Genomic DNA, 144,179 nt, shown 5'->3' on the forward strand with positions numbered 1-144,179 from the left:
ATCAAGGAGGCTCAGCATTGCTGGTGCTTCTAGATTTATCGGCCGCCTTCGACACGGTCGACCATAAGATCTTGGTCGATCGTGTTGAAGGCATGGGCGTGCGAGGCCTAGCGAAGAAACTACTAACATCGTTCCTGACGGATAGATCACAGGCAGTCATCCTAGGACAATTCGAGTCAGCAGAGTTGTCCTTGCCATGTGGGGTACCTCAAGGTTCATCCCTTAGTCCGACACTATTTAACATCTATGTGTCAGACCTTGCTAAGACAATCAAAGCACATGGGATGAACCTTACCTCATATGCGGATGACACCCCGTTGATCCTGTCCATCAGGGACGATGGGGAAACAGTAGCGGAGAGTTTTAGAACAGGCTTGCATGCCATCGGACAGTGGATGTCAGCAAACTGTTTGAAACTAAACTCCGACAAAACTGAGGTGGTAACTTTTGGTCATCTTAACCCCAATTGGTCCTCGGTATGGTGGCCGGTATCTTTTGGAGCCTTGCCTAAACCAACCACGAAGGTCAGAAATGTAGGCGTCATTTTTGACGACAAATTGAACTTTATGGCTCATGCCAACCAGACGGCCTCCACAGCGTTCTATAAATTACGCCTGGTAAAAAAGATCCTTCCATTTCTTCCCAAAAGTGTAGGCAAGACTTTAGTAAGTGCCCTAGTCCTGTCGGCATTGGATTACTGCAATGGCCTGTTTATTAATGCCCAAACTAGGGTCATCAAGAAAATGCAGACAGTACAGAACGCAGCGGCCAGACTCCTTTTGGACATTCCTAAGTTTGAACCCATAACTGATACCTTGAGAAGCCTCCGCTGGCTCCCTATCAGGAACAGAATCAAATTTAAAACATTATGTATAGTTTATAAATCGCTACACTCGCAAGCCCCTCAATTCCTGAAAGATCAGCTTACTCCTTATTGTCCTCCTCGACCACTTCGCTCGGCCAAACTGAACGATATGGTGATACCTCGGACCAGATTAGTCAACTGGGGAGACAGACGTTTCCTGGTGGCCGCCCCGAAACTTTGGAACACACTGCCACAATCCATTAGATCTAGTCCAAATCTCCTGTCATTTAGAAAAATGCTGAAAACATGGTTGTTTAACCTCTAAGAGCTAGAAGCCAAACATAGGAGAGTTCACATAGTACAGCGCCGAGACGCCTGCGGGCATTTGTTCGCGCTTTATGAAATGTTAAAAAATAAATAAATAAATAAATAAATATGGCTGGGTTCAAACTGGAATGGCATTTATTTATTTATTTATAGAGAGCTTATAGAGCGCTCAGTAACGCCATCTCGGCGTGTCCCCGCGCTAAAGCTACCAGCGATCACCATGAGAGCCTGTGACCTACACAGTGTATAGATGTGTTTTAAGCTTGGCCCTGAACAGCGCTTCACTGCTCTCCAGTCTCAGAGCAGGAGGAAGTTTGTTCCATTGTTGAGCTGCTTGGAACGCAAAAGATCGTCCACCCATTCTAGCCTTCCTTATCCTGGGGACTGTCAGCAGTCCGGCACCCTCCGACCGGAGGGTCCTTGTTGGTTCGTAGCGGCTGACTAGATCCCTAAGGTAGGCGGGCGACCTGCCCCAGACAATTCGGTGACAGACGAGGAGGCACTTAAACAGCACACGTTTCTTCACAGGCAGCCAGTGAAGCGCATCCAGCGCCTTTTGAGAATTAGCCCTCCTAGGTCTTCTTAGCACCAATCTAGCGGCGGAATTCTGGATAACTTGCAGGCGGCCCAGGCAGCCCTCGGTGGCCCCTAGGAACAAGATGTTTCCATAGTCCATCCGAGAGGTCACCAGTGCCTGCGTCAGTGTCCTTCTGGCCGCTATGGGTAGGAGGTCTAAGGTTTTGTTTAGGGTCTTTAGTACTCCAAAACATTTGCCCACAAGACGCCTTATGTGGCCATCATAGGAGAGAGAGGAATTCATCCAGACTCCTAGATTCTTAGCCTCCTCACAAGGTATGGGGGTAGGGCCAAGGCATGGAGGCCACCACTCGGCTGACCAGTTTTTGCTTTTTCCCCCCACCACCAACACCTCTGTCTTAGAGCCATTGAGTTTTAGGCAGTGGGAGTCCATCCACTCAGCTAGTGCCTGCATACAGGACTTAAAGTTGGTGGGGGTGTTGGCGGTGTTCTGCGATAGGGAAATCAGCAGCTGGGTGTCGTCGGCGTAAGACACCAATTCCACCCCAAATGATTGTACAACCTTCGCCAGGGAGGCCATGTAGAGATTAAAAAGAGTAGGGCTCAATGCTGAGCCCTGAGGCACTCCCTGATCTAGTGGCATCTCGACCGAACGACATGTCCCTTGCTGTACCTGGAAACATCTTTCAGTGAGAAACGACTGTAACCAGTACAGCGCAGGACCCACGACCCCAGCTTCGCTCAGACACCGTAGCAGGATGGAATGCGCTACGGTGTCAAAAGCCGCGCTGAGGTCGAGCATGATCAGGGCCATTGTATGTCCTGCATCCGCCCCTGCTCTTAAAGTCTCAGTGGCCCGTAGGAGAGCTGTCTCCGTAGAGTAGCCCGCCCTAAATCCTGATTGTGAGGGATGTAGTAAGTTCCCTCTCTCCAGGTGCTCAGTAAGCTGAGCATTGACCACCTTCTCAGCCACTTTTGCCACATACGGCAATAAGGAGATAGGTCTGAGGTTTTCCAGCACTTCCATGCTTACATTCGGTTTTTTCCTTATTGGCAGTACTATGGCCTTCTTCCACTCCTCAGGGACTCGTTGCGTGGAAAAGGAGGTCTGTAAGACGTGTCTGATGTATGGTTCCAGGGCTACCAGGCCCTCTGAGATGACCCAGGCCGGTGCCGGGTCGTTAGGGGAACCGGACTTCACACTGCGACAGATCTTTATTAGCCTGTCAGCGGCGGGTACCTCGAAAGTTTGCAACGAGGAGTCAGGGGCCACAGGCGAGCTGCCTGCTATAAAATCTATGCCCTTATCTGGTTGTTGGGTGAAGGAGGCATAAATAGCTTTAACTTTGTTGGAAAAAAAGTTACCGACTCTATTGCATCCCTCCACGGTGGCCCTTAGGGGGGTGTTAGAGCTGGAGACTAAAGATATTTCTTTGTATATTTTAAACAGTTCGCGTGAGGAGCTCTCGGCCGCCTCAATGCGTGTCTGGAAATATTTAGCTTTAGCTCTACGCACCGCATACTGGTAGCTTTTGTGTGCTAAGCTATAACTGTTTTTACCTTGTTCGCTCGGGTTCCTTCTCCAGCTCCTTTCAAGTTTTTTACAATTAGACTTGATTTGCTGGAGTTCTGGAGTGAACCATGGGGCAGTACGTTGTCTGCCTTCTCTTGCTTTACCCTTACTCATGGGGCTAGCTCATCCAGGGTGGCAGTCACAAGCTGATTAAATTTATTATTCGCCTGATTACTGTCCATAGCAAGCAGTAGTTGCGCTTTCTGGATGGCGCATATGAAGTTTTCTTGAGAATATTGTCTCCATTTACGTCTCATAATATTTCCCATCCCATTCTCAATGGCCCTAACTGGCTGGTAAAAACATTGGAAAGGGACCAAGAAGTGGTCTGTCCAAGGGAGCTGACAGGGTGTAAGTGTAAGTGCCTTTATCAAGTCCCTGGGGAGCAAAAAAATGTAGGCAAGTTCTCTGTACTGAGATGAATGTATGACAATTGTTCTTTCTGTATTTTTCAAAACAGCAGTTGCGAGCAGTATAAATACGTTATTGTTACTTAATTTGCTTATATGATATGTAAAATCCAACTTCTGTGCATTTCATATGTATGGCTCACTGCCTGCTCACTAAATTATCTTTCATAATGTTCCCTGCTCACCAGATGGGAGCTCAAATCTAAAGTTACTTTAAAGGTGTGCCATGATTCCTCTTTCTCACAGGATACCACTGTTTTAGATTCAAATATCCTGTAAACAACCACTGACAAATCCAATGGCTCTAACTTTAATGTGCATTGCACAAATACACACCAATTGTGCCTAACGTGGGTTGTACCAATGTTTCATATGGTCAGGTCAGTCCAGCAAGAAGAGACAACACCACCTGCTGTACTCACAACCAAAGAACTATTGCTACTCCTCAAGGCTTGAGAAGAAGCACCTCGTATATGAATCACAATTATGTATGCAAAATGTGTTACCCTTCTCTTGATAATGAGTGATGAGGGGATCAAGTAGTAGATTAAGCTATCTTGAACCAAAGGAAGAGAAAAAGGTAATGGTTGCGTTAGTATTTTGTGATAATGGTTACCCTATAATGAACTCTGGTCTACTGAAGATGCACTTTACGACAATCAGGTAACTTTATAGTGGCTGAATGGCTCTATGGTCACTGATGAGTTGGACCGAAGCCCTTCTGGTCTCAAGTCTGTTGGCCAGTGGCGGATTGTATAGGGAGACCCAGGCCAAAAGGCAGCTGAGCCGGTATACAGGGTACAGACTCTTGGCTTTGTTTGTCTTGGCTTTGTTTGTCTCTGTAGCCAGATATTCTATTGCATTGTATTCAGTCCTTCCTCGAAAGCAATTTCCAGGAGACGCCTCGCATTATCTTCATCAGATGTAATATAAATGGCTTGTCAGGCAAGACTCCTTCAAAATGCATCTTCTGGGGATATTTTCTCTACACGTTTCCTGTCTGTTTCCTGCTGTGTGTACTGCCGGAGACAGGAATTCTCTTAATTAGCCCATTAGAGGAAGCGTTAAAATGTTACTAATTGTCAACGGCAATTAAGTACTTCTCCGAGCATCATTCCTCTCATATTGAAGAAAAACACAGGCAAAAGCAGAGCCCACGGATATTGCTTATTGCATGAAACATTGCTTGCATTATGACAACAAATGAATACACCTAGGACTAAACAATGAGCCTGACGAAAGTTCATGTTGGTGCATTTCATCAATTTCTCTTTCCCATCTTTAGTTAAATTCTCATTCCTTGTCTTCCGTCCACCCAACTGACTCCAGACATGTAGCTGCTTTTCTCCATTGCGGCCAGTTATTTACCTGACACAGGTGGATTTGAAAATTCTGCCCTCATTATTTGACTGACCAGCTGCACAACGAAGATATTCGGTGCAACTTTTAAAATATAAGTTTAAAATAAAGGTTTGAAAGACAAAAGTTTGAAAACTATGCACTTTCAATGTAAAGGCTGGATACAGGTGTGGGGAGGATCAAAATAAAGAATGGATGTGGGAAAAGATTAATGTTAGGGCTAAGTTCTTGCTAGGGGGATGAGATGGGATTTGTGTCTTAGAAATGTTTTGTTCAAGGTTAGCATCAGGAACGTGCTTAGGGCAGCAGCTCTGGTTAGTCTTTGGGCTGCGCCAGGATCCTGCACTTCCCAGCATGCATTGCCCACTCGTGAAATTGTGCACCAAGTTTACCATGGAAGTGTTGACCTGTGAAGCTGAGTTTCACTTAAAGACCAGCTGCTTGCTTCTCCCTTAGCAATGCCTGTTCATTAGTTGCTGTTGCTTAAGAAAAACTGCAATAATAGTATTTAAGAACATATATACAACATAACACTGGTGGAATAAAAACAAGCATCTCTTCTTGCAATAGAAAGTTAGAAAATACAAATGTACCCAACATCTATAGTATGCTTCAGTATAGCACATCTCCAATAGCGGCTCTTCGCATCCATCCTATGCAAAGTCACTTTTATTTGCTGCATGCTCTGAATATCTGGCTGGGTACCCCATGAGATGCTACCATCCCCAAAGCCTTACACAAATAAAAAATGCCACCAACTGCACCAAACGGCAAGGAACAAAAGATCTCTGTTAAAGAGCCCCTTTATGGGTGCCCGTCGGGTATTGCAGAGCCAACCAGACGAGGAGCAGGTATATATATGATAAAGCATGACACCTAGCTGGCTGGGTGAGTGAGGACCCTAGTTCCGACAAGAGGAATTCCTTTCCTCCCTCTTCTTCAGCGACTCTGACTAATCATTTGGACAGCCGCCTCTTTTCTCTCCCCGTTCTACCCGAGGAACTTCATACCCTCTTCTCTCACTAATAGACAAATCTTGGAAACAATACACTTTATACATAGAAATAGCCGGGCATAGTGTTATACAGCCCCTCCCCCATCACAATTTGGGGAGGTGGGAATATTTACTCCTCAAACGGTTTAAGCTTTTTGAAAAACATTGCAAGCTTCATTAAGCTAAGAAATCTAACAGTGCTTAAAAGGGGCCTCTGGGCGAACCATACCTCCGGTGAGGTCCCACATTCAGTCCCTTGCATTCCCCGACATGCACAATATTTAATTTAGCAGTGTTCATGGAAACATGAATTTCATATTTTTACGAACACTGCCAGTGCGCAGGTCAGCCCTCTTGGCCTCCTCTCCAGGCTCCTGATGACAAGAGGAGGAGGAGAGGGCTGGGGGGCAGGAGAGGGCTGAGGCACACTCCAGCTGCAGTCTTGTTTAAACACAAACCACTCTGCAAGTGGATGTCTGGATTGCACTTAGTACAACTAGGATCCCCTCACACAGGCACAATCAATTTTATTTAGCAGACAAACTGCACATATCGCAGGCAGCACAGTATATTTGCTAAAATATGGCTGGCAGGGTGTACATCAGTGCATCCTTGAGACAAATGAGAAGCCATACTGAGTAGCAGGGGCAGGATCGCCAGCTCTGTCCCAATTACTCATACGGCTGTGCTTCCAGTGCTGTCAAGAAACTATGAAAGGGATTGATGCGAGGCTTCCCATTTTCAAACCTGGCCTTGCTACTCTCTCTGGCTCCTCAGTGGGAATCATGGCTTGTTGGCTCGTATGTCTAGTGCCAGATTCCTCCTCTGCTGCTTCCATGGAGCCTCTGAGTTGCCTGCAAAGTAAGCAAGATATGTAAGGGTCTTCTCTGTGCATGTGTTTGTGAGAGTTTGAGACTGAATGAGGTAGAGGTAGAGGTAGAGATAGATAGAGGGGGGGGGGGGGGGGGGGTGTGTGTGTGTGTGTGTGTGTGTGTGTGTGTGTGTGTGTGTGTGTGTGTGTGTGTGTGTGTGTGTGTGTGTGTGTGTGTGTGTGTGTGTGTGTGTGTGTGTGTGTGTGTGTGTGTGTGTGTGTGTGTGTGGGTTTGTGTTACTATCCTTGTGGGGACTTGGGTGTGATAACACACTCACGCTGTGGGGACTTGAGTGCACTGTGGGGACTTGAACCCAGGTCCCCACAAGGCAATGTCTTCTAAATGATAAAAAATGACTTCAGGAACATCTGTGCCAATTTTTACAACTTTTGAAAAAATTACCTTGTGGGGACTTGTGTTTCATCAAGTGTGTTTATATTTCTGCTCAGCTCTGCCCCCGTAGACAGGAGGTGGTACTGCAGTCTTAAACACACTTTGCATTTAAACACACTTTGCTAACTAGAAACACTCAGTAGCAGCAGAAAGGACAGACATTTCAAAGGAAAAGCTTCATAACTTGTGTTTATCCAAATATTTTTTTCATCCATGTTAAACTTTTCTCTGTTCATTAAAAATAAAACATTATTTACATGAAGCTATTGATGTTAGAATTGTTGTATCTTAACATTATAAGTGGTTTTATGAACATTGCTAAAAGTGGTTTGGGTCAGTTTCAAATCCCAACATTCTTTGCTGTTGCCGCTTGATCCTTATTTGTAACTAAACAATGATGGTGCACTGCACTGTGATTCAGTATAAACTGAATTGATCATTTTTGTGCACATAACCTACAGGCATCAATGCCTATTGTTAGATTTTAGATGTCTGTACCAGGAATTCAGAATTTTTATGTTGCTTGTCCTCAGTTTACATATTTATATACACAATGTACTATGTTCTTTTAGATGATAGCTAGATAAGTGAGTGACTAGGCTTCCACTTTGCTAAGGGTTACGTACTTGCAGACAGCAAATTGAAGTATGTTCTTATAAAAATTAATGAACTTCTTAAAAGATATATTCAAACTTCATCATAATATGCAATTACATTTGAATCATTTGAATTGCTTAATATAAAAACTGTTCATAAAGCTTTACAAATAAGCATTGGCAAATCCAATAGGTCTCACCTATGTGATAGCTATTGGCTTTGGCAATGGGTTTTAGCCATGTTGTATACCACTGGGGCTGCTGTTCAGCAAGACTAAAAGTTAGTGGCATGGAGTGGGGTGGTGTAGGGTAGACAGGAGAGGGGTAGATTGAGGTATAGCGGAATAGGGTAGATTGGAGTAGAGTGGAGTGTGGTAGACTGCCATACATTGGAATGGGGTAGAGTGGGGTAGAATGGAGTGGGGTGGATTAGGGTAGAATGTAGTGGGGTAAATTAGAGTGGGGTAGTTGGGTAGATTAGCGTGGTATATTGGAGTGGGGCCGATTGAATTGGGGTGGAGTGGCGTAGATTGGGTGGCGTGTGGAAGATTGGGGTGGGATATGGTAGACAGGGGTGGAGTGAGGTAGATTGGAGTTGAGTAGATTGGAGTGGGGTAGATAGGAGTAGGGTAGAAGGAGTAGATAGGGTGGATTGGAGTGGGCAGATTGGACTGGAGTGGGGCAGATTTGAGTGGCATGTAGTAGTATGGAGTGAAGTGGAGTATGGTAGATTGGGTAGACTAGAATTGAGTTTGGATGGTTGGGGTAGAGTGGACTGGAGTTGGGCAGATTGGGTGGATTGGATTGGACTGGTGTGGGATAGATTTGAATGACATGTGGTAGTATGGAGTGAAGTTGAGTGTGGTAGAGTAAACTTGTGTGTGGTGGATTGGGGAAGAATGGAGTGCGGTGTATTGGGGTAGATTGGAGTGGAGTGGGGTAGACTGGAGGGAAGTTGAGTAGATTAGAGCGGAGTGGGACAGATTGGGTGGATTATAGAGGCTTAGAAAGGAGGGTACATTGTAATAGATTGGAGTGGTGTGGGGTGGGGTAGACTGGGATGGGGTGGGGTAAATGAAGACAATGTGGTGTAGACTGCAGTGGGATAGATTGGGAGTGGTGTGGAGTTTGGCAGAGTTGGAATATATTGGAGTGGAGTAGATTGAGGTAGATTGAAGTGGGGTAGATTGAATTGGGGTAGATTGGGATGGAGGGGGATACTGTGGAGTGGAGTGGGGTAGATTGGAGTATAATGTGATAGATTGGAGTGGAATGGGATATATTGGAGTGGACAGGGGTTGATTGGAGTGGACTGGGATAGATTGGGTTCGGGTGGGATAGATTGGGGTGAGGTAGATTGGAGTGGAGTGGGTAGATTAGGGTGGGATATTTCATGGTACATTGGAGTGGAGTGGGTTAGATTGGGGAAAAGTGGAGTGTAGTGGATTGGGAAAGATTGGAGTGGGGTAGATTGAAGTGGTATAGACTGGGTAGATTATGGTAGAGGAGATTGGAGTGAATTGGTGTAGGTTGGAATGGAGTGGGGTAGTTTGGAGTGAGATAGGAGTTGGGTAGTTTGGAGTGGGGTACATTGGAGTAGAGTAGGCTGGAGTGGAGTTGAATAGATTGGCGTGAGGTAGGTTGGGATGGGTGTGGTAGATTTGAGTGGTGTAGATTGATCAGGGTAGGGTAGTTTGGAGTGGAGTAGATTGGAGTGGAGGAGATTGGGGTAGATCGGAGTGGGACATATTGCATAGGGTAAATTGGAGTACACTAGTTTGGGGTGGAGTGGGGAGGGATACATTGGCGGGGGGTGAATTGGGGTAGAGTGGATTAGATTGGATTGGAGTGGGATAGATGTGAATAGCAGGTGGTGGTATGGAGACAAGTGGACTGGGGTAGATTTGGTAGAGGTAGAGTGGAATTGGAAAGACTGGAGTAGAGTTACGACTGGAGTGGAGTGATATAGATTGGGGAAGAGTGGAGTGAGATACATTGGAGTGTAGTATAATGGGGTAGAAAAATCCTGGTCTTAAGTAGGCGAAACGAGGAGAAATACTTTATTTCTCCTCATTTTAGCTTTTTCCATGTGTGCTGCCTTGTGCAGCACACATGGAAAAAGCAAAATGCCATGGTTTGTTCATGTACAGGAAGGTGTTCCTTCATGTACATGAACAAACCTTTTAAAAAATGCCAATATGTAACTTTCATGTGTGCTGAACGAAGCAGCACACATGAAAGTTACAAAATGGTATTTTAGATTTGTTTATGTGCAGGAAGGGGCACCTTCCTGTACATAAACTACCCTCCCTGCACACAGACACCCTTGCACTCTGGCGCAAGGGTGCCTGCTTTGGTGCTAAGTCGTGACACTTAGCACCATCGCAGGGGGAAACGTCAGGCTGCACCACATTCTTGAGAATGGGGTGCAGCCTCGCATTTCTGAAGTGGCGGTGAGAGGCGTTAAGCCAAGGAGGCTAACGCCTCTCACCGCCACTTCATTGAGAATATCCCCCACTGCTTGTTAATTCAACCTCTAATCCAGTCTGCAACTGCACTAGTGGATAAACTATATACTGAGCAGGATTGTTTGAAAGTGTCACAGGAGGCATTACACAGTCTCGCAAATTGCATTTGCATATAACAATTTGCAGCAATTCCCTTAAAATACAAGTTTTCTGCCATTAAATAAGCTGAATCGAGCATAAACACAGTTCACACCACAAATTGAATTTTCATTTTACGCTCAAATGATAACGGATATTGGCTTGGAGTCAATTGAGAAGAACATGAGGAGTAAGGACTGACCACAAAGTCGCTACTAGCCCAGCAGATATTCTGGAAACAATGTGTTTTATGTGAAGGCAGATATCAGAAACCGTTCCTTGAAGAAATTCCACATTGCTTGACGTTCCCAACATTATTGGGCACATTAAGGTTTATGTCCTGAAACTACTGAGAAAATGTGTTCACATATGGTCGTATAATGCAATGTGAACAAATGAGCCTGTCCTCGGACAATTATAACCTGGGAGGTATACAGAGTGAACCCAGAGATGGGAATAATGCCCGATAATTAGTTTATTTTGAGAGTGCAACTTCTGTGATCATTACGCAGAGGCATTGAATAACACACAATGTGAGGCACCAAGACACATCTGCATAAGTGGCAGATATTGCAGTACCTGCTGAGTATCAAAAATTCCTACATATATGGTTTTGTGTTATTGCACTTTCTTATTTTTCCCCACTATACTGGCGCACATCATTACCCTCCCACCACAACTAAGATATTGAGAAATAGGTGAAACTGTATAATTACCATGCTGACCTAGTGAATTTAAAATATGGAATTTACTATATTTTTCAGAGAATCCCAAGGACTCCACTTGGAGAGATAGATTGTATATTGCAATTGAATTACAGCTGATATGAGTGAATTATATATGAAAGTGATATATAACTTTTCTAAGGTGAATGGCTTTTTAAAGGTGTCTGTGAGGGAAGCTGCAGTAGTTTTTGTTAGTTCTGAGCGACATCCCTTCCAGGACTTTCAGATTTATAAGCCAATCGTGGCCTATATTTTTAGCGTTCTCCCACTTTAAAACCTTTTAGCTATTTTAAAAGAGTGACCACTCCAGAGACTGTAATCAAAGAAGATTTTTTTTTAGTTTTTATCCCCTTAACATCTTTCTTTCTTAGTTTCATGGCAGGTTTAGGTGAGGGGTGGTCTTTTTCTTTTTCAAGTCTCCCACTTGTCAATGTATAGCTTCTATACGTTACACATACTGGGGAGGGTATATTTTGGTTGTACAAGTAAAATGGCGTACTTTAAAATTTCACTGGGTTATTAATTAGTTTTTTAACTGTTTAGGGACTGTCTCACTGCATCTCTTATTAGGGTTGGAATTAACTAAGTGTTCAGCATTTAAGATACTTCAGATCGAGAACGCTCTTTCTTTCTGCCTCCTCCTAATATGGCATACAGGAACGTTTGCAAGAGTTTGAGCTGGAGTGGATGTGTGTTCGTGTGAAATAATTTTCGTTGGTCATATGCAATGAAACATGGTGGTGTTCAGTGCACAGCTTGGCAAGATTAAATGTGGCCTGCAGAGGCAGTCTTTGCTGTGTATTTCTGGCTCCTCTTTCAGAGATATGCTGTTATTGTGAAAGTGTATCAACCCTCCATTTAGCACATAAAGATTGGCTACAAAAGACGGCCTGACAGAAGTGGGGAGTTGCTGGTGGTTCCAAATGAGATGAGTTGCTCGCACCCATGATGTGACACCCCTGCAGTGACCTTTTCCAAAAGGTATGGCAGCAGTGTTTTTGGAGGCCTCAGGCTGTCGCAAGGTAGCCTTTCCAGATTAGAAAAGAGTGCAGGTGGTTCCTGATGTGATGGGCCTGGGCTGATCAGGAACCCAGGATTATAGTCAGGGATACATTGGTGGAAGTGACATCTGGTGTAGATAGAATTTAACTAAGGGAAGTTTTAGAGCTGGAACGGGGCTCAGTAGATGAGAGTTGGGAGCTCCTATCCCTTATCCATCATGCCATACTTTGGCATTTGGCTGCTCTGGGCCATCCATTTAACATAAACTGGGACATTTTCTGCCAGACTTGAGCCCTGCAGTGCAGACAGATTGGAATTTGCTGCAGTGCCCTCAAGTTTCCCAGGACCTTGGTCGTTCTATCTGCATTCTTATTTACATTCTGGGACTTCTTGCTGAGCTGTGATAATGCACATATATTCACAAAGCAATCAAAAGGTGGAATGGGTAAGTGAAAATCTACACCCACAAAGTCAGTTCAAGTTTAAAAATGTAACTTTCATGAAGAAGGGCAAAGTCTTACTATTCTGGCTGAGGAGAAGCATTACCTTAACAAACACACTGCCTGAAGTTGAAAGAATCGCCCAAGATGGATTGGAATAAAGTCTGCAGGTACGTGTGTTTTCCAGCTATTACTCTGGGATGCTTCAACCCATGACAGTGTTAAATACAATAACCAACACTTAGAAGTCTCCTCCCACATGATCTCCACCCGCCCACCTCAGCATTCTAAGTGCTTAAAGCATTCGAAAATAAGATGTACAAAGTGCCAAAAAGCCACCAGCGAACAGGCGGTAAACGACTTCTGAGCAGCATGCTTATGATCCAAAATGGCAAACTTTACCAAATGGCCCCGTACAATTAGTACAATAAAATACAACATACCTTTACAACTCACTGTTTTTCATCATTGTACTTTGCTATGAAAAGTTGCTCATAAGTATTGTTTTAAATGTGTGTAAATGTGTGGGCATCTGACACCCACCTAATAACAAGCATTTGCAATGCAATAGGTCTCGCATTCACGCGAGTTTAAGCTATTGGCATTGTAAATGACACTGCCTTTTATTTAAGTTTTCAAAAAGAAAACAAAAATAAAAGGCATTGTTATTTGTAATTTGAGTAGCTCAAACTTGCGTAAATGCGAGACCTATTGCATTGCAAATGCTTGTTCTGCAAATGTAGAGGGGAGTAGAATTACGTGTTGTCAAGTAGAGTGGAAATATGCAGAGTGAAATTATGATGTGTGGGGTGAAATTATGTGGCATGAAAGTATGTTGAGTGGCTTGGAACTGTGTGGCATTTATTTATTTATTTTTATTTATTTATTTAAACTTATAACGCGCAACAGCTACCCACAGTGGGTTTCCCGGCGCAGAGGGATAGACTAAAGAAGAAAACGGACCATTGTTAACAGCTCCCTGAGACAATTAAATACCCATGCAAGTCAGCAGAATAAGAGCGTTTTTAGACGTTTCCTGAATGCAAGGAAATTAGTCTCATTTTTCAAGGAGGAAGGTAACGTATTCCAATATTTGGGGGCGCGATGGGCGAAAGCCTGCCCTCCCATTTTAACAAGTTTGAAACGAGGAATGACAAAATCACAATTAGCAGACGATCTTAATGTTCGAATAGGTGTGTAAGGTTGAACGAGGTTGCGCAGATACATTGGAGCCGAGCCTTGCTTGATTTTAAAAAGATAGCATAAGGCTTTAAAGTTAATGCGGCTGGGGATCCTAAGCCAATGTAATTCGCGTAGAGCCTGCCTAGCTGATTGTCTTCTCGGGATGTTACAGAGAAGACGGGCAGCAGAGTTCTGGACAACCTGAAGTTTGTTGACAGTGGCCGCATCGGCACCAAGGTAGAGGACATTTCCGTAGTCCAGGCGGGAAGTTACCAGCGCCTGTACGACGGTTCTCCTAGTAGAAGGAGGCAGCATCCATAGAATTTTCTGGAGCCATCGTAGAGTAGTAAAACAGATGGCGGCCACCTGGGTGGCCTGCTGTCGCATAGAGAGTTTATCGTCTACAAGGAAGCCAAGATTGCGGGCCACTGAAGAAGGCTGTGGGGGAGGTCCCATCTCAGTAGGCCAATGTTGGGGGCCCCATAGATCTTTCTTTTTCCCGAAAATAAGAATTTCGGTTTTGTCACCGTTTAGCTTAAGGAGATGCCTTTGCATCCACCCAGCTATACGGGACAACCCTAATTTCAAAACCGATATGTCGTTGCTTTCACAGCTGGAGAGGGAAAAAACAATCTGGGTATCATCAGCATATGAAAAGATGGTCAGCCCAGCGTCTTCTGCTATGGAGGCAAGGGGTCTTATATAGATATTAAACAGCAGAGGGCTGAGTATAGACCCCTGAGGAACGCCATATGCTGATGTATAAGTGGAAGAGGAGGCTTTCGTAGAAAAGACCTGGAAGGTGCGCTCACTTAAAAAGGAGGCAATCCATGCTAAAGCTGGACCGTCGAGTCCCAGGGAACGGAGAGAACTAAGAAGAATGGAATGAGACACAGTGTCGAACGCCGCACTTAAATCCAGAAGGATAAGCGCCGATGTTTCACCGCGGTCGACACTGTGTCTTAAACTCTCCGTTACTCCAAGGAGGGCGGTCTCCGTGGAATAATTAGCACGAAAACCAGACTGAGATGGATGCAGAAAGTCTGACGATTCCACTAGACTGTATAGTTGGGTGTTAACATGCCTCTCCAGCACTTTAGAAAGTACGGGTAGCAACGATATCGGCCTGAAATTGGCGAGATTAGACGCATCTGCTCCAGCCTTTTTCAGAAGTGGGACAACCATTGCGTGTTTCCAGTCCTGCAATACCTGGGATTCACATAGTGAGGCGTTTAAAAGTCTCATAAGAACCCTACGAGGTGTGAGATCTAATGATTTCAAGATTTTTGCAGGAACAGGATCACGAGGTGAGCCCGAGCGTATACTATTTAAACAGATGGAGAATGAAGTGTCGTCAAACAATTCCCAGTGTGTCAGCTTTACCCTGGGAGAGGACAAATCAATATCTCCGGTCAGATCAGGACGCAATTCTTCTGAGTTCGAAGGGGGGCTCATAGAGTCGTAAATCCGTTCAACCTTGGCTATAAAGAATTGAGCAATAGAGTTACACTGAGCCTCGTCTAGTGCTGGAGGAGTTGGAATAGTATCAGCTCCTGTCAGTTTTTTAACGACGGTAAAAAGAGTACGAGGACAATTCTGGGCTTGAGTGACAGTGTCCGCAATGTAAACCGCTTTGGCGGTTTTACATTTTCGATGGTAATCTCTTAGAGCTTCTTTATAGACAAACTTCGAAGAAACTGAGTAAGATAGTCGCCATTTCCGCTCCAGGGCCTTACATTTAGTGCGCAGGGCTTTCAAATCAGTAGAAAACCATGGCGCCGGAGGGCGGTGTGATCTGACATGAATAGCAGAAGGCGGAAGAAGAGTGGTCACAGCGTTTGTAAGCCAGTTAGAGACGGCTGTGTTCATCTCACCAACTGAAGCCATGCATTCATTGGGGCAAGTATTGGAAAGAAGATGATTAAATCCATTAATGTCGAGTTTCCCCCAACGATAAATAGGAACATCCTTATCAGTGATTCTATTTATCTGGTGTTTAGGGTACACTAACGAAAAATGAACCGCAAAATGATCTGACCACTCCAAGGGGCGAGCGTTCAGAGAACAGTTAAAAGAGACATTTGAAAAAACAGGATCCAATAAATGTCCAGCAGAATGGGTTGGACCAGTATTCAACAGGGGCAAGTTGAGGGCCACCAGGTCAGACAGAAAACATTTACTATTTGCACACTGAGGGTCCTCCAGGTGTAAATTAAGATCACCAAGAATGGTGAAATTAGCTGCCCTGAGAAGCAAAGGCGTTATGGTGTCAGTGAAAGAGGAAATCCAAGAGGAGGCATTCCCTGGAGGGCGGAAAATCAGCAGGCCCGACAAGGTAAATTGCGGGTTAATCACTAATTTGAAGAATGCAGTTTCACTTCCAGACATAGGAAGGGCTTCAAACTTGCATGAGTAGATTGCCTTGAAGATGATAGCAATTCCTCCCCCCTGTCCGGACTTCCTGTCGAGCCTTACCATAGCATAGTTGTTAGGGACAGCTACGGCGACATCAGGACCGGAACAATCATGAAGCCATGTTTCAGTAAGGAACAGGGCGTCAGGCTGCTCTTCAATAATAAAGTCATATATGTGCTGACTATGTTTCGGAAGGGATCGGCAATTAATACTCCAGAACTGGAGTGGGGGATTAGAAGGATGTGGCATGGAGCTGAATTGTGAGATGTGGAATTCTTTGGCGTGGTGTGGCATAGACTGCAATTGTATGGAAATGAATTATGTTACCTGGAGTTAAATTATGTGGCATGGTGTGGAATTAAGGGATGTGGTGTGGAATTAATTGGCATGGCGTGGAGTAGGATTATATGGTGTGGTGTGGAATTGTGTGGAGTGGAATTGTGTGGCATAGAATTGTGTGGCATGGAATTGTGTTGAGAGGAATGGAAGTATGTGTCATGGAATGGAGTGGAAATATGTGGCATGGAATGAAATTATGTGGTGGACTTGAATTATGTGCAGCTAAGTGGAATTATGTTATTGAGTGGATTCATTAATAGTTGAGTGGAATTATGTGGCATGGAATTACGTTCCATGGAGTGTAATTATGTGGTATGGCATGGAATTAATTGGTGTGGATTTGTGTGGTGTGGCCTAGAATTGTGGGGTGTTGAGGGAAATTGTGAGACATGGAATTGTGTCGCGTGGTATGCAATTGTGTGACATGGAGTGCAATTCTGCGGAGAGGAAGTATGGGGGTGGAGTGGAATTATGTGATGTGGTGTGGAATTATGGGGTGTGGTATGGAATTATGTGGCATGCAATTGTGTGCCATGGAATGGAATTATGTGGTGTGGATTTATGAGAAGTGGAGAGCACTTTATGTGGCATGGAATTAGGTGGAGTGGAATTATTTTGCATTCACTGAGATAGACATGTTACTGTGTGGCGTGAACTACAATTATGTGACGTGGTGTGCAATTGTGAGGAGAGGAATTCAGTGCCGTGAAGTGGAATTATGTGACATGGTGTGAAATCAAGTGCTTTGGCATAGAATTAGGTGGCAAGGAGTGGAATTATGCTCCGTGGAGTAGAATTATGAGATGTGACATGGAATGGTCTGCCATGGAATTGTCTGGTGTGGAATTGTGTGGTGTGAAATTATGTTGGTTTGGGGAGATTAAATTTAGGTGGTACAGTGTGGTACAATGTGGAATTATGTGGTATGGAGTGGAATTATGTCTCATGGAGTGGAATTATGTAGCATGATGTGGAGTCGTGATGTTGCATGGAGTGAAATTATGTGGGATGGAGTTGAATTGTGTGGCATGGAATTGTGGGGTGTTGACTAGTGGAATTATGTGGTGTAGAGTAGAATTAGGTGGCGTGAAATTATGTGGAGAAGAATTGTGTTGCATGGAATTGTTTGGCATGGTATTGTGCGGCATTGAGAGGATTGGAATTATGCGACATGGAGTGGAATTATGTGGCTTGGATTGGAAATATGAGGGTGGAGTGGCATGGAGTTGAATTGTGTGGTTCAGAATTGTGTTGCATGGAGTGTAATTGTGTTGACTGGAGTGGAATTGTGCAACGTGGAATTGTGTGGCGTGAAATGCAATTGTGTGATGTGGAGTGCAATTGGGTGACATGGAGTGTCACTGAGTGGAGTGGAAATCATATAGCATGGAGTGGAATTATGTGACATGGTAATGAATTGTGTGGTGTTGAGTGGAATTACGTGCCGTGGAATTATGTGGCATGGAGCCGAATTATGTTGATTTGAATTGTGTGGCATGGCATTACATGCCATGGATTGGCTTTAAGTGGCGCAGAATTTTTTGGCATGGAATTGTGTGGTGTGAAATTGTATGGCGTGCAATTGTGTGCCATGGAGTGAAATTTTGAGACATGGAATTGTGAGGAGTGCCACTGTGTGACATGGAGTGCAATTGTATGGAGTGGGATTAAGTGATGTGGAGTGGAATTATGTGACGTGGTGTGGAATTATGTGGTGTGGAGTGAAAGTGTGTGGCATATAGTAGAATTATGTGGCATGGATTTATGTGATGTGCAATTGTGTCGCATGGCAAGGAATTGAGTTGAGTGGAAATATGTTGATCTGAATTATGTGGCACGAAAGGGAAGAGGCATTATGTGACACAGAGTGGAATTATGTTGTAGGGAGTTAAATTATGTGGCATAGTATGTGGCATGATGTGGAATTATATGTTGTGCACTGAAGTGGAATTATGTGGTATGGAGTAGAATTATGTGGCATGGAATTGTGTGAGTGGAAATTCGTGGCATGAGTGGAATTATGAGATGTGGAATTGTGTTGCATGGAACTGCGAGGCCTTGAGTGGTGTGGAATTATGTGGCATGGGGTGAAATGATGTGGTATGGAGTGGATTGAAAATAGGTGGAGTGAAATTATGTGACTTGGAGGGGTAATATATGGCATGAAATTATGTGGTGTGGAGTTGAATTACGTTGCGTGGAACTTGGTTGCGTGGGATTCTGTGGTGTGGAGTCGAATTGTGAGACATGGAATTGTGCAGCATGGAGAGCAATTGTGTGGCATGAAGGGCAGATGTGTAACTTGGAGTGCAATTGTGTGATGTGGAATGCCATTGTGTGGAGTGGAGTCATGTAGGGAGGAGTGGAATTATGTTACACTTTGTTGAATTATGTGGTGTTCTGTCAAATTATGTGGCATGATGTGGAGTGGCATTATGTGATGTGGAGTAGAATTATGTGACATAGAATTGTGTAGCATGGCGTGGAATTGTGTTGCATTGAGTGGTGTAAAATTATGTGGCATATAATAAAGCATAATTATGTATAGAGGTCATTTAAGTGCCTGCTGCTTGTTTCCTCTGACAGATGGTCACTTGAGAGCAATGTATCGAGTTTGGAGCTGATCAATAACGTGTCCACAGGAGGGGAAACAGCAATTAAGGAGGATGTCTCTGTCTCCCTTCACGCCCAGGGAGGAGGGAGATGGAAGCAGAGCATCAAAGGGCTGGGTGAGAAGGGAGGGGGGAATGCAAGGGTCAAAGCGGCGAAAGTGAAAGTAATCGAGCAGAGCATCAAAGGACTGGGTGAGAAGGGAGGGGGGAATGCAATTAGCAGAGGAGCAGCTGTGCACGTGCATGTGATCTCGTGCACTCAAGGTTTAGGCCAGCCAAAAGTGTGGGTAGCACTTTGAAAATCCCACATATAAAATGTCTCTTCGAGCCTTTGGCTCGCGAGACCTAAAAAAGATGTTGACTCTTACTGGCACACACAATGTATGCCAGCTGGGGAGCCGGGGGCTCCTAAACCAATATTAAACATGTGGGTGTCCCTGATGGGCACTGGCACACCTACAACAATATATATTTTTTTCAAAAAGGGAATATTAAATGAGAGGCAGGACCACTTAGTGGTCCAAAATGCATAAGGAAAGGGGTATTGAATGAAATAATGGATACTTCACTAAGAATATAACAATGGATTGAAACAAATTTATAAACAACACATTTAGAGTAAACTTAGCTGTACTCCATAGTATCTCTCACTGCGTAAACTGTAAAATATCACCTCCTGTCTTTACATCTAAACCTGCTGATACCTTAATGTATTTAATCCTGCCTCTACCCTGTTACTAAAACCTATCCCCTAGTATTTCTACCACTACACACATCCTATTTACCTCTACCCCACCTTTGTCCTAGTAACTATATCCACGTCTATGCCTATAGCACTCTCTTCATGCTAGAGTCTCTACTCATGCCTAATCCTCAGTAATATCGACACCGCTTACACCATAGCTCACTTCTACCATTTCTACACCCCTTCCATTTCTTGTGTCCCTGTTTGCAGTGTTTCTTCATCAGAATCCGTCAAACATTTTGAGGACTAGGGTTTCCTCACTTCAACAATATGGAAATTTCCACGCTTATGGGTAGTTGGGCTGGTATACTACATTTTGTTTTTCCTCTAAAACATTGTAAATGTTAGTGTATAGTTGCTGGAGCAGGCCAGACCTCCATACATCACAGTAATAACATTGAATGGGGTGCTTAGATCTTGACACCTGTCTAATTCCCACACATTCAGGGAAATTAATATGGTTTTCTAGTGCCTCCGTTTTTTTCCTCTGTCTATTTGGGTAAACATGGAAATAGCAAGAGCACCCTTTTTAGGTCTCGCTGAGCCGAGCACATGCGCTGGCTCGGAGAGACATTTTGTAGATGAGTTTTCAAAGTGCTGCTGGCTGGCCTAGCGCTTGCATTCAAGCGAGCGTGCACGCGCGAACCGCTAGCCTTCAGCAGCACTTTGAAAACTGTGCTTTAGTGCCTCATTGCGATCGTGATCACTTTCGCTTTCAGAGCGATCACGATGACTTTCGCTTTTACGGCCGCGCGGCGTTACTTTTACTGCCGCGCGGCCAATGCTTGTTTTTGATTGTGTTATAAACCAAGGAACTCGGGCTCTGGACTGCTTTCTAGATCCGACTCCCTCCTTTTCCTTCCCTGAGGGAATCTTTTGATACACCATAAGAAAGAGCACCTTAGCTAGAACGAGCACCGGGATAAAGTCGGTTTTTCCCCAACAGGATACCCAATATTATACAACACCATCTCATTTCAGTGCAGGACAAGGCACGTATATATTCCAAAATGGCCGACATTCGTACACAAATTACGGTCTAATGGCAGTCTGCTGTTCAGCATGCTCGGTCTCTTTTCTATGTCTTTGGCTGTTTCACTCCTGTGCCATCCCATTTTCGCCCCTTTGCCCCTTCTCTGCCCCGTCACAGAGCTGCGCTTGTGCATCGCGGGGATAGAGGCTGCTGCTGGCAGACAGCTCTGAGCCAGGAGCTCCGGGGGAGCCCAGAGCAGCCATCGGAACTGGAGGAAGGTGAGCGATACAGTCCCTTGATAGGAGTACGCTGGTGCCAATGCTGTACTGTAAGTGTCTGCAACCTCAGCACCTGGGGGCGAGGAGGCGGGTCTTCCACTTACTACCAAGAATAAAATAAAAACACTTAAGAGTAAAAGCAGCCAAGCGCTTGCTGTCACAGTACTGCAGACTATTTGCCGTGTTAATATTTATTATGTGTTGGCTATTCGTTTAATCGACCTCGGGGGGGGGGGGTTGAACAGCTGAATGGACCCATTAAGGATTTAACCTGTGCTCTCCCTAAGTCCGCCTTTGTACACTGGTTATAAAGAATTCTGCTCCTTACGAATTTGCTCGCCCTCGCGTTCATGTGGTGGCATTTGACAGGCGGTTTGGGGTGTTAAGGCAATTGTCTAACGGGTACTTGGCTTCCGTAATGTTTCATGTTTTTGCATTTCAATATACTGTTGATCATATAAGCTGCGGTTAGATAGCATTTGATACTAAAGCAGACCGCCCCACATTCCTCCCTCCCCATTCGTTAACCAAACCATAGTTAGCCTTTAGATGCCATGCTGTTGTCTAAGTGGAGGTGATCCGATTTTAATCTCCCTCAGAAGAATGAAATGTTTAGTCGGTATGCTGGGAGTCTAACGTTTGACAGACCGGTTACTCACTGAACAGTTGTAATACTTTTTATTCAACGTTGCATTCCTTCTACATTGTTTTGTATGTATTTGCTACACTTACCCAGCTAGGGTGGACCCACATTTTATTGTCATCAGTAAATCTAAGAAGCCTGCCTTCCTCCATTTTATATTGCTAACAGCAACAATGATTACCATTTGTTCATAAGTACGACATAGCTTGTCTCTTGCTGCTTATCAAGTGACCTTCATTTTCTCGATCTCAGAGAAATCTGAAAAATTTCCAAAGCGCCCTTTGGAAGGCACTTTTCTGTAATGCTACTGGTGCTCATGTAAAGCGCTCTGATACCGTCGGGTCAAGTTCACCTATTTAAAACTGCAAAAAAAAGTTGAGATTTTCAGTGATGAAGAGGTAGATGGAAAGGGTTCTATAACGTCGTAGTCCTCTTCATCGATACCAACCTGTGGGATGCTACTTAGTTCTCCATTGTCATCTGTTTGGTAGTTAGGGAAAATTTAGGTGGATACCTGATCGCAGGGGTGTCGAGTGTAGGACAGAAAGCCACATCCGCAAATCTTTCTGGTTACCCACTGAATATTTAAACTAGTCTTATTTAGATTAAATTTATATACATATGGCGTGTGTTTAAATCTAGAAATCCTGTTGCAGGGAAGCCTTTCTGGTGCTAGGTTAGCAACCTCTGCCTTATTGGGTCAGTACTATGAAGCATGACTCTTATAGCCGCCAAATAGCCTGCTCTGAATGGACTGAACTGCATTGATTATAGGCCCCCAAAAGAGACCTAACTAGCTTCCCCTACGATTTCCCTTGGTGGAAAAATACATTTGGGATAACACAGTATTCTAGGCTGTTGTTGGGACATCAAATTAACACTTTGACTAAAAATCGCATCGTTCAGACTAACCATTTTTATTGGAGAAAGAGGGAGCCACGTTAATTAAAGCAGTGTTTGGCTCCAGATTGTGTTATTGCAACACATTTTATCTTGGTCTCATTAAAAAGCTGTGGATACTCTGGTCAAAATACTGTTGCAGAATTGTGGTTGAGTCTAAAATGCTTGCCATAGTACTCTTAACTTTTCGGAAGTTGCAGTGCAACCAATTTGACAACAGATTCATGATTACTTTAATGCTCTATCCATTCGTAAAAAGTTAAAGACATCGCTGCTAATTGGATAAAAGTAACTAGTCGTCGTTAAATATATTTCCTGTAATGCCTAGATACCGTTAGCGTTTCAGTCTATTTTAAGAAAAATATTCTCTAGATTTTGCAGCAGACTGATTAGAGTTTACTAAATTCAGAACATCCTTGCATCTGAGACCGGCCTTTACCTCAGTTGTGTGTACACAAAACCAAGTGGATTGCGCCAGATAATTTGTTTATGTTGTTTTTTGAGGGACTATCACTGGGATTAGTTCAGATTATGTAACCGCGTTTCCTGAATGAAACCCTGTTAGGCTGTCAATTGAAAGTACAAGCACGAAAGGCAGTAAAATCTAAAAATAGTTTGTTACAGTTTATTTGCTTATATGGGTCAATAGTTAGTCAGTTGGTCAAGGCCTCTTCTGCCAGCATGATCATGATCACCACAGGAGTTTGGGTGCACCTCTTTGGTTCATGTATTATTAATGATAAAAGTTTGTTTTTTGTGGTCTCTCATAATGATTGTGTTCCATTTACTAATCCTTGTAAGTGACAGGTAGCGAAGTGAAAAGTTCGGAATCTTGTCAGTGAAAGGTGTTGTTTAAGGCCAAGGCAAAGTTTCCTGTACGTGGGTGTTATCTGGTGTAATTTCAGTAATTTCACGTTACACTTGTTACATGAAATTCCCAAAATGATTTTATTACACCATGCCTCATAATTACGCGACATTCACGGCAAATCCAGCGCAAAAGAACAAATGTGAAGAATCACAACATGAAGGGTTGCAGTTTGCAGCGCTGGCCTTTTATGGGCTGCAAGTACTCATTCTGTGCTAAAATACAGCATTTGAATTCTGTTTTTGCATTTTGCGAAATTTGACTGAAATGTTACATAATTACAAGTATTCTCAACCCACAAATACACCTTTATATGTGACCAGAAAGGAGCAGGGTTTGCAAGTGGGTGAGCTGCATGTTTTGTACGACTGTTTTGTTTTGCGTTAAACAGCTGAAAGTCATGGCCACATCTCTTGCTGTCGGTCAACGCCAGAAAATATAAGCTGCAGCAGTTAACAGAATCTTTTTGTATAATAAGGTTTAGCGTGTTTAGATGTTTATATCAGTGATGCATGAATTAACTGCTAAAAGGGATGTACCACAGTATGCATTTTACTGCACCATGGAGTGAGTATATAGCGACGATTAGTGTGGGATGTAGTGGCTTCTTAGGTTCTGCGTAGTAGGTACTAACTGTATACAAAACTAAAAGTCTGTGTCAAAAATTAAGACAGCAGGCGGGTAGCAGTAGGTACCCAGCCATATGTGACATTTTGTCTTGAAATAAATTGCGTCATTCTGGAGCGTAAACTTTGAGCTCATTAGCTGTAATTGAGATTGTCCTAGCCTTGGTGTCAGAAAGGCTGGATTTTACTAAAGACTCGGAGCGGAGTATTAGGCTATCTTTTCTTGCTATTTATTCACAGCAGCCAAGCAAGAGGAAACAAGCATTGGCATAGCCAATAGGTCTCGCTTTGGGGACTTTATAAGTATTTAGTTATGCAGCACAACATCCTTGGTGCAAGAACATCAACTGTTGCATGGCTAAACACTTATAAGGTTCCAAAGGCGAGACCTATTGGCTATGCCAATGCTTGTTTAGTTCTATATGTACTGCCATGCTATTGTCCCGCTCGTTCTGTAACCTCCCTGCTCGTCTCCAAATCAGATTAATTGTGAGGCATGGGCAAAGTGGGCTAAATTGAAATTGCTGCCTATTGCTCATAACATATATGCTCAATTTTTATAGTGCACTTAACATCAATAATATTGTCTGAGACAAACTTACATAATGCATTTTTTCCAGACACGCATGATTTTTTACATTTTTAGTTGGGAAAGATAGGAATTTAAATGTGGCCTATTAAATCCACTACAAAATGGATAAATTAAACACTAAATTTCATTTCACGCTGCAATATATGTTCTATTCCCTAAACAGAGAAATGTTTACAAGAACCTCCAAACTATCTATTGGCACAATTGCTACTGGACGAAAAGAAACTGAAAACAGGATTCGGAGCAGAACTTCAGGATGGCCACTCACAAAAGTGCAAATGCGCGATTGAGCATCTCAAAAGGTCAATTAACATGACAAGAGACTAGTCCCTGAAAACTCCAAAGACGGTGAAAGACGGGAAACACTTCCTGTGGGGGGTTGGGCCCTGTTGCAACAGAGCACACCTTGCTAAAAGTCTACAGAGAAGCGGCATGGCATACTTCTCAATGTTTGCCCTGACAACAGCAAGCATGGGGCCCAAGACCCAGAGATTCTCACTTGATCATCGCATCAAGCTCACTACGAAATTATGGTTACAAAAACAAAATAAAACATTTGCAAGAGGCATACAAAATTTAACGTGTGTGCCTACAAAATCTTCTGGTAATTATCGAATTCTAAATAAAAGCGTTCCCGGGTTGGCAAGGGGCAGAGTTTGTGCTTTGTGAAAAGGATGCATATGAGAAACGTTTGAAGGCGGAATGTTGGTAGATATTTGCAGTTCTTTTCATTTTTTTTTAACAAGTTGTTCTTCTCCAGGTAAATAATGATTAGCTTTGTGGGAGAACAAATGCAACAATAGACTACCCTGTCATTTCGGAAAAACATTTCTCTAACTGAACAAAAGAGTGGCGAAAATAAATTGGTGACATACAAAGGCAAATGGGGATGAAAGAGAGAAAACGAATGGAGACAAGGAGGAAAAGAGAATCGTACAAAAAAGTATATGGCGAGGAAGAGATGAGAGGAAGAGGGAGTAGGAAGAAAATCAGGGCTGTCACAGAGGGGAGGTGAAAGTGCAGACAATGAAAACAGGATTTGCTGAGAAAGGCACGCCCAAATTTAAAATTTAAAGAAAATAGCAACTGCAGATGTAAGAGACGTCCACGGGAACCATGCAGAGATCAGTACTGGCTAGCAAATAGGTGGGAAGAAAGGTAGGAAAAGCAAGAGCTTCTGAAGGAAATAGAACTACAGGAACTAACCAGGGGAGAGGGGTATACAGAAAAAATGCAGGCAGGGCAGGAACTGCTGTAGAAATAGAAGCAGTTAGGGAAAACACCTGGAGAGCAGTGCAATTTCGCAGGGGTCTCTGTCCCTTGTCCAATGATAGTAAATGTTCCAGTCCTAACATTTTTTTCACTATTATACATGTGCTCTCAAGCCCGACTTTTAGGGTGATGCAACCGGTGAAGCTGCATCGGACGCTGACCTTAGGCAGTACTGAATTTAGAAATCGCTTTTGGGTTTAAAAGCACCTGCTGCAGAGTTCCTTGTGTGTCCAGAGGTTTTCAGCTAAAAATAAAAATTTCAGGATCTCTTTGATGAGTAATGTTCCTGTTGGAGAGAGAGATTGCAGTTTTTTCAAGTGACAGCTTTGGCTCATCATAAAGTAGTGCAGCAGGTTAATATGCCTGCTGCAAAGAACACGTACCATGCAGATCACAGAACTGCCGTTTCTGTGTATAGCTCACTGGGTTACTGTCACAGAGATCCTTTTGTTACTTGAAGTTCATTAATTATAATCCTACCATAGTTACCCATGAACTGTCATTAAAGAGTTGCATGCAAAGTGCATGGTATAAGTTAGAATATTATGCATTTTTCCCCCTCTTTTATTATCCTAATATTGCAAAAAAAAGGGTTCGTTTGGATAGAAATATATTCTTATTAGTGAAGCCAACCCTAAACACTGTGCTACATTTTAAATGCTGTGCTTCTCTAGGCCAAACATTCTTAATGTATACTGCGTAATAGTATGGATGATGTGATTGCTACACCTTTTAATCCTCATTGCCTTATGCAACATTTTCTATAGACTGATTTACAAGTATCATTAACTGTCCCAGTATAATGTGTGTGTGATGTAAAGTGCTCTGAAAAAACCCTACTCTGATATGAAGCAGTGCTATAAAACAAACATGTATGTGGAAGATGGACTATGGAGATGTGAGGGGCACTGTGAGGGAGGTAGTAAGGAGATCTGTGAACATGGAGGCAGGGCCGGACTGGGAACCAAAACCGGCCCTGGCAAAGTGCTCGGCCGCCCCCCCTCCCGCGGGTGGTTGGGGGTGCGGCCAGTTCTTTGCCAGTGCCGTTTTCCAGCCGATTTTGTTACAGGGACGATTTTGCAGCTATGCTGCAAAAACGTCCCTATAACAAAATCGGCCCCCAGGGGGATAAAACCGGCCCCCACCCATGCCGCGCACCGGGGGATTGCCCAGTGCCCGCTACGGCCAGTCCGGCCCTGCATGGAGGTCATGGGGGAGGAGGTCAAAAAAGACTTTCGCACGGGAACCACCAGCGAGAAAGCCAGCCCTGTGTGGTCCGGCATTTGTAATGTGAAAAAGGGTTCATCAACCAAACATACCAGCTGCTGCATTGATTTAGAGATTTAGTGGCACCTTGCTGCACTTTGTTACTGGGAAAGGGCAAGAATGCACCATATTTATTACAATATGGTGCATTCCTGTCCTTTCCCCTGCACTGGCACACAATGGGCTGCTTAACGCCAAAGCAGACACCCTTGCATCATGGTGCAAGGATGCCTGTGTTGCATGCAGGATTTTTTTTTGCAGGAAGGTACACTTTCCTACACAGCAACAATCCAGAGAGGCATTTTCTTCTTTCTATGTGTGCTGCAAAATGCAGCACACAGAGAAAAAGGGAGTAACGAGGAGAAAAAAAACATATTTCTTCTTGTTACGCCTCTCCTAAGAAGGCGTATCTTTTTGCCACATTCCCAGGTCTACCAGTGATGGTAAATTTGCTGCACAAGGCAAAGTGGCCCTGTGTGGCTTGATAAATCGGATTTTAGGGTTTGAGTCTCACATCCACCATGGTGCATAATGCAAATGTGATGCAAACCCTTGATAAAAAAGGACCCTTACTGTATAGAAACTAAAGTGGAAAGATGAGCACTGGCGCATGTTAAACACAAGTGGGCCAGCGCAAGGGGGGAAACAACCATTACAACGCAGTAATTATAACGCACTACCTTTACAACGCAGTCATTACAACACAACTGCCTTTACAACGCATGCCACTATAACGCATGCAATTACAACGCACGCCATTACAACGCATTCTAAGGTGAGAAATGGTTATTTTTTAGTTTTAGGGTGGGAATGGGTTTTGGGGTACATGGGGATAACATTTTTACCCCTACACTATCCAACACTTAGCCTACTGTTGCACTCACTGGAGTTGGAATAGTAATTTTTACCCCTACATTATCCAACACTTACCCCACTGTTATCCCAAAAGTATTATGCGTTATAATGGTATGCGTTGTAGTGGCATGTGTTGTAATGGTATGCATTGTAATGTTAGTTTCTATAAATGCATTGTGCGGTCATGCGTTGCAAAATCATGCATTGTATTGGTAGTTGCGATGTAAAAACTGCATTGTAAAGGCATGCGTTGTAATTGTTTGCATTGTAACACCATATATTCACGCAAGGGAGAGCGGATGACAGAGCTATATCTGAACTTTGATTGCTGTGCTGCACTCCCACTGCTGTACCTAGCAATAGCAGTATCTCTCAGATTCTGGAAGATCAAGCGTAACCATAACTTCCTTGAAGTGCTTAACTGCTTTATTCTTGCACAAATCTGGCATTTTCTAAATCCGTTCTGTCTCTTGCCAAAGATTTGTCACTCTTCAAGTAGGAGGTGAAATCTGAGTAGTGGTCAATGGAAGTAAATGACAAGGTAAAGGTGGTAGGTCCCTTTTAAACACGCTTTGTCCCATGTCATCAAGGTGATTTTGCTAATCGGTGAAAATATTGTTCCCAGTTACAATGACTCTTCCGAAGCCACAGAACTATCCAGAGGGGCTTCCTGTAATGGCTTGATGGATATAGACCATTGTTTATTGGATCTTTTCTTTTCCCCATTTAATAAGAAATCCTATTTACATAGCCTGACAATAGCAATGGCTTTTGGGATGAGCCATATTTTCCATAGCTAGGTGCACATATAGCAAGTTGTGCACTAGCCAGAGCTTATCCCACATCAGGTAAAATTAGTATGTCTTTTGGGAATTGGCGGTTAACGGCTTTCCCCAGAACCTTGTCCGGGAAGGGGAAGAGCGAGATGGGGAGGTAGTCCTTGTGGTCTGATGAGTCCGCTGTGGGCTTCTTCAGAAGTGGTTGTGACTTTGGCTTGCTTCGAGGATGCTGGGAAGGTGGCAAAACTGATTGCTGAGTTGATGCTGGTGAGGAGTGGTCCTATTACTTTGTGTCCGAGGTTGAAGGTGTGGTGCGGGTAATGGCTTGTTGGGGCTCTCGAATGGATGGAGGACATGATGAAGGTTGTGGTTTTGGTGCAGAGCGGTGTCCTGTTGGTTAGGAGGTATGGTGGGTGGATTGTGGGAAGAGCGAGGAGGTCCAGCTGCAGCGGTTGGAGTTCAAAGTTCTTGTAGGTGTTGGCAATCTTGGTGTGAAAGAAGTTGATGAGTGAGTAGCAGAGGGACTGGGAAGGCTAGATAGTGTTTTCAACAGCGTCTGGGGAAGAGAATTCTCTGACAATGTGGAATAGTTATTTGGTGCAGTTGCTGTCCTGGAGGTGGGTGGCAAGTGCGACTTTCTTTACTTCTCTGAAGCATTTGAGGGCAGTCTTGCAAGCTGTGCGGTCGCCTGGGTCTTTGCTGGTTCACCAGCATCTCTCTGGAGGTTTGCATTTGTGTTTTTCTGCTTTGAGTTCGGGGTTGAACCAGTTGGCGTGCTTGTTGGTTCTTTTGTTACTGAGGGTTTTGATGGGAGCGATGGAGTCAGTGCTAGTGGTGATCCATTCTGATAGGTGGGTGGTGGCTTGATTGATGTCGTCAGATGTGTGGAGGGTGGTGGTGTTGAGGGTGGTCATCCATTGAGGTTCGGTAATGGTGTTCTAGCTGCAGCGGGCAGTGTGGGGTGGGTTGATGGTGGCCTGTCGGTTGAGAGCGATAGTGAAATGGAGGATGCTGTGGTCCATCCAGGTTAGCTGAGTTGTGTGGCTATATCTGATTTTGTCGCTGGATGTGAAGATGGGGTCAAGGGTTTGGCCGACAGTGTGCATGGGGCTGGTGTTGATCTGTTTGAGGCCGAGGCTATCCATGGCTGAGTTGGTGTCTGAGGGGTCTTCAAGGTGGAAGTTGCGGTTGCCGAGGAAGAGGTAATGTCTGGATTTTAAGGCGAGGGGGACAATGATTTCTGTGATGGAGTTGGAGAAGGGGGGGTCGGGTCATGGTGGCCTGTAGGCAAGGGTACCTCTGATGGTTGCGTGGGGGTTGGCTTGGAGGTGAAAGTTAAGGTGTTCCATGTCGGGGTGGGGGGGGGTCATTGCAGGTGGTGAGCTTGATTGTGTTCTTGTGGATGATGGCAATTCCTCCCCCGGGTCTGACTGGCCGGTCCCTGTGGGTCAGTTTGTAGCCAGTTGGCGTGGCGGTGGCTATGTTGGGGGCCGAGAAATCCTTGAGCCAGGTCTCAGTGAGGAACACTGTTAGAAATGGCGATTTCTGGTTGGCTAGGGCTTGCGCCAAAGCCAGGCAGAAACCACCACTCTAGTCAGGGTTGGGGAGTTACACGCCAAAGATAACCCCTGCTCACCCCCTTGGTAGCTTGGCACGAGCAGTCAGGCTTATCCCAGAGGCGATGTGTAAAGCGTTTGCGCGCGCACCCAGCAACAACACCCCAGGCCCACCACAAAGGAAACTCCACACAAGGTTATATATAAAAATAGCCTTTGTATTATACCAAAACACATTAGATCATATTCACACAATTTACACTGTGCCAACTGGCACGGGCAGAATTTTACAAGGGATTATATGTACAGGGGGCAGGGCCACATGGACCACTGTCAGGAATTAGCACTTTTAGAACTTAGCACTTAGAACATATGATACAGAATTACTGTAGCACAAAATAGAACATGTAGCACACAACCCGTAACCACTGGTAACAGGTAAGTACCACCTAAGCAACCCTAACCACCTTAGGAGAATATTGCGCGGGGAACCAGAACATCACTAGCACCACCTGTACTAGGAGGAAAACAACCACCTAAGTATCACAATACCTGTAGGGGTAAACGCACATTACACATGATGCATCACAACACATTCAGAGGTGTAAACACAAGGCACATGACGCATAAAAACACATTCAGCGGTGTAAGAACAAGGCACATGACGCATAAAAACACATTCAGAGGTGCAGGAAAACACAATTGCGCCCAACTCACATGAGTCACCACCTGTGACTGTCCCTAGGCCAACTGGCCTTGTTGGGGCTAGGACGCCCTGTCCAGCAGAGTCAGGGCCAGACTGCGCAGGCTGCGCAAGCCAAAGTGTAAAGCACAGGGCCCAACCTAAACGTTGCAGCTGCCCACTAAGTGCTGGGCAGCTGGGAAAATGCTTGGGCACCACGGCCTTTGGAGCCTTCTCTGGGCTCTGAAATACACAATGCCCAGCGTGGGACAACGTTGGAGCGGCCCGCTGTCTTCCGGGGCCGCTCTTCCCACCAAAGCACAGAATGTCCCCCTATGCTGGAGCGCACTAGCGCTCTAAACCACTATGATGGCCCCGTCGTTGGAGCGGCAGGGGCTCGTGAAACAACCAACGCGGCGTATGTTGGAGCGCACCAGTGCTCCAAACAAATAATGCCGGCTCCGTTGGAGCGGCCTGAACAAAGTACACAACCTCCCTATCCAGCCGCCTCAACTCACCGGCTCGCAGCTGGGGGGAAGGTTCCTTGTGGTGAAGGCGGCGGCAATACTTCTCCAGCGGCACGGGCAGTAGGAGTTGAACATCCCTATAATCACAAACTATATCTGTGGGACTTGCACACCACAGTAATCACTATGTGGAGGCTCAAGAATGCCAACAACCACACACTGTCTCTATTTGGACTTGAACATCACTATCTTTAAGCAATGTTTGGGGGTATACCATAATCTTGACACACTATCGCTCTGGTGATTTGAGCATGATTACCTTTACACTCTATCATTGTGAGACTTGAATATCCTTATAATCACACACTATCTATGTGGAGGCTTGAACATGCCAATGCGAAGATATTACCTTTGGACTTGAAAATCATTGTTTACACACTGTCTGTAGGGAGCTGAATAGTCCAATAGTCACACACTATCTCCCTGGGGACTTGAAAAATACTTTAATCACACGCTATCTTTGTGGGGACTTGAAAATCACTTTAATCTCACACAATCTTTGTATCGATTTGAACACCATTAAAATCACACACTAATTTTGTGGGAACTTGTACATCAATATAATCACACACTATCCTTGTGGCACCTTGAGCATCACTATACTCACACTATCTTCGTGGGAACTTGATCAACGCTATAATCACACACTATATGTGTGAAAACATTCCACATTAAAGACGTTCTCTTTGGACTTAAATATCATATATTCACATACTATCTTTGTGAGGAGTTAAACATTCCAATTATCACACACTATCTCTGTGGGGACTTAAAAATCAGTATTGTCACACACTATCTTTGCGGGGGCTTGAACATCACTATAATTGTACACTATCTTTGTGGGGACTTGAACATCACTAAAATCTCACTCTATATTTGTGGAAACATGAACATCACTTTAATGACACATATTTGTGGAAACATGAACATCACTATAATCATACACTATCCCTATGGGGACATGAACATCACTTTAATCACACACTCCCTCTATGTGGAGCCTCAAAAATCCCAACAACCACACACTGTCTCTATTTGGACTTGGACATTACTTTCTTTAACCAATATATGGGGGCTATACCATTATCTTTACACACTATCACTCTAGGGATTTGAATATGATTACCTTCACACACAATTTATGTGGGATTTGAATATCCTTTTATTCACACATTATCTATGTGGAGGCTTGAACATGCCAATATAAAGGCATTACCTTTCGACTTGAAAATCATTATATTCACACTCTATCTCTATGGGGACCCGGCATCACTATCATCAGATGCTATCTCTGTAGAACATATACATGACTTGTATTGCACACTATCTCTAAGGACACTTGATTTTGACTGTAACCTAAAACTATCTCTGTGGGAACTTGAACATGATTATATTCACACACTATCTCCGTGGGGACTAAGGCATCACTATCATAACATACCATCTCGAGTGACTTCTAAATGATTATCATCACACACTATCTCTGAGGGTATTTGAATATAATTATACTCACATAGTATCTCTGTGGGGTATTTATCACCCCAGACTATCTTTGGGGTGCCTTGGCATCACGATCATCACACACTATCTCTGTGGGACATGGACATGACTGACATAACACATGACCTCTACAGAGACTTGATCATGGCTATAATCACACACTATCTCTGTGGGGACCTGGGCATCACTGTCATCAAACACTATCTCTAGTGACTGCAACATGATTATTATCACCACACACTATCTCTATGAACTTGAACATGAATGTACTAACACAACATTTCTGTGGGGTCTTGTGCACTGCTATCCTTGCTCACAATCTCTTTGGGGACCCGTACATCACTATCATCAGACACTATCTTTGTGGGACATGGACATGACTGACATCACACACAATCTGTACATAGACTTGCCACCCAAATACCCACACAAACACTAAACCCTAAAAGATTAATTACCACCCAAAAACCCATACCCATCTTAAACTCTAAAGGTACCCTCGCCACCCAAATCCTACACCCATCCTAAACCCTAAAAACTCCCTAACCATTCAAAAACCCATACTCACCATAAACCCTAAAAATTCCCTTGCCACTCTAAAACCAATACCCACCCTAAAAATCTTCCTTACCAACCAAAACCCCATACAACCACTAAGCCCTAAAAGATTCAATACCACCCAAAAACCAATACCCACCCTAAACCCTAAAGGTTCCCTTGCCACCCAAAACCCATACCCACCATAAAACCTAAGACAAACCTCACAGCCCTAAAACCCACATCCACCCTAAACCCTAAAAATTCCTTCTCACCAAAAAACCCATACCCAAGCTAAACCATAAGATTTCCCTTGCCCCCCCAAAACCCACACCCACTCTAAACCTTAATTATCTTGCCACCCAAAAACCCATACCCGCCGTAAACCCTAAAAATTCCCTGACCACCCAAAAACCCATACGAACACTGAAACCTAACAAAGCCCATATCCCCTGAAGACCCATAGCAGCCTAAAACCTAAAAAAATCCCTTACCACCCAAAAACCCATACCCACCCTCAACCTACAAAGTTCCCTTGCCACCCAAAAACGTATACCCACCCTAAACCCTAACAATTCCTGTGCTGCCGAAAAAGCCATATCCACCCTAAACCCTAAAAGTCCTTTTCACCTAAAAAAAAAACCTATACTCAGCCTAAACCCTAAAAAATACATTACCAACAAATATTCATGCCCACCCTTAATCCCAGAAATTCCCCTGCCACCCAAAAACACATACCCACCCGAAACCCTAAGACAAACCTCACAAACAAAAACCTATAACCACCCTAAAACTTCCTTATCACCAGAAAACCCATACACGCCCTAAACCATAAAGTTGCCCTTGCCCCTCAAAAATCCACACCCACCCTAAACCTAAAAAATTCTCTTGCCACCCAAAAACCAATACACACCGTAAACCCTACAAAATTCATTGCCAACAAAAGTCCCACACACGTCCTAAATGATAAGAATACCCCTGCCACCCAAAAAATTTAAACCCTAAAATATCCATTACCATTCAAAAAACCATACTCGTCCTAATCCCTCAAAAATCCCTTACCAGTCAAAAACCCATACCCACACTAAAAAAATTATTGCCATCCAAAATTAGTAGGGTAGCCTAACTGTAGTACTCAGCATTTGTCCATGCAACACGTGCATAAAACATTTGAATGTCTCTGTTAACATGTACTGCTACAGTAAAGCCAGACCTATTGGCTCTACCAGTATTTGTTTCTCTTGGCACAGTCCCAAGTGGTGTGATAAGTGACAAAATCTTAAAGGTATGTGGAAGTTTTAAACCAACCATAATATGTTTAACCTTTAGTTTTATTGTTGTGCCTGCTTGAACAGTAGTTTGTGTTATGATGGATTCTGTAGCCTACTGTGCATTGTTGAGCACACTTTCTAAAGAACCATAGAATAAGTATAGTTGGAAATTTGCCACAGGACCAATAGATGGACTCAAGCTGTGATACCTTTTTTAAAATATTAGCACAAATAGCTAGTATCAGAAAGATGTGTAGTCATTTCTGAATGTTGTCCTAAGGCTGTCTGTTAATATTGGCCATTAAAAGAGTTGCCCAAATGAATTTTTGTGCTATTGCTAAAGTTGATAAAAAAAATCTGAACTTGTTCCGAGACTGGACCAAGTTTATGTAACCATTTTAATTTGAAAAGCTATTTTTACATTAGGCTGTATGTCAAATGGGTTAGGGTGTTGTGTGGGGCATGAGGGTTTGAATGTGATATATTCTCACATGCCTTATCTCTCCAAAACCCCTGCGGCTTGCATGATATTTCAGTGCCCCTGACGAGACATTTTAAAGACTTATTAATGCTTTATTACCATTTGTTATGTTTTTTTTGCAATGTGCACTTTGTTACAGCTCAGCAAGTTAAGTATTCACTCCTGCCACCCTATTGGAAGTCACTGCATGCCTTTGTTGCAACCTTTGGCAGGGCAGTGCGGGCTTTCTTCCATTTCGAGGCGGCTTAAATAAGCTACATTGACATAAGCAGCCATGCTGCGCTATAAACGGCAACATCGAACAGCACACTGGACATGAAAAATGGGGGCAGTTTAAACATCAATAAATACTCTTTCAGTATATGTACTGATCAGGGGCAAAAATTATCATTTCAGTCATACACATTGCATCTTCGCATTTCTTAAAATAATATGTTCGAACTGTCAGGAAATGCTCTAGGAAGAAGGTTAATAAAAGGTGAATAGCAGAAGCAGGATGCACCATAGTATCCGCATACATATTTTCCAGCTAATGGGTATGTCTAAATTACAACTTTTCCTGCTGTCAAGCGCTGAGTCTTGTACTGACTTTCAAAATTACGTGGATCCCTCGATTCTTGTTTAAAAAAAATCCCAGAGGCTCTGGCCAGTGTTCCTGTGCAAAGAGAAAGAAAGGGCGTCAGGGTGTTTCCATGGTCAGCCAAAGATGTGCAAATGCGCACATCTGCATAACAAAGGGCCAAGTAGCCAACGTTTCTGAAAGCACCTCCAGGCCGTGAGTGTCAGACATTGGGGGATGGGGCCTCCTGCAACATAATACACACACCTTGGCTACCTGAGCAGACAGAACACGAGGACGGGAGCAAGTAGAAGTAGGTGCGATCGCTTGAAAGGCTGGAATCTGGACACAGCGTTTTTGTGTCTGTGCTCACAGCAAAAACTTCTATAAGTATCGTTTTCAAGTTCAGTAAAGGCTGAGCAGCGTTATTCCTATAAAGGCTAGAGCAGCCCACATTGGAAATTGGAAATGGGGTTCAAGTCCTGGTGCTCAACCTCCTGTGATTATGGAAAAATCACGTAATCTGTCTGTGCTTTAGAAGAAAATCAGACAAGCGCTGTAATGTCCTTGAATCTATCAAGGACAAGCTACATTAAAAAAAATTGTCAGTAGCCAAGGCACCCTGTACAAGTGCATTTCTTGAGCAGAACAGCGACTTCACCTGCAAGCATGCCGAAAGTTTAACACCAATGCTTCTTTCGTTTTCACCAGAAAAACCCCTTTAAATTCATATTGTAGCTTCTATGCGTTATTTTTCTATGAACATTTCGAAATCATGTCCACCTTCTCCTTTTTTGGTATTTTTGAGGAGGGGTGCGTTTCTGAAATTAATCAACATCCTCTACTATTTCAAGCCTCTGCTATTTTAAATAAGTTTTGGTAAATGCATTAGGTTTTGCCTATGTGATAACTAATACTTTTTTTTTTGGAAACAAGGCCTACTTTTTTACTAAAAAACATATTAATACCTGTTAAAAAGTAATACATTGTTGTTGATAGAAAAATAATTACTCTGATTTGATAAACATATGAAACAATTGTGAAATATAAAATGAAAAAAATTGTTACTTATATTTTTTCTTACCTAATTTCAACAAAATTGCAAAATGATAAGATAAATACCAAATTCGTTATTTTAAATTACCATAAAAATAATGGATAAAATGTAAAACCAAAAATCATTACACTGAAAAAATTTCCTAAACGCTTACAATTAATTGCATTACTAATTCAAATAGAACACAATGATTACAATACAAAGTACAATAGTAAAAGTATACATATTCAATTATTAATTAATACATTACATATAAAAACAAATCCTAAGCAAAATATTTAGTGCAACAGTAGGAAAAGTGTTGGATAGCGGAAGGGTAAAAATTACTATTTCCACTCCAGTGAGTGCAACAGTAGGGAAAGTGTTGGATAGCAGAGGGGTAAATGTACTATTCCCACTCCAGTCAATGCAACAGTAGGGAAAGTGTTGGATAGCGGAGAGGTAAACATTTCTAATCCCACTCCAATGAGTGCAACAGTAGGGAAAGTGTTTTTTAGCGGAGGGGTAAAAATTACTGTTCCCACTCCAGTGGGTGCAACAGTGGGGAAATTTTGGGATAATGGAGGGGCATTTAACCCAATTTAGATATTAAAATACCCATATAAAACCATGTTTTATTTAGTTATACTGTACAGTAAATTTGGAAATAAAACCATTTTAACTTATAGTTATAGAATGTTAATAATTTAACAAATGTCCAAAAGTAATTTAAAAAACTGTGTGCATAAATTTCGAACGAATATAGTGCATATAGAAAAACAGTTATAAAAAACATTTTTAATATAAACATTGCTAAACTCAAAATATTAAAAACAAACAAAAGTATTAAAAATATTTGAAAAAACTCTAAGCAACAGTAAGGGAAGTGTTGAACTTCTGGGTGTTTAGATTTACTATTTCCACTTCAGTCTCAGCAACAGTAGGGAAAGCATTGGTTTTTGGAGGGGTTAGAGCAGGGCACAACTGGTTGTACCAGGCACAGGACGTTTCCCGGGTGGGTGCCAGTTTTGGGCACCTGGAGGGTCATTTTAGTCCACTCACTGGAGTGGGAATAGTAATTTTTACCCCACCGCATTCCAACACTTTCCCTACTGTTGCATTGACTGGAGTGGGACTAGTAAATTGTATCCCTCAGCTATCCAACACTTTTCCTACTGTTGCACTCATTGAAGTGGCTTCTCTTTTTATAGCCTGCGTGACTAGAGCGCTCCAGGCCAAGATGGCGTCCCTGCTCCACCCTACGGGTGCCCAGAGGACCGAAAATTACAGTGTGAGTCTGGAAAGAGAGCCACAAGCCTTAATCATGGGCAAGAACCCCCCCCCCCCCCCCCCCGCAGTCTCCCGGTAAACAGAATGCTCTTAGTTTGCACACAATGTCAAATTCAATATTAAGGAAAGCATAGGAAGTGGACGGACTAAATTTATTGTTCCCACTTCAATAAAAGCAACAGTAGGGAAAGTGTTTGACTTCAGAAAGGTTACATATATCATTCCAATACAGTCATTTAAATAAAATATTTAAATACCTAAAAACATAAAATAATTAGCCATAGTTAAACTAGAAATTATATATTGTATACATTTAAATAAAATGCACAATTTATTATAAATATACAAAACAAATGTATAATTAAATGAAATATTTAAATAACCCTACGTAGAATTCACTTCTCTAGCTACTACTGAAAAATCCACAAACCCCAAGAAGATCAATTAAAAAATAAATCAAACAATAATAAAATTAAAATAAATGAAACATATAAAAATAATACATTATACACTTGCTGATATATATTACTACTTATTTCTTGCACAGTCTAAATAAAACTATTTTTTCATTTTAAATATTCAATGAAAAAATTATGATTTATGAATTAAATATTTAAATAACAAATAATAAAGAACTATTTTCATTGAAATATTTTCTCATCCTATTCCCCTACAAACTGACATGCTGCTAAATTAGCTATAACTAATTATACTATACAAAATATAAATTAAAAATCTGAAATTAAACCCAAATAAATGAAAGAACAATTAAAAAATTAAATAATTACATACTAACCATTTATATATTGATTTTACCTTACATTACTTAACATTAAAAAATAATTAGTTAAAATGTAATTAACCTCCCACCATATTCAACCAAAAACCCAATATCCCACTATTAAATTACAAACTACTTAACATAGGTATTTGTAGATAGCACATTAACTCTTAGGCATCTTGGCACTAACAGATGTTTATTGTTACCCAACAGTATTCATTTTATTGACCTCTGATGTTTGAAAGCCTGAGTGGACCCGCCGGGATTTGAGCCTATGACCATGAGATTGAACACAGGGCCCTGCAGTGGACACATTAGTCCACAGAGCCACCAGACCCATCTAATTGCCTCTTAAAAATTCAATTACACATTTAAAATTGCAAACTATATTTAAAAAAAGTAAATTTTACTAATATTATAAGATATATATATCGTTATAGGAATTCAGCCAAACGCCATACGCCTGCCTCTTGCTGTTGGTGCCTTCCGTGGCGGACAAACCACAAACTTTTGAAAACAGTCTTTCAATTACGAAAAAAGGCGGCACACCAGAGTTTCCAACCGGGAAGGTTTATTGTGCAAAAAGAACGACTCGTTTCAGCCTGTCGGTTTTCGTCAGGTTCAAAGGTCACAACGTAAAGATGCTGTTAAATACACGCCGTATCAACCATGGAAACAGAAAACATACTGGCTTCGAATGCTGCTTGCTCCGCAATCGTGAAACATAATGATAATCATAATTGTTTAAATTACATTTCATAAAACGACCACAAATTTGATGGTAGCATAATTCTCTACATGATAAATAAATGAATTATGTAGTGTCGGACAATTAAATGATTTACAATAGAAACTGAAGAAATCCTCGTTTCTAAAAAATTGTCAGCACATCCAGGTATTGATAAAGTTATTTGATAAAATAAAATAAACTTATCATAACAGTATCAAAATTAATGATAAAGCAGCATGATCATATTGATGGTGAATAAATACGGGACCTTAATCAAATGGATGCAAAAATAATTGCAAAATTAATAAAGGCCACATCGTAAACACATTAATAGAATAATGTCCATAGAGATAAAACAAACATAAACAGAGCTAGAACTATGCAAATAACAGATTCTAGTGCAGGAGGATAAAAATACCATGGGATGCTATCAAATCAAACCAATGACGCTATATGTCTGTCAATAATGAACAAAATTAGATTGCAAACGCCATTCAAAATAGCGCATCAGCAGTCCAATCCTTGTTGTTTATAATATATAAATAAATAAATCTGAACAGTAAAATACTGCAAGGAACGACAAACAAACATCCCTTATGGACAAAACATATGATAATGGCCACGCGGCCTACCTCCAAAACCTATTTATGTACAAACTCTATGGACAGACACGTATAGTATGATCATGGTCAAGTGGCCTACTTCCAATGCCTATTAGTGTGTAAACAGTAAATAGATATATAGTAGTCCATAAATCTACCCAAGGATAATAGGAATGGTCATGTAATTGAAATAACAGCAGCAGGTCAGACCAAATGTGCCATAGATACAAAGTGATAAGTGAACAATTAAAAGGAAAAGGGGAGCAGGGTAAAGTACATTGTGAATTATAGTTCAAATTCTATTGAAAAATTCTATTGAAATAATCCCTGTTTATACCAAAAGGCGAAGGAACCGAATGATCCTGACCACCTAGAAAAGATTATTAAAAGGTGCTATAAATAGATATCTGCCCCAAATGGGGTCTATCCAATCATTATTCATGAGCCACTGCCCAAGATGCACCAATAACTTCAAATGTGGAAAAACAGGGAGATGTAAAGCGACAACACCTGTGTACCCTAAAAAAAACAATAAATGTCTTAACACTAACTTATGTATATACAGAATGCAACTAGGGAAAGAGATAGAGCGCTGAGGATACCAGAGGGGCAATAGCCTACTATACCCCTATATGTGTTGCTAGTTCCTCCTCCTTATTCATGCCAAAGGGGGACCTTGTATTAAGGTCAATGATGTATCGTGACTCAAGAATACGTAATTGTTTTTCCCGGTCACCCCCTCTGATGTTTTTCATGATACGTTCAAGTCCCATGTAGCTTAGGAGCTGATTATTGTTGTTGTAGAGATTATAAAAATGTCTCGCAACAGGATAGTTAAAGTCTTGATTTTTTTATTGCTCTTAAATGCTCCAAAATGCGTTTTTTCACTGGCAGTTTTGTGCTGCCTATGTAGCGAGAGCCACACGGACATTGTAGGCAGTAAATAAAAAAATCAGTCGTACATGTGATAAATTTAGATATCAATCTCTCATTTCCATTTGATGTGGTGAAAATTTTGCAGCTATGGCTATTGGAGCATGCCTTGCAGGCATTAGATTTGAAAAAACCCTTACTCCTATTCAGCCAGGTGGTGGGGACTTCAGTTTGATAATAACTGTTAACCAATTTATCCCTAAAGGAAGGTGCTCTCTTTTATGTTACTGTAGGGGAGTTACCCACTACCTTGCCAATCACAGAATCTGATTGAATCAGGCCCCAATGTTTTCTAATTATGCATCTCATTTTGTTGTCTCTGGCATTGTACATAGTGATCATTCTTGGAGTAGTAGACGATTGTTCAATTTTGTCAATCACATTAGTTTTGAATAGAACATCTTTCTGATCAGTATCTTTTAGTTTTGCCGCTGCTTCTATCAAAGCTTTCTTAGGATAACCTCTAAGTTTGAATCTATCCAGCATATGATCTTGTTCCTTACTAAAACCTGGATTGGTACTACAATTTCTACGGGCACGCAATAGTTCGCCATATGGTATGCTATTAAGCAGAGTTTTGGGATGATGGCTACGTGCATGCACTGTACTATTGCCAGCTGTTTCCTTTCTGAAAAGATTGGTTACCAATTCATCATCTTGGACTGTTACATGTATGTCAAGAAAGTCATATTCTAATTCACTGATGGTGTGTGTGAATGTAAGATTTAAATCATTGTTGGATAAACTCTGTATAAATCTTATAGCTTCTTCCTTGCTCCCGTCCCAGATAATGAAAAGGTCATCAATAAAACGCACATGACTTGTGAACAATTCATTGTCATCAGTCCATACCACCTGCTCCTCCCACCAGCCCAGGAATAAATTTGCTAGGCTGGGGGCAAAGCAGGTTCCCATGGCTGTACCTGTTTTTTGGCGATATAATATATAAAAAAATATAATTTTTAAAACAATGATGAACCCGTTGTTACACTTTTGCCATGCCGTTGCGTCACTTTTTGTGAGGCTGCAGAAGCATAAATAATGCTCCATATTGCACCATATTTACAAAGTGATGCATCAGGTATAATGTATGTAGGGTGGGTGTTCCCCTGAAAAAAGCCTCGTAGAAGTGGCACAGTGAAATCTTTCAGATTTCACTGTGTTACTTCTAGGATGCTACTGTGTCACAACCTTATGCCTGCCTCACAGCAGGCATAAGGTTTATGCAGTGCAATGGGAATAGGCTTCCCCCATGCATTGCTGGAGCTGCATCATGCTTACGACAACTCCAGCAATACGTGGGTTTCACGCTGACAGATACGTCAGGATTCCTGATGTATCTGCCATTCCGTGCGACATGGTGCGCCATACAACAAATGCGGCACATCCATCATGTCGCAAGGAGAGCGCACTGAAAAGTGTTGCATCGCTGTTTTCTCACATCGATGCAACACTTTTCATAAATGACGCCCTTATTGTTAAAGACTGTATGTATAAAATGCCCACTGCCAAAAACACATTTTTAAACTTTGTGAAGGACTCCTATCTTTAATATGGGCACATTTTAAGGTTTCTTTTCTCACAAAACAGCTAGTGCATGACTATCAAATTGTCCTTCTCTATTCCTGAACAAAAGATTCACCGGCTCCTTTTAGGAAGCCTAGTTTTATACCACACACACACACACACCGAAGTGTAACATTTGGGCTCACTCCTCAAAAAAAAATTGTTAACATTGTGAAAGATTCCTATAATTAAATTAGGCACATTCTGAGGTTTTTATTCCCATGAAAAAGACAGCTGTATGTCAGCTCAAGTGACTTTCTCTAATCTTACATTATGAGCATACCAGCTCAGTTCAGGAATACAGTTTGTAAGACTCTTGTATATGCTTGCCCTTCAAATAACGAGACCATAAACACTGATAAAGTCTTTTGTAGCTGACATGGGCACTTTTGAGAATGTTTAAGCCTTGTTTAAGAATTTCTATTTTACACTCCAAATATAAAAGGCTGAACAAATAGATGTTTCAACTTTGTATAGACCTTGGAAGGAACAAAGGTTGAGTGGTAGCTCCAGGATTCAAACATATGAGAGAGTGATCAAACACATATCCCTCCAGTGGATTAATTCATTTAAAAAGCCAACAGACTAATACGATCTGTATGGGTTCTTCAACATACCTATCATTACACACATCACTGTGGAGACTTGAATATGACTGTAATCACACATTAGCACTGTGGAGACTTAAACATTACTATAATCGCACAATATCTCTGTGAGGACTTTTACACTACTATAATCACGCACTATAAATGTGTGCTATCCCTGTGCATCCCATTAATCACACGCTATCTCTGTAGGGACCTGGGCATGTCTATATTCACACACTATCTCTGTGGGGACCTGGGCATGTCTGTAATCACACACATTCTCTTTGTCAACCGTGGTAATACTATAGTCACACAACATCTCTGTGGGGACCTGGACATCTCTATAATCACACACTATCTCTGTAGAGACCTAGGCATGTCTATAATCACACACTATCTCTATAATCACACACTATCTCTGTGGGGACCTGGGCATGTCTATAATCACACACTATCTCTGTGGGGACCTGGACATCTCTATAATCAAACAGTATCTCTGTGGGGACCTGGGCATGTCTATAATCACACACTATCTCTGTGGGGACCTGAGCATGTCTATAATCACACACATTCTCTTTGTCAACTGTGGTAATATTATAGTCACAAACCATCTCTGAGGGGACTTGAATATTCCTGTAATTACACACAAGCTCTGTTTTGGCTTGAGCATCATCAGCTTTGCATTCTCTGTATGGGGCTTTGTGAATACTGATAAGTAGTAACATTAGACTTTTGGTCTAAGTTTACATTGTTGAAACTGAAAAGTAGAAAAGTTAGATTTTTTTTTGTCTAAGTTTACCATTGTGAATCGGGCCCTATTTTAATGAGGACTGAAACACAATCATCTTCATGCACTATATCTGTGGGACTTAAACATCGCCATAAAAACACACTATCTTTGTGGGGCTTGAAAAAAACTATAATAAAATACTAACTTTGTGGGGACTTGAACATCACTATAAAAACATATCATCTCTGTGGGGACTTAGGCATTCCTGTAATTAAACGCAAGCTCTGTTTCGGCTTGAAGCACCAGGGATGCCATGAGGCACACGGTTAAGACTGCTTTGCATATAGCTGGGTCTGAACTGGGGTGGAAAAGTGAACTAAAGAACAATGATGGATTCAACCCAGATCTGTGACTGGGGGTGAGTGGCTGAAATGTTTCAACACTCCATCCATAATCTCCTTGTGTGTGCTTTGTTTGCCCTAAGTTGGCAGAGTATGCCCAGACGTGGGTCCCTTCCTCACTTTGCCACTGGATTCTAGCTAGCCTGACTAATGAGGGGGTGTTACCTGAAACCTGTCCCAGGATGCTTATTTCCGGTGCAGGGAAGACCTGGCTTGGCAGTTCGGGCTGGACTGTTCCCATGAGGCACAGGGTCAAGACTGATTTGCATATAGCTGGGTCTGAGCTGGGGTGAGGAAGTGAGCTAAAGAATGATAATGGATTAAACCCAGATCTGTGACTGAGGTGAGTGAGTGAAACGTTTCAGCACTCCGTCCATCATCTCCTTGTGTTTGCTTCGACTTGAACATCATCGGCTTCACATTCTCTGTATGGAGCTTTGTGAATACTGAAAAGTAGTAAAGTTAGACTTTTGGTCTAAATTTACCTTTGTGAATACTGGAAAAAGTAGTAAACTTAGACTTTTTGTCTAAGTTTACCTTTGTGAATCGGGCCCTATTTTAATGAGGACTTAAACACAATCACCTTCATGCACTATCTCTGTGGGGACTTAAACATCGCTATAATAACACACTATCTTTGTGGGGACTTGAACAACACTGTAATAACACACTATATTTGTGGGGACTTGAACATCACTATAATAACACACCATCTCTGTGGGGACTTGAACATCTCTATGATAACACACTATCTCTGTGGGGACTTACACATCGCTATAATAACATACCATCTCTGTGGGGACTTGAGCATTCCTATAATTACACACAACCTCTGTGTGGATTTGAACATCATTAGCTTCACACTCTTTATAATGGGATATAAGCTTTGAATGTACACACTATTTCTATGGAGACTTAAACACAATGATCTTCACCCACTATCCATGTCGGGACTTGAACATCTATTTTGGCAAAAATGTAAGCAGCTAATCAAGCTCTGGGTTCAACTTGACCAAATTCCTTTGTTCCATATGTTAATTTCTCATGTGTTAGTTTACTCATCTCCTAAGAGTGTAATCACTAATACATAGGTTAAATACAGCTTAAAGTCTCTTTCTATAAGCACGATATGATATGTTCTGGCACATTAACATAATCTGTCTTTATGTATACCCCTAGTATATATGCAGCAATTCATATATGAATAGATTATAATGTTGTTTGTGTATATTGTTGATAAAATAAACATTTAGCCATGTGCCTTAGACTGTATTCAATCACAAATAGTGTTACGGACTAGGTCCCCACAAGGATGGTAGCACGTGTTCAAGTCCCCACAAGGATGGTGCTGTGCGCGCGATTAAATAACAATATATTTGCAAATTTGAAGCAGGATCCTGTATCATGAATTTTTTCTTAACATTTTTCTGTTATTAGTGTGTTGTATAAACATTGGGAAAGGTTAGTCCCCACAAGGCAGGTATTCACACATAGTCCCCACAAGGATGGTAACACGTGTGTGTGTGTGTGTGTGTGTGTGTGTGTGTGTGTGTGTGTGTGTGTGTGTGTGTGTGTGTGTGTGTGTGTGTGTGTGTGTGTGTGTGTGTGTGTGTGTGTGTGTGTGTGTGTGTCTGTCTAACATTGTGGGGAATTGGGTGTGATAACACACTCACGCTGTGGGGACTTGATTGCACTGTGGGGACCTGAATCCAGGTCCCCACAAGGCAATGTCTTCTACATGATAAAAAATGGCTTCAAGAACATCTGTGTCAATTCTTATAACTTTTTAAAAAATTGCCTTGTGGGGACCTTTGTTTCATCAAGTGTGTTTATATCTCTGTTCAGCTCTGCCCCTGTAGACAGGAGGCGGTACTGCAGTCTTAAACACACTTTGCATTTAAACACACTTTGTTTACCAAAAGCACATGCTAGCAGCAGAAAGGACACACATTTCAAAGAAAAAGCTGTGTAGCACTGTGTTTATCCAAATATTTTTCATGCAAACTAACCTTTTCTCTATTTATTAAAATAAAACTTTATTTACATGAAGTATTACATTTAGACTCTTTGTGTCTGAATTGTTAGTGGTTTTATAAATATTGCTAAAAGCAATTTGGGTTAGTTTTGCATCCTAGAATATTTCGCAATTGTTGTTTGATTCTTAAGTTCAATGAAAAAATGATGCTGTACTACACTACAATACAATATAAACAGTTTTTTAAAATAATTTTTGCCAAATAACCTGAAGGGATCAATGCTTATTGTTACATTGTAATGCTTGTACCAGGAATTCAGAGTCTCTATGTTGCGTTTCCTATTAATATGCATTATGGAATATGGAGCTTATTTATGAGCCCTTTGCACCGGCGTTATGTCACTTTTTGTGAAGCTGCGGTGGCGTAAAAAATGTGCCACCTTCACCATATTTACAAAGTTAAGTATCTAAGCAGATGCGTCACTTTGTAAAACCCTGCGCTACATTATACCTGCGTCAGGTATAATGTATGCAGGATGGGCGCTCCCCAGCAAAAAAGGGTTGTAGAAGTGGCGCACTGAAATCTATGACTACGCCACTTCTAGGATTCCACGGCATCAAAATCTTATGCCTGCCTCACAGCAGACTGACGCAGGCGCCTTTAACCTGGGACTTGCCCATGTATAATGACCCATTGCTTGAGTAGCGTCACTTTTGCGACACACTCCAATAATCATCATTACTGCTGCAGATACGTCAGGAATACTGACATATCTGTAAATCCTTGCAACATGGAGCATCTCTTAGTAAATACAGCGCATCCATGGTGTCGCAAGGAGGGTGCACTGAAAAGTGTTGCATCGCTGCTTTCACCAAGCGATGCTACACTTTTCATAAATGATGCCCTATATTTTTTTAGATGATGGGAAACAGCCTTTAAAACATTGCCTTTACCATGAAGCCTTTACCATGCATGCCTTTACAACGCAGGCACATTTTACCACGTATCATGGCGTACTGTCAAAAAACAAAGTAAAGAATTTGGCATGAAATAACGGTGTCTGTGTCCTTACGTCTACTGTAGGAGAATTGACGGGAATGGGGAGAAAGTATATATATGCCCATTTCCATGTTATCACGTGATGATAACAGTGTGTTTAAAAGTCGAATTGTGCTTTGGCTCAGTATGTGATCAAGGTAGGGGACCCTGCCGAAACGCGTCATAGCCTGGATTTGAATTAATACATGAATTAACAGAAGCCTGTGACTGCTGTGTCGTTATCTGGCAAAACAAGTTTGTGTGCCGGAGTTGGTTGTGGATATATATATATATAGATATTCTCTCCTTTCCCGTCAATTATATATATTATATATATATGTGTGTGTATGTATATATATATTTATATATATATATATATATATATATATATATGGACACAGAGCATTCACCAGTTTTCTCAAGGAAAAGAAAGAATGCACGAACTCCTCTTCGTCGGTAGATACTGTCGTTTATTCAGTTCTCAAATCTCCCTTATGTCATGACGCGTTTCGGCCGGCGAACGGCCTTGATCACATATATATATCGGAAAAACAGTGTCCATTGCTTGAAGACGCAACTCGAAAACAAGGCAGGACCCCATCATTTGTAGCAGAGTCCTTTATTTAGGAAGAAACCAGCATTCTTTCTCGATATGCATTAAAAGCCCTACGCGTTTCGGAGACTCTTTCTCCTTGCTCACGAGCTGGCACAAGTGGTTGAGGCAGATTTGCGGGGAAATTCGAGTCCCGATCTTTAAATGTCTGTTCACGCCCCTTGGTGGGCGTGCTCAGGTGCATTTTATTGCAAGCATCCTGGGACTTGTATTTCTCCCTCGTGATTATTTCCTTCGGGGGGTTCTGTCTGTAAACCACTGAATTACAGCTTATTGTTTAACCCTCCAGTGGGTCACAAGAAGGAAGTCCGGTTTCCAATGCCCCTGAAACCTTGTTTTCCTGCATTAAGCGTGATTCCAATATCGCGCTGCATCCTTAGAAGACTTGTTTAAGCAAGAGCTTGATTTTCAAGACGACCAATTTTCAAAATCCAGACGTAAAAAAAGGTTTCTTAGAATCACTTGTGTTGAGCAAAGGTTCTGTTCTTAATTCATTCAATCTTAAAAGCATACAGCTGTATGCTTCTAAGGATATTAACAGAAGCTGTAATAAAGACTGTGGATGAAGATTGGACAATATTTCCTTTTATTATATAAAAACGTTTGGGTTTGAGAAACTTATATTATCTGTGATTGAAGACTCACTCTTTTGAAGAATGCTCAGGGAATCATTATCTTTTTCAATCTACATGATAGTACCTCATTAACCCCTTCAGCGCGGCGCGGATTTCCGCGCCACGCTGAAGGTTCTGAGCGCGGGCGGGGCCATGACGGAACGGTTCCGTCATAAGCACAGCCCAACCGACGTGCATGACGGAACCGTTCCGTCATGCGCGTCGAAGGGGTTAAAAAGCATTGCAGTTAATGGAAGCTTTTAAGACTTTAGTTACATTATAAATCATTTGTTGATGTTACCATACTCATTTTAGGAATTGTGGTGTGTTCTAAGGTGATTTTACCATGTGAAAAAGCCTTCTGCTGTGATATCATGAATCATGTTTGAGAGAAAACTATTTTCCCACAGAGGTTTGGAAGATGATCTGTAAGCTAAACTGAGAGCATATTTTCTGTAAATTCACATTATCTTTCTCAGTCATGTGAGAATGAAGTCTGACATTCTCAGTAAAACATGTACATCAAACAACGGCAGAGACTGTCAGTTGATGCCTTTGTGTTCTACTGCAGCTTCCCAGAGTGTTCTAAAGAACAACTAGAGGGCTATCTGTCGTATTTATGACAAATGTATTGCACACCTGAAGACATCTTGATTGGAATAAAAGTGGTAACTCTTAAAACATTTAATTTAAAAAGGAACAAAATGAGAGGGTTCATTTTGCCATAGAAAGTATGATTAGTGCTGCAGAAAGAAAAATTAGGGCACATTTTGAGTGACTTCTCAAATCCTCTTCTATTTCATTAAAAAATTATGACATGCAGACTGAAACATGCCCTTTCAATACCAGCAGCAGACTTCCCTGGTGAGCAGTAGCTTTACTACAGTGATCTAATAAGCTAACATTCTGAATTTATGGCAAATGTGTGACACATCTGAATGCCTTCTTGATGGAATCAAAGTAAAAAACTGAAAGCATTTACTACTGAGGAGACTGCAGTAAATGAGGAAATTAGGAAACTTCATAACAAATAAATCTCCCAAGATGGCCACCAGAGATAAAAGAGCCCAAATGCAGCACAAATATCACCCAGATGTAGCCCACATGTAGCCCAATGACAGAAGTGTGCAAAACACTTATTTTTTGTGTATTTGCAGTTTTATATAGTGCAGACTTGTCAGGTATTGGAGTGCTTTACATGAGCATTGGTTACATCACACAAGATCAAATTCATTTTGGTTTTAGACATGGGGAGATTAAGTGATTTGACCAGAATCACAGAATGTTGAGCTGAAGCAGAAACTCCAACCTGGTTCCCCAGTTGCAAAGTCTGCAGCTCTGGAAGTAACACCACATCCTCTCCCCTAGGTGCAACATTTAATCAAGTGGTCAACTGGATAAAAAAACATAAAGATTACAAATAATTTAAAAGTTCTTTGTCGCTATTTGAAAACTCAGAAAATATGTCCTCATTTTAGTTTTTTAGAGCACTAACCATAATTTTGATGCAAATAAGACCCTCTCATATATGTAATTTCTAAAGGAAATGCTCTAGGTATTACAGTTTTGATTACATCAAGATGACATCAGGCGTTCCACACTTTTGTAATAAATATAGAATGTTAGCAATCTAGTTGTTCATTGGGATACTGTTGAGAGGCAGAGGCCAGGGGCACGGACTCTGAAAATTGAAGGCAGGTAGGAGAGTGCAGAGGCAACAATTTGACCACATTGGGCAGGCAGGAAGGGCAGTGGCAGCACAACAGACTATGAAGGGCAGTGGAAAGGGGGGCAGGGGCAACAAACCAACAATACAGGACTGGCAGGAGAGGCTGTGGCAATATAATAGACCATTGTGGGCAGAAGGAAGAGGCAGTGGTAGTACAACCATACATGCCAACATACCCGATTCAGCCAGGAAACGTCTAATGTTTTTAAGCTCAAATGGGCTTTATTTGATCTGTCTCCTGTCTACAATCTCCTGTTTTTCAATGTAACTCAAAGGGGAAAATCAATACCCCAGTTTTTTTTCAAAATCTCCCTCTTACCAAGTTCAACATGTTTGCAAGTATGGTACATTGGATCATGGTAGACAGGAGGAATTGGGGTAGGGACATGGACTCGGATAACAGAGGACAGGAGGGACATGGAGAGGTGCACCAAACTGACCCTACAGGGCAGGCATCAGGGTTTGCAGCAGCACAATACACCACACAGGGCATGCGGGACGGGAGTGCAGCACAACAATCCATAGAAAGCAATAGGGAGGGGACAGGACCATGCACATGGACAACAGAGAACAGAGGGGAAAGAGGCAATGGTAGCTAGTTGACCATAATGGACAGACAGGAGAGAAAGCTGCAGCATAAAAGATCATAAAGGGCAGGAGGGACGGATCAGGGGCATTACAATGGAACAGACAAGCCAGGAGGGAGGGCATAGGAGTCTGTACATGGAAACAGAGGGCTGGGGGCAAGGGGGCAGAGCAGGAGCAGCTAGATGACCATGGAGGTCAGGCAGGAGGGGCACTAGAAACAAGACACACCATGGAGAGCAACAATGAGACTATGATGGCATACACACAGACCATGGAGGGAAGGTGGGAGGGGGTCAGGGGCAGCTAGCTGACTACACAGGGAAGGTGGGAGGGGCCATGGCAGTACAGAAGACTATGCATGGCAAGCAGGAGGGTTAGTGGCAGCACAATGGCTATGATGGGCAAGAAGGAGGGTGCAGGGGCATGCACAAAGGACCATGGAGGATAGAAGGAAGGGTCAGGATCTGGGCACAGACAAGAGAGTTCAGGGGAAGGGGCCTCACAACAGACAGTGCGGGGGCAGGCAGGAGGAGCAGTTGCAGCACAACAGACCAGGGAGGGCAGAAGGGTGTGGCAGTAAAATGGACCATGGAGGACAGGAGGAAGGGGATAGGGGCATGGCATGTGGACAGGCAGGGTGGAGGTGGAAGGGACAGGTTACAGTCATCTGACAATGCTAGGCAGGTGGGAGGGGAGTGGCAGCTCAACAGAACACTCAGAGTAGATAGGAGTGGCAGGTCCATGGAACATGATGGGCAAAAAGGATGGAGCAGGGGCATGCACAAAGACATCGGAGAGCAGGGGGAAGGAGAATAGGGGCAGCAAGCTAAGCACAGAGGCTAAGCAGGAGGTCAATGATGGGCCATAGAATTGGGCAATGGAGGGCAGGAGGAGTGGACTGGTACATCATGCTAAATGGAGGGCAGTGGCAGCACATCAGACCATGCATGGCAGGAGGGAGGAGGCTAGTCCATGGATTCAGACAACAGAGGATAGGGAGGAGGTGGATGGGGCAGCAAGCTAACTGTTCAGAGAAGGTGGGCATTAGGAACTTTGTTGTTTTTAAAATGTGTGTTTGTGCGAACTACTTAAAATATGAACAAGTATGCAGCATAATCTCACTTTTATTCAGGAAGAAGAGGACGTTTGTGACTGTGACTCTGGGCTCACCTGGCAGAAACACCCCCTGACCCTCCACCCCCCATCGCAAAATGTAATGCCCGTGAAAAGGGTAGGTGGACGCAGTGTTATATAGAACATATTCCTGAGAGCATGATTGAAAATGAAAACTAGATATAGTATATGGTATAAACTATGCACCAAAAAGTGTGATATAAGATGAACCGGTGCATGAAATATAATATGCAATACATTGTGCGCAATGACAGATTCATTGGAGAGCGCGAGATAGCACAGGCACTAGAGCGTGCTATGCGATGTGCGCCTTTGAGTGTAATATGCACAGGGCAGTGTTGTGTAACCTAACTAGTCTCTAAAGTTGTAATATAAAATATGTGCTGGGGAGTGTAACGTTGCATATGCACTGTGACAAAGATATGGATCCCAGATTGTAATATGTATGGCATAGCACTGTGCGTTATAACATAGGCATCGAGGAAGGCACGTTAGATGGGGCACTATAACCCATGCGAAGGCAAGTGTGGCATCACATATTCACGGGGTGGTGTTACAGTGCACATGGGCTAGAGAGTGTCATAGCATACGCACTAGCTGGTGGAATACAACACAGAGGTGTGTGGCACTCGGCGGGCACTGGTGGGTGTAACACAGCATTGGGCTCAGCCAGGAGCACGCTGTGACTCTCAAGTGAGGTTCGTCTCCTTTCCAGAGAGTAAAATAAAAAGTATTACACATCCGGCGGTGGATGTGTGTTTTATTAACCGTGAGGGGGGGTTTCTTGCGTAGTTTGGTTGAATTTTTGTCGAATCTCCTTTGAATTGCTTGCTGTGCATGTGTATTAAATGTGCCCATCAATAGCTACCCATGTTTGTATAAATAAACAACAAGGGTGTCTACTTGGAGAGTACCCACCGGCGGGGGTGCCGGGATTAGGCACGGTAGGGCGTCAGACACGTCAGAGCTTCACTAGCGGTGTAAATACATTCCACGTGGATTCATTGTATGCATAGTCGCCTTTTAATGAATATCACGCAAATCGTCATGGTGATAGGTACATACAGATTGTCCAGCATGTCCTAGATGTTTCTATAAATATATATTTTTTTAAAATAATAAAAAACAAAGGCCGGGCCGGGGGATGGGTTTCCCGGGGCCATAAGTGGCCTGAGGAGGGGGGCAATTCAGCCCCCCCTAAAGATTATTTTTTTAAAAAGGCCATGACCTGGGGGTTGGGGTCCCCGGGGCTGATTAAGGCCTTGGGAGGGCCAAATGTATTTTTTTCAACCAAAAAAATTAGGGTGCAGGCCATGGGGGATGGGGTCCCCAGGGCCAATAAATTAGAAAAAGAAGGTGGGGGCCACACAGCCCTCCTTCTTAAAAACATAAAATAAATAAAAGACCGGCATCGCGCCGGAGGCCACACCCCCTCCTTGCAGCACTCTGCAAACGCGCCCCCTGGCCAGTTGTAAGTTAGGGAATTAATTCCCCTTCAATACTGAGGGTCCCTGAGTGCCAACTAGCCCAACAGCTATCTCCAGTATGCGCCAGGGAGCTGCATTGCAGACAGGTGTTCTGAGGCCACGCCCCTTTTTACACCTCTATGCAACGTAGCTCTGTGGCGCTTACTGGAGGTACCTAGTGGGCTAGTTTGACCCTAGGGACCCTTAGGATTCAAGGGGACTTAATCTCTCAACTTAGAACGGCCCCAGGGCGCGTTTAGTGGTGAAGGGAGGGGACAGGGCCTGAGGTGACGTGTGCAAACACGCCCTGTGGCACGTTTTAAGTTGGGGAAATAATTCCCCTTCAACCCTGGGGGCCAACTAGCCCACCAGGTGCTTCCAGTAAGCGCCACTGCTCTGCGTTGCAGAGAGGTGGTGCAGGACGTGCCCCTTTTTTAGTTTTTACACCTCTCTGCAATGGCGCTTACTGGACGTACCTAGTGGACTATTTTTCCCCTAGGGACCCTTAGGATTCAAGGGGACTTAATCTCCCAACTTAAAAAACGGCCACAGGGCGTGTTTACAAAGTGGGGAAGGGAGGGGACGGGGCCTGAGGTGATGTGTGCAAACACGCCCTATGGCGCGTTTTAAGTTGGGGAAATAATTCCCCTTCAATCCTGAGGGCCCCTGGGCGCTAACTAGCCCACCAGGTGCTTCCAGAAAGCGCCACTGAGCTGCTTTGCAGAGAGGTGGTCCAGGCCGTGCCACTTTTTACACCTCTCTGCAACGCAGCTCTGTGGCGCTTACTGGAGGTACCTTGGGGGATAGTTGGACCCTAGGGACCCTCAGGATTCAAATGAACTTAATCTCCCAACTAAAAAAGGCCACAGGGCGTGTTTACACAGTGGTGAAGGGAGGGGACAGGGCCTGAGTTAACGTGTGTAAACAAGCATTGTGGCGCGTTTTAAGTTGGGGAAATAATTCCCCTTCAATCCTGAGGGACCCTGGGGGCCAAAAGGCCCACCAGGTGCTTCCAGTAAGCGCCACTGCGCTGCGTTGCAGAGAGGTGGTCTAGGCCGTGCCCCTTTTTACATCTCTCTGCAATGCAGCTCTATGGCACTTACTGGAGGTACCTTGTGGTCTAGTTGGTCTCTAGGGACCCTCAGGATTCAAGGGGACTTAATCTCCCAACTTAAAACAGCCACAGGGCGTGTTTACACAGTGGGGAAGGGAGGGGACGGGGCCTGAGGTGACATGTGCAAACACGCCCTGTGGCGCGTTTTAAGAGGTATTTTTAATCCCCGGCCCTATTATATACTAGGGGCTTACAGAGGAGGTCATGCTAATCACGGGGGGACCCCAACGCATAGTGTTCCCTAGTGTATGTAGGTGTTTTCACTGTATTCTGAGTGTCTTTTAACATAGCACTGGCTCTAGGACTGGTTAGTCAGACTCAGTTACCACCAGTATCCGTCTGAAAAAGTTGAGGGTACAGGATGATTTTGCAACAAGGCTTCTTTCTGCTCTTCTGTTTGTTCTTTCTGCACGTTATCCTTCTTCCTGCACTTTTCTTCGTCTTTGAGGACTTCTGTTGCTTCTTTCTGCATTTCTTTTTTTTCTTTCTGTGTGTATTTTCTTCTTTCTTCACATGTCCTATCTCTGTAGGCATAGTTAGAAATTAGCATTTAAAAAACCTTTGAAATTCACTGAAAAAACCATAGGTTTCAGGGGTGTTATAGTTAGCTGGACTTTTCACTTGTACAAAACCATTGAAATTCCCCCGTTATAGTTAGTTCAGCTAACTATAACTCGCGCGCCCGCAATGCACTGCTGATGACGTCACATATTACATCACTCATGACATGGTCAGTGACATCACTCATGACATCACTGATGACATCTCAAATGACATCACTGATGACATCACTGATTACATCATCCAGTGAATGTCTGTTTTTCTGAACATTAAATATGTTTTATATATGTATATCTCAAGGTCGATGGAAGAATAAATGGGTATATAAGTGTCTAAATGGATGATTTGTATTTGAAAAATAGATTGTGTAACTGACTGATTAAGTGTATCATAGTGAATACTAGGCCTGGGCGAAAATTTCATTCCGTTCGCGGAAATTGCGATAATTTGAAATTTTTGGGTTTTTTTTTGTTTTTCAAAAACCTTTATTCAGCATGATTACACAGTACACAGCCCCATGCCTACAACCATCGAATGGCCGGCGGCTTGATAGGAAGGTGGATTTTGAGGTTGAACACAGCTGCCTGCCTACAACCCTCTAGGGGCCGGCTGCGGCATACGAGACATTGATAGTAGGACGTAAACTCGAAGAACAGGTCATATCTACCGTGGAAGACTGCGCAGTCAGTAATCATGTCACAGTAGTATGTACCGGAAGTGTAAAGGCGCCCTTCAGTACTGTGCAATGTCACCTCCACCTCCCTCCCCAACACATAGCGCAACATAGCAGTACCATGAGATCCAACCATGCAGGAGAACAAGAGAGGTAGAGGGGGACCAGGGTCTCGCCGCTCAGTGACATCGCAACAAGTCCCGCCTCCTCAGTTGGGGCGCAGCCTTTGATTGTATTGCATGAAAGCCAATGATGATAGGGTGGAAAAAAGAGTTATGGCTGCGGGTGTGACAGCAGATACGTCTGAAGGGGACCCCAAATGTCAATCGGCCTGGATGCGGAAGGGAGGAGCTCTGCATATAGAAGTACATTGTCCTGACAGTGAACCATGTCTTTGATCCAATCCTTAAATTTAGGAGCTCTACCCCTCCCCCATCTACAGGCTACGAGTCTCTTAGCCATGAGAAGGGCGATTGTGACAAATCTACGAACAGGTCTCTTAATAGTTTTGGTGTAGCCCAATAGTGCCTGCGTCGGAGAGGGTACAAGAGGGACGTCAATCATTTCGGAAATGCCGGAATATACAGGCTGCCAGTAAGTGGCTAATTCACGGCATCCCCAAGCCATATGAAGGAAGTCTGCCGCGGGAGCATGGCAGCGCCAACAGAGATCCTCCCCCCGAAGGCCTACCCTGTGCATGTGCGCCGGAGTACAATATAGCCGATGTAGGAATTTATAGTGAATCACCCTAAACCTACTGCTGGAGGAGATCTGTTCGGTTTGCAGGCAGCAATAGCTCCAGAGCTCGTCATCTATGGGCTGACCCAGTTCCTCCTCCATTTGGCCCGTGCTCTACAAGGCAGGGAATCTGGTGAAGTGCGCAATGAGTGGTATAGGGTGGAGACTGCGTGTGAAGGAGTGACAGCCTTAAGTAGCTGATGGAGGGGCTCTAAAATGGGCGGTTCGCTAGGGAAGTCCCCCGTCAGCGCTCAGACACCACTACGAAGCCTGATATAAAGGAATGTGTCCATGGAGGTTGGGGCAATGTCTGCGGAGAAATGTGTGAGGGAGCGGAAGAGGCAATCATGGTAAAGATCCCCCCATGTCTTGATATGGAATTTGGCCATAAAGTTTTTGAACAATTGTTCTTGTAAGAGGGGCAGCAGGGGGTGATAGGCCAGGGGAAGCAGTGGGGAATAGAGCAGTGTCGTGTGGGTGAGTTTCGCTATGTATCGCCACGCTAGAACGGAACTGGAAATAGTGGTGTGGTATGTCGTTCGTGTCTCTGGTGCGCTGAATATCGCTCCAGTCAGTGGGATAGGGTCCGCCAGCCAATGCTCCACAGCTGTCTGTGGCAGGAAGGGAGTGGGGTGGATCCAGTGATGAACGAAGTGGGCTTGTGCGCTATAATAGTACAGCTCAAAGTTCGGCAGGTCTAATCCCCCCTGCACGAAAGGACGAGTCAATGTCTCCCAACTGAGACGTGGCCTCTTTCCTCCCCAGACCAGTCGAATAAGCTCAGAGCGCAGGAGTTTAAAAAAGGACCTGCCTGGGTAATACGGGATATTTAGGAAAAGGTAGAGGAGCTTAGGAAGAACCACCATCTTGATGAGGGAGGCTCGGCCTGCAAGGGAGAGAGGCAGCGTAATCCACCTGGCCACGCAGGTCTGGATATGATCAAATGTGCGACCATAGTTCAGTCGCATCAACTCCTCCCGATCACGAGAGAGAAGTATGCCCAGGTATCTGACCTCATCCTCCTCCCAGCGTAAGGGGTATTCCAGCCGGAACGGCTGAGCAGCCGCGGTGAGGGGAAAGACGGTGGACTTACCCCAGTTAATATGAACGCCAGACATGCCCGCGAAGCGAATAAACTCCCGAAGGATGGGATGTAGGTTAGTGGCGGGATCCCGGATGTATAGGGTGATGTCATCCGCATATAGGGAGATTAGCACCTCTCTCTGGAGACAACGCAGCGCCTTGTCTCGGTGATGTTGTCGGAGCCGGGCAGCCAGCGGCTCCATCGCCACCGCGAACAGTAACGGGGATAGGGGGCATCCCTGACGGGTGCCCCGCGAGACCGCGAAAGCCTCCGATATCCGCCCATTTATCCCCACCCTAGCAATCGGCCGGTCATATAGGATATCGATCCAGCATGTGAAACCCAGTGAGAATCCCATATTACGCAGGATACAGTGCAGATAGTCCCATTCCAGGGAGTCAAAGGCTTTGGTGGCGTCCAAAAAAACCGCCACCAGTGGCAAATCAGGGTCTACATTGTGTATAATGGAGAAAAGCGTCCGGAGATTATTGGAAGTGGCTCTGCCAGGAAAGAACCCAGCCTGATCGGACAACACCAGACCGCCCAGTAACAGCTGTAAATGGTTGGCTAGGGCCTTGTCCAGAATTTTTGCGTCACAGTTAATTAAAGAGAGGGGGCGGTAAGAGTCGCAGGAACAAGGTGGTTTGCCCGGTTTCAGCAGGGAAGTGATCAGCGCTTCCTGCATTGATGGGGGGAGCGTACCAGACTCAGAGATAATTTGACATTTTTCGCGTTCCGCGGAGAGCGCGAAAATGTCAAAATTACCGGTTTCCGCAGCTTGGCAATAATTTGTTTCTTGCTCGCGCTGTAAATTAATACATTCTCGCGCGCGCGCGATCGCCTTACCTGAATCCCTGCGTTCGCCGACAAGTTTTCTTGATCCGGTCACGTTCTCCATGAGATGTTGTATTGTTTTTAGCCATTTGCGCTGTCTCGCGACAGTTCGCACCCGCAGTGACGTCATGCGTCGCGCGATCACGTCTTTCTTCTCGCGATCATGCACCGCGAGACAACCCAAAACAAGATGGCCGCGCCCGCAAGCAACCACATGGGTAAGTTGGCGACCCGCAACCATGCAGAAAATCTCGCGAACTTCCGCATCTTCGCGATATTTCCGCTTGTTTACGATAATTTTAAACATTTTCGCGATAATTTGCGAAAGTTAATTTAGCAAATTCCGTCCACCCCTAGTGAATACATGGCTTAGGGAGTAATGTTTAAATATGTAAATATCTGTATCAGTCTCTCACTTTGTGTATAAGTGGCTGCATGGGTTGGTGAGTAGCTACATGGATGTCTATATAGGTTATTAGTTGGTTTTTGAGTATCAGTCTGAGTGTCTGCATGGTTCGGTGGGGGGTATTACGTAGTGCATAGGTGCATGAATGAGTGACTCACTGTTTGTATGTGTTGAAGACAGCATGTGTGCAGGACTGTATGGGTGGATGAGTGTGTGTATGGGTGTGTTAGTGAGTGAATGACTGTCTCAATAGTGTCTTTATGAGTAACTACATATGTTTTAAACTAGTATATGTGACTATTGGTGTATATAAGTGAGTATATGTGAGAGTGAGAGATTGAAAGAGTTCCTGTATGAATAAGTATGTGTTTCTATAAGTGATTGTTTAAAAGACTAAGTATGTGTAAGTTTCCGTAGAAGTAAGTGTGGTGGTGTGTGTATAACTGTATATGCAAGTAAATGTATGTTTGATTCTTTATTAGCATGAGTGACTATGTGTGTGAGTAACTCTATGGATGAGTGGCATTGTGTAACAGGATGTATAGGTGTATGAGTACATATGATGAGTGAGTACATGTATGAGTGACTGTATAGGACTGTTGGTGAATGAGTGGATGTGTATGTGGATCTTAGAATTACTGAAGAGGTTGTTGTAACTGGTATTGGTATGTCCATTGTTTTGAAAATTTTAGTCTCTATTTTTGAATGTGTGTATCAAAGGTTATATTTGGGTGAGAGGAGGTCTGCCACTCTATCACAAGGATGATGTCATCAATGATGTCATCAGTGATGTCATTTGAGATGTCATCAGTGATGTCATGAGTGATGTCACTGACCATGTCATGAGTGATGTAATATGTGACGTCATCAGCAGTGCATTGCGGGCGCGCGAGTTATAGTTAGCTGAACTAACTATAACGGGGGAATTTCAATGGTTTTGTACAAGTGAAAAGTCCAGCTAACTATAACACCCCTGAAACCTATGGTTTTTTCAGTGAATTTCTGAGGTTTTTTAAATGCTAATTCCTAACTATAGCGTGCCTGAAACCTATGGTTTTTTTCTGTGAATTTCAAAGGTTTTTTAAATGCTAATTTCTAACTATGCCTACAGAGATAGGACATGTGAAGAAAGAAGAAAAAATGCACAGAAAGAAAAAAAAGAAGTGCAGAAAGAAGCAACAGAAGTCCTCAAAGACGAAGAAAAGTGCAGGAAGAAGGACAACGTGCAGAAAGAACAAAAAGAAGAGCAGAAAGAATCCTTGTTGCAAAATTGTCCTGTACCCTCAACTTTTTCAGACGGATACTGGTGGTAACTGAGTCTGACTAACCAGTCCTAGAGACAGTGCTATGTTAAAAGACACTTAGAATACAGTGAAAACACCTACATACACTAGGGAACATTATGCGTTGGGGTCCCCCTGTGATTAGCATGACCTCCTCTGTAAGCCCCTAGTATATAATAGGGCAGGGGGATTAAAACTACCTCTTAAAACAGGCCACAGGGCGTTTTTGCACACGTTAACTCAGGCCCCGTCACCTCCCTTCACCACTGTGTAAACACGCTCTGTGTCCGTTTTTAGTTGGGAGATTAAGTTCATTTGAATCCTGAGGGTCCCTAGGGTCCAACTAGCCCACTAGGTACCTCCAGTAAGTGCCACAGAGCTGCGTTGCAGAGAGGTGTAAAAAGTGGCACAGCCTGGACCACCTCTCTGCAATGCAGCTCAGTGGCGCTTACTGGAAGCACTTGGTGGGCTAGTTAGCCCCCAGGGGCCCTCAGTATTGAAGGGAAATTATATCCCCAATTTAAAACGTGACATAGTGCGTGTTTGCACACGTCACCTCAGGCCCCGTCCCCTCCCTTCACCACTGTGTAAACGCGCCCTGTGGCTGTTCTAAGTTGAGAGATTAAGTCCCCTTGAATCCTAAGGGTCCCTAGGGTCAAACTAGACCACTAGGTACCTCCAGTAAGCGCCACAGAGCTGCGTTGCAGAGAGGTGTAAAAAGGGGCTTGGCCTCAGAACACCTGTCTGCAGCGCAGCTCAGTGGCGCATAGTGGAGATGCCTGTTGGGCTAGTTGGCCCTCAGGGACCCTCAGTATTGAAGAAGAATTAATTCCCCAACTTACAACTCGCCAGGGGGCGCGTTTGCAGAGTGCTGCAAGGAGGGGGCGTGGCCTCCGGCACGATGCCAGTCTTTTATTTATTTTAATTTTTTATGAAGGGGGGCTGTGTGGTTCCCCTTTTTATTCTAATTTATTGGCCCTGATGACCCCATACCCCAGGGCCTGTCTCCTAATTATATTTGTTTGACCCCAATCCCCAGGGCCGGCCACTGTTTTTTATTATTTTTAAAAAATATATATTTATAGAAACACCTAGGGCATGCTGGACAAACCGTACGTACCTATCACCATGACGATTTGAGTGATATTCATTAAAAGGCGACTATGCATACAATGAATCCACGTGGAATGTATTTACACCACTAGTGAAGCTCTGACATGTCTGATGCCCTACCGTGCCTAATCCCGGTATACACCCTTGTCGTTTATTTATACAAACATGGGTAGCTATTGACGGGCACATTTAATACACATGCACACCAAGCCATTCAAAGGGGATTCGACAAAAATTCGACCAAAACTATGTAAGAAACCCCACTCAGGGTTAATAAAACACACATCCACTGCCGGATGTGTAATACTTTTTATTTTACTCTCTGGAAAGGGGACGAACATCACTTGAGAGTCACAGCGCGCTCCTGGCAGAGCCCAATGCTGTGTTACACCCACCATTGCCTGCCGAGTGCCACACACCTCTGTGTTGTATTCCACCAGCTAGTGCATATGCTATGACACTCTCTAGCCCATGTGCACTGTAACACCACCCCGTGAATATGTCATGCCACACTTGTCTTCGCACGGGTTATATTGCCCCATCTAACGTGCCTTCCTCGATGCCTATGTTATAACGCACAGTGCTATGCCATACATATTACAATCTGGGATCCATATCTTTGTCACAGTGCATATGCAACGTTACACTCCCCAGCACATATTTTATATTACAACTTTAGAGACTAGTTAGGTTACACAACACTGCCCTGTGCATATTACACTCCAAGGTGCACATCGCATAGCACGCGCTAGTGCCTGTGCTATCTCGCGCTCTCCAATGAATCTGTCACTGCGCACAATGTATTGCATATTATATTTCACGCCCGGTTCATCTTATATCACACTTTTTGGTGCATAGTTTATACCACACACTATATCTAGTTTTCATTTTCAATCGTGCTCTCAGGACTATGTTCTATATAACACTGTGTTCACCTACCCTTTTCACGGGCATTACATTTTGTGATAGGGGGTGGAGGGTCAGGGGGTGTTTCTGCCAAGTGAGCCCGGAGTCACAGTCACAAACGTCCTCTTCTTCCTGAATAAAAGTGAGATTATGCTGCATACTTGTTCATATTTTAAGTAGTTCGCACAGACACACGTTTTAAAAACAATAAAGTTCTTAATACCCGCCTTCCCTGAACAGTTAGCTTGCTGCCCCATCCCCCTCCTCCCTATCCTCTGTTGTGTGAATCCATGGACTAGCCTCCTCCCTCCTGCCATGCATGGTCTGATGTGCTGCCACTGCCCTCAATTTAGTATGATGTACCAGTCCCCTCCTCCTGCCCTCCATTGCCCAATTCTATGCCCCATCATTGACCTCCTGCTTAAACTCTGTGCTTAGCTTGCTGCCCCTATTCTCCTTCCCCCTGCCCTCCGATGTCTTTGTGCATGCCCCTGCTCCATCCTTTTTGCCCACCATGTTCCATGGACCTGCCACTCCTATCTACTCTGAGTGTTCTGTTGAGCTGCCACTCCCCTCCCACCTGCCTAGCATTGTCAGATGACTGTAACCTGTCCCTGCCACCTCCACCCTGCCTGTCCACATGCCATGCCCCTATCCTCTTCCTCCTGTCCTACATGGTCCATTGTACTGCCACACCCTTCTGCCCTCCCTGGTCTGTTGTGCTGCAACTGCTCCTCCTGCCTGCCCCGTGCGGTCTGTTGTGAGGCCCCTTCCCCTGAACTTTCTTGTCTGTGCACAGGTCCTGACCCTCCCTTCTATCCTCCATCGTCCTTTGTGCATGCCCCTGCACCCTCCTTCTTGCCCATCATAGCCATTGTGCTGCCACTAACCCTCCCACTTGCCATGCATGGTCTTCTGTGCTGCCATGGCCCCTATCACCTTCCCTGTGTGGTCAGTTAGCTGCCACTGACCCCCTCCCACCTTCCCTCCATGGTCTGTGTGTATGCCATCACAGTCTCACTGTTGCTCTTGATGGTGTGTCTTGCTTCTAGTGCCCATCCTGCCTGACCTCCATGGCTATCTTGCTGCTCCTGCCCTGCCCCCTTGCCCCCAGCCCTCTGTTTACTTGTGTAGACCCCTACTCCCTCCCTCCTGGCTTGTCTGTTGCATTGTAATGCCCCTGATCCGTCCCTCCTGCCCTTTATGGTCTGTTATGCTGCAGCTTTCTCTCCTGTCTGTCCATTATGGTCAGCTAGCTACCCTTGCCTCTTGCCCCTCTGTTCTCTGTTGTCTATGTGCATGGTCCTGTCCCCTCCCTCTTGCTTTCTATGGATTGTTGTGCTGCACTCCCGTCCCGCATGCCCTGTGTGGTGTATTGTGCTGCTGCAAACCCTGATGCCTGCCCTGTAGGGTCAGTTTGGTTCACCTCTCCATGTCCCTCCTGTCCTCTGTTATCCAAGTCCATGTCCCTACCCCATTTCCTTCCATGATCCAATGTACCATACTTGCGAACATTTTGAACTTGGTAAGAGGGAGATTTTGAAAAAAAAACTGGGGTATTGATTTTCCCCTTTGAGTTACATTGAAAAAGAGGAGATTGTAGACAGGAGACAGATCAACTAAAGCCCATTTGAGCTTAAAAACATTGGACGTTTCCTGGCTGAATCGGGTCTCTTGGCATGTATGGTTGTACTACCATTGCCTCTTCCTTCTGCCCACAATGGTCTATTACATTGCCACAGCCTCTCTTGCAAGTCCTGTATTGTTGGTTTGTTGCCCCTGCCCCCCATTCCACTGCCCTCCATAGTCTGTTGTGCTGCCACGGCCCTTCCTGCCTGCTCTGTGTGGTTAAATTGTTGCCTTTGCACCCTCCTACCTGCCTTCAATTTTCAGAGTCCGTGCCCCTGGCCTCTGCCTCTCAACAGTATCCTAATGAACAACTAGATTGCTAACATTCTATATTTATTACAAAAGTGTGGAACGCCTGACGTCATCTTGATGTAATCAAAACTGTAATACCTAGAGCATTTCCTTTAGAAATTACATATATGAGAGGGTCTTATTGGCATCAAAATTATGGTTAGTGCTCTAAAAGACTAAAATAAGGACATATTTTCTGAGTTTTCAAATAGCGACAAAGCACTTTAAAATTATTTGTTATCTTTATGTTTTTTTATCCAGTTGACCACTTGATTAAATGTTGCACTTAGGGGAGAGGATGTGGTGTTACTTCCAGAACTGCAGACTTTGCAACTGGGGAACCAGGTTGGAGTTTCTGCTTCAGCTCGACATTCTGTGATTCTGGTCAAATCACTTAGTCTCCCCATGTCTACAACCAAAATGAATTTGTTCTTGTGTGATGTAACCAATGCTCATGTAAAGCACTCCTATACCTGACAAGTCTGCACTATATAACACTGCAAAAACACAAAATAATAAGTGTTTTGCACACTTCTGTCATTGGGCTATATTTGGGCTACATCTGGGTGATTTTGGGCTACATTTGGGCTCTTTTGTCTCCAGTGGCCATCTTGGGAGATTTATTTGTTATGAAATTTCCTAATTTCCTCATGTACTGCAGTCTTCTCAGTAGGAAATGCTTTCAGTTTTTTACTTTGATTCCATCATGAAGGTATTCAGATATGTCACACATTTGCCATAAATTCTGAAAGTTAGCACTCTAGTTGCTCATTAGATCAATGTAGTAAAACTACTGTTCACCATGGAAGTCTGCTCCTGGTATTAAAAGTGCATGTTTCAGTCTGCATGTCAGAATGTTTTAATGAAATAGAAAAGGATTTGAGAAGTCACTCAAAATGTGCCCTCATTTTCTTTCTTCAGCATTAATCATAATTTCTATGGCAAAATGAACCCCCTCATTGTGTTCCTTTTTAAATTAAATGTTTTAAGTGTTACCAGTTTATTCCAATCAAGATGGCTTCAGGTGTGCCATACTTTTGTCATAATGAAGACAGTAAGCGCTCTAGTTGTTTTTAAGAACACTCTGGGACATTCTGTCATTGGGCTATACTTGGGCTACATCTGGGTGATATTTGGGCTACATTTGGTCTCTTTTGTCTCTGGTGGCCATCTTGGGAGACTTATTTGTTATGAAGTTTCCTAATTTCCTCATTTACTGCAGTCTCCTCAGTAGGAAATACTTTCAGTTTTTTACTTTGATTCCATCAAGAAGGCATTCAGATGTGTCACACATTTGCCATAAATTCAGAATGTTAGCACTCTTTTTGCTCATTAGATCACTGTAGTAAAGCTACTGCTCACCAGGGAAAACTGCTGCTGGTATTGAAAGTGCATGTTTCAGTCTGCATGTCAGAATTTTTTAACGAAATAAAATAGGATTTCAGAAGTCAAAATGTGCCCTAGTTTTTCTTTCTGCAGCACTAATCATACTTGTTATGGAAAAATGAACCCCCTCATTTTGTTCCTTTTTAAATTAAATGTTTTAAGAGTTACCACTTTAATCCAAGCAAGATGGCTTCAGGTGTGCCATACGTTTATCATAAGTAGGACTGTTAACGCTCTAGTTGTTCTTTGGAACACTCTGGGAAGCTGCAGTAGAACACAAAGGAATCAACTGACAGTCTCTGCCCTTGTTGGATGTACATGTTTTACTGAGAATGTCAGACTTCATTCTCACATGACTGAGAAAGATAATGTGAATTTACAGAAAATAAGCTCTCAGTTTAGCTTATAGATCACCTTCCAAACCTCTGTGGGAAAAGCATGAGAAAATATTTTTCTCTCAATCATGATATCCCAGCAGAAGGCTTTTTCACATGGTGAAATCACCTTAGAACATACCACAATTCCTAAAATGAGTATGGTACCATCAACACATGATTTATAATGTAACTAAAGTCTTAAAACCTTCTATTAACTGCAATGCTTTTTAATGAGGTGCTATCATGTATATTGGTCCCAAGATGGCTGCCAACACTTCTTGGATGAAGTGCTGACAGCCAATCAGATCTCAGGATGAGATGTGTGGTTAGGCTCCGCCCACATATATATATGATTTTACTTTCGATTTTCTCAGGAACTACTGAACAGATTGACACCAGACCTGCAAAAGGCACTTCCCTGAGCTGAGGACTACCTCTCTGCCAAATTTCAAGTAATTCTGTTCAGCCTGTACCTTGGACTAAAGGTCCCTATGGAAAATTGCATGGGGAAAACGCGTTTTGGGACCCCCCTTTTTTCTCAGCCCCCGCTTGACAAATCCCCCCGAGACTTTCAGGGTAGGAGCGGAGCGGAGCGCCCCACCTATTTTGAAAATTTCGCTTGGATTCGTCAACCGGCGCCAAAGTTATTCCAAATAGAATGTTGCGGATTTCCTATGGAAACACAGTCCTAACTATAACTATCTACTGGCGACCGCCAGTAGATAATATATATATATATATTTTATTTTTTCCAAGATTCCACCAATACCACGCCGCACTACTTCCTGGATGGGTGCTGCCACAGACGTAGGTGAGTCCGTCGATAAATTTCTCCAAGCGTTCAGTCGTAGACACAAACGTGGCGCACACACTTTGATGATGTGTTAAGTTCTTTTATTCCGCTCCAATGGCAGACAAACGCGTTTCGGCCATACTGGCCTTTGTCAATGTCAATGCATACAATGTTTGCACCGAATAAATGAACATTGTTCCACCCACGTCATCTTGAATTGAAATGAAAAGAGGACTGCGACACTCAAAAACTCTTTCAAATAAAGCAGATCTAAATAGCTGCCATTTTGAACTAGTAAGGAGATGTTATACTCCTATACCTAGAGTTCTGAAAACATATATGCACATACACATACAGCAAGCATATCATCTCTTTTTTTGCAGGGTAATTCCTAAATTAATTAGAATACCCTTCTTCACAAAATTACGCCCTGGATGGGCGGAAACAGATGTGCAAATGCAAGTACAGCAAGCATATCATTCATTATTTTACAGAGTAATTCCTTAGTTATTTGGAATACCCTTCCTTCATAGTATTTCGCCCTAGATGGGCTGAGGATATGCTATATTTTATTTTCTAGGGATATTCTTATCTCATTATTTCGAATCCCTATAAATAAAATCAAGCCCTGAATGGGCAATTGTCATCGCAGAGTCTCGAATTCTATCGATCATTCTATGGGTTGGACATATTAACAGTTAAAATCAATCAAGTTTCTTACAAAATATCAATTCCTTAGGAGGGAAAAGTGTTGAAAAAATACATATAAATGTGTGTTTTTGTATGTCTTTTGTATTTTTTGTATTTTTTGTATTTTTTGAAAGCCCATTTTGGGAATGTTTTAGAAAGCCAAAACTTCCACTTCTCTAAACAATAAACATAAAACAGTATTTTTCTCAACAGTATTGCCATTAATTCATTTAAGATGTTCTATATTTATCACAAAACATACGATTATGATTCTTTTCTGTATTGGTTTCCTTTATCCTCACTTTTTTATCATTCACTATTCTTTTTGTTTTACTCATCCTATATTTTCCTCATAAAGTGTTTCTTCATCCTGTTTTATCATAGTTGTTTATAAAAATTTCTCATTTTCTCTTATTTTAACCAACATGTATCCACATTTCTTCCTCACAGTTTAATCCATTCGGTGCCAGGGTACGAAGTTCTGTGATGTATTTTGATTCTAACTGTCTAAGAGTTCTTATCCTGTCACCACCTCTTCTAAGGGGTGGGACTCGATCTAGGCAGAAGAATTTTAAGAGATTGCTGTTACTTTTATGCCTTTCGGCAAGAGTCCCTGATCCTGTATTAGTCCCTGTAAACCTTTAAAAACTCTAGGTTTTCGCCCCCAATAAGGCTGGCCCATACCCTCATTAAGCTCATCCCCCAAATGTATATTAAAGTCTCCGCATACTACTAGGGGTTGTGGCCAAAGTGATAGTTTGTTATTGATCGAGTCCATCAGTTCAGCGTCATCTAGATTGGAGACATAGAGACTACAAACTGTAAGGCCCTCCCCTTTAATCCTCACCTCCACAATCACCCACCGCCCCCACGGATCCTCCCTTTTTCTTTTGCATTCTAGTAGCCCTTTCCTTGACAATATGGCCACACCCCTAGTGTTGGTTGTTTGTCTTGAGCAGCCCAATAATTCCATCCCCAGTATACCCAACCAAGCTCTATGCGCCCATGAAATATGGGTCTCCTGAAGACAGACTAAGTCCCACCCTTGGGACTTAATTAGCCCAGCTAGCACCTTTTGTTTTTTAGGGTTATTAAGCCCCGAAATATTAAGAGTGCATACAACTAATTTACTCATTAGCTAACTCAATTACCTTATAGCCCGAGCAATTAGAAGTAAAAGGTAAATGGAACCACTAATATTCAATTCCACATGGGTAGCTAATAAATAGCCTTCACATGTACAATCTACATACGACAAAAAGCAAAAATAATGGAAAAGACAGGATAACTGTAACACAAGTTGCTGGGTAGCAGAACAACTAGAAAGTAGAAAGCTCAAAAACACATTTTTCATGGATATTTTTTTCTTTTTACCCCTCCCCCCACACCCCCCCTCTACCATCACCCAAACCACCACCAACCCCCACCCTCCCCCCTTTACCCCCCCCTTTACCCAACCCAAGGAGCTTGGGAGCTAGCGCCCCCTATGATGTGGAGTCGATCTCCCACAAGCCCCCCCCCCCTCGCCGTAACAGTGGAAACCATAAACAGGAGAAACCCCCCCCCGACAGAAAAAATGACACAAGATCGAACCAAACTAGGAGGAGCCCAATGACCCCGTGTAAGAACAAGGAAAGCTTGGAGCTAAGCCAGCAAGGGTGCCCTTTAGTTACATACTACAAATTATGCGCCTAAAGACTGTAAAAAATCGTTAGCCTTAACTTCAGAGAAAAAGAACTGTGTATGTCCTTTAAAAATTACTTTTAGCCTTGCAGGATTTTGCAAGAAAATGTGTGCACCCTTAGCCTGAAAGAGTGGAATCAACAAGCGCATTCTCCAGCGAGTTTCAACTGCGGCCTGGCAAAAATCCGGCCTTACAAAAAACTCACAACCCTTACCACAGGCTTTTTTATTAGGGCGAGCCAGGTCGTAGAGGGCCTCCCTTGCTAGAAAATTGTTGAGTGAAATGAGAATGGCCCGTGGCATAGCCTCTTGCTGACCTTTCCTCTTCCTTTGATTAAAAGGAAAGCAGTGTGCCCTCAACACTTCCTTATGCCAATCCCACCCCTCCAGGCCTGGGAAGGCCTCACTCAGTAGCTCTATAACGAATTTCCTTACGTCAGAGCCCTCCTTGCCCTCCGGAACCCCTAAAATACGGAGGTTGTTACGTCTGGCCCTGTTTTCTAAATCTATCAATTTCCATTGCACATCTTCTCTCTGGGCAAGCAGGGTCGCTGTTGCTTCCTTTTGTAATACCAGATCGTCTTCTATAGTTGAAATCCTAGTTTCAGCCTCTCCCACCCGAGATGCTATTTCAGTGCAGGATTTGGAAATCCTTCGTATAGCATTCTGCAGCCGCTTACAGGCGCCCTGGGCGCGGTTGCTCTCTGCCTGAGTTTCAGCCCTATGAGCCATTATTAGATCATAAATAGTAGAGAGTGTGATATCCCCAGATTTTTGTTCATTCCCAACATTCACAACAGAAGTAAGCTCGGCCACATTTGCCACATTAGAGAGAGTAGTGTCTATATTAGGGGGATGCTGATAGTCCCAGGACAGTGAAGCATCAGAACCCAGATGCTTATTTGCCCCAGAAGTGCTCTTATTGTGCGCCACCTGCCCTTCGATTGTGGCGGAGCCCGGTTTTTCTGAGCTCCCTTCCTCTTCATCTTCGTCTTCATCTTCATCTCCGTCATGGTTTAAGTCCTCCGCTCATTCCTTAGCTAGGCTTTCAACCAAGGAATGGTCAGATAAAGAGAAAAAGTCATCAGTGTTAGATATTTTATCAGGAATGACAAAATCTCTAGGAGCCTCTTGATTTTCATAAAGGCTGCCCCCGCCTTGTTAGAGCTATAGCCCACATTAAGGTTTTCCATTCTCATGTCGATAATAGGCCTCGGCTCCTGGCGGGGTAAGCCTAGCACAAGCGGGGGTTCGCAAGACTGTATAGATTCCCCTGTTATGCCTACAAGTCCCAAGATGCACTGTTTTGGCAAGTTGTCACTGGGTTTTGCTGGAACATTTTCTAAACTGGAAACATCTGGACCAAAACCCGGCACATCTTGAGGGCTATGAAGTCCTCCCCCGCTGTTGATACCAGATAATGACTGGGGCATAAAGGGAGTTGTCGACTCACCGGCAATGACTTCGGCTCCAGACCTCGGCTCGCTACCTCCCCCGTGGTCTCCCACAATGGATACCTCCCCAGACTCAAGATGATGCCCCTTTCGAGAGATCCGTGAAAAGATTGCCGGTACCGTGGTCAAAGAGCTGTTTGTCTTCTCTTTTGCGGAGCCTCCGTATACTAGCACACCGGCATCTGTGTCCGGGGAAGGCGAGGTCTGGGCTGATAGATTTTTTCGGCTTGAAAAGCTTGACGGGCCAGCGCTCTTGATACTTTGTTTCGTCTTCTTTGATGCCGCCACAACAGAAGCATTGCTGGTCTTAGGAGGGGTCCCGGCCGTCGCTGTACCGCCTTTCCCGCGTTGGCCTCGGGAGGTAGCCTTCGCCGCCATCGTCGGCCAGATGGGAAAATAGCACGGAAGTCCGCCAACGAGAAAGTGCAGAGGCAAGCCTCCGTTATCCCTCCAGCCTCCCAGCGAGAAAACTCTCCAGCGCATTCACCCTTGCGCTCTCACTCCTGCCTCCTCTCAAGCTCAAGCTCCACGAGGTATCCTAGACGGGGTATCCTAAACTGATTACTGATCACAGCATCGGCGAGGGGAGAGAGGGTCGACTCACTCGGTCGACGTGTCGGCCGCCATCTTGCTCCGCCCCTAGCGATCGTATATATAGTAGTAAAGGGTGAGAAGGATAATTTTAGGGTTTAGGGGTGGGTAGTGGCAAAGGGTATGAAGGGTAACTTTAGGGTAAAGGGTTGGTAGTGGTACAGGGTGGTAAGGGTATTTTCAGTGTTATGGGGTGGGCCGTGGCAAAGGATGGGAAGTGTCATTTTAGGGTTTATGGGTGGGCAGTGGTAAAGTGTGGTGAGAGTAATTTTAGGGTTTGGGTGTAGTTAGTGGCAACAGGTGGTAAGGGTAATTTTAGGGTTATACACCAGGGGAGAAACACTAAGAGCCTTATATCCAAACTTTTTGTGTAAGTTTACAATTTTTTTTGCTATTCACAAACTATAAGTGTAGTTTTACATGTAGTAGCCTTACGACTGCAGAGACTGTCCTATCTTTTTTATGTGCAGAGTTCTCTGCAGTCGTAAAGATGCTACACGTAAAGCTACTCTTATAGTTTATGAAAAGCAAAAACATAGCAAATTTATACCAAAAGTGTGATCTTACCTTTGTGAATAAGACCCACAGAGTTGTGCCCAATCCTTAAAATGGGTCTTACTTCCACACATCCAGGAAAAATCATGTTGTCTTCCTGCACCTCAGTTCTCTTTGTCAAGTTGGCTGCAAATTGAAACATCCTGCATATTTTTGTGAAGCCTTATATTTTCAAGACTGCCATCGCCCACCTCTTTCTGAACCCTCTTTCTGAACCCTCTTTCCTCCTTGTGTCTCTTTTGCGAAGAGAACCATATCAAAATAAAAAAGTCATGACTGATGGCTTTGTCAGTGATTGTTTATTTTTAGTGGAGAAGCAGATAGTCAATATTTTCACATGTTGTGCATATAAAGATGGTTAAATCTACGTTTGGGAAAAATATTAATTACGGGATGCAATTCACAATATTTTTCAATTTATTGTTGCTCGACTCTGCTAAATTCGACTGTCAGACACTGCTTCATACATGAAAAATCTCACTCAAGAAGACAGTTTCAGCTCAAAGCTTTCATAATAAGGTACGCAAGGTATTCCATCCCATTGTGTGAATTTTTCACTCAATAAAGGCGAACAACATTTTGTGCAATCTAAGTCATTTTCTGAAACTTTTGGGTAAAATGTACATGATTTTGCACACGCCTAATTAAAAAAAATACTAGGGCAACGAAACACCTTGCCTGTCGACTGCCTTGTCTTTTCTGGAGGTGGGAGTGGAGGGTAGACAGTATAAATGTGAACTTTCAATAATGCACATACGTGTCTGTTTGCTACCAACAAGTTACAGTCACAAAAGGGTGTGTTAACAAAGTAGTTTCCCAGAAAACACAAACTTATGGCCACTGCTTAAAATATTGAAGAATAAATGCCACTTTCTAAGTTTCGTACAGCACTTGCCATTAACGTTGGCAGAAAAATGAGATTAAGTGATTCGACTAGATACACATTCTTTTTTTAACTCAGAAAAAAGGAAATATAAGTTGAGCAGATAGATGCCTAACAGCGCGAGTACAAAAACATACAGCAGGTAAAGAATGCTGTCCGAGCAATTGTTTCTAGTAACTAAGATCCTCAAATCAGCTGTTGAGGACGGGCAGCAAGGGAGGTGTTAATCATCCATAACAACAGCTCCATTAGCATGTCAATACACCGGTATGCAGGAGACCACTGGAGACGGTGAAGACTTCCAGACTGGGGGAGGGGCATACATGTAACTAAATCCACCTTCGTAAACTTGTTCGACAGGACTGCTGGCATGGTGTGTGCCTTGACCTTGAAAGCAGAAATAATAGGACAGAGGCGCTCTTTCTCCAAGACCTCCAGATCAGAGCTATTTTTCGTTCTCAACATTAACAAGCAAAGTTCTACGTGGGCAGGAATATCATTTTTGAAATAAATGCGACTTTCTTTTAATTTAAATAAAACATTCCTTCTGTCCAAAGTTTGCTTTCAATGAAAACCATACATGTAGGGTCTTTTATCTTTAAAAGAGTCCATTTCCAATAACACACAACAGAATAAGGGCTGCTTGACTATTAAAACCCATGTAAAGTGTAGCAAACCAGCGCCTCCTTCTGCCTTCCCGTTTATAAGGGAGAGGGAGCGCTGCTGGATTTCTTTCAGAAAATACCGAAATTGCAAAACTGCAACAAAAATGGGTCTAACATTCCATTGTGCATTTTTTATACATTCAAACTGCCTTTAAATATAGATACACCAAAATGTGAGGACATTGATGCAAATAAATATTAGAGGAATAAAACATGATTGATTTTGAAAAAGTTGGCTGCTTTTTAAACTGCAGAGGAAAATCAGTATGGAGAAACTAAAGAGGATGTTCAGTATACAGGAAAACCGAGGGAAGCACGAATTGCTGCAATGAGATGTAAAATCTCACTCCGCCAAAAAACGAATCTGCTTAGGAGACAGATTGCTAAAATAGAACAGGCATTTACAATGCAATCGGTCTTGCCTTTGGGACCTTATAAGTGTTTAGCCATGCAGCACATTATCCTGGGGTGTTGTGCCACCAGGGGGTGAATTGTTATACAATTACTACACACCAGGTGATGCAGTGTGATCTACAACTGCAATTAATATTTAAGAAAGAAAGATGTTTAGCAGCGGCTCCCAGTGAAAGATTGAGGGTCGATTTAAGTTTAGCTTTGTTATCATTTGATGTGGCTGCTTTTTGGTTTGGGCATCAGACTGTCTCATTTGTCCATTCCTGTGTTTGTCATAATTTATAGTACTTTTCTCTCCTTTCTATTACAAATAACAATTTTAGACTGCCTGTTAGTTTGCTTCTATGTGTGAAGCTCTTGGGAGTGGGGGTGGGAGGGGGTCACAAGCAGGGCCGGACTGGGAACTGAAAGCAGCCCTGGCAAATTTTGCCAGACCAGCTCCCTTCCGGCGCGTAGCGAGCTAGCGCAGCGACCAAGGACGACCACTATTAGGGGGATTTGAGAGGGTTCTCCCTCAAGAAAATTTTGGAAAAAGAGAACAAAATGGTGCATTTGACAGCGTATTTTTTATTACATATTGAATTGTATCAACTTTCAAAGCACAGTAAATAGTAGCTGATGACCTTAAAGAGCACCAGGTTACCAAGTCATATGTACCCATAGACATTCTTACCGAGAGCACCAAAAATAGACACAAGAGTAGTGAATCAGAAAGAACAAAGTATCAGTGAGACCAGCCCCATTTGGTGTGTAGCGAGCAAGCGCAGTGAGCAACCACAACTATGGGGAGTTTGAGGGGGGGGGGTTCTCCCCCCAAGAAAATGTTGGAAACAGGAAGGCCACAACAATGTATTTTTTAACACATTTTTCATTACATATTAGATTGCATTAACTTTTAAAGCATAATAAATGATTACCTTGTGGAGCACCAGGATACCCAGTCATAAATCACAAACATTCCTACAGAGTGGATTTTGAACGTCCGTGAACACCCCAAGTCCTTTCTGCGGAGATAAATCCTGAAGTTTAAGTGTGGGGATTTTGATTTGCTCTTGATTGCTGATTTGCCAAGCCAGGCCCAGAATCTTGGCCGTGCCGGCATTTGCCACTGGAGTAGTCGCCGCAGCCAAGAAGTTGCCCGCAAAAATTGCCACTCCCGTCCCCACACCAAGCTAAACCAAGTGATTCCTTCACTTAAAATGTGCCAACCATAGGGCCACAGCGAGCTGCAAGCACACACCTGCCCCAGTCTAACCCTTTGCGGCCGGCAGCGCCGCCAGCTAAGACTCAGTGTTTGAACTGACCTTGTGGCAGCCGCATCCCGCCTGCGCAATCCGGCAATGTAGTGTATTCCACAACTAGGCCTAAATACACTGCTAGGCCACAAAACTGCTTGGCACAACCTCCAGAGCCATTGTGGTACACAGGCTCAGGTAGCACATGGATTTCTAGAGAACTGGTCTGGGATACCTCCTCCCAGGACCAAGAGAGCTCCGGAGCCCCATTCAGCCCTAGTGAGTGCAGACAGCGCCAGTCTGCAGTGAGTGACCACACTGGTGCAGGCCTGCACTGCTGTTGGTCAACTTTCCGCATGGCAGGTGTCACTTAGTCTGCAAGAACCTGGTGTTCATAGAAGCTCTGTGGAAGCTGCGCTCGCAGCTTACTGGCAGATCTGGTGCTGCGGGCTGGGCAGCAGGCAGCAGTGTACCCACTGGGGCAGACACCGCTCAGCAGTGCTGATTTTATTAGGGTTGAACATGCGGTAGTACAGCCAAGACTTATACAGAATCCTGGTTGGCTCTAATGTGTGCCTCGCTCTCCTGATTTCTTGTGTTTTCCAGCGGTTTTAAGATCTTATCGTTTCTCATTGCTCAAATGGGTTCTGATATTCGTTTCCCTCGTCTTCATTACTTGATTTTGCTCCTAACAAAGTGTCACGCACAGCTGCTGAAATGTCCCTCATAATTACAGTGAAATTATGAAAATGTCGCATATAGCAATCTGAAACCTTGGCAGCTATGTCATCAGGTTACACGAGGATACATAACAAGAGCAGCCCCCGGGCCAGGGCCTGGCCCACTGCTGTAGGAGCACCTCCATCAGTCCCACTCCTGTTGCGGCCTCGCACAATGAACCTACAATGTAGGTTCATCAATGCCCAGTGCATTATTCGGAAAAACGTGTGTGTGCCTGGCTGATGGTGCAACATGCTGTCGTGTTGGCAGAAGTATGGTGGATGGGATGAGGTTGAAAGGGCCCTTTAAGTTTGGAGTGTTGTGAGTCCTTCACGCAATCACGCCGTGATAAACTACTAAATAGGTATTATTCACATGTAGACAAAATTAAAATGGCATTTTTTGTTGTTGTTTATCTTTTCTTTTTCTTTTTTTAATAGTCTTCCAGAAGCTGAATTCGATGGAAGACACCCTTTGCCCTTCACTCTTTGACAAGGCCAGGTCGATTGTACTACTGTCAATAACGACAGCTGCATCATTTAGTGTGCACAAAATGCCCACACCTAAAGTTAGCACTTTATAGAAGGATACGCATAATTACTGTGCATGTAAATAGCATAGAGCTACCTATCCAGTACTGTGCCACAAAAACATGCCCCTCAGTCGCTGTGTAACTTTATTGTCTTTGCTGTGTTCTCCATGCTACCGTCATAAGACGCTTTTGCATCCAAATGTATTTTGTATGTAAACACAAGGTTACACTTTTTAGGTTCATTAGTTAACAGCTTTGTAAGAATAAACACGCTAGTGTTTTGCCAGAAGTGAAAGTATTCACTCATTTGCAGAAAAGATAGCAACATTTGCACTGAATAAACACCCTTTTTTGTTCACAAACGATATACAAGTAATGGTGGCATAGATGTGTTTTTCCTTGTATTTTTGACATACGAACTCAGTCTGTGAACTTTAACCCCATTTAATCTTGGATTCTTACAACCTCTCGATGTCTTCAGTGTTCAAAGTGAACGCATTTGTTGTATGCATCATCATCATGCGAGGCCGCAATGGGAGCGGGACTGCTACAATTTTAACTTAAGCCAGCCAGGTGACGGTCGCCGGGGCACTTACTTTATACAGTGTTGGCGGCGGGCGGCCTTTGCACTCAGCACTCTACTCTGTGTGCGGCTGGTGTGCGGTGTCTGAGACACCTGCGATGTGTCCGTGTATCAGGCAGAAGTTGAACGTGAGCACTTGCGAACTACTATTCTATGCATTATTGTTGTACGGTCTAGTGTTTATGCACCATAGAGACGAATGTCTCGTTGCCCTCTGTGTCACGTGACGCCCCGTCCTATCAGGACGGGCGGCTCCGTGACGCGGAGGGGGACGGGACATTCAAGGAGAGCGCGGCCGGCGAGTGCAAATCGCCGCTCCTCGTGGGCCCAGTATATTACGTGTTGTTGGAGTTTATCTTTAATAAATCTTCACGCTGTAACTAATCCGATGCCAGTGTCCTTCCTGTTACTCCTGGCACAACAAATGGCGACGAGGGTTCTGAGATCTGGGCCCACGAGTGTCTCTCCATGACCTGCTGCCTTCGCCAGTTGAAGCGGAGCCCTCCCACGTGGGTGTCTGCTGCTGAAGCCCCTCCCTGCATCCTCTGGTTTCCGTTTTGCTGCCTGCCTCGTCCGTCTTCTGGCCACGTGCTCCTGCCTGCTGGTGCTGTTCCCGGGGCCTTCCTGTGCTGGCGCCCCCCCCCCCTCTGGCCTCGGTTGGACTGCATGCTGCTGTCTCCAGTCCTGAGAGCCAGGTACTTTCTGTTGCTGCGGGGTCTCGCCTAGCGGTGCATGCGCCCTGCTTGGTGCTTCCCCATTGTGCTCACGTTCTGCCAGGCCTGGGGGCTGCCGCTGCGTGGGGGTGCCTGCCTTCCGTGCCACGTCTGTGGGGAGTGTACGTCGTTCACGATGGCGCACGGTGGCAACATCTGTGTCCCGCCTCTCTTCCTGGAGGTTCCCGGCAAGCCGTGCATGAAGTGGAAGAGCTGGTTGAGGGCCTTCGAGAACTATATTGTCTCCATTGATGGCGCAGGGTACGCGGCGGAGCGGAAGAAAGCGCTTTTGTTCGGACTGCTGGGGAAGGCTGGGCAAGAGGTCTTCGACAGTTTGCCCGTGTACGTGAATCCGCATGGTGTTACCACTCAGCTCAATGTGTTCCAGGAGGCGGTGAAGAGGTTAGAGCTGCAGTAGGCTGAGGAGACTAACATCATGGTGGGGCGCCACAAATTTGCTCTTCGGAAGCAGAATGAAGGGGAGACCATAGAGGAATATATTGCCTGCTTGCGCGTTCTGGCCCAAGACTGTGAATTTGCGGGCATGACGGACACGTACATCCGAGATCAGGTGGTGTTCTACTGCCATTCCAAGAAAGTGCAGGAAAGATTACTGACATGCCGTGATCCTACGCTGCAGGAGGTGGTGGCGATTGCGAAGGCCATCGAGAGATCACTGGTGTCCGCAAAGGAACTTGCCAATACTAGCCACACTGCCAATGTGTTTTATGTGCAGGACAGAAGCAGGTCCGCCCAGAGGCCTCCTGAAAGAGGGGCGAGTGACAAGGGGGCGGGTAGGAAGCCGCTCGCTTGCTTCAGGTGCGGAGCGCTGGATCACTTGGCGGACAGTAAGGCTTGCCCTGCGCTTGGTAGGAAGTGTACTAAGTGCAAAAGGGTGGGTCACTTTGCTGCCATGTGCAAGACCAGGAAGTCAGCTAGCAGTGTGAAAGTGAGTTCTGTGAGCGAAGGTGATCTCGAGGCGCTTGGGGATACAGTACTCTCTATTGATGCGGAGGATGGGCGAGTGAAGGGGCCCATAGGCTCCGTTATGATCGGCTCTGTTGAGCTTCCGTTTACAGCTGATTCAGGTTCCCCTATTACCCTGATTTCCGACACCACGTTTGATGCGAAGTGGCATGATGTGCAGTTGCGTGTGACGGATGTGAATCCGAAAGCGTTTGGGGAGCAGGACATAGTGATGAAAGGGTATTTTTCTGATACCCTCACTTTCAAAGGGAGGGCCATCACTACCAAGATTTACGTGGCCGAGAAAGGGAGGAGCCATGTGGGATGGAAGGATCTGGCGAAGTTGGGAGTGATGCTAATCCCAGGGGCAGCAGATCCCATAGTCCTCAGGGCAGACTGGGTCAACTCTATTCAGGCAGACGATGAGCCGGGTGGGTTGTCCGGAGTCCTTGCAAAGTTTAGTTCAGTCTTCGCAAATGAAGTAGGGTGTGTGAAAGGCTTTGTGCACGACATACAGCTGAAGGAGGGGGCTATGCCGATCAAACACAAGGTCAGGACCGTGCCTCTCTCAGTCAGGGCGGAACTCAAGGCTGTGCTGGACAAGTTGGAAAATGAAGGTGTGATAGAAGGTGCCGGTGCTTCGGAATGGGTGTCCGCAATTGTCGTGTCGAAGAAGAAAAGGTCCGGAGACATCAGTCTATGCGTGGATCTGCGTTCCCTCAATAACAATATCCTGGTCAATTGCCACCCTCTGCCCAACATTCAAGACATTTTGGCGTCAACATCAGGGTCCCGGTTCTTTACCCTGATTGATCTGAAGTCTGCGTGCCACCAGGTCTGCCTCACCGAGGGCTCCAAGAAGCTGACCACGTTCGTCACTCCGTTCGGGGCGTACAGGTATGTCCGGCTGCCCTTCGGACTCGCCTCTGCTTCGGGGGTGTTCCAAAAGTTGATGGATCTGTTGTTGTGTGACATGGAGGGGGTCGAAGCGTTCCAGGACGACATCTTGATTCACACCAAGGACGAAGCGGAGCACCTGGTGGTGTTGGGCAAGGTGTTGGAGGTCTTGCGTGAGAAAGGGATGACAGTCTCCAAAGACAAATGTAAATTTATGGAGACCAAGAACGAATACTTGGGGCTTGTCCTGACCCCGGATGGTATTGCTCTCAAGGATGACCTGGTGAAAGCGATCAGAGAAGCTCCGTGCCCTGGCGACAAGGACGCCCTGCGGTCTTTCCTGGGGCTCAGCGAGTACTATTCAAAGTTCCTGCAGGGGTACGCGACCACGGTGGAGCCACTGAGGGCCTTGCTGAGGAAGAATGTCAAGTACGTCTGGGCAGCGGAGCAGGACGCAGTGTTCGAGGCCGTCAAGAGAGGTATTGCATTGGCTCCGGTGCTGCAACCTTACAACAAGGACTTGCGGAATGTGGTCACTGTCGATGCCAGTGCAAAGGGCATTGGGGCGGTATTCTGCCAGTTCCACGGGCAGAAAGAAAACACCATCGCCTTCATATCCCGCTCTTTGAGCGATGCCGAGAAGCACTACAGTACCATCGAGCGCGAGACGCTCGCCTGTGTCTGGGCGGTGGAGAAACTGAAGAACTACTTGTGGGGCAAGGTGTTCGAAATCGTCACGGATCACAAACCCCTGATCTACATGATGGCCGGCGAGGGCCGTGGTAATGGGAAGGCTAGTTCGCGGCTGCTGCGCCTACTGTCCAAGCTGCAGGAATACCACTTCACGATCCGGCACATCAAGGGTGGCCTCAACTGCAGAGCGGATTGTTTGTCCCGCTTGCCGGTGGCAGGGGACGATGACGTGTCCCTTGATGATGCGGAGTGTGTGGTGGCTCTGGTGGATGCCACGACGATGTGCGAAGGTTCCATCTCAGAGGAGGAGTGGCTGGCTTCTCAGGAGAAGGACGTGGTTCTCCGCACCGTGATGGGTCACATGACATCCCATTGGCCTCCTGTTCGGAACTTACACGGTTTGCTACGAAGCTTCCAGCAGGTGAGTGCGGAGCTCACTCTCGAGAATGGTTTCTTGAAACGGCACGAGCTGTTCGTTCCCCCAGAAGGCCTCAGGAGCAAACTGATAAGAATTGCCCACAAGGGTCACCCTGGCGGCACCGCGACCAAGAATCTGCTGAAAATGTACTACTGGTGGCTGGGGATGACCAGCGATGTCTGCGACTTCATAGACCGATGCGAGCAGTGTCTGAAGGCGGACAAGCATTGGAAGACCAGCAGAGGGGAACTGCAGAGGGTTGACATTCCGGTTGGCCCATGGAGCAAGGTTGCCATCGACTTCGCGGGTCCGTTCTCGTTGCTGCCGGAGGATTGCAGATTTCTCATTGTGATCACCGACTACTACTCCAAGTGAATACAGTACAAGTTTGTCCGAGAAGTTACCACGGACTGGGTGATTCAAGTGCTACGAAAAGTTTTCGCCCAGGAAGGGCAACCGAAGGTCATGGTTTCTGATAATGGCACACAGCTCGTATCCAGGAAGATGACGGATTTTCTCGCCCACTCAGGGATCAAGCAGGAGAAGACCCCGTTGTACAGCCCGAAGAGCAATGGGCAGGTGGAGAGAATGAACAGGTTCCTTAAAGAGGGCATTCAGCTAGCCATTGCGTCCAATTTGGACGTCAAGATGTTTCTTGCGGACAAGGTGCACACTTACCATAACACCCCGAATGCTGTTACAGGCCATACACCCTTCTATCTGATGAGGGGGAGAAGGTGCACCAGCGAGCTTACTCCCAAATACAACAAGTGGTATGATGTAAGAGAAGACACGGAGGGTGTGCAAGAGGAGACGCTAAGAGTCAGGGAGCGTATCATGGCCAAACAGGAGTGTGCCAAGCGATACGCTGATACTGTGAATAGAGCCAGAGCAAAGGATGTGGAGCAGGGAGATTGGGTGCTAGTAAAGAAGCCGCATAAGGTGATGAAGGGGGAGTCAGTCTTTCAAACTCCTGTACGTGTGCAGGAGGTTAGGAGAGGGGCAGTGTGCTTGGAAGGTGGAGGATGGAGAAGCAAAGATGACATTGTCAAGCTCAAAGCAGGCCAGGAAAAAATCATCATGAGTAGAGGCTGTGCGAGTGGGTCTAGGAATGACGATAATGTACCAGAGTGGCAAGGAAATGAGGTTGCGGACAGGAGTGAGAGGGAGGATGATGGATGTTTGCACACATCGCCTATTGATAGAGCTAGCAAAGGCGAATCTGCATGTCGTGAAGAGATGCGATTTGAGGCATGTGGTGCCGGTGTGCGGGGCGGAACGAAGTCTGTGCAAGAGTGTGAAGGCATCCAGGGTGCCCAGGACTATACCAGATGTAGTAGCACTCCAAGCGCCGAGTTTGTGACTCCGAGGAGGCCTACCAGACTTGTTAGGGCGCCCAAGCGTTTTGAAGATTTTGTCATGACATGAATAATGTTTTGCTGTTTATATTGTTGAGGGGGGAGATGTTGTACGGTCTAGTGTTTATGCACCATAGAGACGAATGTCTCGTTGCCCTCTGTGTCACGTGACGCCCCGTCCTATCAGGACGGGCGGCTCCGTGACGCGGAGGGGGACGGGACATTCAAGGAGAGCGAGGCCGGCGAGTGCAAATCGCCGCTCCTCGTGGGCCCAGTATATTACGTGTTGTTGGAGTTTATCTTTAATAAATCTTCACGCTGTAACTAATCCGATGCCAGTATCCTTCCTGTTACTCCTGGCACAACAATTATGAAGGCGGGCGAACTTTGGGAGGGGGTGCAGATCATTGGTCAGACTCGGGCGTCACGCCAATGATCTGCGCCCCCTCCTCAAGTTCACCCAACTGTCTCGCGCGGCCGCACCCTAGGGATGATTAGATCTTTCTCTGGTGGTCAGGCAGTGACGATGACGCACCTGATGTCATCGATCACTCCCAGTCTGACTGTGTGGACCGGACGGGTGAATTACAATGAATCAGCCCCAGCAGGAAAACCGGCCGCCTCTGAAAAAAACGGCCCCCACCCCATGCAGCCTACCGGGGGATTGCCCGGTGCCCGGAATCGCCAGTCCGGCCCTGGTCACAAGTGCTGCTGCCTAATGACTCGCGTTGGCTTTCCATGCCCCTCCACAGTATGGCCACTGACCTGCCGATTCGTACTGCTTGTCAGCTTCTTTGACTCAGTCCTGAGATAGCTGACAAATTGTTAGAAGCAGTGACCGGAGATGAAATGACAAGTGTGGAACCAGCTAAAGCTGAAGCACTTTGATACCACTGCCTGTTTTGCTGGGTTCAAGACTCTGATCCATGCACAACCCTACACCGCAGTGCTACGGAGGCAACAGGGCCCCACTCTGCGACCAACCCGGACCTGGCGAACACTTCTCAATGCCAAGGTGGAGAGAGGACATTGACTGTAAGGAGAGAGATATCAGCCACAATGCCAGATATGGCACACATTATGTTAACTTAAACACTGGCTCTCTCTTACAAATAGGTGCAACTTTTCAGATTTTGCTTTCCCATTTACAAGGATAAAGACAAGAAGAATGACCTGTAGGAAACCTGCCCAGACCTTAGTACAAGTTGTTCATAAGCATGGAATGAATGTGGGTGCTAATAACAATCGCAACTCAAAAATTAGATGTGGATTCACACATGCAGGGAGTATTAAAGCAGCAGCTGCCAGGAAAGATTCATGATCACAAATAAACAAGGAAGTAATGACCAATATAATAGCGGAAGCTAGAACTCAACTGGGGGAGGAGTGTGGAAATTCAACTCTGCTTTCCTGCGCAAGTTCCTGTCGGGTGAGAATAGCCTTACTGAAATACAAAAACATGTGTCCCCTGGCAATCAGAATACTAGAACATAGTAGCCCACTTCCGGCTGGCAAAGATAATGAGGGCACAATGCTTGATAAACACCGGAAGAGATAGAGGGGAAAACCAACTCAGTCGCTGCACCCGAGCCACCACTGGAGAAGGATAGAGAAGTGTGACAGATGCAGAATTTGACACTGATTCACAGTCCACCGAAGCAGTCAGCAGCAACTCCATGGGGCATATGTATCAAACATTTTTTTGCGATTCTCAAATTGTGAGTTTTAGCAAATCGCAATTAGAGAATCGCAAAATGCAATGTAGGTAGGATTTGCAAAACATTTTGCGAATCCTACATATTCCTTATTTGCGATTCGCAAATTGAGAGTCGCAAATAAGGAATTCCTTCCCATTCATTCCTGTGGACTGGGAGGCCCATAGGAATGAATGGGAAGACATTCTCAATTTGCGATTCATAATTAGAGAATCGCAAATTGAGAATGCAATTTCAAGGGTGCCAGGGTGTCAAAAGGACACCGCACCACTGAAATATGTATGTGTGCACATGTGGCGCAAATACATGCCCTAAGGGCATGTATGTGCGCCACATGGCAGTTTGAAAAATGCAAAAAAGTGCATTATTCAAAGAAATCGCAAATTACCACCAACTTGAAGTTGGTGGTAATGTGCGATTCCTTAAGGCCAAATCGTACTTTTTCTGTGCTTCCTACATTGCATTTAAGGAATCGTAATTTGCGATTCCTTAAATGCAATCGCAAAATAGAGAATCACAATTTTGCGATTCTATAATTTGCGATGCCCTTTTGGGATGATACATCAAAAAAGGCCTTTTCCTGTTCGCAAATGGGCCAATTCTTAGAATTGGCCCGTTTGTGAACGGGAAAAGAGCTTGATACATATGCCCCCATTTCATTTACGATTTTACACACATTGTACCAGATCCAATCCCAGTTTAAATATTAAAACAAATGGTAGCACCATTCACTTAGTGAGTTTCACAGGTCTGTTTGTAAGACACAGTGAGCTTCTATTAAAAATAAATATGGGGGGCGTGGCTAACCGCCAACGGGAATGGCCACTCGGTAGTCTCTCTCCGATGCGCCACTCCCGCAACATCCGTCATTACCGCTCTTTCTCTGGCCGCCCCTCCGCCCCGACGGTGTGATCCTGCTGCGGGGGGGCCCGCGGACCCCCTGGCCAAGTTTGACGACGATCGGAGCTGGTCGGCGGACGGAGCTCCACTGGCCCTGGCGTCTGGAATCCCCCAGCCGGACTAAGTGCCGTGGGACGCGGCTGGTGCAGTACGCGAGCTTGGGGATGCGGCCTGGTCCAGCGTAGGCGAGCACGAGGAGGTGAGGCCGAGCCCGCAGGGTGTTTCACCCCCTCATGGTGGTGGGAGGTGGCGCCTGAAGGCCCCTCAAAGTTGGAGACCAGTTAGCCCCATTGGTGGTCGGGATCCGGACCCCACGACAAACGCGCCGGCTGCCATCGCCGGGAAGCTGCGGCCTGGAAAGTGGCACTGCAGGGTGCGGGCAGATGTGGCCTGGAGCGGTTGGACCCCGAGTGAAGTGCCAATCGAGGAGATCTCGGCCCCGGGTGGGGTGAAGACCTTCAGTAGGGGCAGCCTACCTGGGGTGCGTGTAGGCTTCCATGAGACGGAGGCCGTAGGAGGGGAGACGCCCGGCCTTCCACTGATCGACACCCGGGTAAGAACTGCTGGGGGCTCTGGAGCGGTGTGTACACCGACTATAGGCAGGCGGGCGGTGAAGTGCCCTGTGAGGAGGAATAGTGGACCGGGAGTGGAACTCCTTCGGCGTCCGGCCCTAGACACTGAAGACAGCGGAGTGCAGGCCCCCGGGTCTGTGTGCTGGCCACCGAGCCTACGCAGCAGCAGATGCGGCGCGGTCCGCAGTAGGGGACGTGAGGAGACATCGTTGGAGGCGGGGGGCCGTGATCCCTCAGAGGGATAGAGGGTCAGGCCAGCCAGCACTCGCCCAGGTGAGGGGAGCCTCCCATGAAAACCGACAGGCCGAGTGGTAAATTCCACGGCAGGCGGCGACGATTAGTGGGGGTGCTTTGACCTTGGAAGTGGCCCTTGGACGCGGAACCATGGCTTCTGGCAGGTTGAACAAGATGGCGGCCCAGGCGAAATTGGAAAAATTCGCATGGCAGAAACAGCAGACGGAGGGCAAACGTGAGTCGGTGCCACCGGGCGATACCCCGGAGCCTTCCAACAGGGAGCTGCTGGATGCAATCGTGCGGGTCAGGACCTCCTTGGAAGCGAAAATAGACACGGTGGCCACAGAGGTGACTCTGATCCGAGAGAACATGAAGAAATTGACCGAGAGAATGGAGACGGTGGAGAGCACCGCCAAAGATCTAACCGCGGACACGGCCCAGCTTCGGGAGCAGGTCAGGATACTCAGTTCGACCCAAGAGGCATTGGCCCTGCAGTTGGACGACTATGAAGGGCGAATGCGCAGAAATAACATTTGCATAATTGGGGTCCCGGAGCGGGCGGAGGGGCCAGCGGCGGACCTGTTTGTTGAGGATCTGGTCCTCAAACATCTGCAGCCCCGAGGGCTCACCAAGTGCTTCACCATCGAGAGAGCTCACCGTGTACCTGGGGGCCGGCCGAAGCCGGGGGCCCCGCCGAGGCCGTTGTTAGCTAGGGTGTTCAACTTTCGCGACAGGGATGTCATACTGCAGACGGCGAGGGCGGCCCCACCACTCAAGTTGGATCAGGTTCTTCCCGGACTTTACGCTGCGAGTCCAGAAGCAGCGACGCAGTTTTCTTGAGGTTAAGAAGGCGCTTAGAGAGCAGGAATTCAAGTACGCAATGATGTTCCCGGCGAAACTGTGAGTGGAGGCGAATGGCAAATCGTGGTTCTACACCCGTCCGGAGGAGGCTTGGGACTGGTTGGAGGGATGGCGCAAAGTGGAGAAGAAAAAGCATAAGACGCCCTCGGCGGCTGACTCGGAGGAGGACTGGCGCCAACGCCGGCGCCCCGGGGCGCATCCCAACCCGACCCACCAGGAACAGGATGAAGGGTGCCAATCGGGTGCCGGTGAGGTGGGAAAAGACTTTTGCATACCTAACCCAAGATGCCATAGGGTCGCAGGAAATGGGGACAGTGGTGCTGAGTGACTCAGCCCAAAAGGTACCTTTTTATCCGGGGCTGCGTGGGGGTGGCCTATGGACTCCGGGGGAGCATACTCGCCACTGACTTGTGGGGACGGTCCCCCAGGGCCCACCATGTTTGTTGGGGAAAACGGGTTGCCCGGCGGAGAAGAATTGAACTGCTCTTTGAGGACAGGGGTCGGTACTGGCTCAAAACTCTGAATGGAAATATTGGTACAAGTATGCCGGAGGTGGGGTCAGTGGGCTGGAATGGGATTGCAATCACGTGGGTTCAGGGCGGCGGGGGGCGGGGGAGGCAGTGGTCGCATCTGATCATTGACCGCACAGGGGGTGGGGTTATCTACGTTCCCTTGAGTTGTATATGGGGGGGGGGGCGACAGGCACTCTGCAGGTTGGTGGGGGAGGGCAGTTTTAAGTCCGCAATGCAGGGAAGCAGGGAGGGGGGTTTGTTTTCACGGTTGGTGTTTCAGGGGAGTTCGCTGAGTTGGGGGGGGAGGGAGGATGGGGGGGATCAGAGGAAAGTATAGACGGTAAAGTCAGATGTAACAGAAGTTTTGGTTTTGTTCAGTTGACAGCGGAAACCATTCCATGGATACATGTTACCAGGGGGAGTCCGGTTGACAAGCAGCCCACTTCTCGGGTAGGGGTCGGCCACCAAGCGCCCCCAGGGCGGGCAGACCAGTCATGACTAGACAACTATGGCAGCAGGGAAGGGACTTAATCTGGTGACCTGGAACATCAACGGATTGGGGGACAGGATAAAGAGGGGGGTGGTGTTGCAATGGGTTCATCGCCAAGGGCTAGATTTGGCGCTCCTCCAGGAGACCCATCTGTATGGTAACTCGTGTAGGGCTTTGGATAGGAGGGGGTACCGCATGTTGGCACACTCGGGCTTCACCTCTGGGTCCAGAGGGGTGGGCATACTCCTGAGAAAATCCTGTCCCTACATACTCCACAGAACCTGGACTGATCAATTGGGGCGATATGTGGCCTGCACGGGTACTTGGGAGGGTAGAGTCCTCAACTTAGTTTCGGTTTATGCTCCACCGGGACTGCAAGGCGCGACACTGTCAGACGTAGCAAAACTGCTCCTGGACCTCCCAATCGGGACCCTAGTGGTAGGGGGTGATTTCAACTTGGCTATGGATGGATTGGTGGACAGATCCCCCCCCAGGCCGGACCCGGCTACTGGTTCCCGTCTGCGGGGCTTCACCGAGGCCCTGGGTTTAGTGGATGTCTGGAGGTGGACACACGTTAGGGACACACACTTCACCTTTCAATCGGGGGTCCACGGGAGTCAATCAAGACTGGACTACCTACTTACAAATGCGCAACATGCCCCGGACTTTTCGGACGTAAGGAGTCTGGCGCGTGGTATTTCGGATCACTCCCGGTGGGGGCGGTCCTGGGGTTGCGACGCCCGGCGCAGCCGGTTCCCATTCGGATACCGTCATGGGCATTTAAGGTCCCGGAGATCAGGGTCGCTCTGCGGGCAGATACAGAATATTATTTCGCTGAGAATACCGGCTCGGTAACTTCGGCTGTTACTCTGTGGGGAGCGTATGGAGCGGTAATCAAGGGAAGGGCGCTGTCGGTAATGGCTGGCCTCCGGGAGGAATGCTGTAGGAGGGCGAAGGAGTTGGAGGCGGACGTCCAACAGCTCGAGGGAGGGAACTTCGTGGAGCCGGGTGTGGACATAAAACACCTACTGAATATAAAACGGCAGGAATACAAACAGCTGTTAGTTGAGGAAGCCAGTAGAAGGCTGTTGGCCAGCAGACACAGAATTTATGACCAGGGGAAGCTTTTGGCCTGGTTGGAACGGAAGGAACAGGCTTCGCGCTGGGTGCGTGTTCTTCCGGGGGGTCGGTAGTACCCAGGTCACAGACCCGCGAGAGATCGCGGAAACATTCGCTCGCCACTATGCAACAGTATAGACAGCGCCGGAGGCCTCCCAGGCGGCCTGGGCGGCTGACCTTCTGGCGACCATCGAGGTTGAGGGCCTGTCCGAACAGGACAGTGGTGCACTGGAGGCTGAGTTGTCCACGGAGGAGGTCCATAAGGCCATACTGGAGGTCCGGTCCGGGAAAGCCGCTGGCCCCAACGGCATCCCGGTGGAACTACTTAAGTCGATGGCCTCAATTCTGTCGCCCCACCTGCTCGGCCTTTACAACGAAAGCCGCGAGCTGGCCCTGTTGCCGGAGGATATTCGAGAAGCCGCCATCGTGGTTATCCACAAGCCCGGGAAGCCTGTGGATGAATGTCAGTCATACAGGCCTATCTCTCTGATTGCCATTGAGGCAAAGATCTTGGCCAAGGTTTTGGCGAACCGATTGCTCCCCTTTCTGCCGGACTTGGTCCACCCTAACCAGTTTATGCCTGGGCGGAACACTGCCCGTAATCTGCGTCAGGTGAATGGGGCTATTGGACGGGTAAATACACTTGAAGAAGAGGCCATACTGTTGGCACTTGATGCAAGTATGGCATTTGACACCGTGGCATGGGAATACCTATTTGCAGTTCTAGATCGGATGGGATTCGGACCAAAGTTTAAGGGATGGATTCAGTTGTTATATGCGCAACCTAGGGCACACGTTGTGGTGAACAACTATCGATCCTCCTTCTTCCCCCTCGGGCGCGGCACCAGGCAGGGCTGCCCACTATCGCCCCTACTCTTTGCATTGGTTCTCGAGCCATTGGCGTTCTGGATAAGGGGGGACCCCGAGATCAGAGGCCTGAGGTGGACGGATGGACACAAGGACCGCATATCGTTATATGCCGACGATATCTTGTTATACCTAGCTTCCTCCGCTCGCTCACTTCGTCGGGTACTCCACATCTTCCACATCTTTGGGGCGCATTCAGGATACCAAATAAACTGGTCTAAATCCCAGATGTACCCCCTCTGGGGCGAACCTCCCCTGAGTCCCAGAGGCTACTCTATCCCGATGGCTCGTCAGGGGTTCCTATACCTTGGGATATTTATCACCACAGACGCTCAGGTGTTCTTGGAGAGGAATCTTCTGGGAGTATTGCGGCGATTTCGCACGGACGTGACACATTGGAAAACCCTTCCTCTCACAGTGTTGGGGAGGGCGTCCCTATTTAAGATGCTTGCACTACCCCGCTTTTTGTATGCGTTGCAGAACGCGCCCTTTCCAGTTCCCAACGCCTACTTCTCACATATCGATGCCGCGGTGCGTGAACTGCTATGGGACAATAAACCGCCACGGATTGCAATGGCCCAGCTAACTATGGGATGGTACGATGGGGGAATAGGTCTGCCGGATTTGCGCCGATATTATCAAGCCGCGCAGCTGACGGCTATCAACAGCTGGGTGTTTGGGCGACATGACGATCCGAGCTTCCGCACGGACCACTGGCTGCTAGGTAAAGGGGGTTACAACAGAGCCCTATACACCAACCACAGGAGGTTGGGGCTGACAGGCCCAACGGCGTGCACGGTGGAGGTATGGCATAGGGTTCAGAATCAGATGGGATGGAAGGGGCGCCTGATGAAGGCAACCCCATTATGGGAGTCGGACATGCTGGGGAGACTTAGTTCATACGTAGGTTTTGATAAGTGGGACTTGATCGGAATCTCCAGGGTGGGAGACGTGTGGGTCAAAGGGAGAACGGCATCGTTCCCGGAGCTTCAGGACAAATACCAGTTAGCCCCCACAGAGGGATTTCGCTACCTACAGATTAGCCATGCTATAGAATCGGCTCGGCCCAAAGACGCCCCCCTCCCGGACTCCTCTCCCCTGGAGGATAGGCTCCTGTTGGACCCTATGACTCGAAAGGCCATATCGCTCACGTACAAGAAACTGATTAATAATAGGGGCGACCCGATGACCAAGCTTAGAGCGACCTGGGAGGCCGACGTCGGGGCATTACCGGACAAGGACTGGAGGGAGGCATTGTCCTCACCTAGAGAAGTGGCTATTCCTTTGCGTCTTCGGCTGGTGCAACTTAAAGTCCTCCATAGGGTATATTTTGACGCCATATTGTTACACAGACTCGGGAGGCGGCCGGACCCGCAATGCCTCCGACAGTGTGCACTTACTGGCACATTCTTCCACATCATATGGGAATGCCCCCGCATACGGGAATACTGGGCTGGCGTCACTAGGCAAATGGCTAGAGCTTGCGACAAGACCATACACCCGTCACCCCGGTTATGCCTGCTAAACATCTGGGTAGCGACGGACCTCACACCAATCGAGCAAGAATGGGCCTCAGGGGGATGGGGGGTAGCCAAAAGGAACATCGCGCAGCGCTGGGGAGTTGTTACCGCCCCGAAATTAGTGGCTTGGGCTAAAGACTATGCCATGCTAGCGGAGAAAACGTTGTTCAAAGGGAGGGGGTGCCCGCAAAAATGGGATAACAAATGGGGCAAATGGAACAGATATAGGGGTAATATCTGCGTCTCCCCAACAATTGAACTTAGGAATGAGCAAAAATGGATACAGGGAGGGGCTACATCGGATCAGCAGAAAACTGACTAGAATGTCCCGAGGGGAAACTAGAATGGTGGACCCCTGGATGGGGGATGGTATAGTGGCGACTGATCGGGGGGGACGATCTCTGGACAGGGAACTGCAAAGAATAGCTTGGCTGCTGAGTGTAGGGGGTTGTAGAATGGTGGTCACGGTTAATGTAAACATTTCTGCACTGTCATTGTCATGGTTATTTTCACTGTCTTGGTTATCAATAAAAAGAGTTTAAAAAAAAATAAAAATATGGGTGACATAGATAAAGCTCTGGCCAAGCTGCAATGCCCGCTTCTGAGTTAGGCACCGGAAGGCCTTTGTGCATGCCGCGGCTGCTGCAGTTGTGCTTGGCCTGTGCCTTGGCGATGGCGGTGCTGCGTCGGGAGAAAGGAGGAATCACTTGCAGGTCTGGTAGAGCAGCTGTTTATTAGTGCTTTGCCTTTGTTTACATTAGGGGTTCCCGGGAATGTCTGGCGTGGGTATTGCCTTTCTAAAATCCAGATGGGAGGAGGGGCAATCTCACGCTCTTCACAGAGAATAAAACCCACAAAGTATGACGTCTAGATAAGGAGTACCCTTGGAACCCCTGAAAGAGTAAAAAAACGTTCGCACAATAGACAAGGTTACGAAACTACGATAAGGTAGTAATAAAAATACAAATAGATTCACGTTTAATCGCGGGGAAACGCAAAATCATTAAAAGGTCAGAAAAGAGCCTACCGTGAAAGCCGTGAACGCCAAACATTGGGAGGTCTCCTTCCTCACTACAGGCTTGAAGAGAAATGATACCTGAGATGCCATTTCAAGTCATGAGAAACTGCACGGAAGCGTTGTCCGCCGCTCACCATCGCTTCCCTCTCCACAGGCAGCGAGCTCGCCCTACGCCACTACCCGTACTCCAGAATGCGCGCCTCAAAAAGCCTGCAACAGGCAGCGTGCTCCTGCCCAGGCCGCAGCCTGCCGCCAGCGCTTCTCAGGCCGAGTGGGAGCTAGGTGTCTTCCAAAGCACGCTAATCCCACGATGCTTCAGACTGTGAAAGTCCAGGGTCCGATCAGGAAGGCACATTTAAAAAAAGAGATCCACAAAAAACAACACACACGCAAAAAAATGCACTAACACCAGTATAGGGCCAATAGCCATAGGCGTGCCCAACAGGGGAAAAGGAGGCACATAAAGCACGCTTACCCAATAGCAAGTAGGACATTTTGAGAGACACACTGAAAAACAAATCGGAAAATTGAGGCGGGGACTCCCACACTAAAGAATATACTGCATGTCTCAACAAGACAGTGCTTGCGCTGCCAAGTCGAGACCTAAAAAGGAGAGCTGGACCTACACAGGTAAAGAAGAAAGTAGATAGAGAAGGACCTGCAACCAGAAATAAGTGGGAACAACAACTGAGATGAAAAGGTAAATGGAAAAAATGCAGGAAAAGCAGGAACTGGTGATGAAACATGGAAAAACAAGCAAAATGCAGGTAGAGCAAGATGTTGTGTTTTAATAGGAAGGCCCCTTGCATAATTTGAAAGCATGCATCTCGGTTTTGAGCTACTCTAGCTGAATTTATGTTTTTCTGCCTCAGCATACACAAACTCAAGCATATATCTTTTTAGTTTGTGACATTGCTTCCCAGAAGGAGCCTCTGTGGTCTGTAGGAGCTCTCCATGCAAGGCTTCCTTAGGGAGAGTGACTATCCTCAGTTCTCTGGATTACTTTAGACTCACAATGGTGGTAAAGTGTAATTGGTATACACTGGTGTAAAAGGCCTTTTTACGTGTGAAAGCTTGCAGAACGGCAAAAGGCCTAATGGCTTTTTCGTGATAAAGGTCTACCCAGCCCCATTTAACTGGCACAATTGCTACATTTAGCTTCTCTTTGCCATTTGTATGTAATACTGGTGTGTGTGATAGTGAAAGTCATGAGTGCGTGGATCATGTTTGACTGTGGCCCAGTGGAATCCATCTTGGATTGCCACTAGAGACCTGCTATAAAAAATGCCTGATCAGCAATGTCTGGGAAGGTGTATCTGGGCAAGAGTTTAAGTTTTGAGTTTGTACTAAGTTTTGAGTTTCTTAGGATGAAATATCCAAATCAATGCAGATTGATCCGATGATATTAGTCATATATTCATGCTTTATTCGTCAAGTAGGAAAAAGGAAAAGAGATGGCACAGCCAACACGTGTTTCGCCCCCTAACAGGCCATCAGGCCTGGGGCTTCCTCAGGGCGGGTAGTCACGTAATGGGGTATCTATGAGAGGAAATGGGTTTGTAAACACGGGATTCTCCGGTCTCGGCTAATGCCAGATTCGGTGAGTTCCTACGGCTTGGTGTCTGACCCATTTCCTCTCATAGATACCCCCTGATGGCCTGTTAGGGGGCGAAACACGTGTTGGCTGTGTCATCTCTTTTCCTTTTTCCTACTTGACGAATAAAGCACGAATATACGACTAATATCATCGGATCTATCTGCATAAACTCTTGCCCAGATACACCTTCCCAGTCCTACTTCAAATTAGGGGGATAGGGGCCTCTCCCCCTGTGTCTGGGCCAGAACTAGTACAAAAAGGATACATGCTTATTACATGATTAGTAAGGGATGATGATCTTTTTCCCCTCAATCACACGCAACTGATCAGCAATGTGTACTGCTTGCATTTATGTATTCATTATATGGGGAATGGAGACAATTTGCTTTTTAAAAATGTAGGGATTAGCCCTGATTATGTCCTGCCTTATGCTCTTTAAAAACAACCCCTCCACAGGCAAGTGTCTAGAGTTTGGAAAGGCCCGTAGCCTCTTTGGAAGTTCAAGATCAGCCCTGTGTCAGGGTTTTTACTTTTGTTCCCCTAGAATTGTCACTCCCGAAAAGTTGAGATGTGTACAACCGAAGACTGTCTGTGAATTTGTGCCAGTGTCTTAGAGGTTTTGAGATAGATGGCACCAAGTGTCACCCCTCTTGGCTGCGATGACCCATACATAAGAAAGTGTCTGGATTGAGCAAAGAAGAATACACTACTTTGATGATCAGGTCTGATCAGTTCCAAAGTACACATGAGTAATTGCAGGACTTCTTGCTGACAAGTGGAAGCTTTATCCCACAAAACACTGAAGGAATCCTTGAAGACCACGGCTGGTGACACTGACAACGAGCTTCCCTGTCATGTGTGGTAACATCCTGGCATCTGCTTCTGGAGAAACGGAGGACCTACTTGGATGTGGAGTCACCCTGTTGGATGAGAGGCACATTGAGGGTGTCCCTACCAGAGGAGTCTGCCCAGAGGAGAGTTTGGCTCTAGCCCTGTGAAGTTGCTACCCAGAAAGAAATGGACTAAGTAAGCCTACCAGCTATGATTGCACAGCAACGTCTTGGGGAGGAGCAGAACGGCAGGACCCTGGGCTTAACCCTGTGCCTCTGTCTATGAGTGTGCATGCGTGCCTCTGTCCCATTCTTGACATTTGAGTGATAGGCAGGGATGCTTGCAATAACAGCACTACACCTAGAATGTATGACATGCCCATCACCTGTTGGCGGTCCTATCTGAGCCCTTACGATTGCTGCACCAAGAAACGCTGACCCACAATCTGCAGTTCTATTCTGGGACTGAAATGCACTGTGCGCTTGCAAGTGCACCTGTCACATCTGAACCTCACTGTTGTGTTTGCAGGGAATAACCGAGCCCTAGTTCTAGAACCAATGTTAATCTTGCAATAGATTCCTTTTACCTGCTGCAAGAACATATGAGTGGGTGCTGGACTCTTTATTTGGGCAGTATGTTTGCTGGACCTGTGAGGTTAAAACCTGCAGCAGCTAACTGGCCCACCTGCGACCATCTGCACTCTACTAAATGACTTCAGGAGGAGGCAGCAATAAGCGGTGATGCCTGACGGGTGCTCCAGATGGCATTGGCTCATGATGCAAATCATTGCACAGACTGGCTTCTGTGTAAGCAGGGGTTCAGGACTAAACATTGCTAGAGACCTCTTTTAAAGGACCAGTATACAGTGAGAGAATGACCTCCATATGAAACACGGAAAACCTGATCACTGCAGATGAGTCTTCATCTATCTGTGTTTCCCCAAGTAGTATTGCTCTAGTAGAATTGAGTAACATTAGCAGAAACGGGGGGGCATAATTACGAGCCCCTTGTGCTACTGTTGCTTCACTTTTTGTGATGCAACAGCATCACAGATATGGAGCAAGGCAAGGCAGTGCAAATCTCTGCATTGCCTTGCTCTGCGCTAGCACATTCCATGTGCATTGCAGTGGGTGTTCCCATGCAACTCCAATGGATTTTGCCGCATCCCCAGATTTAAAGAACATGTAAACCTGGGGATAAGCCAAAACCTTACACCTCCTCAGGGGAGCTGCAAGGAGGAGGAATAACTTTATTTCTTCTCGTTGTTTCCTCTTTCTATGTGTGTTGCATTCACCAACACACATAGAAAGAGGAAAAAGCCTCGCAGGATTGTTTTTGTGCAGGAAGGTGCCCCTTCTTGCACAAAAACATTCCTTCATGCAAGGCTGGCACCCTTGTACCATGGTGGAAGGGTACCTGCGTTGGTGCTAGGCCACCGAAATGGCACCAGCCCTGGGCCAAAGGACAGGAATGCATCATATACCATAGATACAGCACATTCGTGCCTGTTCACTTTGACGCAGGGCAGTCTTTATCTTAGCCTGGAGGGGCTGCACCTTACACCTGCCTACCAGGTGTCCCAAGTATACCACAGACCCCTGCCCTATATGGCACTTACTGGCCTTGATAGTCAGGCCTGCCTGTTGCAGAGCCTGAAGTACTTCCTGGAGGTGAAAAGGTGGTCCTTCCAGCTGCTACTGAAGACCACAATATCATCCATGTAGGAAGCCATGAAGGTCTACATACCAACCAGTACCTGGTTCACCAACCTATGGAATGTGGCGGGGGCATTCTTGAGCCCAATGGGCATCACCCTAAACTTGTAGTGGCCCTCTAGAGTGGACATGGCGGACCTCTCCTTTGTTCCCTCTGTTAGGGCAACCTGCCCGTACCCTCATGTAAGATCAAAGTTACTTAAGAACTGGGCAGCCCCTAACCAGTCAATCAGCCCATCAGCTCGGGTGATGGGATGAGTATCAGCCTTGGTGACTGAATTGAGCCAACTATAGTCCATACAGAACCTGAGTTCAGGTGTGGTGCCCAGAGAGGCAGCTATTGATACTAGTACCACAGGACTGAACCAGGGGCTACTGGAGGGTTCTATCACTCACAGTTCCAGCATTTGCTCTTCCTTAATCCTGGCCCTCACCTTGTCAGACAGTCTGTAAGATGTGTTCTTGATAGGAAGGCTGCCTCCTGTGTCCACATCATGGGTACAATGGGGGTAGTCCCAGGGATGAGGAGAAACAGGTCAGTACAGCCCCATCATTTGGTGGCAGTCCCTCTGCTGTTAAGGAGTCAGACTTGGAGAAAGTATCATTCCTACTCAGCCATCTTTATCCTTGGAGGCTAAGAGGTCAGGGAGAGTTTCACTCTCCTCTTCATCTGTCATCAACAGTATGGTGAGCTCAGACCTTTCAAAGTGGGGTTTGACGTCCACCAGGTATATGGCCTCAGCCTTCAATTCAACCATCTCATAGGGTCCAGTCCAGCAGCCCTGGAGGGCCCTTGGCTCCATATGTTCCATCACCCACACTTTCTGCCCAGATTGCAATTCCAGAGGGGTAGACTTTTGATTGTACCACTGCATCATTACTTCCTGACTGGCTTCTAAGCTGTCTAAAGCTTGCTTCTACAGCTTAGCCATTTGGCTTCTGAAGGCCAGCATGTAGCTAACTGCATCCTGGGGAATCTTCCTGGGAGCTTGTTCCCACCCTTCTTTCACCAATCTCAGAGGACCTCTTACCGGGTGTCCATACAGAAGCTCAAAGGAGCTGAAGCCCACTCGTTAAATGTCAATGGCCCCTTGCGGCACGTCCTTCAAAATTCACAGACAAGTGTCAGAGTACATTAGTCACGTGAATCTGTCCTTTGTGTACCTTCCGCTGCTCCCTGTTTGGTGTTTCTTACAAACCTCAGCTGCAGTCCTTTATTTATGTCGATGGCTGTCACTTGAGCAGCTGCTTTGTCCTTTCTCTGTGTCTTTGTAAGTTTCGAGTCTGCTACTTCCCATCCTGCCTGTATTTTTTCCTGGCCCATCATGGTGTGGGTGCCGTTCCTAAAGGGATATGGGGAGAGGGTTCAAAGGTAGCAACTGGCTAAACTCTTGCAGGTTCAGTGTCCGACTATCACTGCAGGAGACCTGAGGGGCAGAACAGGCAGGAAGGCTTCACCGGACGCCAGGTACGGGACTGTTTGTGCTCCAGGGGAGAGATCAGGAGCCACCAGGTTAGTTGTGACAGGCAGAGGGACATTGAGAAGTGTGGCACAAGAGGAGAGTGCTGGGTTTGACAAGGAGTGAGGATGAGAAGTTGTATGAATATGACTTAATCTTGCCACAGATAACTTGAAGAACTATTTATGTGGGCAGACTATAATTATCACGCCGTCTAGTTTAATGCTTACATTCTCAAAAATTGGTAGAGAGATAGGGGCCATGCTTGGTCACTTGAGTTCATTCTATTCTACTGCAGCCTTGCCATATAGCAATTGGCAACACCCTTAACACAGAGCAGGATGCAACATATGTGCCTCCAGCAGCGGTCGGTAGTAGAAGTAGCTGCAGGGCGGTGATGTGGGGAGGGGGAGGGCCAGGGTGGAGGGTAGTAAACTATGGATTACGGAGGTTTACAGGTAAGTTAACATATAAATTAATAAAACGAATTTCGTTGCGTGCACTGCATCCCCAAATGCGATGCAGTGCACGCAACGAAATTCGTTTTATTAATTTATATGTTAATTTACCTGTAAACCTCCGTAATCCATAGTTTACTACCCCCCACCCTGCCCCTCCCCCTCCCCACGTTACCGCCCTGCAGCTACTCCTACTACCGAACGCGGCTGTGTGCCTCAGATGAAAAAAAATTAAAGTCTAAAATCACTGCCTTGCGAATGTGCACTGTGCCCCAGTCCTCTGTCCCCTGACAACCTGCTCAAGGACTGCTGCTCAAGAGACCAGTGGCAACAATGTATGGAATCAGAAATAGGATAGCCCACATGGAGGTCATGTCATTGGCAACTCATGGTTGTGTTAATCAGAAGGTCACAAGAGTGTATGGTGGACCGAAGTTCGGCCGCTCACAGAACTATGTGGAATCTCTCTGAGTTTTTAGGTAACTTTGCAAAATTCCATGACTTCCGCCCACCCCTAGTAATAATTCCCATTAGGGCCTTAGCCACTGCAGGTGCAGTCATAGTCCTGTGGGTACCTAGTGGTATGAACCACCAGAACCAGTATAAACCTGTGGCCTGAAACACTCTGGTGTTCAATAGGCCCAACAATGTCGATGCCCATCATCTCAAAGGGTGTGCCAACTACAGGCAATGGATTAAATGTGACATTCAGCCTCTGCCCTGTCTTCCCCCTGGCCTGGCAGGTCACACAAATCCTACAGGACATATTTGAGGAAGTATTGATCCCAGAGCCAATAGAAATGGGGGACAAGCCTTGCAAAGATTTTGTCTTGGCCTAGGTGTCCTGCCAGGAGTATTTTGTGAGCTAGCTCCAGTAGGAAGGCTCTATCGCATTGGGGTATTTGGGTACAAAGGTGTGCTTGGTGCTCAGTTTCAGCATACTAGTGGCGGGTCTTATAATGCAAGACATAACCAAACTCAATCACCTTGATCAAGGGCTACCAACTCATGAGTGCCCCAAACTGCTTCTAACTATTGGCACCAAGCCGTTCAGTTCACTAGATTCCAGCTCCAACAGATTTGAATATTGCTTGCTAAGTGCTGTTTCCTTAAATACTTTTAACGCTTGTATTATTTGAGAGAGCAGAACCCACAAAACTCAGTGTTGTGTGGCAATTCATTAGTTAACAGGGTAAACAAGGGTTTAGAGCAGCATACATTCCAAATCAACTGGGGAAAAGAACTTGCAAGAGAATGATCCAAAACCAAAAACAAGGGCCAGAACAATTCCCAAGGGTTAAGTCAAAGACAAAAGGATAAGCAGAACTGGACTTCTAATCAAAACCAGAAAGGAGGAAGCCCAAGGTGATGAGATGCTTTAGATGTCACAAAGAGGGACATTGTAGTAAGGATTATCCTATGAAGTATCTTACAAGCGGTGCCCATTAATACTATATTTTCTTTGTGGACAGGAGCACGCAAACTATTATCAATGGTCACCTTGGCGAGAGATTCAGAATCTCTCAAGCACATTCACCCAAATACCAATGGTGGGAAAATTCCTACCCTAAGGGATACTGGTGATTACAGAAATATTTATGTGAGGAAGCATGCTAATAAATGAGGAGATTCTCCATTGTTCCAGTGGTGTTGGCCTAGTTGTCAATGGAGATGATAAAAAGTACCCTCTTGCCAAGTTTGAAGTAGAAGTCACAAGCAAGATGGCCCAGGTCAGTGTGAGGATGCAGAAGAAATAGTATACTGAATGACCTGATTGTGCCTGGATTAATACCAGGGGCTGAAGTCTACATAGCTTGCATCATGTCAGCTTTACTTACCAGGGCACGGGCTGCAGATCAGGTTGCATCATGGAATAATGAGTAAGACATAACGTGATTGTAGGAGAGTAGGGTCTGCTATCCTATGGTCACCCCAAATTTTTGCTTTTTGCTTCACTGGCTTTTGACATATTGAGGCTGTGGGCCTGCTAATCAGACCCCCAGCCTGCTGTTCTCTCTAACTAAATTGACACCATGCACCCTAGGTGCATAACCAATTGGAATTGGATCACCCTGTGAGCCCCTGTACCAGTGTACACTAGGTACCCAGGGCATTGGTGTATCTAAGGCCTACCAGGGGCTGAAGCATGTATTGTGCCACCCCTGGCCTGGCCTAACAAATTTGACACAACTGGCTGATCACTCAGCTGGGGTAAGTTGGTGTAACCACCTCTTACTTAGGTGTAGTATACCTATACCTAACCTAAAATGGGACACATTTTAACCTATAAGTCACTCCTATGGCAGGCCTTAACAATCCTGAAGGCAGAGTGCTTGGTTCCATGTGAGATGGTGCTCTGGCATGAGCTGAGCCTGTCTGCAGTGGTCGGAACAACTTCCTTCTACCGTTTCCAGATATCGTCATACCATATACTCTTAAGTGCATTTTGAACCTCGCGGTTAAATGCTATCTTTGGTTTGGCTTTATCCAAACATGTCGAGTAAAGTGTCATACGAATTGGAATACTAACCCCTCACCAATTCTGGTGACGGGGTTAGCATTCCACCCTTCTAGAGGGACACGACATGTACAGTACCTGAAACCCGGGTAAAATCAGACATAGCCTCAGCTCCACACAATGGATGCTGCCACCACAGACACAAGTCTGCCCTCCTGCTGCTGGGAGTCCTTCCAGCTTGGGAGACGTGGACAAAGGGTTTCCTGCCAGGGGAGGTGCGAGCACCACCCCAGACAGGATTTTGTGTATTGGTCAGGTAGGGCTTGAAAGAAACCAGACATGCCTGAGGCTCACAAGGAGCCTCGGTGCATATGCCAGTTCAATCTGGTCCTGGGGCACACCAGCCCCGGACCTGGGGCGAGCTGGACAAAGGATTGGGGGTGTAACCACCCCCCTTCCTGGTCCCACCCTTAGGGAGGGACCTAGCAGGTAGTCCGGCCCCTAGAATCCGCTTAAAGGTAGGAGCTGTGTCCTAAGATTTCAGACATCCTGGAATTAACTTACTACAAAGAAGAAGACGGGAACTTCGACGCTCTGCAGCACAGAGGACTGAAGGAAATCTCCCCTATGGTCAGGTAGTGACCATCTTGCTAACGCAAGCACCAACCAGCTATTCAACGTCTGCTTTGCCGCCGCCTCCTGCCGGAGCCCGAGCCCACCAAGACCTGGACCTCCAGACCTCTCACCGCCCGATCAACAGTCCCTGCAAAGAAGGAACCCGTGAAGGCACCGAGACACGTGGAGCCAGCCATCTTGGAAGACCGATGACAAGCTGCAAGCGCAACGACAGAGGCTCCCTCCAAGTTGTGCTTTGGGTCCTGAGAAGCCCAACCACCGAGCAGCATCTGCACCAAAGGTGAGCCCTCCAGCATCTCCACGATCTGCGTGGGGCCCCTCTGCACTTTGCATCTCGACGCGCCTGCCCGGTCCCTGGCCCGTTGGCTAGTGGCCATTTTGGCGACCTATTTTGAAATCAACAACACTGGTCTGGTTGCTCCAGACTGGCCCTAGCTGCTCTCCAAAAGAGCAGCCCCTCTGACCTTGCTGGTCAGAACAATCAGCTTTCCTCTCTTTCCACGACTCCTGCCTTTGACAAGACTTGTTTGCTTCTTTCGAGTCACCAACACCGCCGACAGCGAGAGCCTGCGTGGGACAGCTCGTGACTTGACTCCTGGACGTCGTCGACCTTCAGGGACCACGTGGCTGCGGAGACAAGCTACACCTAACCACCTGTTTGCACCCGACATCGCCTGGTACCTACCTGGTGCCACGCCGGTCACTGGCTAGTGACTGTGAACACTGTCCCCTCTGCTTTCATGTCTTCTACAACTCCGATCCACTCTTAGATCCACCGCATCTCTTCTGGACCGACCGCCTGCAGCATCTTTTGAAGTACTCCAATTTTTGAGACCCCAGAGGTGCTAGGGGTAGCACCCTATGACTTCGAGTACTTCCTGATGTGGTATTATAAAATTCTGCATATCTTGATAATATCACAAAGAACTTGGCAACAGAAGCTGAAATATGAAAAGATATCTTTATTAAACTCAAATGAGTGAGACTACGTCGCACAGAAGCCTTAGCAACTGAATGAGGCAGTCTATCGAACAGAAACCAGTGTTCGCTTTTATAATGCATATTACGCTCTGGGCAACACCGCCCTTCTCTTGCAGTTGGTCATTCACATATTTTACTTCAAAGAACAAGCAGAGTCATGATTGCAATCTCACATTTCAGTTCAGCCAGCCCGCAATTATTTACCCAGCAAGGCTCAGATCCCACATCAGATATCAACTGACCCCAATAAACATGAGCATCTCCTGTTTTGGGAAACAAGCCATAAAGCAGGAACAGTCAGGTGTGAAAGAGATTAGCCAGAGGCTTGAGTGGGATGAAAGGACTTTATGGCGTGTCAAGCCCTGATACTAATCACAGGTGGCCGGAGGAAGGGGAGCTCGTGAGACCAGTTTGACCTGGGGCAGCAGAGCCAAGCTGCCCAGGTCACGGAAGAGTCATGGAAAGGCAAATGTGCTGTGAGGCCCGTATTTGCTTCATTATAGCCTATGTGAGGGCAATCACAAGATGGCCACCGCTTCCAAAATGGAACCCGCGTAGTGATGCAGAATAACGTGTACACAGTGCATTCATAGCTAGAACGGTATGCAAAGCGCTTGTACATACCGCATTGACCAATCGCGGTTTGCTAATACATGAATAAACAGGGGTAGGGCCCTGTCTCCTACGTGGTTCCAAATATCAAAGTACGACAGACCCTCCTTTTGCCCTTACATAGGCAATAACTATACTCATTTCAATCCGAGTCTAGGTCAATATTCACGAAGTCATGGAGATGTTGCTGTAGCATCATCCTATTACTTAGCGACTCTCACGGGACACGTCTTCTTACACATGTAGTAGCACAAAGGCCACATATGGCAGGACAAAATAAGGAATACCTCTATCTAGGTGGCATAAGATCACACTCTCAACAATTAGTGATGTTCACTACTAACTAGTGTCGATACAGAAGCTGTATAGAAGAATTGCTTGCAAATTCTGATCTTCTAACCTGCTCATGTTCAGGAAAAGGGTGAAAAGAATGCAAAGAAACAGTAGTGGGAAAAGACATAGGTTGGGCAGAGGGTGCAGAAGTCAATTGAGTAGAGAAAATCAATCCCACCCATAAATGACAACGTCATGTTTAAAAAAACACTAGAAAACACGTTATTAAGAATATATAGACAACGGGAGAAAGTAGCGACCACTATTACAAATGAAATATTTAGTAACATTTTAGGGCTCCTATACATTTTTGTATGTTCAGGTGAAACAGTGGTGACCCTCATCAATGCTCTGAGGTGAAAAGGGGGTATTCTTCCACAGAAAATGGATTTTATTTTGCTCATACTAGACAATGCCAGCAAAACAAAACAGTCTTCTAACACCTAGTCTATACAATCACACGGAAACCTCTTGTGAAACCACCTATGCCCAGAGTCCGTTCAAAAAGCCTCTCTGGCAGGCTTCTATTGTCCATCAAATCTTCTTCTGTTGTTTTCCTTTGCATGGGCCTCTTCATTCAAGCCTTTCATGAGAAAAGAAAGTACTGCTCAGTTGGAGTGCCCTCCTGGCAAACACTCACAGCTCACTCGAGGGTCTCAATGTTTCAAGGCAGTGCACCTGAGTCTTTCCTCTGCTGCAGACACTACAAATAATATGCTCTTCATTGGTCATGGGCACAGATCATCTTGTGCAGACCCGGGACCATTCTCAGGATCCAACACTCGTCACTCAGTGTCAGAGGACGCTCAGGCTGCTCTTTCATGGGCACTGGAATGTAGTGCCTTCTGTCAATCTTGGATCCGCCGGTGCACTGCACTTCCATTGGAGCAAGGGAAAAGAGGGGGTATGTGTGGCCAAAAACTCAGGCCAAGGGGCTCAAGGGACTGCACACTGTCAGAGGTTACCAGCACATGACAGGCGCTCTTGTGTACTGAAATTCTGGTTCTGTGGCAAAACCAGCTCCTCCATCTTTTCTGATGTTGAACGCCTTCTGACGAAGCAAGTGTGATGCTTTAAACAGTTCGTTGTATAACAAGGGGACTGTAAACAGGTGGCCTGCGGTCCTTCAAAGGAGTGGCCTCACGCCATGGGACAATTTTGGTCCAGAATACACTGTCTTTCTCAGGAAGCAATACAAATAAAAAGGCAGTAGGCAAAACAGTGCCTCTAAGCTTTTCAATTGGGTTTCCGTGTGAGAGCCTCCATCATCTAAGGGTAGATAACTACACGAGAATTCCATCTAAAATGGATGTCTTCACATATGGTGGCATTGTCTAATAGGGCAAACACATTTTTTTTCCTGAATGATTACATATAAGTGTTTCTAAATTCCTTATCTAGGACATTTCAATAGAGAAATCACATGGTACAGATTATCATAGGCATGTAGAAACCTTTCATATCAGGTGCACTAGGCAATACACAGGCTAATAGTCAGATATGAAAACAAAAGACAAGAACTAGAGGGTCCTGATATTTGCATGATTAGAAACTTCTGATCCCACCGAAAATTAAAGCAGCAGGAACAAAAAGGGTAAAAACCACATTAAAAATAGACATTGAAAATTCGTCATGTTCAAAAGGGTAAACGCAAGATATCTCCTATTGGTATGGAAAACTTGTCTTACTATAATATTGAGTCAGTTAGCCAGTCTATCGCTATCCTGACAGTCAGGCTGGAAAACATTGAAGCAGGCCTAAGGAAAATTCTTGGAAACCAGTCTGGTCATGCAAAAGGGAATTGTACATAATATGGGGGTTCCTGGTGCATCACTGCAGTCTGGAAGTATGTACCTGAACAATGCACCTACAATAATAAATGGGTATTGGAACTAGGACACAACTAAAATCCCCAATCACTAAGCATAATGCGACATTGGGCAGGGAAGAAACAAAAGCAATAAAAAATAAAAATCTATAGGAAGGACAAGAATTTACTTGGGTGGTAGTCAGGCATGTGATACTACACCAAGGGTACGGGTGATACACAAAAGGCCAAAGTTACATACATTTTAACTCTACCGCTGGCGACTACACCATATACGGTAATCTTAGGTAATGTTCCAGTTCCTTCTGCAGGGAAAAATGAAAACCTAGTTTCCTTTCAAGAAGCAAAGGCCATATGCTACTTAGGAGACAGGACACCATTACCTCATGTAATATAGAAATTAGGCCACCTTGAGTCACAGATCTATAATTTCATCCTTAGGTCCAATCAAGGATACATAAATGTAGGGCTGCCTGTTCCTTTAAGGGAAGGGCAGTAACGTGACAGGTGACAGGTGACACACTTTGATCCTGTAGATCTCTTTTAGTTTTCTGTAATACCATTATAGCCAATTTAGACATGCACTGGTGAAGTGTTGCCTCTCATGTTCACAGCATGAAATATCATTAGCTGTGGAATTTAGTAACCAGAACAAGTTCAACCAACTGTTGCGTAGCGATGGGCATCGTCATGACCATCCCCTTCACAACACAGGTAAACTTGTAATAGTATAAAAAGCAGCAACAAAAACTACGAAAACATGCAAAAAATAATAAAAACGCACAAAACGTCAAGCCATCAGATATACTTGCTGTATATCAAGCACAAAAAGCATAGACAAAACAATAGCATATGTAATAAGCGGTGACACACAAACACCATGTCATGTACTTTATGCACTGTAAAACTGCAGCCCAAAACCCAATATTTGGGCCTGTTTAAATTGTCAGGTTTAAAATACTTACCCTCCTTTTTGACAGTAGATCACCAGGCAATGGAAATCTGCTGTCAAATATAACGTTACTGTTTCTCTTCTAACATACAGGACCAGCAAGAACAATTCATGATAGCAATTCGTTCACATTTAGGCATGGAGCCTTAAAAAAACTTTAGAATCTTTTTGTCTGCCTAAGACTTAATGCAACACTTCGTTTTCTGTTAAAGAAGAGCAACTTATAGCAGGCATCATTCTATTTTCTTTTTTAGAGCACCAATGTATCAGCAAAGCATTTAACATGATGTTTGGACTTTCAAAGAAAACCCCTTTGCTATATTTTCCCTTTGGAATTAAGTTCTTCAGTTTTAGTGATGCTATGGAGAAACCAGAAACCCCACCTTTAGAGGCCCGTGTAGCAAGGTCATTCTGCATTCCACAGAGGCAAGGCCCTAATTTAAAAGGTCATAAATGTCAACTCCATTGTTTACGGGAAAGATAGCATCTCAGCAGCGTGACCGAGCCAGCCTCTGCAGCTCTCCCAACCCCCAGCTTCTTACACTCTGAATTCGTCAAAGCCAGAAGGCCTTCCTAATTCCTCCTAATTCACAATAATTTACTCTATTTTGGAAAATAATTTCTCTTTTTTTAGGCGCTAAAAAAATTATCCCTATTCCCAGATTGTTAAACTACATGTACTGTGAATAATTCACAAAACTTAATGACACGCATACCAGTTTTTAGAATAAATGCTTGTTGCAATCCTATGCAATGGTACACATTTCATCAACCTTAAATGAATAACCTTCTCAGTAGGCCCAGCTAAAGTTAGACTGAACTCCAGCAATTGGGACCGCTTTCTGCCCCAGTCCACTGGCACTGCGAATTGCATTCGCAATGAGTTTTGATATTTTCTTCATCATTTAGTCATTTGCCTTTATTCAAGCTCTGTTTGTCGCTTTCATATTAGCATATGAAACTCAGTGCCTCCCGCCAGGTAATTACAATATTTTCACCCCTACTGCTAGAACCTGCAATCTCATCTTTCCCCTCCTACTTACTCAAACCGGTACCACATTCCTTTTTATTCCCCTCTTCAATACAACCTTCCTCACGCTACTCTTCATGTCTTTATTACTCCCCTTCATCATCTCTCTTCCCTCCACGGCATTCTATTTTCCCAATTGTTCCTCTCCTTCCTACGCATTACCTAGTTCCTATAACCGTGATTCTACGTTTCTCCACCCCTCTATCCTTACTGACTTCATCACGTACCTGCTCACAAACATCCTCTTTTTCCTTCATCAAAAAACAATTCTCCATTTCTCTTTCTCTGTGTGGGTGCTAACTTCATTAAGGCCGTTTTTTATTAACATCAAATAGTTGCGGGTTGCGACACCATATTTTATTTAATTTCTCCAAGTTTTAAAAAGGTCCTGTTTTTCATAGCGTGTTCAGTAGTATCGTGACAGACACAGCTAAAGTTAGAACCTTCAACCCTGATATTAAAACAAGCCTTTGTACTGGCACATTGACTCATTGAGTCATAAGAAGGCACAACCTGTAAATATATATCAAAACCTAAACGTATGCATTTACTGAAGCCTGAGACACTTTAAACAGTACTCTGAATGAAAGAAAATGCAATTGAAACAGTCTTTTTACCCAAATTCGACTTTGATATTTTAAGCATTGAAAAATGAATATCCTACAATTTTCTTGCATAATATGCATTACCAGAATGTCTATTACATAACCCATGAGTCAGGCATTGGAAATAATAACTTATACTTTATAAAAATGAGCTTGTTTGCGCCTGCGCCAAGGGAAAACATTGTACGCGCGAATGCTTGTCATTTTAGTGATGCAACACAACTTAAATCAAATTTTAATGCTAGGAGGTCATAGTATGAGTATTAAGCTTTATAAATATCAAAAAACGATTTTGAAAAGCACTTATTTTTTTAAAATTATTTTTCCCATGATTAATAATTTTCTTTTCAAAAATCCCAATTATTCGTTTTTGTGATAATTCCATGTATAAAAAACAAGCTGCATCCCTTGCCTATCATTTTGGACACATTAACTCACACGCCTAAGCGCATAAGCCCAACATGAAACGCGTCACATTTTTGCGCCACTTTCATTTAAAAGGACGGTCCTGCCAAATTCCACCCGTGTTCAACTGGGAAGGTGCTGGCTGAATGAACATTTCTATCAAATATACTGCAGCTGAAAAGTTTGCCTGTGAACATCTAATATAATGCATCTAAGGAAAATGCTGTAAATTTATTTACTTTTGCAAAAATAGATAATTTCGTTTTTGGGGCCTGATTTATATCTATTGAATGTGTTTCTAATTTTATCCTTTAAGCATTTAACGGCAGTTTTGTATATGTGCACAATTGCTCATTCTATAAATTAAAGAGGACCATATAGCTATTTTAGCACATCACATGGTTCATTTCTGGATTCCTTTTCTAAGTTTGTACTTGATATTAATTAACCAGCAATCTACTTAACAGACCGGAAACATCAGAAGACCCACAAACACATATTGAGCTCATTTCAGACATAAACAGAAAGGGGTTAAACAGACAATACAGCGCGCTTTAGCCATTTTTCATAAATAGCGCCGTCGCAATTTACTTACAGAAGTTGCACTAATGATAAAAAAAAACTCAGACATTTAAACACACAGTTGACTTACAAATCAATACGCATGACAGAAAGAAAGAACAGCTCACAGACTATACTTGAAACAAACCATTTGCAAATACTGGTTGTAGGTCATATTTACAAGCAACGCTTTTCAATAGTGTTCCAAAAGGCTGCATAAACAGCCCCACAGACAGATGCATGTCCAAGAAGTAGTGAATGCGCTCAATTCACTAGCTTTGCCTAGCAGAACACCACACAAAATCGTTCTGCATATCTTCATTCATGAAACTGCGCAGAACGAAGGATCCTTGTTTTGTATTATGTCATATTTTAATTCCCTGGGGATACAAAATCACCAAGGAAGAAATATGTCTTTAAATTTAACCTATTTAGATATTTCCTACACTATGGTACCTTTCAAAACAAAGAGCAACACATTTTTCCATGTGAGCTTACAAACAGGCATGCCAAAAATACTGCTGAAAACGCAAGTATTATAATCAAAACCAAATGGAGAAATATCTCCTCATTACCTGCCTACGCAAATTGCAATTCGCATATCCAAACCTATACAAACCAAAAGCTACATTTCCAAATTTGCTAAGATCAGGCATCTTATAGCTCACTAATCTAGCTTCAAACTTCAAGGGTTTATCTCTACCAATAAACTCGCAAATATGCGAGACCCTCGGTTTTGGTAATTGCAATGACCAAATCAGAAACCAAGAAACCAACCCCTCGGCTTTGGTAATTGCGATAACCAAATTAAAGACCCAAAGAACCAAAGGACTGGGAGCGACCCACTTATACTTAATTCTTATTCTTAATAATCAAAAAGGTTATCCAAATTCTAATTGTCAAGTTCTACATGCCCAAACGTCTTTTATAATACTCACGCCAAAAGGGTTCTTTTTCTCACCTTTTGAGTGACATCATGTGGAGGATCAAAATCAGGAAGAGCAGAAATATACCGGACTACATAATCAAAGAATCTCCAGAATCCCTGTGCACAGAGTACCTTCTTGGTAGAATCCCGTTCTGTCCTTCCAGTAGATTTCAGTCTCCTGACAAGATCACTCCCACAGAAAGTCACTTCTCTGATGAGGCCCCAGGTTGGGCGCCAACTGAAGTACTCCAATTTTTGAGACCCCAGAGGTGCTAGGGGTAGCACCCTATGACTTCGAGTACTTCCTGATGTGGTATTATAAAATTCTGCATATCTTGATAATATCACAAAGAACTTGGCAACAGAAGCTGAAATATGAAAAGACATCTTTATTAAACTCAAATGAGTGAGACTACGTCGCACAGAAGCCTTAGCAACTGAATGAGGCAGTCTATCGAACAGAAACCAGTGTTCGCTTTTATAATGCATATTACGCTCTGGGCAACACCGCCCTTCTCTTGCAGTTGGTCATTCACATATTTTACTTCAAAGAACAAGCAGAGTCATGATTGCAATCTCACATTTCAGTTCAGCCAGCCCGCAATTATTTACCCAGCAAGGCTCAGATCCCACATCAGATATCAACTGACCCCAATAAACATGAGCATCTCCTGTTTTGGGAAACAAGCCATAAAGCAGGAACAGTCAGGTGTGAAAGAGATTAGCCAGAGGCTTGAGTGGGATGAAAGGACTTTATGGCGTGTCAAGCCCTGATACTAATCACAGGTGGCCGGAGTAAGGGGAGCTCGTGAGACCAGTTTGACCTGGGGCAGCAGAGCCAAGCTGCCCAGGTCACGGAAGAGTCATGGAAAGGCAAATGTGCTGTGAGGCCCGTATTTGCTTCATTATAGCCTATGTGAGGGCAATCACAAGATGGCCACCGCTTCCAAAATGGAACCCGCGTAGTGATGCAGAATAACGTGTACACAGTGCATTCATAGCTAGAACGGTATGCAAAGCGCTTGTACATACCGCATTGACCAATCGCGGTTTGCTAATAAATGAATAAACAGGGGTAGGGCCCTGTCTCCTACGTGGTCCCAAATATCAAAGTACGACACTTTGTCATCAGGCTCCATTGAATCGATAGAAGAAACCCGACGCACTTCGAGACCTATGCACCCGCTTCCTGTGGGTGAGGTAAAGCTGGCACTCCGGTGCCCAAGTGTAGAGAAACATCTCTAGTATCTGTGTTTTGAATCTTAAGATCGTAGTCCATCCAGAAGACCCTTTCTGCAGTAACTTTTTAAATTTTACGCACCCATTGAAAACCTATGGAAGCCCGCGTGTAACTTTCCTCACTGCACACGCGACCCGTGGACCGCCTGGTCACTAACTGAAGTTAGCTCCTTGTAGGCCCAGCGATTCTAGAGGCCCTAGGCCTTTTTCCTTTCCTGTTTGTGGTACTTATACCACTATTTTAGTATATGGTTTGAGTGGCCACCAGGGCCCATCCATATAAAGTGCAACTTCTGTATATTATAACGTTGTCTTGTTTAACGATTTGTGCTCCTGTGCTCATAAAGAGTCTAGGGGATACTTTGAGAAATAAATACATATATATTTTGAATATATATCTGTGTGGTGTCCTTTCATTTGTATAAAGGGGGGTTGCAATTGGTAAAACAGCCTGCTTAACACGCTTTAACGAGTTTAGCCTCAAAGACTGCTTAGCCTACGCTACCACTAGGGCAGCTAGTCCGAAAAGGTTGACTTACAACCACACCATAAGGGTTGCTTGGCATGGTACAAGGTGGTCACTTTAACTAGTGAACAGCATATACCAGGCCAACTTCTCACATTGGTGGCAGCGGTGGGATTTGAGCTTGCTGTGTTTTACCATTGTAATCTCTTGGTTACCAATTGAAAGATCACATAGGTACCTGTAGGTACATATAAAACAAGATAGATATACTTAAGTTCTACTGAACTTAGTTGATGTAGAGCAAGGGGAGTAGCACACCCTGACTACAACTACTAGATAGGTTTAGTAGGAAAACCCAAGTGTAGGTAGATTGCAACACATCCACCCACACTTAAGAGCAATGGCTGGGGCAGAGGGGTCCAATGTACCCATCTCTGTTGAGAGTGACCCCCAGAGGGCACCATCCATCTTTGCTACCCTAAACCAAAATGAGCTCAGGCAGTTGGCAAATATCAGGGGCCTTAAACAGCCCAAGAACCCTACCTCTGCTGAACTCAGGGAGCTTTTACAAGCTGATGAAGATCAGAAAGCTCTCAAGAAAGCATTCCAGTTAGGCCCCTTAGGGACTGGAACAGGAGGCCCCCCTTCTGAAGATGCTACTGAGGTACCCCTTTCCAATAATCACCCCTTAGATGAGATTCATACTACAGAGGATGAAAGTGATAGGGATACAGATGTTAGTGGGGATGAAGGGAGAACTAGCCCAGTGCCAAGTGTTATACGTGGCCCAGTTAACCTAAGGCTATTGGGGACTGACAATGGGATCATCCCATTGGATCTCCCCAGTGGACTTAACCAGGGGCTTGGGAGGCAAAGGAATCACTCAGGTGAATCTAATGCTTCTCATGCCTCTAGAGGCTCTCAAGGTCACTCCAGAAGAAGGAAGACCACCCCTCAGAGGAGGGAGCATGAGGCCAGAATGCAGGAAGCTCAGCTGAGAATCAGGAGACAGGAGCTAGAAGTAGCTCTGATGGAAGAAAAACTGAGTAAGGCTAGGCAACCTAAAGAGAGTGGGTCTATACCCACTGGTGGCAGCATTGTCCCTAAGGACAAAGATAGGGTCTTTGACAATAGGAACCTGTCCAAGGTTGTGCCCCCCTACAAAAGTGGGGATGATATCCACAAGTGGATGACTGCTCTTGAGAGAGCCTGCAAAGTGCAGCAGGTTCCTGAAGACCAGTGGGCAGCAATCGTATGGCTCTCCTTTGAAGGAAGAGGCAGAGATAGACTCCTCACTGTTAGGGAGGAGGATGTCAGAAACTACAGAGCCCTGGAGAGTGTCCTAGTTGATGGGTTAGGCTTAACCACTGAACAGTACAGGTTAATGTTCAGAGACACCCAGAAGACACAGACTCAGGACTGGTCTGAATACATTGAATGTGCCACTAAGGCTTTGGAGGGTTGGTTGCTGGGAAGTAAGGTATCTGATTATACAGGATTGTACAATTTGATGATGAGAGAACAGATTTTAAATAACTGTCAGAACCAGCAACTGCATCAACACTTGGTTGACTCAGATCTGACCTCTCCCCAAGAATTGGGAAAGAAGGCAGACAAATGGGTCAGAACCAGGGTTAAGCAAAAGAACCAGAACCAGGGCCAAGGGGGTGATCAGAAGAAAACAGACCAAAAGGGTGGAGATCAGAAATCCAAAGACCAGAAGTCTTCAACAGGGCCCCAAACTAGTACTAACAAGGGTGGGTCCCAGCCTAAAGGGAAGAAGAAAGAAGGTCCAAAGAAACCCTGGTGCAAATCTTGCAAGAATACAACTCACTGGACTAGTGATTGTAAGAAGGGTGGAGCCCCCAACACTGTTGCCCCTAAGGCACCTGCTCCCAGTACTACTGTTAGCAGTGTTGGTCCCCAGACAAAGGGTGTAGTGGGAATCACTATGGGAACTGAAGGAGATTCTGACTTAGACAGAACCCTGACACAGGCAGTCTTGATCTGTGATGGGGACATGGATTTGTCCCTGACTGTGAGCCCCAGTAACCTGGGCAAGTACAGACAGACTCCTTTAATAAATGAAAAAGTGGCTCAAGCCTACAGGGACACATGTGCCAGTGTCACTATGGTGACACCAGGCTTTGTGGACCCTGGACAGTACATACCAGGTGAGAATTACCTGGTGACCAATGCCAGCAATGCCACTACTTCACATAGTGTGGCAGTTGTTAACTTCTCATGGGGAGGGGTAACATATGGAGAAGGCATCCAAAAACCTTGAGGCAAGCCAGGCCTTACAGAAAGCTTGGCATGACCAAAAGGCTGTCTTGGTTGAGTTTCAGCCAGGACAGAAGGTATGGGTGTTGGAGCCAGTGGCCCCAGCAGCACTCCAAGACAAATGGTCTGGACCCCATACAATCCTGGAAAAGAAGGGAGAGGTTACCTACTTGGTGGACCTAGGAACTCCCAGGAGTCCCCACAGGGTACTCCATGTTAACAGGTTAAAAGCATATGTTGACAGGGCAGACATGGGCTTGCTCATGGCTACAGATGAGGGACAGGAGGAAGAGAGTGACCCTCTCCCAGACTTGTTGTCTCAGAACCCTGAAGATGGCTCAGTTGAAGGAGTGACCCTTGGAGGCAACCTCACTGACCATCAGCAGATTGAATGTAGACAGGTTCTACAATCATTTCAACATATGTTCTCACTGATACCTAGTCAAACTGACTGGTGTACCAATGTGGTGGACACTGGTGACAGTCTGCCTGTAAAGAACAAACTTTACAGACAACCTGACCACGTCAGGGACTGTATAAAGGCTGAGGTACACAAAATGCTGGAACTGGGTGTCATTGAACCCTCAGAGAGCCCCTGGGCTAGCCCAGTGGTTCTGGTCCCCAAACCTCACACCAAGGATGGCAAGAGAGAGATGAGGTTCTGTGTGGATTACAGAGGACTCAATGCTGTCACTAGGACAGATGCACATCCTATTCCAAGGGCAGATGAGCTCATAGATAAACTAGCTTCTGCTAAGTTTTTGAGCACATTTGACTTGACAGCTGGCTATTGGCAAATCAGATTAGCTGAGGAGTCTAAGGCCAAAACAGCATTCTTAACCCCAGGTGGGCATTATCAATTTTTGGTAATGCCCTTTGGTCTGAAGAATGCACCTGCCACCTTCCAAAGGTTGGTGAATCAAGTCCTTACTGGGTTGGATGACTTTTGTGCAGCATATCTTGATGACATTGCTGTCTTTAGCTCCACCTGGGAGGATCACCTGATCCACCTGAAGAAGGTACTTGAGGCTCTGCAAAAGGCAGGCCTCACTATCAAGGCTACTAAGTGCCAGATAGGGCAGAGTAAGGTTGTGTATTTGGGCCACCTTGTAGGTGGAGGCCAAGTTCAACCACTGGAGAGTAAGATACAATCCATCAAGGACTGGTCTCCTCCAACCACCCAGACTCAAGTTCGAGCTTTCTTGGGCTTGACTGGGTACTCCAGGAAGTTTGTTAAGAACTATGGGTCCATTGTGACTCCTCTTAATGATCTGACATCCAAGAAGATGCCCAAAAAGGTTCAGTGGACAGTAAGCTGTCAAAAGACATTTGATGACCTGAAGAAGCCCATGTGCTCTGCACCTATCCTGAAAAGTCCTGACTACTCCAAAGAGTTTATTGTCCAAACATATGCTTCTGAGTTGGGTGTGGGAGCTGTGCTGTCACAACTTAATGTAGATGGTCAAGACCAACCCATTGCTTTTATTAGCAGAAGGTTGACCCCCAGAGAGAAGAATTGGTCAGCTATTGAGAGGGAGGCCTTTGCTGTGGTGTGGGCCCTGAAGAAGCTGAGGCCATACTTGTTTGGCACTCACTTCAAGATTCAGACCGACCATAAGCCCCTCTTGTGGCTAAATCAGTTTAAGGGTGAAAACCCCAAACTGCTTAGGTGGTCCATTTCCCTACAGGGGATGGACTTTACAGTGGAGCACCGGCCAGGTACAGACCATGGGAATGCAGATGGTCTCTCCAGGTACTTCCACTTAGGACATGAAGACGAGACTGGTCAAGGCTAGTTTAATGTCCCTGCGTTTGGGGGGGGGTTGTGTAGGAGAGTAGGGTCTGCTATCCTATGGTCACCCCAAATTTTTGCTTTTTGCTTCACTGGTTTTTGACATATTGAGGCTGTGGGCCTGCTAATCAGACCCCCAGCCTGCTGTTCTCTCTAACTAAATTGACACCATGCACCCTAGGTGCATAACCAATTGGAATTGGATCACCCTGTGAGCCCCTGTACCAGTGTACACTAGGTACCCAGGGCATTGGTGTATCAAAGGCCTACCAGGGGCTGAAGCATGTATTGTGCCACCCCTGGCCTGGCCTAACAAATTTGAAACAACTGGCTGATCACTAAGCTGGGGTAAGTTGGTGTAACCACCTCTTACTTAGGTGTAGTATACCTATACCTAACCTAAAATGGGACACATGTTAACCTATAAGTCACTCCTATGGCAGGCCTTAACAATCCTGAAGGCAGAGTGCTTGGTTCCATGTGAGATGGTGCTCTGGCATGAGCTGAGCCTGTCTGCAGTGGTCGGAACAACTTCCTTCTACCGTTTCCAGATATCGTCATACCATATACTCTTAAGTGCATTATGAACCTCGCGGTTAAATGCTATCTTTGGTTTGGCTTTATCCAAACATGTCGAGTAAGGTGTCATACGAATTGGAATACTAACCCCTCGCCAATTCTGGCGACGGGGTTAGCATTCCACCCTTCTAGAGGGACACGACATGTACAGTACCTGAAACCCGGGTAAAATCAGACGTAGCCTCAGCTCCACAAAATGGATGCTGCCACCACAGACACAAGTCTGCCCTCCTGCTGCTGGGAGTCCTTCCAGCTTGGGAGACGTGGACAAAGGGTTTCCTGCCAGGGGAGGTGCGAGCACCACCCCAGACAGGATTTTGTGTATTGGTCAGGTAGGGCTTGAAAGAAACCAGACATGCCTGAGGCTCACAAGGAGCCTCGGTGCATATGCCAGTTCAATCCGGTCCTGGGGCACACCAGCCCCGGACCTGGGGCGAGCTGGACAAAGGATTGGGGGTGTTACCACCCCCCTTCCTGGTCCCACCCTTAGGGAGGGACCTAGCAGGTAGTCCGGCCCCTAGAATCCGCTTAAAGGTAGGAGCTGTGTCCTAAGACTTCAGACATCCTGGAATCAACTTACTACAAAGAAGAAGACGGGAACTTCGATGCTCTGCTGCACAGAGGACTGAAGGAAATCTCCCCTATGGTCAGGGAGTGACCATCTTGCTAACGCAAGCACCAACCAGCTATTCAACGTCTGCTTTGCCGCCGCCTCCTGCCGGAGCCCGAGCACAGAGCACGACAAGACCTGGACCTCCAGACCTCTCACCGCCCGATCCACAGTCCCTGCAAAGAAGGAACTCGTGGAGGCACCGAGACACGTGGAGCCAGCCATCTTGGAAGACCGACAACAAGCTGCAAGCACAACGACAGAGGCTCCCTCCAAGTTGTGCTTTGGGTCCTGAGAAGCCCAACCACCGAGCAGCATCTGCACCAAAGGTGAGCCCTCCAGCATCTCCACGATCTGCGTGGGGCCCCTCTGCACTTTGCATCTCGACGCGCCTGCCCGGTCCCTGGCCCGTTGGCTAGTGGCCATTTTGGTGACCTATTTTGAAATCAACGACACTGGTCTGGTTGCACCAGACTGGCCCTAGCTGCTCTCCAAAAGAGCAGCCCCTCTGACCTTGCTGGTCAGAACAATCAGCTTTCCTCTCTTTCCACGACTCCTGCCTTTGACAAGACTTGTTTGCTTCTTTCCAGTCACCAACACCGCCGACAGCGAGAGCCTGCGTGGGACAGCTCGTGACTTGACTCCTGGACGTCGTCGACCTTCAGGGACCACGTGGCTGCGGAGACAAGCTACACCTAACCACCTGTTTGCACCCGACATCGCCTGGTACCTACCTGGTGCCACGCCGGTCACTGGCTAGTGACTGTGAACACTGTCCCCTCTGCTTTCAGGTCTTCTACAACTCCGATCCACTCTTGGATCCACCGCATCTCTTCTGGACCGACCGCCTGCAGCATCTTTGTCATCAGGCTCCATTGAATCGATAGAAGAAACCAGACGCACTTCGAGACCTATGCACCCGCTTCCTGTGGGTGAGGTAAAGCTGGCACTCCGGTGCCCAAGTGTAGAGAAACATCTCTAGTGTTTGTGTTTTGAATCTTAAGATCGTAGTCCATCCAGAAGACCCTTTCTGCAGTAACTTTTTAACTTATACGCACCCATTGAAAACCTATGGGAGCCCGCGTATAACTTTCCTCACTGCACACGCGACCCGTGGACCTCCTGGTCACTAACTGAAGTTAGCTCCTTGTAGGCCCAGCGATTCTAGAGGCCCTAGGCCTTTTTCCTTTCCTGTTCGTGGTACTTATAACACTATTTTAGTATATGGTTTGAGTGGCCACCAGGGCCCATCCATATAAAGTGCAACTTCTGTATATTATAACGTTGTCTTGTTTAACGATTTGTGCTCCTGTGCTCATAAAGAGTCTAGGGGATACTTTGAGAAATAAATACATATATATTTTGAATATATATCTGTGTGGTGTCCTTTCATTGGTAGAAAGGGGGGTTGCAATTGGTAAAACAGCCTGCTTAACACGCTTTAACGAGTTTAGCCTCAAAGACTGCTTAGCCTTCGCTACCACTAGGGCAGCTAGTCCGAAAAGGTTGACTTACAACCACACCATAAGGGTTGCTTGGCATGGTACAAGGTGGTCACTTTAACTAGTGAACAGCATATACCAGGCCAACTTCTCACAGTGATTCCTTAAAAATGTAGCATAAATATCGAGGACAAAAATGCTGAAAGGTGAGTGCATATAGGGAAGTATAGATTTACTATTCATAAGTACACATCTACGCACCTTTAAGATGTGGCGTTAGGCATAGAAATCTATACACACATCAATTGATGTTTCTGTTCTGAATATGTTATCTAGGATTTTAAGGTACTGCAAAGTTTCCTGTTCAATATTCTGCACCACTCCAGCACATCAGCCTAAGTAGGAGGCTGTGATCGCTTCACTGGTGCAAGGTGCAAGACTATGGGTCATATGTATGAAAAATGGATTTTGCGACTCTCAAATAGCGATTTTTCGCAAATCGCATTTTGAGAATCGCAAAACCTGATGTAGATAAAAGATCGTAAAAATTTTGCGATTCTCAAATATGTCCCATCAAGGGACAACAAGCAGTCAGTCAGTCAGAAGACTTTATTTCGGCTGTTAGCCATAAAAGTTCAAACATCACAATTTTAAGATAATAAAGAATAAGTATACATTTAAAGAATACACTTAAAGTTAAAAAGATGATACATGCAAATACCTCATCATTGTATTAAGCGTCTTCTAATCAGCCACATTGAGAATAAAAATTTGGCAATCACTGTGACAAATACAGGCGATGGATCATATTTCAACAGCCTATAAAGATCTCTATAATTTCTAACCCCCAGGTTTTTAGCAAGCTGAATGATCCATTTTCTGCGGGGATTTATATAAGCCATACAAAAAAATATAACATGGACCTCTGTTTCTTCATCAGCGCAACAGCCAGGGCAAGGCTGCCTGCTAGGACCTGCCCACTTATTCGTCCTAGAGTATAGAGGGAGTGATCCATGTCTAAACTGAATGTATAGTTTCTTAGCAAGTAACGGTTGGATCAAATCCAATACAGGCTCAAAGCTATATCCAATTTTCACCTCGAGGAATATCGAAGTCAGATTAATTCTGTTCTCTGTCCGTAGAATCTGCATCAATTTGTGATCCTCTAGAGCTTTAGCCAGGGACTTTTTTGGTAGGGCAGGACATAACTCCTCGGGTGTATGCCAGAGATCTTCTCTCCCAATTGCCCTTAGGGATTTTTTGACATTGGCAAGCCACGGAATGGCGCCTGCCTTTGGGAGCATCAAGATTGATTTCAGTTCCTCCCTAAAGTTGTCAAGCTCAGGAGTGCTCCATAATCGGCGCCAATACATGACCGGGCGTGAAGCTACCAGGTCAGCTATTGGGTGTATACCCAAATCCATCCTAAGTGGATGCATAGGGGTGCTCATAGGTAGTGCCAAAAGTTGTCTCATAAAACGGTTTTCTGACTTAGTTAAAATCTGGGCTGGGTGGTGGCCCCAAAGTTCAGCGCCATAGACCACCACACCTCTCGCCTGGGCCTTATATACCTCTACGAGTGGGCTAATTAACTTCAATGAGCTATCTTTATGCATCTTTAAAATGCCCCCTGTTATCTGTGTGAATTTGAGGTTAGCTTTTGATATCTGGGAACCCCAATCCATTTTATTATTAAGTGTTAAGCCCAGGTAATCAAAAATGCTTACCCGTTCTAGATGTAATCCATCCAATTTTGGAATAGGGCAATTTGTAGTGTCCGCGTGCAGAACCATATATTTGGTCTTACTCACGTTAATGACCAGGTTCCTTTTCCTGTAAAAATGAAGCAAATCCATCCAAGACTCGTTCCATCCCCATGGGCGTCTTGGACAAAAGCAGGGTGTCGTCTGCGAACATTAGTGCAGGTATTTTCCTGCCTGCCAGCCTGGGTGCATCTACATCTCTTAAATCCAAGAGTTCATCGACCAACCCATTTAAGAAGAGAGAGAAGAGGGCTGGGGCAAGTACACAGCCCTGCCTCACTCCCTTCTCAACTCAAAAGGGGATGTTAATTCCCCGTTTAGGCCGAACCTAACTCTGGCGAAGGTATCTTTGTGTAAGTACTCTAAAAAATGGCATAGATAAAGGGGCACTCCCATCCCTTTCAGCAGCTCCCACAACTGTCGGCGATCTACCATATCGAAGGCAGACTTTAAATCAACAAAAGAAAGATATAAGCTGCCTCCTTCTAAAATAATAGATTTCCAGTAGATCATCTGTAATCTAAACAGTTGATCTATTGTTGACATTTTAGCTCTAAAGCCCACCTGCAGTGGTGTTAAAATGTTTGAGTCATTCATCCATTCTTGAAGCCTCCCTAATAAAATACGCGCGAAGATCTTCTGTGCCACGTCAATTAAACTAATCGGCCTATAGTTTGCCGGGTCAACGGGAGAGCCCTTTTTATGGATAGGAATTATCTCAGCGCCGGCCCATGTCGGAGGTGGCGGCATTCCAGCAAAGATTGCATTAAAAAGAGCCTGTAGATAGGGGACCCAGATGACCGGCTCGCTCTTGTATAGGTCACCTGGGATCCTGTCTAGGCCTGGGGCTTTGTTTGGCAAAACTTTACTCAGAGCCACTTTGACCTCTGCAAGCGTACAGATTTGGACCTCACCCAAATTAGGGGATAAGGTTTCTTTAAGCAGAGGAACAAAGACCTCTGAGTCTGTTGATTTAGAAGCGTAGAGATCTTCAAAGTGTCGACGCCAGATTTCTTCCCCTAGGTTAGGTTGTACTGCATACTGAGAACCAGATGTCCCTGTTTTAACCAAGTTCCAGAATGACCTAGAGTCCCTTTTCTTTAACGCAATAGAAATCTCCTCCCATCTATTATACTCCCATTCTTTTTTTGCTTCTTTGATAGCTTTCTTAAAATGTTCCCTCGCTTCCTTGATCAATATCTTATTTCCCCTTTTTAAGTTTGTTAAAAGAGCTAGCTTCGCTTCCCTACAAGATTTGTTGTACCATGCATTTTTCCCCCTCTTGGCTTCCGGTTTCTTCCTAATTTCCCGGTAGAAGTGACCCGCCAGGATACCACAAAGTTCTTCGTGTGTGGAGCCTATCTTATCCTGTTCTGAGGGACCCTCACCCAAGGCAACCTGGTCCAACACCCGCTCCAAGAGGGGAAAAATCTCCCTGTACATATCTTTTATCTCCGTTTGAGATTGGGCAATCTTCTCCCATCTAACTCTTCGAGCACCGCAAGTTGTGACTATTGCTGTTATAGGGTCGATGTCCCTGCCCTGATATGAGCTATTCCCAAAACCCTCCATAGTTACAACAAGGGGATTGTGATCGCTTTCACTGCGTTGCTTTACTTGAAACTCCAGGATCCTAGCCCACAGTCCCATATTGAGTAATATATAGTCAATAATGGAGGCTTGTCCATTCCTTTCGAATGTAAATTTGCCTGCATTATCTGCATGGAGCCTTCCATTACATGCCCTTAATGAAAAAGTGAGGGTTAACGAGGTGAGTTGGAGAACCAGAGGTGTCCAACCCTTCGTGGTATATGAGTTGCATGGGGGGATTGCCCAAACTTGGTCCTCTTCCTGTGAGACAGGGGTGGACAACCCATTCAGAGGTTCATAATGACAATTAAACTCGCCGCCAATAATCAATTGATCTTGATTAGTAAATGTGCACAAAAATTCTTCTAAACTAGTGAGAGTACTGGAAGCCTGGCCATAGTTCACTGGGCGAGAATAAATGTTAATCAAACTCAGCTCATGGTTATCACGAAAAACCATGGCTAAACACATAATATCTGCTGAGTCAGTGTTGATTTTCCTGATTACGCAGCCCAGATTTGTTCTCACCCATATTCTCAGCCCACCAGATGGCCTCCCCCTTGTAGCCCTCACTGTCGGCTCCCAATAGGTAACAAACCCTAGGCGGTGATAAGCCTTCAATGCCCATGTTTCCTGGAATAGGCAAATATCATGCTCATCGATGAACTCCCCCCAGTCCGGGGAGTCCATCAGCGAGGAGAGGCCCGCCACATTCCAGGATAACATTTTTAAACCCTCTCCATGATTTAAACAATGGATATCAGTATGTATGGTTTGCAGGGTAGTGTTGTTTCCAAAGGGGTTTCTTATGTTTTCCCTAATGTTGTCAGTTGTCCCTGGTGGTGAGGGAAGCCTAGGGGACATCAGATGGTTGGGAAGGATATCAGTATGGGTCTCGTTTATCTTAAAATATCGTGCCTCCAGCGTATTCACCCTTGTTTGTTGATATATCCCTTTTGTACTTCTTTCGTCTTGATCAAGAATCAAGCTGGGGTCAGGGGAGCTCCAATCCCCCCCTCTATTTTTGGGACATTCCTTTCCTCCTATATTGTCGCACCGTCATTCTGTGCAATGGCCTGTCCCTGGGGGGCTACCTGCCAACCCACCCGGTCAAGAGCCTCCCCCTGGGTGGCATTACAGGGTCTAGCATCAACAACTGGATACAGTCAGTCGACAAATTCGAGCGAACTGTACCTATTGTGACATGGTATAGTGGGGCATGGGTCGTGGGGATGAGCCTCTACAAATCCATACGGCCCCGTACCCATCTCCCCTATGGCCCCATAGAATTTCTCATAGCCCATCATATGGTTGAATACTTCCAACGGGTAGAAATATGGTAGGAAGGAAGTTTGAATTCCGTCAACTGTTCTGGTCCACCCCCCATCTCCCAAATATTTGACCACCATTTTGTCCCTGAAATTAACAACGATGCAGTCTCCCCTTACACTTTTCACACTCCGGCCTACCCACGACACTCTGCGTACCATCATAATTTCCCCATCCATGTGGGGCGGCAAGGGGCTGTTTGAGTTCAACCAATGAATTACCTTGTGCTTCAAAGACATGTATGGTTCAGCTCTATCGGGGGGGAGTTCAGGAACTCCTGTTAAGACTACGACATAGGGACTACACTCTGGAGGGAGGTCAATTCTCGGTATAGCTTTTTGTCTTGTAGATGTGTTTTTACTGACATGGGTGGAGGGTGATAGTTTATGATGTTGTAAAGATCGCCCTGATCCACTCATATCATTAGAAACCTGCGCGGCTTGGGAGATAAGTGGAAAAGCAACATTTCCATCTTTATTTGATACTATATCCCTTTCTATTAATCGTGGCTTGCTAGGGGGGTTTAGATCCTGACCCGTCTCACTTGGTTTATCAACGCGCGATAAAACAGTTTGTTGACAAAGAGCCTTCTGACTCAACTGTGCCGTCACTGCACAGTTCAAATCAATTGCATTAAGAGTCAGCGTTAATTTTTCTTCCAATATGGATAGTCGCTTAGTTAAAGGAGATAAACTACCAGCGATTAGAGTTTCCATTTTTGCCCAAAAAGCATCATTAATTAAACACTGCGAATCTTCTTCCCTTATCGGTGCAATTGAAATAGGAGCCATAGTGTCCAACATGGCTTCTATTTCAATTGCACCAACAAGCAAGAATCTGGCTTGGAACCACTCAGCGCTGGACCTGCAACATTTGGAATCAGCTGGATGAGTCGTGGAACAGAATTCCTTCTTTTCCTGCATCAGGGAGTTCCTTTATGAGTCATTAAGCAGGAAATAGTGGACAAGCAGACAGCACTTTCCCATGGAACACTGGTAGGTTCCGGGGTGCAGTTGTGATTGGTTTTAACTAATCATCATAAGGGGTGGGCAGAAATCAGGGAGTTTCACTCTGCAGAATTCCATGGAGTTTCCAAAAACTCCACAGGATGCGGCAGAATTTCGTAGGTTGCACTGCTCATGCTGATTTTTAACATCAGGAGCTTGTCCAGCATGAACGGCACCACGTGGCATGCAAGAGGGCGCTGCTTGTTACTGCTGATCGAGCAGATTTTCTACTTGAGCAGCAGCTTTCTAAATGCGAGCGGTAGCGACCAGGTGCGACCGCCCGCATTGAGAAATCTCGCCAGGAGGCAGTCTAACACTCGATTTTCTCGCTTGTGCTCACTAACTTAATATGGGCAAGTTACACGTGAGAAAAAACCTGGTGCACTAAAATGAGATGCAAATGAAGAATTTGCAGCTCTTGTAATTAGGATTAATTTTGCATAGTTTTACCATAATTTTGCATAAATAAATTGTGCTGGTTGTATGATGGAACCACAAATGCATTTACCACGCATGCCAGTTCCACGACAGCTAAACAACGATATTCTTAATCACGACTATGCCGTTACCACGCATGCCTTTACAATGAATCATGTTGTTAATGCTTATTTGGTAAATACTTATCCGTGGTTAAGAATTTAACCCCCCATCCCTGCCCCTGGCCTCAGATCCTAAACTACCCCACTCTCCCCCAGCCCTAGTAACTTTTCACCTCCGCCCTCCCCATATCCCTAAAAACTAAACTCTAAGCCCTAAAAACAAACCCTGCCCCCCTAAGTCCTAAGAGGTATCACAATCCCTGCCCCCCGCCCTGAACCCTAAAATGGCCCCCCAAGTCCTGAAAACTAAACTATCCCCAAGCCCTAAAATCGAATCTGCCCTCCTAAGTCCTAACAGGTATCACAACCCCTGCCCCCTGCCCTGAACCCTAAAACCGCCCCCAAGCCCTGAAAACGAAACTACCTCCTAAGCCCTAAAACCGCCCCTGCCACCCTAAGTCCTAAGAGGTATTACAATCCCTGCCCTGAACTCTAAAACGGCCCCCAGTCCCTGAAAACTACCCCGAAACCACCCGGCCCTCAAAACTACCCCAACCCACCCCACAGCCAAGAAAACTAACCCAAACCCACCCTCAGCCCACAAAACAACCCAAGACCCTCTCAGCCCACAAAAGTACCCTGACCCAGCCCAACATTAAAGTAACCTGACCACCCCCCAGCCCAGAAAACGACCCCAACCCACCCTCAGCCCACAAAACAACCCCGACGCACCCCAACCCTACTAACCTCACCACTATCTCTTCCTGCTTGCGTCCGCCTGCAAGCCCTCTTGCGCATATGCCTTAACCACGGACATGCGTGGTTAAGGCATATGTGCAGTAGGGCTTGCGTAGTACAGCCTTCGTTGTAAAGGCAGTTTGTTGTTCAGCCTTCGTGGTAAAGGCTGTTTCCCACTTGTGCTTCATACCGCACCTCTATAATTTTTAGCAGATGTAGCTTATACTCAATTTAATGGTATTCAAGTTACCAATCTCAGAATAATGGAAGGCTGACTCAATCTTGCTGGGAGTTAAACATGTGATCTGGCGATTGTCACATTTGTCAGCAGCAAAAGCTTAACTCATTGAGCCTTCCTATTTGGACACCATGGACTACGTCATTGTGTAGAAAAAAACGCATCAGTAATTGCCACTACCGTGAAGCAAGGTAATTTGAGTTGCAGAATGACCATGGCGTTACAAAACTTTTCCTTTAGGAGTAGGAGTGCGGTCGGAGTTGGTGTTTGCACATCCATTCTCACCATAATTTCTCCAATCTTGTGGTTTTTTTCTCCTTGGTTATTTTGGATAGGTTTTTATTGGTAAAACGTTTTTCCCACAACAGCTGGAATTGAAGTTTGGGTTGGGTGGAAATTGCAGTCATTCCCGAATCTGAATTAAAGCGAAGTCGGAGCAAGATACTTAACCCCTTCGCTGCGGCGGGAATTCCGCCGCAGTGCTGTGGGGTGTGGGGGGGCAGTGCGGTGGCGCTGTGCTCATGACGGAGCCACTCCGTCATGAGCCACGGTTGAGCTGTGCTCATGACGGAGTGGTTCCGTCATGACTCCGCCCAGTTGCATTGTCCCCCCGCACAGGCGGGGAAACAGCGCCGCGTGGGCGGAGTGGCCGCCAACGGTCGCGGCATGACGGAACCGCTCCGTCATGAGCACGATTTCATTTTGGACACATTTTGTAACAAACACACACCGACTGGGCTTATTTGGGAGTTTGCAGATTTTTAGGTGCCATGGTTTCTGGAAATTATAATAGGTTTGAAGTGAACTGAAAAGAACTGATCCAGTAACAGTAGGAAGCAACTTCGCATAACAAAGCGCTAAATGACACCTGGCCTGGACTCCATGGCACACCCTTCTTTCAGCAGTAGCACAAAACACAAGTTAATTGATCACATTAACATGTGTGTAGTTGCTGAACAGCAGCCCCCATCCCCCAGGCTCCATCAGAATGCAAACGTTTTTTTTCTCAAAGAAATGAGACTTTGGCGTCTCTGAAACACTGTAAAGTGAGCTTCAGGGAAATGTTTGGCCGATGTATCTGTTATAAAACGGGGAGTAACAGTGAGAGCACTCCTGTAAGGTCACATGTTTGTAAACATTAAATAATATAGATTTTATTATAGATAAGAGATGCTGCAGTACACAGCATCTGGAATTACAGTAGTGCAGAGGCCACTGAGGAATGTTTGTTACCACCTAAGTGTGGGCCCAGAACCTGTCTGAATAGTGAGAATATTCATCGTTTTTATCAGGAAAGAGTCAGTTAACACAAGCAGTTTTTAAGAGTATAGATCTTAAGGGAACCTCATGTTCAGTTTCTCAGTATTTAACATTCAACCAATTGTCCTCAACATAGAAAAAAAAGATATTGAACAAACAATCTGAATAATATAAATGACTACGGTGAAATAATGGAAAACGACATAGGCAAGCAACTTCTGCCAATGTCGTAAGTGTGTCTTTTTTTTCATATGCACCAAGTATTTATATTGTGCTTGTCTGCTAACTATATTAGCAGCAGCATTAGCACTAGTATGAATATGGAATAGCTCTACACAAACAGCCTATTAGTACCATTCCACATTACAGTAGCAGCAATGCACTTTAAATATACGCTCACTCTGACTGTGCTATGTACATGAAACAAATTCACAGCACCAAAAAACTATTTTCCTAAGGATGGGTGCAGAAAGTGGAGCTATGACATGCACAGATTTAGGCCCCAGTCGCCCAGGATGCGACTAGCCCCTATATATGCAGTAACTTCCATTACCACATATACCAGAGTTAGGAGTTTTGTAGTAAACACCATGTCCCTACAATTTTCCCCAGGTAAATTTGGGCTGGTCAAAGCTGTCGATATTTACCATGGGGGAAGTTCTTGGTAAATACTGGGCCTTGCGGAAGTTGGTGCAGTAAGCACAACGTCCACTTGAATTGATCAATCCTTCAGGCACAATTCAGAACGAGATATAAATATTGCAACTGACAAACCCTAAAAACCGTAGTGTTGGATTTTACCTGGTGGAAAATTATTGCATCCAACACATAAGAAAGAAAATTGCAGTTTGTCATCTTTGTAACATACAGTGCTTTTTTTTAAATGTCCGGTTTGTTTTGTCATTTAATCGGGGATATAGTGTTGTTTTAAGCTGTAATATATACATCATGTACTTTAAGGGGCACTGTTTCCTGACGATTGTTCATGCAGCATTTACAACAGCTGATCTGTTAGGCCCACTCTGTTGGGAAAGTGTAGCTCCTACCATGAAAATATAATTAGAAGCCAACAGAGTCTACATTAGTAAATCTGAAAGGTCCGCTCATTTAGTAAGGAATAGCTATCTATCAAAAGGTTATAGCATTTGAGTAGGCCTGGGTGAAATTTTAATTACTCCTCCGTAACCCTCGTAAATTAAAAAATTACACATTGCTCTTGTACTGCAAAATTTCAGAAATGTAGGAATTCCGCCAGCTATAGTAATTAAGAGAAATTTGTGCAAAAAAACCTAACGCAGGAGCACAGGAACAGCAAACTAAGGGCCATATTATCAAGAACGGGCGATAACATTATCGCCGTTTTAGCGGCAGGAAACTGCCGCTAAAGCGGCGATAAGGGGCTTGATAATATGGCCCTTGTGTATTCCCATACAAGCCCAGGTTTGATGTCCTTCCCACCAGGACCTGGGCTTCTATTGGAATTCTATTGAATAGTAACCTTTCTGTTGCTTATTGCTGTATTTGGATGTTAATCTGGAACTAATGAACTGCAACCAATGCCTAGAACAGTCTTAACAAGTGTAGAAATGACAATAAAATGAAGTAATACTATCACAAAATGTACAGAATTATGCCACATACTTTTCCTTTACTTGGCAAATACTTTACTTGTCCCTGACGATTAATTTCGCCCCCACGCATAATGCTAGTGGCCCTGAACATAGGTATAAAGTAGGCTAGTAGGATGGTTAAGTTTAGGGGTGCATAATTCATCCAAGCATTCACCTTTTGTTTGTCTTGTGAGAGATGACATTGACAAGGGGCTTGCGATGCAACATCCAGCATCGAGATGCGTCACACACTGGCTGATTTGGACGATGGTGCGGATCTTGCAATGGGGAGTCCTGAGTCGTCATTGAGGATTCCATCGATGAGGGGTATGTAATGCAAAGGCTTGCATCAATAATGGGTCACGCAGCGAGGGTTCCTGGAAGGCTGCAGGAGGTGTTGTGAAGTCCTGTGGAGGAGACGAACCACACAGCAGTCCAGATGCAAAATCTGTAGAGGTGATGCATCACTCAGCTGCTCCGGTGCGATGTACCTGGTCGGTGATGTGCCACGCTGTGACTCTGATTTTGCAGTTCTGCTGGGGTCATAGTTGGGGTGGCAGAGCACCTTTACGCAAAACTTCCAAGGATCCAGGACTGGGGTGACACCATTTGGGAGGGTAGGACTCACACCAGGCAGAGCCCAGGTGCTAGGTTCTCGGTGGCTGGAGTGTACTACCCCTGAGGCTCTGCTCAGGAGGCCAGCCAATTAGCCCTTGGAGTCACTCTGATAGTCCTGGGTTCAAAAAGCAGTTCTAAGGACTAGTGAGTGGTGGAGTGGCGGCACTCAGGCTGCAGTGCAGCTGTCCTTCTTGCAGAGCAGCTCAGCAGTCCTTCTTCTGATTGTACCCACAGGTCCAGATGTGCACTGAAGAGTTGGGTCTAAGTGTCCACTATTTATACCTGGGTCTGTATTATACAACTGCCCCGGAGACGCAAAGGGCATTTGCACCTGATTTGCCCGTTCCCGGGGCACTTTGGTATTATAGAAGGGGCCACTGACGCTTGTGTGGCCCCTTCTTTCATACCCTTCTGCAATACCAGCCAGTGCTATCTTCAGAGGGTGTTTCCTCATTTGCATAGGGGTGTGCCCCATGCAAATGAGGGAATACCTTTGCCTCTGCACCCGCGCTCTATTAAAGACGCAAGCGCAAAGGCAAAGAAGCTCTCAGGAGGCACACTGACAGTGCGTCATCTGCAGGGGGTAAAGGGGGTCCCATGGCGCTTCAGACATCACCTTCCAGGCGGGCACAAGTACTCATTGCACCACCTACAAAATCAACAATGATCAACAAATAAAAAAGAGACACTTGACCAAGGTCAGCCTCCCAGCACTTGGTTTACATCTCAAGACTGTATCTCCCTCCAACGAAATACCAGACGCGGAACAGTTTAACAGCTGTCTTGACAAACTTTGACAAATGAGATACCTCTTAAGAAGTCCCCCACACTCTACCTACTCAAAGTGGTAATTTTGACTTACTGAAAACATAATTAGATTAAAACAAATGTAGGTGTTTTACAATGCCAATTTAGGATATCAAATAACCAAAATGACAAACCATGCTCCGGCACATACAAATCATCTTTTAAAAAGACAGAAAGACTCAACTACTCCCAAGGCATTTCAAAAGTGAAATATCCTTCCAACAAATTGCACAGGATCAGCTCAGAATTGTGCAACCCAGAGTGTGCTACCACCAAAATCCTATAACCTAAAGACTTCTATAATTTCATTGCAAATTGAACTTGTTTAAAAAACATAGAACCTGGAATATTTGCTCAGGAAGAAAATGCCTAAAATCCCCTTTAAACCTTTCTGATCCACATCTCAGAAAGCAAGTGACTCCATGAAGGACCGTCAACAAGAGAGACACTAGAGTGAAGGGGCCTGAATGGACCACCCAGCCTCACACAGTACGGGAGGCAACACCAAGGCACCCTCAAACAAGGAACAGACCAACTCCCTGTATCCTCTCATAGTAAAAATTAGAAGTGACAATGATGAATCAACCCAAACACTCCATGCCATCAGTGGGAGTTCTGACTGAAACAATGACATTAACAGCTATCCCTAACATTGGGGTGGATTATGCTGATACGACCCTGTGGGTCGTATCAGCACCGTTTTGCAGGGAACATCGCTGGAAAACCAGCGATGTTCCCTGCAAAACAGTGATAACCTCGCTATCTCTGGAATCTGTATCGCCCTGGAGAAATGTGTTGTTAATAACGCGCTACCAGGTCGATAAATCCCACAGATAGCCTGCGATAACAAAATTATTGCTAAGCGCGGCCAGCGATAATTATCGCTGGCCGTTGATAATATGCCCCAAAGTGAGTCACGCAATTTTGCTCAATTCGTTTTTGCTGGCCTTAGGACTCAGTGCACTTTACCCCTGCTAACCAGTTCTAAAGTGCTTGTGCACACACCCCTAAACATACTTTATTTGGTATATACCTAATATATTTGATTTACTTATAAGTTCCCTGTAAAGTGATATATACTATATACACAGGGCCTATAAATTAAATGCTACCTGTGGGCTTTCAGCACTGATTGTGCCACCAACCTAGTAGCCCTTTAAACCTTGTCTCAGGCCTGCCCTTGCAGCCCAAAGGCAGTGTGCTTTTAAGTTTTACATGTCCTGGTAGTGAAAAACACTCAGACACCCATCCCGTAGGATAATATTTGAGATTCCTTATAACATTTAATAAGCTGTAATTTCTAATTGAGACAAAGTTGATCTGTCAATCATTCAATCAATCATGGATTTGTAGAGCACGCTAATCACTCGTGAGGGTATCCAGGTGCTAGGTCCAGGCTGCTCGGGAGTTCAGTTGAAGAGCCAGGTCTTGAGTCCCCTACTGAATTCCTGGAGGGAGATGTCTTCAGGCTGATGGGGAGTTTGTTCCAGGATTCTGCGGTGAGGTAGGAAGGAATGACCTCCACAGTTGCTGCTGCCGGTGCAGGGGGTGTGGTTGAGGGAGAGAGAGGCGGAGTGCAGAAGTCTCAAGGGACAGTGGAAGCTCAGGCAATGTTTGATTTACACTGGTCCATGGATGTGAAGGTCTTTGTAGGCGTGCGCCAGGATCTTGAATTGGCATCTCTTGTGTAAGTGGAGCCAGTGGAGTTTCTTCAGGTGGATGGTGATGTGGGTCTGTGTGGGGACGTCAAGGATGAGTCTGGCTACTGAGTTCTGGATGGTCTGAAGTCTCTTCAGGAGGTGTGGTGTGAAACCAGCGTAAAGAGTGCTGCTGCTGTCCAGGCGGCTGGTGATGAGGGCTTGAGTGACGGTACATCTGTTGGGTACAGGGAGCCATTTGAACGTCTTACAAAGTATGTGGAGGGTGAGGAAGTAGGCGGAGGAGCCTGCGTTGGTCTGGCTCTGTTTAGTACCGATGGAATGGTAATGATAAATCTTCTATAAAGTCAGATTGTTTGTTACTATTGTGAAAATGGCACTTTTAGAAAGTTAGGCAGTTTCCTGCTCTTAGCCTTTGGTTCCTACTGCCTGTCTCTGAACAGTGTATGGGTTGCCTGTCAGCTAGGCTTTGCATATTCCCTCGAGACACCCACACACATAGGGAGCTTATGTATGACTTGATGGGTCTTTGTAGGAGGATGGAAGGAAAGAGCTGGGAACAGCCTCAAACCTAAACACTGGATTTGCTGTGTCCTGTCCACACACAAAAGGCTGCATACCCCCCTGTACTGAGTCTGGAGCCAGGGCAGGAAGGAAGGACCTCTGTGCACTTCAAAGACCCTTCTTTGAAGTCTCCCCCACATCAAAAGTGCAAATGGGTATAAGTACTGGACCTCTGACACCACCAACTCGCTACACTTTTGGACCTGTAACCACTCAATCAATCAAAGGCATTTGTATAGCGCACTGCTCACCCGGAGGGTCTCAAGGCGCTGGGGGGGGGAACGCTACTGCTCGAACAGCCAGGTCTTGAGTTGCTTCCTGAAGGCGAGATGGTCTTGCGTTGTCCGGAGGTGGATGGGGAGGGAGTTCCATGTCTTGGCTGCCAGGTAGGAGAAGGATCTTCCTCCGGCGGTGGCTCTGCGGATGCGGGGGACGGTGGCGAGAGCGAGGCTGGCGGAGTGGAGCTGGCGGGTGGGCTTGTGGAAGGTCAGGCGGCTATTGAGGAACTTGGGGCCCAGGTCGTGGAGGGCCTTGTGTGCGTGGGTGAGGAGTCGGAACGTGATTCTTTTGTTGACGGGGAGCCAGTGCAGGTCTCTCAGGTGTCCGGAGATGTGGCTGTGTCGGGGGATGTCCAGGATGAGTCGTGCTGAGGCGTTCTGGATCCGTTGGAGTTTCTTCTGGAGTTTGGCGGCGGTGCCGGCGTAGAGGGCGTTCCTGTAGTCCAGCCGACTGGTGACGAGGGCCTGTGTGACCGTCTTCCTGGTCTCGGTGGGGATCAACCGGAAGATCTTTCGAAGCATGCGCAGGGTGTTGAAGCATGAAGACGAGACGGCGTTGACTTGTCTGGTCATCGAGAGGGAGGAGTCCAGGATGAAGCCTAGGTTGCGTGCGTGGCCCATTGGCTTGGGGGTGGCTCCCAGGGCAGGGGGCCACCAGGAGTCGTCCCAGGCGGAGGGTGATGATCCCAGGATGAGGACCTCCATCTTGTCTGAGTTCAGTTTCAGGCGGCTGTTCTTCATCCATTCGGCGACGTCTTTCATCCCTTCGTGTAGGCTGGCTCTGGCGGCGTCCGGGTCGCTGGTGAGGGAGAGGATCAGCTGGGTTTCGTCGGCGTAGGTGATGATCTTGAGGTTGTGTTGACGTGCGATGGTTGCGAGGGGGCTCATGTAGACGTTGAAGAGGGTGGGGCTGAGCGATGACCCTTGTGGAACGCCGCAGATGACTTCGGTGGCCGCTGACCGGAACGCAGGGAGGTGGACTCTCTGGGTTCTTCCGGCGAGGAATGAGGTGATCCACTCCAGGGCCTTCTCCTGGATGCCGGTGTTGTTCAGGCGCTGTACCAGGGTGCGGTGGCAGACAGTGTCGAACGCTGCGGAGAGGTCCAGGAGGATGAGGGCCGCAGTTTCCCCGTTGTCCATTAGGGATCTGATGTCGTCTGTGGCTGCGATGAGGGCGGTCTCCGTGCTGTGGTTGGCTCGGAAGACGGATTGCGAGTGGTCGAGGGATCCGTTGGTCTCAAGGAAGGCGGCTAGCTGTCTGTTGACGGTCTTCTCTATGACTTTGGCAGGAAATGGGAGGAGCGAGATGGGGCTGTAGTTCTTGAGGTCGGAGGGGTCTGCAGTTGGTTTCTTCAGCAGGGCACTGATCTCGGCGTGTTTCCAGCACTCCGGGAAGGTGGCGGTGTTGAAGGAGGCGTTAATGATGTCGCGGAGGTGGGGTGCGATGATGTGGTGTGGGCAGGGGTCCGTAGGGGATCCGGAGTGGATGGTGTTCATTGTGTGTGTTGTGTCTTCGGTGCTGACTGGGGTCCAGGTGCGGAGGGTGGCGGTGGGGGCATCGGTTCGGTGGTGGGGTTCGTGGTTGGTGGGCCGAAACTGTTGTGAATGTTGGCTATCTTGTCGTGGAAGAAGGCTGCGAGGGAGTCGCAGAGGTCTTGCGAGGGAGTGATGTCATTGTTTCCGGCGTCGGGGTTGGAGAGCTCTTTGACGATGCTGAAGAGTTCCTTGCTGTTGTGGGTGTTGTTGTCCAGTCGTTCCTTGAAGGCTGTCTTCTTTGTGGCGCGGATCAGTTGGTGGTGTTTGCGGGTGGCGTGTTTGAGGGCCGTCATGTTGTCTGTGGTCTGGTTGGTGCGCCAGGTGTTCTCCAGGGAGCAGCAGTTCTTCTTGGAGGTGATAAGCTCGTCGGTGAACCAGGAGGCTTTCTTGCTGCCGCGTCTGCTGGGGGGATTCTTCTTCAGTGGTGCGAGGGCATCTGCGCAGTTGGTGATCCACTGTGTGAGGTTGTTGGCGGCTTCGTTGGGGTCCGTTGAGCTGGTGGGGGGGTTCTGGCTGAGGAAGGTGGTGAGCTGGTCGCCGGTGATCTTGTTCCAGCTCCTGCGGGGGGCTTGTTGAGGGTGGTGGTGGGTCGTCGTTTTACTGAAGCTGAAGTGGACGCAGCTGTGGTCAGTCCACTGGAGATTGGTGGAGTGGCTGAAGGTGATGTATTTGCTGGATGAGAAGACTGGGTCAAGCGTGTGGCCGGCGTAGTGGGTGGGGGTGGTTACCAGTTGCTTGAGTCCGAGGTTGGCCAGGTTGTCCAGCAGAGCAGTGGTGTTGCGGTCCTTGTTGTCCTCCAGGTGGAAGTTGAGGTCCCCCAGGAGGATGTAGTCGGTGGAATTGATGGCGTGCGGGCTGACGAAGTCTGTGATGTCTTCGCTGAACTGTGTGCGTGGTCCCGGTGGTCTGTAGACGAGGGTGCCTCTGAGCGTGGTCTTGGGGTCGGTGTGTATCTGGAAGTGGAGGTGTTCGGCGGAGGTGAAGGTGTCATCGGAGTTGGTCGTGATGCGGATGGTGTTCTTGTGGATGATGGCGATGCCTCCTCCTGTCTGGTTGACGCGGTCCTTCCTGGTGATTTTGTAGCCTTCTGGGACGGCGATGGCGACGCCAGGCGCTGAGGAGGCGTTCATCCAGGTTTCCGTCAGGAAGGCGATGTCTGGTGCTGTCGAGTCGAGGATGTTCCAGAGTTCGACGGCATGCCTGTGAACGGAGCGGGTGTTGAGCAGGATGCACATCAGGTGTTTGTTGCTGGGGCTCGGTTTAGCAGGTGCGGTGTTGGGTCGGAGGCCGGTGAAGCGGCAGGTCAGGTAGGTGAAGGGTCCGTGGGTGCGTCTCGGGGTGGCTCGGTAGCAGGCGGTTTTTCGGCCGGCGTGGAGTGCGTGGAGGGTTTTGGCGTCGTAGATGTGCAGGGTGTGCTGGCGAGGGCGAGGACCAGGAGGTCTGGCGCTGGGCGTGGTCCAGGCGCAGACGGGTGCAGACGGGCTTACCTTTGGCGCACCTTCGGCGCTCAATCGGCGCTCCCGCTGCGCGCGTCCGCTGTGCGGTCGCTCTGGGGGCGTCATAAGTAAGGAGCCGGGAGGGAGGAGCAGCTGGGTGGCGGGAGCGGGGCGGCGAATGGAATCACAGGGGGGCGGGGCCACAGGGAGGCAGCGGCGGGAAATTCCAAGAAGCAGCGGGCAGCGGGAAATTCCCAGGAGCAGCGGGAAATTCCCAGGAGCAGCGGGCAGCGAGCGAAGGAATCTGCAGGCAGGAGGCGGCAAAGGCAGGCAGGAGCGGCAGCAGTGAGTGGGGCGACCAAGCCCTGTGGAGGGCTGAGCGGACCACTCTGTCAGGAAGAAGAACTGCTGTGCTGAAGGGCTGCCCCTCTGCTGGGCTGCTGCTCTGGAGGAACTGCTGCCTTGCTGTGTGCTCTCTGGTGCCTGGCTGCTAAAGATTGGGCCAGCACCACTTGAACCCAGAGTGACTCCAAGGGCTAGCTGACTAGCCTCATGATCTGAAGTCTCAGGGACATAAAAGACTTCCAACCACCCTGCTCCTGCAGTTGGACCATTGGAAGTGGGCTTAAGGTGCTTGCTCCAGCGGAACGGGGCATTGCCACTGTTGCGGAAACAGGACGAACGCATCGCACTCGGAACTAGCACATTGCTGTCATTGCATAGAAAGGATCAACGCATCCCCTCGGCTGCATGGAGAAACCTAGCACATCATCTTTGGAACCATTACACTTCGGAATCAGTGCATCATCTACGGAACTGATGCATCGCCACTGTTGTGTGGAGAAAATGTACGCATCACCTCGACTGCGGGATCAACACTAATGCATGGCTCAGTTGCAACCTGCATCTTCGATGTCGCAACCAGGATCAATGTACTTTTGTTCAGTGGGCCTCACAGCGTCCCTGTATCCGGCATGCACTCCATCGTAGACCGCCTGAACTTTTGACTTTGTCTGGCGCGACCAGCTATCCCTAAAAGGCGCTTATTGCTTCTAAGCGCTATTCTGTAGTTTAGTCTTTTAAAACTCATATCTCACAATTTGAATTTATTTATTGGATTTTTGTTGTTATGGTCTTGTTTTATTTATAACATTACGTTTTATTTTTCTATTCTGGTGTGGAGTCTTTTTGTGGCATTTTCACTGTGTTACTGTTTGAAGTGTTTTACAAATATTTTACACATTGCCTCTTAAGTTAAGCCTGACTGCTCTGTGCCAAGCTACCAGAGGGTGAGCACATGCTACTGTTAGGCTGTGTTGGTGACTTATCCTGACTAGGCTTGTGACCCCTCAAATGAATTCATGAGTTTAGAAACCCACCTGACTAATATAATCTGTTTGGTATCTAAAATAACTTTCATAGCACACATTACTGTGGAGACTTGAATATGACTATGAACACACACTATCAGGATTGGAACCTGGGTATCCCTATAATCACACACTGTCTGGGGACCTTGGCATCCCTATAATCACACACTATATCTCTGGAGACTTGAACATTACTATAATCACACACTTTCTCTATGGGGACCTGGGCATCAGTATAATCACACACCATCTCTGTGGGGACCTGTGCATCAGTATAATCACACACCATCTCTGTGGGGACCTGGGCATCTCTATAATCACACACTATCTCTCTGGAAACTTGAACATTAATATAATCACACACTATCCCTGTGGGGACCTAGAATCCCTATAATCACACACTATCTCTGTGGGGACTTGAACTTCAATGTAATCACACACTATCTCTCTGGGGACCAGGACATTACTATAATCACACACTATCTCTAAAGGGACCTAGGCATACCTATAAGCACACACTATCTCCATGGGGACCTGCCCATCACAATAATCACACACTATCTTTGTTTGGACCTGGGCATCAGTATAACCAATCACATGCTATCTTTGCGGGTCATTGAATCTGACTATGTATACACACTCTCTCTGTGGGGACAGTGATTACACTATACTCACACGCCATCTCTGTGAGGACCTAGACATCCTTATAATCACACACTATCTCTGTGGGGACCTGGCCATCAGTATATTCACTCACTATCTCTGTGGGGAACTGGGCATCCCTATAATCACACATATCTCTGTGGGGATTTGGGTATCATTATAATCCATCACAGACTACATTTTGATTAATTGAACATGACTATCATCACACACTATCTCACTGGTGACTTTGGCATGTCTATAATCACACCCTATCTCTGTTGGGACCAGGGCATCAGTTTTATCACACCATAACCTTGTGAGGACTTGAACATTACTATCATCACACCCCATCTCTGCAAGGACATGAGCATATCTAGCATAAAAGATTTTCTATAGAGAGACTTGAGCTTGACAATTATCGCACACTTTCTCTGCAGGTCTTCAATCATTATCTCTGTGGGGATGTGGGCATCCCTATTATGACACACTATCTCTTTGGAGGCGCCTAAGCTTCACCATAATCATACAACATCCCTGCAGGACTTGAGCATAACTATAATCACCCACTATCTGTGCAGGCAACTGGGCACTGCTGTAATGACATACTATCACTACAGGGACTGGAGCATGGCTATTATAATAACCATCTCGCTGTGAACTTGAACATTACTATCATAACACTCTCTATGTGGGGACTTGAACATAACTATGGTCACTCACTATCTTTGTGGGGATTTGAATATAACTATAATCACACACTATCTCTGCTGGAACTTCAACATGAATATAATCACACACTATCGCAATCGGGACTTCAGAGTAACTATAATTAAATGCTACATTTGTGGGGACGTGGGCATTAATGTAATGACACACTATTTCCGCATGAACAGCAGTATGACTATCATCATACACTATCTCTACGGGGACTTGAATATGACTATCATGACACTTTCTATGTGGGACTTGAATATAATTATAATGACACACTCTCTCTGCAGGGACTTGAACATGACAATAATCACACACTATCTCTGTGGGGACTTGAACATAACAATAATCACACACTATTTCTGTGAGAACCTGGGCACTTATTTAATAACACACTATATTGGGACGCCCTGTTGCTGGGGCAGCCATGCGCGGTATAAATCACCATAACATAACATATATTAGCATGAACTGCAGCATGACTGTCATTGTACACTTTCTGTAGGGGGGACTGAATCTGACTATAAGCAAACATGATTATAATCAGACAATGTTTTGGAGGATTTGAACATGTCTAAAATCCCACACTATCTGTGCGAGAACCTGGGCATCCCTCTAATGACAAACTCTCTCATGTGACTAAAACATAACTATCATCAAAGAAAATCTCTGTAGGGACATAAGTATTAGTATAACCACACACTATCTATGCGGGCACTTGAACATAAATATAATCACACACTTTGCCTATAGGAACTTGACAGTGACTATATTTAAGCACAATTTCAATATATATATGCACTATCTCTGCAGTCGCTTAAAAATGACTATCATCACATACTCTCTCTGTCAGCTGTAGAACATTACTATAGTAGCATACCATATCTTTGGGATTAATATTGCACAGGCATACAAAGAAAATGATGCCTAGTGGTGAGGTTGATGAAAAGGAACTATGTAATCTCAACTTGGCTTTCCTATCAGACCCCATTGCAGGATCTTTGGCCTCTAAATTAATTTAAGTGTGTTGTTTTCTCATTCCTAAAAGTTTGTGAGCACTTAGTAACAGGCTAAATATCTGTAAATAACTTTCCATAGACTTCATATGCTATAAGCTTCGGCTGAAGAATGCATTATCATCACAATCCATTTTCTGTGTGCTCGCAGGACACAATGAGCTATTCGTATATGACTAAACTATCATCTAGTTTAAGTACAACGTTGAAAAATTACATTTAGCAACTTGTTCATGAAGGCATTCAATCACAAATGATAATTATTGAGTAAGTCCCCACAAGGATGGTAACTCATGTTCAAGTTCCCACAATGAGGGTTCGGTGCATGCGATAAAAAAACAACATATGTGCAAATTTGAAGCAGGATCCTGTATTCGGAATTTATTCTTAACATTTTTCTGTTATTGGCATATTTTCAAACCATTGGGAACAGCATTTTGTATAACCTCTTTTATCAATTGGAAGTTGTTGAAAGGAATCAAAGCAGTCGCAATGAGTGCTCTAAGGCTTGAGGGGATGGAGGGCTTGGGGTTTTACACTACCAACATTGCACATAAAACCTGTTCCGGAAGGAGACCGTGACATCATGTTGTCTCCCATTTCACTTCTAGGCTTTCTACTGAGATAGACAGGTGTTCCAGTGTGAGGTGGTTCTGAATAAGGCTGCTGGAATGACAAGGCCCCTTGAATCGTGCACAGGTGATATCTCCTGCCCTGAGTGCCCATTTCAAGAAGAAACTGGTATCCTGACTTGTCTTCTGTTCCTGGTGTCACAGCAGAGGCTTAGGCCTGTCCCTGATAATGTGAGGAACATAATCTGCCCTTGTGAGAAGTTGGCCTGGTATCTGCTGTCCACTAATTAAAGTGGGCACCTTGCACCAGTCTAAACAACCCTTATTGATGATTAGGTTAAAGACAACCTTTAAAGAAAGCTATCCTAGTGGTAGCTGTGGAGAGCAGCCTTCAGGCTAAGTCTCGAAGGAATGTAAAGCAGCTTGTTTTACCAGTCTATAACCTCCTGAATGACCAAATGAAAGGAGAACCACACAAGAAATATATAAAATATATGTATTTATTACTAAACACTCTCTACTAACCTCTTTATGAGATTAGAGAACAAAGCACACAATATTAAATCACTAGAACGACAGCAGATAGCACAATACACAGTGGGCTCCAGGGAGAGACCAAACCATAAACTAAGATAGTGGTATAAGAACCACGACTTGAATAGACACAGTGCCTAGAGCACGTAGAATCGCTGGGACTCCAAGGAACCACCCAAGGTAGTGACACAGGGGACCCACGGGGGACGCGTGAAGTGTGAGAACCTGGGCGTGAGCTCCGTACAACTCTATGGGAAAGTCGCGGTTGGAATTTTAAAGATTAAGGACACTTAGGAGAGGACTTTGAGCAAACCCTTTCAAACTTAGAAGATTCTAAGGCCAGCACCCATGTGAGCACCGGAGTACTCGTGTTACCTCACCCAGGGAAGCCGGGTGCATAGGTGTCAAATGATGTCGGGAATCTTCGTCATTTTCAATGGCTTGGATGCTGAAAAGAGCTGCTGCCTTGAAGAGGAAAAGTGTCCGGTGTGATCAAAGCCTGGATCGGAGCTGAGAAGAACCTGGAAGCAGAGGGGACAGAGTCTGAGTTACTTCTGGGTGACCAGGGGCTTGGTAGACGAATGTCCACCGATGTCGGGTGCTTCAGGTGAGAAGAGGTGAAGCTTGACTCTGCAGCAACGGGGACCAGGAGATGTCGAGGATGACCAAAGTCTTCAGGCAAGCTGTCCCACAAAGGATGTAGAGTGCTGGGGGGTCAGTGTGCGAATTGAACACCAACAAGCCTTGGCAACTGCAACCCACGCGGTCAGAGGAAAGATGCTTTGGTAAGGACCAGCAAGCTCATGGTGAATCCCCAAGCGATGGAGAGTCAGGGCACATCAGGAGCAACCAGGAAAGCCAACTGAAAGTTAAAGTTGCCTTCACAGGGACCCACAGGCCAACGGACCAGGGATCGCAAAGGGACCTTAAGAGGAATCACAAAATACTAGCCCACGGAACACTCGTGGAGTGTAGGCTGGTAATCTTCGGTGGAATCACTGCTCGGGGCATGGACTACAAATAGCCCAAAGCACAGCTTCAGGGGTCGCCCGAAAGCAGCTGCTTCTGCAAATGTACACGGTGCCCAGGGGTAAGGGTTGCACGGTCCCCACGAGGGATACGGGTCTCAGGTTTGCTGAGAGCACTAGTTGACCTCGGGGACACTTGGAAACCTCAGAGTCCTCAGGAGCTTAGGAAATGCAAACTGGTCAGATGCGTCTTTGGTGCCTGCTTTGCAGGGGAGTAACTCCTTTACTCCAAGGGAGATTCTTCAGTCATCCAACGTAGTGTAGATAGTCGAAGTATGTGGTTTCTGTAGCAGAGTTTCGTCCAGGTAAATCTAAAGTCCTGTAGCCAGGGTTTCCTACTTTATACCCAAGAAAGGGGTGGGACAAACTCTGGGGACCCAGCTATGGGAGGGTCAGGACAGAGGGGTGGCTACACCCATGTCCTTTGTCCAGTTTCGCACCAGAGCAGGAGCAAATGGCTCCTGCAACCGGTTTGAGCTGAACTATGCACAGGGACACCAAATGTGCCCCCAGTGCAGACATCAAAGCAATCTGAGTGCACCCACCAAGCCCAAATACACTAAAGCCTGTCTGGGAGGTGCTTACACCTCCCTGTGACAGGATGCCTATTGTCATGCCTTCCCCTGCTTGAGGATGTATGACATTACAACGCGTGTCATTACAACGCGTGCAGTTACATCGCATGCGTTACAATGCATGCGATGTTACAACGCTATGCCATTACAACGCAAGTCTTTACATCGACTTGCACTAGATGGCGTGCTAACATTAGAAAAGTGTAATTTACTATTCCAACTCCAGTCCACGTAACAGTGGGGAAGGTGTTGGGATAGTAAACTACACTATTTGTAATGTTAGCACGCCATCTAGCGCAAGTCGATGTAAAGACTTGCGTTGTAATGGCATTGCGTTGTAACATCGCATGCGTTGTAACGCATGCGATGTAAAAGCTGCGCGTGGTAAAAACCGCGTTGTAATGGCTGTTCCCCCCTGCTTGAGCGTGGCTCAGCAGCAGGAGGGCAGACTTGTGTCTGTGGCTGGCAGAATCCATCTTGTGAGGCCAGGGTCGAAAAAGCTGTACCAGTGTAGTCATATTTCTCCCTCTAGTTACTGGTGTGGAGGTATGATTCCAAGGTGTTTGACACCAAACACATCATGTTTCCATGCAGCCGTTTTAAAGTTAGCATTTATCGCGAGGATATAATGCACTTAAGAGTATATGGTTGGTGCATCACAGAACAACCCCGAAGAATAGGTTCTGAAGGCTGCAGAGGGGCTCTACTCATGCATGGGCACCCTAACACATAAAACCCAGCAGCCTGCCTTCAGGATTGATAAGGCCTTCCATAGGAGTGACTGATAGGTTTAGATGTGCAGTGATATAAGGTAGATATAGGGAACCTATATCTAAGTAAGGGGTGCATGCACCACCTTACACAGGTTGCAGGAGCAGACCTGTGGTGTCAGTTTGAGTGATCTCTCAGGGGTGGCACAATACATGCTGCAGCCTCTGGGTGGCCTCTGGGGTACCTATGCCCTAGATACATGGTATACCATATACTAGGGACTTATAAGGGGGCCCCAGAATCCAATCTGGAGTGTACCTAAAGTACATGCAAACAATTTAGAGGAGAAAGCAGCGAGGCTGGGGTCCTGGATAGCTGGATCCCAGCCAGTCTCAGTCGAAAACAGTGAAACATCTGCAAAAAGTGGGGGTAACTATAAGAAGCAGATCCTACTCTCCTACAGCCCTCTCAAGAGGCTCACCAAGCATGGCCTCTGTCATGGGTACATCACATAAAGCAGTGGTGGCACATGCCATATCTTTTGACGATATAGAGTAACCAGGCCTTTTTTTGTTTCAGAGAGAGCTCTGTTTACTCATCCCTATCATGTAAAGTTCCATTGTAAAGTCCAGTACATGGTACTGGTGTTGAGTATGCATGCGGTGTTCAGTCAACAATAGTACTTTTTGTGTGTATGAGTCTGAATAATGTGGCAAGACTGAGTAGGTAGGTGCATGATTTCTAGAAATTTGAAGGTGGTGCATAAGTATAAACGTAAGTTATAACTATTACTTATAGTAATTTGAAAGTTGTGCGCAAATTATAAATTGAAGTTATAACTTTAGAATTTTATGTTTGGTTTGTGTACAAAGAAGAAATAAAGTTTTCCTAACTATATCTTAGCCTTAGTTTTTTTCATGGGATTTCAATGGTTTTTAAAATTGTAATAAAATGTTGTTTAAAAATGCACAGTTTACTGTTGTCAAGTGGAGTATCGTTAAATGGAGTGTTGGACAAAACAGTGGAGGATAGTGTTGTAATGTATACTGTCATACAGTATAGTGTTGTAGTTTGGAGTTGAGTAGAGTGGAATTAGGTACACTTGAGGGGCACAGAGTGGAGTGGCAAACAGTGAAGTGGGATAGAGTAGAGTGGCATATAGTGGAGTGATGTACAAAGAAACACATATAGTAGAGTGGCATACAGTGGAGTGGTGTACGGTGGAGTGCTATAGGGTGGGATAGCATACAGTGGAGAGTGGTACAGTGGAGCTGAATATAGTAGAATATTGTAGAGTGTGTTTGCGTACAGTGTAGTGGTGTACAGTGGGGTGCCATAGGTTGGAGTGCTGTACAGTGTAGTGGCATACATTGGAATAGCATAAACTGGAATGCCATACAGTGCAGTAGCGTGCGGTGAAGTATGGTTGAGTAGACCGGCATACACTGCAGAAGCGTAGACTGGAATAGCTAAGAGTAGAGTGGCATAGAGTGGCAAGGCGCACAGTGGAGTAGTGTAGAGTGGACTTGCATAGAGTGGGGTGAGGTACGGTGTAGTGGCATAAAGTGGAGTAGCATAGAGTGGCGAGAAGCGGAGTTGCGTACAGCAGAATAGCATACACTGGAGGGGGAAGAGCAGAATAGCGTAGACTACAGTTGAGTACAGCGGATTAGCATACAGTGGAGTGCCGTACAGTGGAGTAGTGTTGAGTTTAGTGGCAATAAGTCTAGTGATGCACAGTGAAGTGGCATATAGTGGAGTAGCATAGAGTACAGGGTTATACAGTGGAATAGCTTAGACTGTAGAAGCGTAGAGTGCAGTGACATACAGTGAGGTGGCGTACAATGTAGTGTTGTACAGTTTAGTAACATACAGTGGATTGTGGCGGAGTGAAGTGGGGTATACTGCTGTTGAGTATAGTAGAGTGCCGTTGAGTGGAGTGGCATCTAGTGGGATAGCGTAGATTGTAGTGATGTACCATGAAGTGGCACAGAGTGTAATGGCATAGAGTAGCATAGAGTGTAATGTCAGAATGGAGTAGCATACAGGGGAATAGCGTACAGTGGGGAGTTGTACAGTGGAGGGGCATACAGTAAAGTGAAATAGACTGGAGTATAATAGAATAGAGTGGTGTATAGTATAATATCATAAAGTAGAACGGTGTAGCATAGAGTGGCCTAGAGTGGAGTGAGGTGGAGTACAGAGGAGTGGCATAGAGTGGATTAGCATACAGTGCAGTGGTGTATACTGGACTGACGTAAAGTGGAATGGTGGGGAGTGTAATA

The sequence above is a fragment of the Triturus cristatus genome, chromosome 1_1, assembly GCF_964204655.1.
Source record: "Triturus cristatus chromosome 1_1, aTriCri1.1, whole genome shotgun sequence".
NCBI classification, from domain to species: Eukaryota; Metazoa; Chordata; class Amphibia; order Caudata; family Salamandridae; genus Triturus; species Triturus cristatus.